General features: G+C 49.7%; 7 protein-coding genes across 9 annotated transcripts; 2 read left to right on the top strand and 5 right to left on the bottom strand.

Annotated features, from left to right (window-relative positions):
* Positions 1 to 1,488: 1,488 nt before the first annotated feature.
* MOB3C (MOB kinase activator 3C) lies at positions 1,489 to 22,846 on the bottom strand. The gene is made up of 4 exons (XM_038144900.1): positions 22,569 to 22,846; positions 15,664 to 16,163; positions 6,197 to 6,399; positions 1,489 to 3,055 (listed from the first exon to the last, which is right to left on the bottom strand). Exons 2-4 carry the CDS (start codon positions 16,079 to 16,081, stop codon positions 3,026 to 3,028), a joined length of 651 nt encoding a protein of 216 aa, XP_038000828.1. The 5' UTR covers positions 16,082 to 16,163; positions 22,569 to 22,846; the 3' UTR covers positions 1,489 to 3,025.
* Positions 22,847 to 28,269: 5,423 nt separating this feature from the next.
* Positions 28,270 to 37,838, bottom strand: ATPAF1 (ATP synthase mitochondrial F1 complex assembly factor 1). Its single transcript, XM_038144841.1, has 9 exons — positions 37,550 to 37,838; positions 36,453 to 36,561; positions 35,894 to 35,944; positions 35,137 to 35,199; positions 34,444 to 34,494; positions 32,621 to 32,668; positions 31,617 to 31,712; positions 30,921 to 31,028; positions 28,270 to 30,025 (listed from the first exon to the last, which is right to left on the bottom strand). Exons 1-9 carry the CDS (start codon positions 37,756 to 37,758, stop codon positions 29,831 to 29,833), a joined length of 930 nt encoding a protein of 309 aa, XP_038000769.1. The 5' UTR covers positions 37,759 to 37,838; the 3' UTR covers positions 28,270 to 29,830.
* Positions 37,839 to 38,103: 265 nt separating this feature from the next.
* EFCAB14 (EF-hand calcium binding domain 14) lies at positions 38,104 to 54,140 on the bottom strand. The gene is made up of 11 exons (XM_038144677.1): positions 53,747 to 54,140; positions 52,708 to 52,856; positions 49,556 to 49,701; positions 47,837 to 47,935; positions 45,992 to 46,102; positions 45,359 to 45,439; positions 44,298 to 44,489; positions 43,550 to 43,630; positions 42,607 to 42,718; positions 41,656 to 41,787; positions 38,104 to 40,835 (listed from the first exon to the last, which is right to left on the bottom strand). Exons 1-11 carry the CDS (start codon positions 53,920 to 53,922, stop codon positions 40,660 to 40,662), a joined length of 1,455 nt encoding a protein of 484 aa, XP_038000605.1. The 5' UTR covers positions 53,923 to 54,140; the 3' UTR covers positions 38,104 to 40,659.
* A 176-nt stretch (positions 54,141 to 54,316) lies between these two features.
* LOC119704133 (cytochrome P450 4B1-like) lies at positions 54,317 to 66,355 on the top strand. Its single transcript, XM_038144912.1, has 12 exons — positions 54,317 to 55,151; positions 59,027 to 59,171; positions 59,840 to 59,884; positions 60,415 to 60,542; positions 62,056 to 62,180; positions 62,289 to 62,440; positions 63,048 to 63,154; positions 63,622 to 63,812; positions 64,274 to 64,407; positions 64,555 to 64,619; positions 64,827 to 64,909; positions 65,605 to 66,355. The coding sequence occupies exons 1-12, from the start codon at positions 54,972 to 54,974 to the stop codon at positions 65,771 to 65,773; spliced, it is 1,524 nt and encodes a 507-aa protein (XP_038000840.1). The 5' UTR covers positions 54,317 to 54,971; the 3' UTR covers positions 65,774 to 66,355.
* A 5,869-nt stretch (positions 66,356 to 72,224) lies between these two features.
* LOC119704149 (cytochrome P450 4A6-like) lies at positions 72,225 to 79,249 on the top strand. Its single transcript, XM_038144939.1, has 12 exons — positions 72,225 to 72,540; positions 73,380 to 73,521; positions 74,210 to 74,254; positions 74,339 to 74,466; positions 74,890 to 75,014; positions 75,109 to 75,260; positions 75,466 to 75,572; positions 75,742 to 75,932; positions 76,229 to 76,362; positions 76,796 to 76,860; positions 77,548 to 77,630; positions 78,335 to 79,249. The coding sequence occupies exons 1-12, from the start codon at positions 72,355 to 72,357 to the stop codon at positions 78,501 to 78,503; spliced, it is 1,527 nt and encodes a 508-aa protein (XP_038000867.1). The 5' UTR covers positions 72,225 to 72,354; the 3' UTR covers positions 78,504 to 79,249.
* A 5,885-nt stretch (positions 79,250 to 85,134) lies between these two features.
* Positions 85,135 to 91,603, bottom strand: PDZK1IP1 (PDZK1 interacting protein 1). Its single transcript, XM_038145081.1, has 4 exons — positions 91,449 to 91,603; positions 88,248 to 88,356; positions 86,267 to 86,365; positions 85,135 to 85,726 (listed from the first exon to the last, which is right to left on the bottom strand). The coding sequence occupies exons 1-4, from the start codon at positions 91,513 to 91,515 to the stop codon at positions 85,654 to 85,656; spliced, it is 348 nt and encodes a 115-aa protein (XP_038001009.1). The 5' UTR covers positions 91,516 to 91,603; the 3' UTR covers positions 85,135 to 85,653.
* Positions 91,604 to 106,982: 15,379 nt separating this feature from the next.
* On the bottom strand, positions 106,983 to 116,975 carry TAL1 (TAL bHLH transcription factor 1, erythroid differentiation factor). 3 transcript variants are annotated; one of them, XM_038144766.1, is made up of 5 exons: positions 116,750 to 116,975; positions 115,367 to 115,415; positions 113,493 to 113,921; positions 112,616 to 112,707; positions 106,983 to 108,434 (listed from the first exon to the last, which is right to left on the bottom strand). In XM_038144766.1, the coding sequence occupies exons 2-5, from the start codon at positions 115,393 to 115,395 to the stop codon at positions 108,016 to 108,018; spliced, it is 969 nt and encodes a 322-aa protein (XP_038000694.1). In that variant the 5' UTR covers positions 115,396 to 115,415; positions 116,750 to 116,975; the 3' UTR covers positions 106,983 to 108,015. The 3 variants fall into 3 exon arrangements, with proteins under 3 accessions (XP_038000694.1, XP_038000696.1, XP_038000695.1); XM_038144768.1 differs by having other exon boundaries at positions 115,266 to 115,415; positions 116,750 to 116,968; XM_038144767.1 differs by lacking the exon at positions 115,367 to 115,415 and having other exon boundaries at positions 116,750 to 116,971.
* Positions 116,976 to 119,736: the final 2,761 nt, after the last annotated feature.

Below are 119,736 nucleotides of genomic sequence, written 5' to 3'. Positions count from 1 at the left end.
GGGACAGATGAGTCCAAGCACCTGGCAGGCAGCTGAGCAGATGAGTCATTTGAGGAGCTGGGGCTGACAAGTGACATGTGCATATTTAATGTATCCCAGGATTCCTGTCTGCTTTCAAATTGCTCAGAGATGTTTGTTGAGGCTCTGGGGATGTTGGAGCTTCACAGGCACACTTGAGACTCCTGAAAGGAGCAGTTTGACTCTGATACTCATCTCAGCACTGCTTCATAAATATCTCAGGCCTTACAGTCTCAAGGCTGGGAGGCACTCAGATGGATGAGGACCTGGGGAATAGTTCAGTGTCTTGGGGAGAAACAAAAAGACCTTTCTGGCAGTGAATGATCTCCCTGTCTCCTTTCTAAACTGCTTCCAGAGTTACTGAAGACAGCTGTCACAGCATAATCATGAGCTTTATTTCCTTGGGTAAACCAGATTAAAAATGGAGAGAAATGAAAAAAAAAAACAAAACCCCACAACAAGACCTTTGAGATTCTTTGTAAATTGATGCTTGAGATGAGCCTGTGAGTTGATCTTTCAAAAATAGTGTTTTCTGATCCACAGGAATCTATAGGAGCTCCATGGTGTGGAGGAGATAAACAGGAAGCACTCCCAAAGCAGCAAGGTTGAACTCCTCAGGCATGGGTTTGAAGCATATTTCCCTTTTGCAATTCATAGTGAATAAATTACTTGGTGGAACTCATTGCCTCAGGAGTATGGGGAGGACAAAAATAAAAGCAGGCTTCTGTGCTTCGTTTATTTATGGAAATTATTTACACCAAGTCTTGTCTAACCAAGGAAGGTTAACACTTTCTCTCTGGTACCTGTTTGCTGACTGCACCATTGCCTTGGATTTTGTTTTCCACTGTCTATGTTGAACCTCCCAAGCTGCAAATTATTGCTCTTAGTCACTGTCTCACACTATTCCACTGCTGAGAAGAGCTTGACTTTGTCATCCTTGTGCCTCTGGAAGCTGGAAGTAGCTGTAGGCTGCTGTCAGTTCATGCCTTAGACCATGCTGTTGAAACAGCTTCTCCATGATTCCCAACCTCGCCAGCTCCCAGAGGGTGCTGTGCATTGAGTCCAGCCAGGCTTCACTCTTCAGGAAAGCAGAAGCTTCATGACAGAGCTGTTGTCGACTCGTGCCACACAAACAGTTTGTGCCTGCAGTTCTGATTTATGTGAAGAGGCAGGAACACGGATTCCAGGACCTACACCAGGCCTTTTCAAAAAGTAGTGAGTGAAGCTCACCACCATGGACAGCTGGGAAAATGCCTTCAGGAGAACTCTGGCACAAAGCCTGCAGGGGGAGGATGCTGGCCAGCAGCACTGGCCTCGGTTAAGCCACTCTCTGAGATGCAAGCTGAGGTCTCAGCGTGGCATTGAGATCCATCAGTGCTGCAGTTCTCAGGGGAAAACCACTCTTCATGTTATCCTTGTTCATTAGGCCTGTTTCATACAGATGGACCAGGGAAGAATGAAGTACAGCAGGCTTATTAATGTTTCTTTAATTAGTAACAGAACAAACGTGTTTGGACTTTGATTATTTTACACAGAAAATATTGGAATGATGCATCAGGTGGGTTTGTGTCCATTTTGCTCTGTTTTATTACCATGTAAAAATATACATCTGGTACACAAGATTTTAAAAAAATATTTTTACAACAAAATAAGTGCTTTGAGCACTAAAAATTCACTTGTGCACTTTAATGTTGGCCTAAACATTTACATTTTCTAGCCACATCCCCTCCCTACCCCAAAAGTGGGCAAACCCCAGACTATAAATATTATCTGTGTCAGATATAGAAAACTTTCCCAGAAAAAGAACAGGAAACACAAACATAACAATGCTGTGGCTCAGACAAATTGATTTTCACTCCCCCAAAACAATAAAAAAGGAAAAATAGAAATATTTTTGTGAAAATTAAAATGGCACAGGGAACACAACACTAATTATCTGACACTGCAAGCAGAAGGGGAGGAAATTTTGAGACATGATACCTTTCAGGGGAGTAATGGCACAGACCAGGAAGCAACAGTATGCTTGCAGATGGTCAAAAAGGTTTAAGAATCACAGAATATTGGGTTGGAAGGGAACCTCGAGAACAGAGTAGAGGAGATGTCTCTTATGAGTCCTTCACCTGCTGTAAGGTTGGGTTATGGAAAACCAGCAGTTTCTACAACCAGTATTTGCCCATCTTGAGCCAAGACAAAACCTCAGGAAATGCTGACGTGTTGAAAATGTTGTTTTCTGGCAAGAGCTTCTTTTCACCAGTTTTTGAGACTTTCTCAGGTAGTGTGTGCTGATCACACTGAATAGTGACCTCGTTCACCTCCTCAGTCATGGGAGCACTTCCCATTAGTCCAAGCAGTACTGGATGCATCTTAGAACATCATCAAGTCCCCTCTTCCAAATGTGAAAAATCCCTTGAAGGGAAAAATGGTCCCTTTGGTAAAGCACGAATTAGGGCAGAAGGAGACATTCACAGCTCATGGTTAAAAACAGCACATCAACAACTGACCACGTGAAGGCAGTGGGGTGAAATGCCACCAGCTTTGCAGGGCTGATCTCAGGTGTTACCACAAACCCACTGCCGGTGGGAAAGGTAACACTTGGTAGCCAAGGTCACACCTGCTCAAAGGGCAGGAATTGTTAACGAAATATTTGGAAATCAATATAGCTGAGGACAAAACAAGAGGGAAGGTCGCTGAAAATTTGATGTCAGATTGAGTCTTAGAAATCAGAGTGTGCAAAAGTAAACCAGACTTGCCTCATTCTCCAGTCAGTGGCTTTCTAAAACATGAATCATACAACAGAGACTGGGATCTATTAAAAAAAGAAAAATCTGTCCAGAGGTTTTTGGAAAACTAAGGATTCAGCCCTGGCCTGAAGAGGCGCTTCTGCAGTGTTCATAGGTCAGTGAGCTGGAATGTCCAGAGCAAGTCCTAGGGAAGAGGTCTCCCACCACAGGGTGTTTTGTCCCACTGGACTCCGAGTGAGCCAGCTGAGTTCCTCTGCCAGAAGACTTCAGTGGCAAATTCGTTCTGTCATTTCTTTCTGCATTGAAGGGGGAGAGAAAAGAAAGAAACAGTAAGTGCAAAAGACAGGTTGGAGTAGCGTGATGTGTCAGGCAGTTTGGGAGGTGTCCAAAACCAACCCAGGAAAGCAACCGTGGGAGTCCTGAGGAGCCTTCTTCTGTTTCCCATGACAGCCCTCCTGGGAACTCAGCTGCCTCAGCAGCTCCATCCTGGCACTCTCCCCCATCTCTGTGGCACAAGGTTATTTTGGCTGTGCCCTAGCCTTGGGAGCAGTCCAAGGAAAGAGCTTTGGCTGAGATGTTGAGAGATGAAGGTCCTGCTCCTGGCTCAGCTGCAGAGCGGCCAGACAAGGTGATGACACTCTCACAGCCCTCTTTGCAGCCTTAGGAGATGGGACATGGAGCAGCTCCCTGCTGTCACTCCAGGAGCTGACCACAGCTCACCCAGAGGACCTGTGGTTTCAGCAAGGGATCTCACAGTCACACTGCAATGCAAATGAGTGCTAATAACAGGGCCACAGGAAACCTCCAGCTCTGTTTAGGATTACAGACTTTTCTTTAGACAGAATGGCATCATGCCAGCTACATTGGGAAGGTGTCCAGCTTTCAGCTGGTGGAAGATGTTATTTGTCCTTGCCTTGAAAAGCTCAACTAGCATCTTGGAAATCCTGCAGTGAGGAAGCTGTGATTCTGGCTCATCGGGCTTGTGGCTTGTGAATCTGTGTGCCCACAGGTCCCCTCGTGCACCCCAGAGAAAGGTTTGCACCTTAAAAGGTACTCCCAAAAAAGACTGGAAGTAGGACTGGTCTGTGGAGAAGGAAGAATGTAACTGAAAAAAGAAGAACTAGGAAAGGACTATGACCCTTGAGTAACCCCATAAAAGGCTCTTTAGTTATAAAACCAAGGGCAACAGAAGCAGCAAACTCTGATCTTCGGTGCTGAGAACTTTGTTTTTCAAATCCATCAGGGACAGGGGCAGAAAGGGTTTTCCTGTAGGAGTAACATGCAAAATCACTTGAATGCAGAACCTGGCCATCAAATGAAAAGTTGATGCTCTGCCACAAAATCACATTGCAAACAGGAAATGTTTGCAAAATCTTGGAAGGAAAAGAAGAGGGTGAGAGGACTGTGCACATCCTCTTGCAACAGCATTGCACCCACCCCACTAGCACAACACCAGGCACAAAAGCAGCCATGAACAGGGGGGACTGCAGTGACCAGTGGGCTCCTAAGTCACCAGTGAGCTCCTCCAACCAGCCCCAAATGTCCAAGGCTTTCCTCACATCCAGGAAATCCCCACAGCTCTGCTTTAGTGCGTAACCAGTGGACCCCTGCCAGTGCTGCAGCTCTGCACCACGAGCTGCCCTCATCAAGGAAGCAAGTGCATGGCTTCTCTCTGGCCCCATCTTCTTAATTTACTGAGAGAGTGAATCACTGCCTTTTGCTAGTTCTGCCATACAAAGGACCTCATTCTCAGTTCCCAGGATTTGCAGCTAAGAAATCACATCCCACAGAAGCTTGACAAAAGGGAAATTGAAGCAGCAGAGGGAGATTTAGCCAGAGGAAAGCTTAGAAGTCTGTCATGGGATTCATGGGGACTAACTAAATGCAAGCTTAGGACAGCTGTCTGGGCTGATGAGGCAGCCTGGTTGCAGGACACTCTCATACACACCTAAAGCAGCTCAGTGCCTGAGGGAAGGAGGCCCTTCCTCCTCCCTGGTCCTTCCTCTCAACCCTGTGGTTGGTTCTGCTTGAGACTTGGATGGCAGGCAATGAGACACAGACAGACCAGGAGCAAATGTGTCTCACCTCCTTGTAGTTTGACAGTGGTTGCATCACAGGGAAAGAATCTGTTCACCTGAGATTTATGGAGACCCATCAGTCATCTCATGTTGCATGTGAGTCACTGGCATTGAAAGCCTATTTAGCAAAGTCATCCTCTGCTTTGGCTGCCAGGTGTTAATTATTTACATTAGCAAGCAGCAGCCCAAGGGGATGACACTACTATGGACTGCATAGCAATGCTGAAGAGGTTTGTCATGAGGAACACTGACAGAGGACAGGCTGATGCTGAGCTGCCATTTTCGGGAGCTGAGGACCATTGTGATAATATGTGTTACAACTGAATTCTACAAAATAGTTAAAGTCGATTCTGTTGTCATTAAAGTCTCCCCTGATTAGATAATCACCACTCCATCCCCCTAAATCATAATTAGAGTGGATAGGCAGAAAATTGACTGAGACAAATGAAAGCAGAGGAGCAAAGTGCTCAGCACTTAGGGGCAGGGGCATCTCCCCCACCTCCAGATCCTAAGCAAGCAGCTGGGACTTTTCTCAGCTCTTACTTGGATTATATCCTCTTGGTCTTCCCTGACTCTCTGCTGCTGGAAATGGGCTTTTCTGCAACCCAGCCCTTATCACAGCATGCAAACTACTGGGTTTCCTATTAATTCTTTCTCCACTGCAACATGTCCTCCCTAGGTCAGACTGCACTCAACTTTGTCTGCAACAAACTTTCTTCTCCTACAAAACCAACTATGTGCATTTTCTACTTTATGAGCCCTCGGCTGTCTGGCCTCTGCTTCCCACAAATCCTGCTGTTGTCAAGGTCTCTCACCTTCTGCCTGGCTAATTGCTTCCCAAGGGAGGCTGCAGGGAAACTGGGAGATCCAGTGAGGCCTCTCCAACATGGCTTTGACAGCTGTTGTCTGAAGCTGTGTGTCCTATCAGGGCCTGCCTTTCCTGCAGCCTCAGTGTAATTCACACTAGGATCTCAAGCAGGGAATGCTAAAAGAAAAACTGTGGAGAAGAGTCTTTGGCTCAAATCGGACTCCTGAAAGCCATATGGGCACAACTGGCTGGAAACAGTTTAATGTGCAAATTGCACTAGAGCTATGGGGACACTACTCTGTGGAGGTCCTAAGGGTATTGAAGTTCAATTCATAGACATGACAACAGAAGGAAAGGTTGAGAAAGGATCAGCGGTTTCCTTGGTGCTGCTGGGAATTTCTCTCTCAGAGCACCAAGGCTGATGGTCCCAGGACAGAAAACATGACTGTGGTCTGAGGTAGGGTGGCCAAAAGAGTCCAGAGAGGGTCAGCACTGATGTATCCAGCCCACACCACTCACCCTCCACCTCCCCATGCCAGGGCCATCCTTACCAAAGGCTCCAGCTCCCGGTGGTCAATGAGGCTGAACTCCCTGATGAAATAGTAAAAGTGCTTGTAGCAGGTGTTGACATGAGCCTCAGCACCCATGTTGATGATGCTGTCAAAGTGGTGGATGTAGACATGGACAAAGACACGGAAGAGGCGGGTGAGGATCTTGGTGCAAACTTGCTGGAACTGCTTGGGGAAGGGAACACCTGCAGGGCAGAAGCAAATTGGAAGCCATTTGAACATTTATAAAAAAAGAAACCAGATAGCATTTAAAGTCTCTGTCATGCTTGACAGGCAGTCATGGATGACAAGGAGGGAGACCCTTGGCTAATGCCAAGAGTGACACTGGGGCAGTGTGCCATTGAGCTCTTCCCACATATTCCCTCATTGCCCAACTAGCAATTTCACATGGGCATGGGCTCAGGAGTTGGAGAGTTGCTGTAGGAGTGAAAAAAGAATGGCCTTTTTTTTTTTTGAGGAGGCTGCAACTCTCCACATGTGGCTCAATCCAGAGCAATCTGGAAGAAGATCCTTCTGCCCCCTCTCCCTGCCCTTCCCCTACAAGCCTGCGCAGGCACGACGTAAGTGAAATTGTATTTACCCAGGTCCATGAACAAAGCCAGATCATCTGCCAACCCAAAAGCATGGCTTTTACTGTTTTCCTTCCCCCTCACACCCTCAAACATGACTTCTGATGAATCAGCAGAAATGGGTGGGGTTTCTACCTTTTTCCTGATCCTTATTTCAATAAAATGTCTCATTAAATCAGGAAGAAAACAGCCCATCTTAATGATGTTTGGGTTTTAATTTCATTTGCCTGTATAATCCTGAGATATCCTCATAGGATGGGACCCATCACATCTGGCTCTGTACTTTCAGCTTTGTCCTGCACAAGGACACACTGTAGGATATTTCCATCCTTTTCAAAATATGCTACTATCACAATGAAAATCTCAGGGTGTGATACCATCAGCGCCAGCAACCTTGGGGTAAATCTCTAAAGGAAACATGGCTTTGAAACACTAAACTTTTAGGTGTTTTGTTTTTGGTTGTTTTTTTTTTTTTTTTTTGTGAGGAGGAGAATGAAACAACTGACATTTGTTTTCCTGAGGCTTCTTCCTCTCCCTAGAGCAATTCAATGCAAATACACAGAGAACAAAATAAAAACCTCCCTTCCCACGGTTACACCAGCCTCCTCCCTTAGCTTCTTATTAATGCAGCACATAACCCCTTGAAAATCCTTCCAAACAAACACTGCTCAACCATGGCCAGCTCACACATTTTGCGCACAGGAAAGCATCAGCAAATCTCTTAGCTAAAATATTAAAAATGGAAAAATGGTAATTTTATCTTTGAATCTTTCTCACCAGCCTTGCTAGGCAATTAAAACTGTTTTTTTCCCAACGGCTCCTGGCAGTTTTGCTTCCCAGCAGCAGTGCTGAGCCCCTCTCCTCCGTGGGTGGCAAATGCAAAGGTTCTGTCCTTCTGACATCACGTGTGGAGCCTGTTTTCAATCACCAGGGTTGGGCAGGTGTCGAGTTTGTAACTCATAAAAGAACATTATTTTTGGTCTAAAGCAGAGTCACCCTGAGCACAGTCCTGTCTCCCTTTCCTGCGTGCACAGTGTTGGAGCAGAGGGCAGGGCTGAAACATCTGCGCTCATGCCACATCTGGATGTCCCAGCCATCCTTTGGAGAAGGACACAGATCTTGGCTCAGCGTCACACAGAGGTGGTTTTGAGACTGATTTGTGGCCACTAATCTGCATAACCACGAGCACACTGCAGCCCCAGGGCTGCTCCTGCAGCAGGGCCCTCAGCGTGACCCGCTTCACCACCAGTTCTGACAGATCCCATTAGGACTTTTCAGAAAAGCTGTTCACATCTGGCAAAGTACAACCAGGCTGTCCCTAGGCCAACACCTTAGAGATGAGACTGGACATCTGCTTCTGCCCAGCACCTTGGCTACAGAGCTCCTCTTGCCTGCTAGTCTGACACAGGCAGGGATCAGAGAGCTCTCCAGGTTCCTCTGCAGTCTGGAGGGACACAGTGCTTTATCAATGGCTCCATTTGAGCTTTCTGCCCTGAGTGAGGATTTGCTGAGCAAATAAAAGCTGGAATCACCCAGCTGGGGACTCAGACGTGCCATTAGGGTGGCCCCTGCAGACCAGCTTTGAAGAACTTGTTAAGAAACATTTTTTTTTAAATAAAGCTCATAGCAGCAAATAATTGCTGGTGAATGCATATTTCTGGCCAGTGGCTGGGGAATACACACTGTCCTGGACAGCCTGTCCTCTCCCTGGGACCAGAAGCAGCTGGGATCTCAGCAAGTGCCCAGGAGCAGGCAGGAAGGCATTTGCTGCCTTCAGTTTGTCACCTGTCCCAGTCACCAACTGCCTCCCCAGTCAAAGCAGGCAGTGAGGGAGAAATCCGAGCTGACCATCACTGGGAATTTATTGTCAAACTGCAAAGAGTGATAGTGGAGGAAAGCAGCAACCCTCAACCCAGTCCTGAGCTGGGAAGGAAATAAGCTCAGAGAGTGAATAACAGATCTCAGCCTCCCAGAGCTGACAGCACCTATAGTGCAGATCCTGTTGTCAGATGGGCCACCTCCAGACATGGCAGATGGTGACAAGTGGCTTTCCACAGCTTTTGTCCTGAGGTTAGCCAGGAATTGTCTTATCTCATACATCTGTCACCAGCAAGTCCTCATGGACATGCTGGCAGCTGAGAGACTTAGAGAAGAGACACCTCCAGCTACATTCTGGGTTCTCCAGAAGCAGCATTTGTATCAGGGAACAGAGATTTAGCTTAAATCACAGAATCAAGTTTGAGTTACAAAGAATCTTTAAAGGTCAGCTAATTAAAATCTCACGGTCATCAGCAACTATGGAAGTTGTGGAACTCCTAAACCTAACGATGTATGGAAAGATGCCATCAGGCTGCCAGGACCCCCAAGCTCACTTCTGGACTACTCAACCACTGTGTTTCACATGAACCAGGATCATCGGAAGCTCCCCGGAGCTGAGGCTGAGCTGCCCTTCTTTGTGTCCATCACCAGGTGTCAGTGTGTGGCCGTCCCCTCCAGGCATGGCCAGGCTGTAGTGGTGGCTGCCTGACACTGATGGATTTCTGCAGGTTCCATGCCAGGACATCCCCCTCACTATGGTCCTTTGGGATCGCTCGGCTCCGGCTCCGGCTCTTCCTCCCCACAACACCCTCGCTTGCACACCTGCCCAGGGAGGCACAGCAGGGTCCTGCTTCCTGTCCCCGTGCTGCGGCCAGGTCTGTCTCCTGTGCCAGGACCCTCGATACAGGCCTTGACTTGACTGGACCCCGCATCTGGCACAGGGCTCCGTGCCAGCTGATCAAAGCACTTCCCCTCGGGAAGGAAGCGGGGCGGATATCTGACATGCAGATTGCCTCTGCCAGCAGTGGTGCCTCGCTGCTGATCTCCAGTGACTTGGAAAGGAATCCACAGCAGCCCCAGCAGGCACTGGCCATGCTGGTGGGGAGCTGGAGAAACTCCCCATCCCCTTGCTCAGAGCTGAAGGAAGAGGCTCTGCAGTAGAGGCTGCATCCGAGAGCAGCAGAAGGATCCGGCATAAGTGCGGCTTGCCCGGGGTCAGCGCTGCTGGTGCAGCGGATGTCCAGCAGACAACACATGTGACATCCTCTCCAGCACGGGAGGGGACACAGCCAGGGCAGGCTGTGCCTCCTCCCTGCAGCCAGGCACAGACTGCAGCCAGCACGTCCCAGCCAGGGGAAAGCCATGGGACAGGGATCTGTGGCCACACGTGCCCCTCCTGCCCTTGCAGGTGCTCAGCCTTACACCGAGCTCGCTGCCATTCCCACCAGGGCTGTTCTGGCTCCTGGGAAGGGTCACTGCAACAGTGACTGTGGGTGATGGGGCCCCTTCCCCACGCATGGAGGGGGGCAGCTGCTCCCCCCAGGGCAGGGCTCCCACTTAGGAGTTGGGCACTGGTGGCCCTTGCTTAGGGGACTTGCTCCATCTTGAAGGTGGCACATCGCAGCACAAACCAGAGACAGTAGCAGGTGGATGAGACAGAGGGATGAGTTGGGTGGGACAGGCCCTGCATGGTTGAGGTGTCCTCTTAGCAGAAATAGAGCAGGCCAGGGGAAAGTCAGGATGGACCTCCAGGTTGGACAAATCACCCCAACAGGGTGACACTGCTTGGGTTTGCTTCACCCTCCCCAGCCCCGCGCACCTGCAGAGACCAAAAAACACCATCCTAGCTCATCCCATTGATGGCGGAAAGCAGAACATCACAAAACCCACCTGGGCTGATTTAAAAGCACTGAAATTACCTTTACATTTAGTTCCCTGGTGCTCACCAACCCGCAACCTTGGAGAAAGCAGCAGCAGCCCACAGCCTGGCAGGCGGCAGCCACCCTCTGACTCTTCTTGCATGATGTTTAGTTTAGGTATTAGGAAGAATTTCTGCTCCAAGCCAAGGCAAAAGCTGTAAGTACAGCAGGTACAATTTCACTCCAAGCAGAGTGACTCACAGCCCTGAAATGAATTGGCACCTTTAGTTTGTCTTGGACATTTTGCTTGAAAATCTCAAGATATGATTTAAAGCTCCAAGGAATCTGTTTTCCCCACTCTGTGCTGATTGCTTCAAAAATAAGGAAACCGTGTGTAAAAGGAAATGAAAATGAGAGGTAACAAAGTGCCTGTGCTTAGGGTAAGGGACTGCCAAAGGGTCCTGGATCTTTCCTGCCATCTCCTATCCCCAACACTTGAGCACCAGCCAATTTAATTTTTTCATGATGAATCAGTTCTGGGAAGCTATTTTGCTTCTTGGCAATTGTATTTTATTTTTTTTCTCTGCAAATGCAGTAATTCAGTGAACTTCATGATGAATTGTTGTTGTTATTTCTCAATTTCATTTTGGCCACCGTGGTGTTCAGTGATTCATTTTTCCTAAAAATAAGTGTTTAAAGCCCTGTTTAAAACTAATGGCATGATGGCAGCTGCAAGCTGGTGTGGTATTAATTTCGGAAGAAAAAAAGCAGGGGGAAAAAAAACTCAACAAATTATGTAAAAAAGAGCCAGCTGAGAGAACACCAATAATTAGCTGAATTCTGAACATTTTTCCCCCGTTGTTATGGCAAGAAAGTATCGGATAATTTCGCACCAGGTTTTCTCTGGTTTTTATAATTGTTTTGGGACTACTCTTGAATGACAGGCTTGAGTTTTGAAAAGCTCTCCAAGAACTGCTATAAAAGCTCCTGTGGCCGGTGCTCTGTTGAGCCACAGGCAAATCTGGCGGGGAGCGCGGGGCGTTTCCGGCGCTGGGGCTGCTCCAAACCCTGTGTCTGCACTCATCTAACAACAGCAAGGCTTCAGCAGCCACGATGGTGCTGATGGAGCACGCCTGGCCCTGCGCACCCAGCAGCCTGAGGCTGGGCTGACCAGTGCAGACACAGCCATGGAGCCTGGAGACCCCAGCCAACCATCCTTCCTCCTCAGCACGGCACTGCCCAGCAGCAGCTCCCTGAGACCAGGCACCCCAGGGCAGAACGATTACTGGGAGGAGAGGATATTTTCCAGGTGGTAATTTGTTCATGGATGTCCACTCACTGAATAAATCTGCTGATATAGTTTTACCAGCTGGTTAAAGTACACCTGTTGAATCATTTATTCTTCTCCCTGCAAGGGAAAAATGCTTACTCTCCGTTTAAATGTGTTTTTCAGGACAGCTACATTGGTTGGAAGAGTGGAAACAAAGCATTAGCACACACCAAATTATATGGGTTGTCTGGGAAAGCTGCTGCTTCTGTAGATTTATAGCCATCAGGTTGGCAGAGCTCATGCCATACAGGGATTTGTCTCATCTTAACAGGCTGACAAACAGGTTCCCACTCCAGAGAAAGGATTAGTGAGTGGGATGGAGCCCTGCAGGTAGATTTCCCTGGGCATGGGGAAGACACAGCATCTCTCCCAACCCTTGCTGTGGAATGCAGGGGGCTTAGCAGCCCCCCTAGACCTACTAATAATCTCCACCATAGGGATTTTCTACTGGTGCCATCTGAGGGCTGCAGTCCTGCTGGTTAACTCTGCCAGGTCACAAACTGTCTGCTGGGCTCCCTTCCTGCCATGTAGGATGCCAGCTGTCCCTCTAGCCTCACTGCAGAGCTGCCAAGAGCTCTGTATCACACAGCTTGGCTAAACCAAAGGTGTTTGTCACTCTGCTCCCCTCCCACCTCTGACTTGTGCTGGAGGAGCAGCTTTAATGTGCAAATCAGCCCGGCTCTGCTCTGGTTGCTGCAGCTGTGACCATTTACCCCAGCCAAGGTCTCCCCTGTGATGCCTAAGGGCCCACAAGTCAGTGAACCATCTCTGCTCATTTCTAGCTGAAATGAGCAGAGCAGAGCACCCCTCTCCCCCCGGGGTGAAAGATTTCTCCCCTCTGACCCATGAGATACCTCTCAACTGTCAGGAGCCTACCAGCAAGCCCTGCTGAATCACGTGCTGCTTCAGGCTGTGTAGCTTTTGGATGGAGGAGGATTGAGGTTAACCTCCAGCAATGTTTGTGAGTTTGGGGAACACTTGCTGCTTTTAAGAAAAACAAATTTAAAACTAAAAAAGTCTGTTTTGTCTGCGGTCAGGTGGCCTTAGCCAGGGAAATCTCTGTGCTGGGACAGCTTTACTGCACATGGCAAAGAGGGGCCAGGAGGGAAAGCTGAGATGCACACAGCTCATGAAACACGCGCTGAGACAGTGGGCAGCTGTGCCCAGGAACCTCTCCAGAACAAGCAGGAGTGAAACAAAGCTTCAAGCTAAATCCCATCTCTGCTGCTAACATCCAAGAGTCTCACCACAACTCCAAAGCATGACATTTGTAATTTCCCTTCATCACCTCATCAAGCTCCTTTCCCCTCCTTAAAACAGTTCACATGTCCTCTGTGTCCTCTCAGTGTCTTATTCCCCTTGTCCTGGGTCTTTTCCCAAGGGCTTGCTCTTTAGGAGAGAGGTCAAGCACCTCTGTTTGGTCACCCTGGCCACTGTCCCTGAGCCCCACATCCTGGCCAGCCTCCTCTGTCATCCAGTGCATTTCCCTTCAGCCAAACACTCCATCTTCTGAAATGCCAGAGCTGTCAAACTCAGTGAACAAGGCAGGCCAGTGAAAGGCAGATAATTGGAGATACACTGATGACAAAGTGCCACCAGCTCCCTCCTCCCCCTGCCTCCCCCAACAGCCTCTAGTGTGTTTTAGAGTGCAACCTCAGCCTGAGTTCCCTTTCACTTGTGTGAGGCCGAAACCACCAAGATGTGCTGACACAGGGCCTGACATCATTCAGGGGACACAAGGGTCCCCACAACAAAAGGGCATGGAAAAGGGACCCCAGGAACAGCCTTGGAAGAGAAGAAAATGGATTTGACCCATGTTCACCTACAGTCATCCTGGATCTCACCCAGAACTGCCCCCAAACTGAAATGAAAGGAGAAATGGAAACCAGCCATCCCTCCCAACATCAGGATGTGCTGTAATTCAGAGGGAGAAGTGCCAGAAATGAAGTGAAAACCACCAGGACCATGACTGTATTTGGCTTTTGTACCTCAGAGAGAGATGTGGGAGAGCAGAGGATGCTGCAATGGCCCCCCCATGGCTGGCTGCTTTTTGAGGTGTTAAGGCTCCCTGGACATCTTTACTTCCCAGAGCAGTGTCAAGCAGCATCACATCCCAAATCCTACCTGAAAGGCCTGAAATTGGATCAGGAGACTCCTTTCTGTCTGGAGGGAAAACAGAGTAAATCCACATCTGCACCTCTGCTTTTAATGGCATGCAGATCTTCTCCTTGGGGACAAGCCACCTCAGGAAGAGGAACACCTACCCTGCTGCTCCCTGTGGCTGATGTCTCACCCCTCAGCAGCAGCAAGTTGAGCAGCCAGAATGACCAGGGACTTTGCTGTCCCCAGCAGAGCTGGGACTGCTGGCCCAGGGTATCCTGCACTGACTGACAGCCAGCCACACTTCCAGCCTCCTCCGTTCACTGGAGGGCATGGACACCACTGTGCCTATGAGGGAAAGATGCCTCCACAGCACAGTGAATCCCAGGGACTCCCAGATGCCTCCACAGCACAGTCCTTGGTGAATGCCAGGGACTGCCTCTCCCACACACCCCAAAGGCATCCTGCCTGTCCCCCAGCATGAGCAGCTGGCACTGTGCTACCCTGCCTGCCCCAGACCACCAGCAAGGGGAAGAAAGCAGCGAATGCCTGCTGGTCTTGGTTTCAGGGACTTGTCCCACCCTAACTCCAGGCAAAGCCAGAGCAGCCAGATCAGGTCAGGGGTCTGGGGGAGTCACCCCATCCCAAAACCAAAATAGTTTGGCACAACCAGGCTGCAGGCACTGCCTGCCCTCTTGCTTGCAGAGACCCATGACCCCTCTCAGACTCCAAGTGCCAGAGACTTTCCCTAAAAAGACACACAGCTACATGTACAGCACAGCCAAACGGGGCCACAACAGTGAGTAACGCCAGTAATCCCACGCAGACCATTTTCCTCAATGCTTCCCAGCACATTAATGAAAATCTTGACCATAAGCTGCACTGATTTCATAAAGCTCTGTCTGCTTGGCAAACAAAAAAGGTCAAGCAGAGTTGCAAAGCTATGCCTTTCCAGCCCCAAGCTCCTTAAATCTTTTTTTTTACACTCAAGTAGTTTCATGTTCCATCTGAAAAAACAACCTCTCCAAGGCATGACCTGAGACTCTGGAAGCCCCATCAGCTCCAACCCTTGAACTCATCTCCCCAAATGACAAAAAGCAGCTAAGTAGCAGCTAATATCAGCCTTGGCAGCTGCTGAGCATTGCAGGTCAGCAGCAGAGGGGTTGGTTTGAAAGCTGCGCTACCTCTGGCAGCTGCTGCAGGCAGCTCTTTTTGAAGAGGTGTATCATACACCCTGGGCCTTGGCAGTGGCAGGGCCACATCCTAGGGACATCTCTGCTCAAGCAGTGCCTCAGCTACCTAGCAAAATGTGAGGTATAATCAGGGCTGAGATGGAAAGGGGCTGAGGAGCCAAGCAGCAAGGGTTGGATCTTGGGACCATGAACCAACATGGAAAAGCAGAAAGAAACTGAGTTGATTAGTTGAGAGAAAAGCAGGGATGTGATGACCACCTCTAACCAGCCCTGCAGCTCAGCCTCTTGAGGAAAGGCAAGGAAGCTAATGACCTACCAGCCTTCATTTCTCACAAACACAGAATAGGTTCAAGCACAGAAAAGGAGGACATTGTGTTCCACATCCCCTAGTAGTGGGATGAGAAACCCCAAACTCAGTTTGGAGCAAAAGGGTGTAGGACAGACACTGAGAAACACCTGGAAAGGGAAACACCACAATACTTTGAATCACAAAGTTCATCAATACCAACCCTGAGGTGCAGCTTGGGAACCTGCACCAGTTACAAGCCCAGCTTTCCTGCAGGAACCAGAGCCCACTCACCTATCCTGGTGGGGAAGACGTCCTCGTTGTTAATGAGCATCTCGATCCAGTCCATCAGCATGCACATGTACTGCGGGGCCGACAGCTTGGTCGGCTTCTTGTACTTGCTGTCATCCTGCCACCTGTACTCGTACTTGAGCCCCCCGGACATGATGGGGCAGCTCCTCTCGGTGCAGTACTCCGACATGGTGCCGTAGATGAGGTTGATGCGGTTGAAGAAGTCCACCACGTGCACGGCGATCCAGTCGTTGATGCTCTCGCCGGGAGGCAGCTGCACCACTGCCTTCAGGTCCAGCCCGGACTTGAGGGAGGCCTGGGCTTTCTTGTACAGCTCAAAGCGCTGCGTGCCCGGCTCAAACTTCTTTCGGGGACGGAACGTTTTGTCTTTGTTGAAGACTTGCTTGAGACACAGGGCCATTGTGGGCAGGGCCAGCCAGGGTGAGGGCAGAAGCTCAGAGCAACATGAAACCCAGGGCTGGGGTCTTCAGGGATGGAGGTTTCTGGGAGGAGAAGGAGACACATTTCAGTCACACATGAAGACAGCAGCATGCGTGGACACACTTGCAGGGGTTTGCACCACTGACCCCGCTGCTCTGACAGCACATGGGGACACAGATTTGGAGCGAGCTTCTGGCCCCTTCACACACACCAGGGTGACCTGGAGCAGCTGCTGCCACCTCACACAGCAGCTCCTGGCACTGGAGAGGCTAAGCCCTGCCACATGTGCCCCACGCAAGGCTTGATGGCAGACAGAGCCCTTCCTCCCCCCGGAGCACCCCAGGAGCTCACCAGGCTCCAGCCAACTTCTTCCTTCCAGGCTTTTACCAACAAGTGCTGCAATAAAGTGAAAGCCATGATATCAGCAGAGATCACCAGTTCAGGCAGACCCACTCTGGTGGCCTTTTCCTCTCCTGGCAAAGGGGAAGCATCTCTTTCCCAGGGACTTGTCAGTACAAACAACCCCTGACCCTGCAGCAGCGGCTGGCAAGCGAGACCTCGGGGACCATGCTGCGACCGCAGCTGGCTGCTGGTTCACACAGCCCCAGCGCCAGGATCAATGGGAAAAGGGGGGATTATTTTTGTTGTTCTGCCTGGTGTGTTTGTCCAAAAGAACAAAACCCACATCCGAAGAAGGGAAACGCAGCCCAGCACAGCAGAACAACATTGCCAGGATGCCGCCGGCTCTCCCGGCATGCACACAATGCACACGGCAGCCCTCGGGGTGGTGCAGCTGATGCTTCGGGTGACGCCGGGGCTCAGCAAAGTGCTGAGCTCACCCCTTCCTGCCCAAGAGTAGCAGCACAGATGAGGGCTGTATTTTCCTTTTCCTCCCTGAAATCCAGTGGAAATCCCATCCGCCCAAGGCTGTCATGGACAGGCTGGAATTACAGCCTGGAATTGCAACATTGCATTTTGTTACCTGCATTAATCACCTGTGGTGTTAAGGCGAGACCAAGGCCTCCTTGTGCTAAATGCCTTGTTGAGGCTTAGGGAAGAGAAAGTCTTCCAACAAGCCTCCCCCTGATAGGAAGAGATGGAGAAGCAGTTAAGAAAAAGGAAGGAAAATATTTATGGAAAAGGGAAGTGACTGACCCAAAGTCACAAGCAGGAGGGAATGGTACAAACTTTGGATGAATATTCATCATTAAAAAGACAACTTTAGCAAAAAGCTTGCTATTTAAATTCTGTTTTCTAAACTCAGTCCTGAGCCCGAGGCAGGTCCTATTTTGTAATCAGCTAAACATCTCTCAAGTGAAACCCTCTGCTCCCTTAAGGCTCACCCCAGGGTCATCACTGGGAGGGAGCAGGACCTAGTGATCATCCCAGTGCCTGCAGGATCTGCCTGGCAGGGATTTCTGCACTGCAGCCAGCACGTGCAAAACCCTCTCATGGATGCACACCCTGGTGTGGGTGGGAAGCCCAGCATGAATGTCATTAGTGCACAACCACAGCCTTTCCCACAGGCTGGAGCCAGAGCTTTGCCACCCTTACACAGCTCACGGCACAGTGTGATCCCCACCACGTTCTGCTGTACCCAGGTACAAAACCCTGTGTGTTTTTAGGTGCTTTCTGCCCCCCAGAGGGGGTCACAGCCATCACAGAACGTTATGCAGTATGACTTCAACGCCAGGGTATCTGCAGACCTTCCCCATCTCATGTGGCTGGGTGAGATTTTAAGGGCCACATCCCTGTCACCCTCATTTATTTCTGAGCAATGACTGGGGGCTGTTTCTTGGATGCTTTTCCTTCCCTGCTCCAAGCAACTTGCTCCAGCCATGACAAAGAGCTTGTTTCCCACTTCAGAAAAGAGCACGATCTCTCCAAAATGCCAGCCAACGAAGCCAGCATGATGTCATGACTCTGTCTGTCCCTCAGGAATGGCCTGAGCTACAGCAGTCCTTATGGATCCCATGGGAGGCCAGGGGACTCTGGGCACAGTGAGGCTCTAAAGAAAAGCCCTTATCCAGGACTTCCTGGATTCCACATATTCAAGCACATCCTGTTGATAACACCTCCAAAAAAAAGCCTTCTGGGGAGTTTGCTAACACATAACTCTTTCAAAAACATGTATGCATACATACATATATATTTATATATAACCACTGCAACAGGGTTCCTAATTTGGTAGCGTAGGAAGTGCTGGGATACCCTCAGGATGAGGCACTCAGCAGGATTGGCCCACAGTGCAAAGTAGGAATGATGGGGCTGAGCAGTGCCTGGCCCTGCAGCCAGGGTTCCCTGGTATTTCAGCAAGGGAAGTCATGCCAACAAACATTTCTCTATGTCGCCATTTCTGCTGGCCTTGGCTCCATCTGCTCTGCTTCAGGAGCTGTTGCTGTTTGCAGACTCCTCCATGCAGAGCCTGAGCTGTTCCATGGTGATGAGCAGCCACCCTGGCAGATGACATCCCATCAAACATGTCACTTGCAGGGGCTGACAACAGTGAAATCAGTTCTCTTTTAGTGTCCACACTGCAAATCCTCTGCAAATATTGAGCCACTGGGAAATAAACATCTCACTTGCTGAAGCCAGACCTGTAACTCATTTACAACTACATCCCTGCATCATCCACAGCTGGATCTCTGTGTTACCCTGCAAGCTGCTCTCACTCATCAGGCAGGTGGGAATGTGCTTCATGGTTCAGCACCATCTGAATAAAACACCAGTTCAAAAAAAAAGAGAGCAACAAAATTGCTAAACATCTGCCAGGTGTTTTTCTACCATGCATCTAAGTGGGAATGGAGAGTAAAACCCATTGCTGCCCAAGTGCTTGGAGCTGACCTGTCCCTGAGCCTGCAGGATGCCAGCACAGCACCACAGCCTCTCTGCTCCCCAGGCAGCAGTTTTCTTTTCAGGATCCTCACCATCACCACTACCAAATCACCAAGTTGTTAAAAGACCTTGTTAATCTTTACTGGAGAAAAATGTTCTCCAGAAATTACATTTAACACGAAGCCAAAAATACACCCTGGGATTTATGACCTGAAGAAGCAGAGAGAGGCACTGAGCCAAAGAACACATTTGTTCTCTACCTCGCTTCAGAGCTTTCACTGCCCAGAGAGATCAAGGGAGCAGTGGTGGCAAGGACATGAGATCCTAGCTCTGGCCCTTGCAGATGGGGCACTGAGAATGGATGCACCAGCTTAGAGCAAACAGGCTTTGCAAAGTCACCAATGCCTCGGATTCCCCTCAGGCAGAGACTCAGTACCCACCTGTTTTCTGGGAAGAAAAGCAAATCCTTTGTGAATGGACCCAGACATGTCCTGAGTCTAAATGGTGGAAAAGGGCTTCAGCCAATGCAAAATCAGATTTTCCCAGTTTCCACCTTTATGCATCTGGCCCGACTGGTGCTCTTCCATCATTGACCAAGTATTTGGGGCAGACCCATGGAAAGAGATGGAAAATGGGAGATCGTCCAAGGTTTATGGTGCAAAGTTCAGCCTGAGTCTGATGTTCAGGGCTGTTGTGTTCCTAGAAATCATGCCATGGTCCACTTGGCTTGGGGTGGGGCAGGACACTCGTCCAAGGGCTAATCTCTGCTCACACTGCCTGTTTTGGGAAATCCTAAGGGCCAAGTGTTATCCAACAAGCTTAGGCAGCAACTTCCTACAACATGATCATACAGGTCCCGCCCCAGCCGACACGGCAGGGCCTGGGCCAGTGCCATGCAGCAGCCTGCAGCTCTCTGCCTTCAGTTCCCACATGAAAAATCAAAGCTTTCCAAGAGGAACCCTGGCAAAGGCTGCAAACCCTCTTCCCCACGCCACAGCTCTCATCACAGGGTGCTGCTGGCACTCCAGGGGTCCACAAATCCCTTTCTGAAGCATCTGCAAATCACCAAATCAAACCTCATCCTGTGCTTGCGAGTGGACAAGGAGTGAAGCAGGTGGAGCTGGAGACTTGCCCTGCTGTCAGCCTGTGTCCCCACAGAAGATGGTTGGAAGAGGATAGAGAAGTTTCTGGGAGGACAGAGAATGACATTTCCCATGGGACATCCACACTGTGATCTCCTTAGTGCTCACCCCCCACCCACGCTCCCAAAATAGCCTTGGCTTTGAGGAGCTTGGCTACAAACCCAGCTGAGTGGCCACAAATCCCATCCCTGTCCATGAAGGCTGCTGGGCTTCAGTCCTACCCCTGTTTTTGCTGCTGGCTTCAGTCCTGCTGGTTTTAAAAGCAGCAGCAGAAGCAAAACTCAGTGGGGTTTAGCAAGAACCAGAAAAGCACAGGGTTCAGCTGTGCAAGGACAAGGCAGAACCACTGCTGGGAAAGTAGCAGGCACAGACATGTGAAAAACTGATGTCCTAGATTGCTGGCAAGTCCAGAGATGAAAGGAAATTAACTGGATGGGAGGGATGCAAGTTCAGGGTCAGACTTAGGCACTAATTTCAGGTCTGAGGGTTGGTTTTGTTTTTTATCTAAAGTAGCTTTCTTTCTTTCTTACTTTCTTTCTTATCATTTGAAAACCACAGAGGAACACAACAAGGCGAAGGCTTTGTTGTAAATTAAAAGCAACTCTGAAAGGTCTGTTTAGAAACGACAAAACAAAAGGGAAGAGCAGGCAGAGCTGTGGGAGTGTGGCTTCCTCCTCACAGTCCTGCAGGCGCGGGGGCAAGGTCACCAAAGAAAACCTCTGGTTTTGACCCCAAATAAGCTTTAGTCAGAAAACCAGCAGGAAGGATCAGACAAATGCACTGCCAGACTCCAAGATGGTCGCAGTGCTGCTCCCTGCCTCAAAACTGATCCCAATTTCAAATCTGATCTCCCACCCCAGGCTCCCTTTAAGGGCTGCAACAACAAAGGCTTCAGGGGAAAAAGTGCTTTGCAAGCATCTCTGGGAAGCACTAACAACCATGAAGGGTAAGGAGAGAGGAAAGCTCTGACACCAGCACCTCCCATGCTCCAGTGCCAAGTACATCCTCCCTGGATCCATCCCGAGACAGTGTCACCCTGGCAGAAGCATCTGCCTGGAAACTTCTGTGTTAGCTACACACTGGTGGCAGTGCCACCACTGGGGAGCACAACGAGGGGTCCTGCACTGTGGGCAGCCTGTAGGGAGACACCAGCTCCCACTGCTTTGGGAAGAGACCAAGGAGGCAGAGCACCGACCTGTCCAGCTCCAGGCGCCTTAGAGCAAAGCATAGGTTAATTACCACCAGCTCTGCACATCCCCCTCGGGCTTCCCCAGGGGATCTTGCTTTTGGGGCACCCAGATATCTACTGCTTCTCTGCACTAGGGGATTCCCTTCTCCCCACCATAGGAAGTGTCAAAGTTCCACCCAGTCCTATCCCAGATGGAGGAGAAGGACAGCATCAGCTCAGCCACCATCAGTGCCAGAGCTCTGAGACAGCCAGCCAGTCTCCAGATGGACAGTCTGCCCAGGAACCTGCAGGCTCCAGCTGGCTTTTCACTGCTCTAGGAAGCCTCACTGCCTGGCTGAGGAGTCAGCAGCCCTGTCTCTGAGCTTCCCTTCAAGCCCCAAAGAAGTCCAGATGCAGTTTGGTCTTCAGCCTGTCCTAGAGCATCTCTGCAACCAGGGCTGCTTCTTGGGACTCATGTCCCAAAGACTTCTCCCAGGCAACCCTGAACTGCAGGCACTGCAGCCCTGACCCAGGACTGTGGGCAAATGGTGCTTCCAGGGAAGGGAGCACATTCCCTCTTTTAATAAGCCTTTCCAGCCTTGTAATCATCTAAGGAAGGGGGGCTGCAGAAGGAGGGTGCTGGGGAGCAGAGTCCTGGGGCACTGGCCCCACTCTCTCTGTGCTTCCTGCTGGAGCCAAGCCTCAGCTGGGCTGTCCGTGAGAACGGGGTTATTGGCTGCTGCTCCCAAATATAACCTAAACGATAGAAAATTCCAGGAAATGAGCCAAGACAAAATGCCGGGAGGGGGATCAAGGCTGGGGGAGCTTCAGAGAAGCCCTGGGCTCTCAGCAGCATCTCCCTACTGCCAAACCTTCTTTGTGCAAACTCCCCTGGTGCTGCAGAGACCCATGAGAGCATCCATGAGCACAAATCCCTGGAGCAGAGCAGGACTCAGGCCCCCCCACTGCAGCTGGGGACAGCTGCCAGCGGGAAGCTGTGCTGGTGCTTCCCCCAACTCACATGGTGCTTGGAAATCCCCAGCTCGTGAGAAATGGACCTGGATGGCTTCCAGGAACGGGACTGCTTACACCCACCCTACAGACGTCCCCTGCCTCCCCCTGCTCTGTCCTGCTCCTTGCCCTGCCTCCCCACCAACAGAGCAGCAGCTCTCTGGCCCAAAGGCAGCAAAGAAAGTTTCTCCCGGATCACACAAGACACCTCCAAGCAGAAAAGCAAAGCAGCATCTCTCCGGGTTGGAGGCAGCATGTCCCGTTCATTTTAGGTGTGATACCCAGTGGGGCTGGGGGCTTTTTGGGGGTACCTCATTCCTGGGAGCTGAGACCTCACTGCTACTAGCAGTAACTTGCTGCAAGCCCTGAAAAGAAGCGTCCAATGGCCTCAGTGCTGTCCAATAGCTCTGGTTCAGTCCCAAGGGTGATTACTCCGTTGTCAGAGCCGTAATTCCAAACACCGGGAGCTCCAGGCTTGCCAGCTCAAGGAAGAAGAAGAGAGGAGATAAGCCAGCTGCGGAAAACCCATCTCCGCCGCTTGCCCTCACCCAGTTCCCCCGCCCACAACTTTCCACCCTTCCTCCGACACCGGCTAAGCCGCTGCGGGGGCTGTCCCGTTTGCCTTCCCCTGCCTGTCCCCCTGCCCCCGAGGGACCCCCTTTCCCTGCGCACCACCGATCATTCGCACGGATCCCTGCCCAGCACACCCCAAACAGGGGATCCCTGGTATTTACACACTGGCTGCTGAGCTGGGACACCCCGGAGGAAGGGGAAGAGCCTTCTGCAGGCGTCCATGGCCCGGCTGGGTGAAGAATTGCTCTTTCCTAAGCTAATGCCAACCCAGGTCTCGCCCATCCCGTGCTTTAAAGCACCCCAGGAGCATCCTCAGGAGTGCGGTGCTGGCTTTTTACTCACCTCATCCCCAGGCACGGCGGCTTCCAGTCTCAAATCCCTCCGCTGCACTTTCTGCTCTTATTCAGGAAAAGGAAAAAAAAAATTAAAAGGGTACAAAGTCCAAGCCAGGCTCTCTGTCGGGACTATTGGCAGTTTGGGGATCGCAGCAGCCACAGCGGCAGGGAGAACCGCCTCTCTCCGGCGCTCACGGGGGTTTCGTTAGAGAAGCCGGGGCCGAGGGTTTTTCTCCGGTCAGTGATGTCACATCCTGACCCTGCCGGCAGCTCCAGCTGTCCCTGGAAAACCCGCTTGGAAGCGGGCCTGCCAGCCCCCACCATCCGCCGCCGTGGGCTCGCAGGCTCCCGGGTGGGCGCTCACTCACACCCGCACCCACGCTCCATTCCTGGATGCTGAGATCCTTCTTGGCGGGCAGTCCCGTGCCGCTGGCTGGCTCCGGCTTTCACAGGACAGCAGGGAGCTGGGGAAAGGAGATGAAATCCCGGAGTGTTTTCCCCTCCTCCCCCCATCTTTTCAGTCCCTCTCCCTTCATCCTTCCCCGCTCTGCACACACACACACAAACAGCCGGGGGTTTCCATGCCAGGCCAAGCTGGATGCCATCCAAAACAGAAATGCCGGAGAGGGGAAAAGAAAGAAAAACTTTCTCTGCACAGAGCACTTACTTTCCGTTTCTGTCGGAGGTGGGGTGAGTTCTGAAGCGCGCTGCGGTATTTAAATCCTGCTCAGCAAAGGCAAGCCTGAGCCAGCACGCTCGGCGCCGGCAGGAGCGGCCAGCCAGCGTGGGATGGCTTGGCAGGAGCCGGGATCTGCTTTGGGGTCAGAGTCCCGGCTGGGGCTGGAGCAGCGGTGTGCACCCCACGGGTGGAGCTGGTGGGTGTCGCGGCAGGGGCAGGCAGAGCGTGGCCCTGACACTCACGGTTCCCTTCCTGGCACGGTGACGTGTCGCTCCCAGGGGATGAGATGTGTGAGGCTCTGGCCCTACTGAAACGTCTGCGAATTGTTTGGCACAGAGACAGTTCTAGTGAAGGAAACGTTTCTAGCCTTTCTTACATGTGTGTTAAACTCGGGTCAAGCCAAGCATTTGCAGGTGATGGGGCAAGCTGGGGAGTGGGGCACAGGGCAAGGAGGATGTGGCTGATGGGCACGTTCGCATAAAGCTGGAGGGTTTAGAATAAGGGTTTGATTCCCTGAACCCTGCCAGGCATCCTCTGGTGCTGCAGCTGTGGATTTATCTCCCAACCCCATGCATCCAGCAGGATGCCTCTCTGCAGGATCCATACTCCTTTCCCCAGAACTTGGCTTCTCAGCTGCAGGTGATGCCAGGGTTTGCTCTTGAGGCAAATGTTCAGAGGTAGTCTTTAAAAATAAATTCATCCAGCGGCCTCCCAGAGCAGCCAGCCACGAGGGAGATCAGCCCAACCCTGCAAGGCATTTACTCTGCTTTCCTCCCTCTCTCTGCGAGGTTGGTTTGGTGCAGGTGCAATAGAAACTCTTTGGCACCTGCAGCAGCATCTTATTAGAAGTGAAGAAGACACTGTAGGGCCCGTTTAATTGGGAAGCAGCCACTGGTGGATCAATTTTGACTGGAGCTGAAGGGAATTGGAGCTTGCACACCCCAGAAGCCCCTTGCTTTTCTGCCTGTCCCCATTTGGGACAGGGCTGAAGGGCAGGTCCTGAACCAGGTGACAGGAGAAGGACACAGCAAGGACATGCAGGATTCATCTGTGCTCTTCATCCACTACAGCATGAGATGGCTGAGGTGTCTCACATCTGCAGAAAAGGTAAAACCTTGAGGTGAACTGCCCTGCACAGCTCTTGAGGCAGGAGGGAAGCACAAGCTGTCAAATTCATCTGTGCAGCTGCTTCCCACCACCACCATCACCAGCTAACACAGTACAAGAGCCATAACCTCAGAGCTCAGCTCTGTGTGTGCATCCTCCTGCAGGCTGAGCCTGTTCCATGTCATCCTTGCCCTGCTCATGAGTGAATCTTTCACAGTCATTGCAGGTAGGTCCAAGTAACACCCCTAAAATCAGGATCAAGCTCAAGTAATCCAGCAGACTCTTCCTGGTCGCCAGCAAACCAGCCACATTCCTGACTCCAGCAGGTTCAGGCTAAGTCTTTTCTCATCCTCAGTGCTGGATGCTCATTGCAGCCACCCCAAGTCCCAGCAAGGGCTGAGCAATGCTGCTGTCCTCCATCCTGGGGACCTGGGATGCAGGAAACAACAAAATGTCCACAGACCTTGTGAGCGGGAAGTGGAGGTCTGTGGAGCAGATGTAACTCCCAACAGCAAATGCCAAGCCAGGAGGAAACTTTCAACTGAAATCCCTGCAGAAAATGGGCAGAAATCCAAAAGTGAGGGGGCTTGGCTGAATAGCAAAGATCCCAAAGGCAACTCATGGCCAGGATTTACATCCAGGCAAGATGGAGCCAAAATACTTGGAGGGGAGATGGGGTCCTCCCACCCTCAGCAGTCTGGAGCCAAAAGAGAGGAGCCAGGAGAACAGCAGGAGGGCTGGAGTTATATCAGCTGCAGCCCCACAAGTCCGCAGGGGTGAGCAGCACCTCCTGCTCAGGGAGGAAACCCCTCACGTGAGGTTTTGGAAACCTCAAAAAGCGGAGAGCCCACAGTCCTAGAGCCACCCAGTATCCCAGCTGTGGGGAGGGGAAGCAGGAGTCACTTGGGAGAGAGGAAAAGGTGCGAGGGACAGCTTTGGGGAAGGAGGGATGAGTTATTGTGAAGAGGGCATTTGTCTGCCCTGGAGGAAGGAAGAGGGGAATGCTGCCTCACTCCTGAAGGCAGGTGCATGGCTGGATTTATCGGGGGAAGGAAGCAGGGACGGAAGCGAGCCCAGAGCACTGGGCGGCTCCATCGGAGCTCAGGGGCAGGCACGGGAAGAGGCCCAGGGCAGCGAAGCAGCTTGACAAGGCTCGTCAGGACACGGCTGCACCGGGGGGAGGGGGGAGCCCCTGCCAGCCCCCACCACTGCGCCGGGCTCTCACGCAATGCCCTGCACGGCACCTCCTGGGCGCTGCCACTTCAGCAGCCGGGGAGATGCTTGTTCCCAGACAGGGCTGGAAGGCTGTGGATGCCTGAGCAGACCAGAAGACAAAGCAAAGGGAGCAGTGGGTTTGCTCTGGTTATTCCCAGAGGGGAAGAGGACGTGTCCAGAAAACAGCTATGCAACGTAAAGAACAGTCAGTTCCCCTGCTCTGCTCTGCTCCATCACGTCCTGCGCAAACTCAGAGACAGGGAGTGAGAGCTTCTTCAGCCGTGGGTCAGAGGGCACTGGAGTCTTGCCGTTTTCTAAGGCACAAGGAAAAAAGCCAGGCACAGATGAAAAAGCACTGGAGTCATCATTTTAAGGGAGAGTAAGAACATCGCCCATCAATCTGCACTTCCTTGATTGTTTTCTTCCAGGAGACTGCCACCTCCTCCCTTGGGAGCAAGATGGGCTCTGGGTTTAGGTGGATAAGACAGAGGTTTGGGATGCTAGTAACAAAGAGCCTCTGCCTGCAAAACTTGCTCCACCACTCCCAGTGGGAATTCCTGCCACATCTCGCTCCTGGGCTCTCCTCCAGCTGGAGGCAGACCACAGCCAGCACCGAGGGGACTCCTACAGCACCTTGCTGCAGGATGCTGCAGGGGCTGAAGTTTACATGGGGCCACTGGGAGCCTTGGGTTTCCTCTCCCTGAACGTGCCCATTTGACAGCTACTAAAACTAGACACATCCATCTTGGGAAGGTGCTGGCCCAAAAGAGACTGGCAATCAGGAAAACATGCTGGGAAACTACTGCAGGATGTTTGTCCTCCCCAAGGCAGCTCAGGTGGGATCTGGGACATGGGGCTGGTGGAACCAGGAGCTGAACTCAGCGCAGCCCAGCTTGTTATAGGACAACCACACAGGAGCAGCCTGAGCATCTGTATGGTTCTCAGCACACAACTCACAAAGTTCACAAAGCTGAGCAGACAGGCTCAGGCAAGCTGTGTGAGTGCCCAGAGCTCAGAATAAGGAGACAAACCTTCCCTCTAGTGGCTGGATGGCACATGAATCCCACAGCCGCCTTCTCCCTCTTGTTACCTCTCTCCCCGTGCCAAGCCCAACAGCATTATTTTTCACAGCACAGATCCTAAGGGCATCAAATCTTACAAACTCCATGCGAGTTTTTAGTGGCTTAAAACTGGCGCAGCTGCTGATTTGCACAGAGCCAGACAGCCCCGGGGGTCTGTGCCCACTCTGCAGCTTGTAGTGCCCGTGATCAGCCCGCGCCATGGCTGGGCCAGGCAGCACAGTTCGTGCACAAATGTGTCCCAGGCACTGGAGAAGCCACACAGCCACAAATCATCGCTGGTTTCTGCAGCAAGGGTGGCTTGTAGGGCCAGTTCTTCTGCTGGGTTACTCCCCCTTGCAGCATCATCCAGTGGGGCAGAGGATTAGACTCTGCTGGACTTTTTTATTATGGGTCTTCATGCCAGTTTTAGGCATCACTGGCCATTTCTGCCTTTTTTTAAGCCCCGGAGAAGTTCTTATTTTAGGAAAAAAATCCCACGATGGGTTTTAAAAAACACTACTCAAAATTACAGGTAAATCACTACACCTTATACCTGAGAATTTTATCTTTTGTGCTCAGAAAGAGGCTGAGGTGTAGATTCAGAAACCTTAGATTTCACTCCCAGGGATGTTACATTATAGCTACATTAAAAATTAATGTAGCAACTTCAACTTTTTCAAAGCAGCGAGTGAATTATTAATCAAAACAGCCCTTCTATCAGCTAAGGAAAAATGATAAATGGAGCATGAACACCATAAACCAGAAGCAGAAATGCTTTTTAATAAAGGTGATTGGCTGTTCAGATTATCACAGCCCTATCCACGCCTCCTCTGATTAATTATTCCCCTTCTCTGCAGACTGCTCTGTACACACTCAGTGAACAGAAACCAGAAGATATTATCAGGGAGCAAGGCCATCTCCTTTCAGCAAGGCCCCAAGAGAAGATCTGCCTCTTCTAGAACCATCCTGCAATTTCCTGAATGGACAGGAGCTCACACCTAACACCTAAGAACTGGTGGTAAAACAGACCTCAACACAAAACTGCACTGTGTAGCTTTAATGCTCAGCTGAAGTGTTCATGTCATAAAATCAGAGAATGGGCTGGGTTGAAGGGCCTTTCAAAGCCCATGTAGGGCAAAGAATGAGCTGAGAAAGTACAGAGTGACAGTGGGCATTACAGCAAAAAGATGTCACAAGAAACCATCATTACTCATCACAGCTTCATATCAGGTTGTGGTTAATGAAGAAAATTAGTACCAGGCATGCCTTCCAACAGACAAACTGCAGGTCTTTCCCTCCTTTCTCTGGTAAAGGAGGGGATGAATGCTTGCCAGCTCCAGCAGGCTGACAAGGTGCAATGTGGCCCAGAGATAATCAGTGCTAAGGATGAGTTAGTGCTGGGGGTCTGATGTAGACATGGGAAGTATTTCAGAGTGGCTCCTGGAAGCTCCTGGCTGTCCTGTGAACCCCTGTGCAGTGGTGGCAGTGCTGGTATGCACATCACACTGCTGCAGTGTCCTTGTCCGTGGATGTGCTGCCTCACAAGTTTCTGAGCTTCATAAGAGCAGCTCAAAGCATCCGTTTTGGGATTCTTTTGCTGGGGGCAGGTTTAAAACCCCCCACCTGCTGCAGTCTGTAAAGCCAGGCTCTTACTAACACTGCTGTGTTAAAGCAGCTCTGCATTTTTATACCAAGACATTTTTTTCACTTAACAAACAAGAAGCTAGCTGGTGACTCTCTCTGTCACTATGCCAGTCCATCTTTCCTTTATTATGGATAGTGCCTTTCCTGAAGTGGGATCAAGAGTTATTTTTTGTTCCTTCAAATGCCATTTGTGAGTTGGCTGACTAGATGCCAGCCTGAGAAAAAAATAATCCTGTAAAACAAGCAATGATTCCTCTATACTATTAAAAATATACTAAAAAAATAAAACCATTTTCATACTGCTCAAAAACATCTCAAACACAGAAACATCACAGCAGGATACAATTAATAAATCAATTAAGAAGCAGAAAATTCCCAGAACAAATCTAGCGACTCTGTTTTTTTAATCCTGAGAAAAGCTCAGACCACAATATACATCTGTGCAAGGAACCTCACAAAGAAACAAAGAGGTGTCTGTCTTAGACCATTGCTCCTATTCTTTCTTCTTGATGGACAAGCCTGTATGAATTCCACACAGATTAAAAAGCACTGAACCATGCAATTATAATGGTGGAGGGCATTTAAAATGCATTTACTGTGAAGAAACATTGGTTGTCATCTCTTTCCTGACGTGAGTACAGCCCATTACATAGCTCCCCTTTTGTCACTTTATTTCAGATTTCCACAATCCAGCAGGCAGCAGGAAGTTACAAGACTGGGAAAATGGCTCTTCCTGATGAAGTTACACTGAAGTACTGGGCTCCATTTTTTAGCAATTAGTTACTGTTGTTCAAATGGCCCAAGTCTCATCTTGCATCAGTGCCTGACAGACTTGACTGTCACTCTCCCAGGATGTCTGCAGACTCCTTCTGTGGCCAAATCCAAGCTGTGAAACAGAAGATACTGGTCGACCCCTCCTACCCGTGCTTCTGCTGGCTCCTTTCACCACAGGCCAGGCTCTATGACTTGTCAGAAGCCTGCCCGGGTGTCAGTTCTCTTCCAAGCCCACTTTGTTCAAGCTCTGCTATAACTGCCATGTATTTGAATTCACTGGATCTGTGGTTGAAGGTCTCCACCAATCCGTAGGTCTGGGAGCGATCCGTGGTGTAGAACAGCTGCACCTGGTTGGCCAAGCACTGGGCATCATGGACCACCTGGCAGTGAGAACAGAGCTGTCACCATCAGGGTGGGGCTGTGCCAGTGTCCCACTGGAACAGAAATGCCACACTCCTACTCACCACGTGGCTCAACGCTGAGTCACCTTAGCTCATCAAATCTCTTACCTCCCTGTGGCTCCTGACCTACTTAAACACTCCAGCACTGTGTGTTTTAGCAACTCTCCTGCTGTGCATCTGCCTCAGAGGTCAAGTGTGGCTTTTGTGATCCCTGCCCACTCCAAGATGCACCAAGTCCTCTTTTTTCCCTTCTTACAGCTGACCTACTTGCAAAGATTGATTGTTTGCTCTGAGATCCAACAGGGGAACAGAAAAGCATTACCAATTACTCCACCCATTGTTTCAGAAGGGGTGTCAGGAGGTCAGTTAGAGGAGGGCTATTTTAATCATTCTATTCCACCACTACTGTGTCCAGGGGCACCAGTCCAGGCACTGGGACAGTTATGCCAATAATGGTGTGGCCACACAGAGGGAAAGAGCACAGGTGTGCACACACTGAACACACAACTCTGGAGTCTCCTGCTTTGACAAGCAGGATTAAGCTTCAAACACTGTTTTAAGTTGTTTGCAGGTAGCAACAGCTTTCATTTAAATTTACTTCTGTTAGGAAGAGAAACAGAAGCTTTGTTCTTTTACAACAATGGACTATAATACCCAAATTAAAAACAAAGAATGCATGAACTGAAATCACCAAAGACTGATGATTCCCTTCTGGCTTTCCCTAGCCTTAAGTACATTAGGTTAAAGAAAGACAGTGGGACCATTCTTTGGCAAAGGGTCTTTGAAAGGCTTCACTGTAATTTAATTTTAATTCAAAACTGTAGGAGGAGTTGCAGCATAAAATGAAGGAAGCCAATGAGCAGACTTCTCTTACCAAGAATTTGGAGTCCATTTCTGCTGTCATTAGTACTATCCCTTTCTCCTTCTGCAGATCAGGATAATGGTACAAGACCAACTGGCTCGGAGCAGTTTCACCCTGGGTCTGAAGGAGAGAAAGAAACCTGTCAGTATCCCATAAAAACCTTAATTCCACTGCAGATTTGGGTGCTTGATTACAAAACTTTGAGCATTAACTGCCACAGAGGCAGTTGCTTGCCAGGGCTTAAGATTCAGTTCTAATTAGAAGTTCATTATTCTTGGTATTTACAGAAAACAAGGGATTTGCAGAGTTAGGTTGTTTTTTAACTTGACTGAAGACCATTTTGCATTTAAAAGAACCCACAATTTTTAGGAAGATATTTAATCTTACAGCATCTACTGCTATTTTAAGTAGCTTGCACAAACAGTTCTAAAACGTTTGGCTCTTGCTCATGTTTTGAGTCTAGTGAATTTCTACCTCACTATCCTCTACACTACAGACACTTAATACCCATAACTTTACTAATTTACCTGTAACTAATGTACAATTAAACCATAACTAATAACAGCTATTGTCATGAGAATTCTTTTCAAGTTAAGCTAGACAACCTGTTGGCTAAACTACTTAGTAAATACCACATATTGCAATATGCTGATACTATCTATTTCTGGATCCTAAGTCAGTTTTGAACGTTTTATCTCAAACACTCACCTGAACATTTATCAGGGAAGTGAAGTGTAATTCTGTTCCAGACCACTGCCCCACAAAGAACTCATAGCCTTCTTTTCTTGGCAAAGCATACAGAAACTGTAGAGAAATTATTAAAAAAACAAACCAATTTTCTCTTACATAGAACAAAATGATGCCTGTGTCACACTGGCCTCCAGCATTAATGCTTTAGTGAGAGAACCACAACAGAAAAAGAGTTTCCTTGTGACAGGACAACACAAGTGACAGGACAGCAAGAATCAGACTTCAAAGCACACAATAAAGCAGAATTACCCCTATCAGTATTAATTCACTAGCAAATATCTTGACAAATACTTTTGTCAGTATTTTGAGACATAAAAAGGAAAGGAGGGTGGAGAACATTCAGACTCTGACCTTTTTGTCCTCACCTAGGACAAAAACAGCAGAAATGGTCAAATATAAGGTAAGGAGCAGAGCATTTAATCCTGTCATTTTATCAGCTGCTCCAGAACAGGCAGCAACCATCTCCTCTCGAGACATTTACAGCCTATCCAGCTCCACAGGCTACAGACCTGCTCGTTTTACCCCACCAAGGGAAAGACAACATGGGAGCAGAAAACCTTGCAGGATACCTGGCTGAATCCCAGTGCAGTGTCCAGAAGTGCACTTCAGGCTATAAATAACTTCCCTATCTCCAAGTAGTTTGGGAAGCCAGATACATTTGATCTTGCTCTTGGCAAGTGAAGTAGGTAGGACTAATCCATCAACCCAGTAAAGTCTCCATTCCCTGGGAGATTCTGTGCTGCTGCTCTCTCAACCCTCCATCTCTTCTATCTGGAAGATCAAACTGTTTCATACATATGAATAGGCACTGCTTTATCTGAGCACCAGGACAAGTGTTTGAACACCTGGATTTTACTAATCAGGCTGATACAATGGGTATGAACACAGGAGGGTCAAAAGTTAATGGATCAGGCTTTGAAGAGAAGCATTACAGCTCTACAACCACACACTGCTGTACGTACCGATGGACACCTCTGGGCTCTCTTCCACATCAAATCAAACTTGTCTGCCTTTGGGGAAAGAGGAAAGAGAAGTTCAATTTTTATAACACAAACGTGGATGCAGAGCTGTTCACAATCACCTCATTAACCTTTAGAGGGTACAGTTTCCATCTGGAGAAGGTCCCGCTGCAGGGACAGAGAGCAGTGAGCCTGAAAGCTGCCTTTAGTTCTTATTTACCTAAAAGTCATCAACATCCCGTTTTAACAAGGCTGTCTCTAAGATGCAGCAGCAGAATCCTTGGATCCAGAGCTTCATGCCTTGGATGTGGGGGCCCCAGTCCTGAGGCTTACATCCTCTTTCAGTAATTGCTCCACTGCATCATGTAGTGTCAACAGCTGAGCAAGACAACACATCCCTGGCTCCAAATTGTGGGTTTACATCATTGTCATCTGTTCTTCAGTATAAAAATGCAGCCCAACTATACACTCAACACACTTATTGCTTAGGTTTTAATTAAAACCACAACCCTATTTCAGCCCTGATGAAACCTGGCAATTTCATCCACGTTTCTCTGTGTTTTCCCTTTTTTTTTTTTTTTTTTTTTTTTGCTTCCCAGCACTGTATTAATATCTACTCTAAGGTGTTCAGGAAGGAAAACATATGCCATTCATCAAGAAGAAATTCCTTCATGTGTACTTTTGAGCATGGGAGAATTATGCAAGGCCTTTCTTTCAGCCAACAAAAAGCTTCTGGCAAAAGACAAAGGGGTTTTTTTCTCCTCGATGATACCATGAACTGCTTCCTAATGTGCCTGGGATCTGGTTTGCATTGAAGTCTTAAAAAGCTTCCAAAACTCCTCCTAAAACAGTGCACCAAAGCACAATGCCAGCCCCACTAATCAAAGACCTACATTTTAACTACAGTCCCTGGCTTTCACCCTCTGCTACAGTAAAAGTGCAAATCGCACTATTTTCACAACATCCACATGTTGGGAAAACTGAAACAGGAGGCCGCTTGACTTCCAATCCCACACTTCCACTTTCAGCACATCACACATCTAGAACACTGCCTCCCACTGAGTTCAGCGGAACAGAAAGGGCCAAATACAATTACAAATCAGACCCCAGATCTAAATGAGGTTTCAAGAACTCAAGGAACACACAGTTGTGAAAAGACAGATTTAAGAGATCGCAATCATGAATGACCCTGAAGAAAAGAATAAAGAGAAATCCCCGAAGTGGAAAAAGTCTCCTTCAGCCTAATGCAAACTAAGAACAATTAACATCTGGAAAAGTTATCAGGAGTAAGAAGTATGATCTTATCTCAGGAAACACCCTGCAATCTCAAGAAAGACAGTGCTGCCAATAACTGTGAATGTAAGAAATAAGTCCTAAGTGATTAGCCACATGCAAGTTACCAGTCAAGTGCTCTTGTACTGCCACATTAACCTTGAAGCAGCTGCCTGTGCTGCGGGGAAGAGGGCAAAGAAACAAGCAGCTCTGAGAAAAATAACTCTAAAAATACAAATGCTACTTAATAAACACTAGGGCCTTGCAGAGAGTGTTGGAGGCTTGTATTAAAATAAGCCTGGAAATTCCAGCCAGGTGTGCAGAAAAAGGTCCTTGATTTATTGAGACTCCTCTGAGTGAAGAAAAGAAGGGGTATGCATTTCTGAAAAAAAAAGCCTTTGTCTGGGGCAATAAAATCACTCAGCCCAGAAAGTGAGCTGGTTCTTGAAACCTCACTTTCCTTTAATGACTGCTTTTAAAAGCATCAGAATCTCAGTTGGAAAGGAAAGCTTTACATGCTGGCTTTTCAAGTGCTATACAGAGGAACTACTTACAGGAATAACAGCATAAACTGTGTCTTTTGCAGAAAAATACTGATTCCAAATCTATAGGAAACAAAGAAGATAAGATACAAGTTAAGTCCATAATTTAGCAGTAATGTTAAATGCTTTAAAATGTCAACTAACCTTTGTAAGCACTTTGAGAAGTCATTTTTCAATCAAGCCTGACTGACTTTCCTGCTAATGCAACATACTTCTGCAAAGGTTCCAGATGTACCAAAGGACAGATTCCAACCAGGTAACAGAAATCCACAGTGGGCTCAGAGGTGGCTCAGTATTTATTAACCACCAGAAGTGCTTCTCACACCTTTCCCAACAATCACACCAATGACTTTTGGTTGTGTTTTTTTGGTGGTGGTGGTGGTTTTTTTTAATAAAGAACATACAAAACATTTTCAACAGAAGACAAGTCTTTGCATGATGCTCCTCTGTGTTAACAGTCTTCTTCTTGTCAACAGCAGGATGGCAATACCCAGTGCACCTGCACCTCCTAGCACGTCCTAGGAGGACTTACCTAGTGGAGAAAACTTTATCTTCTCCCATGGATACCCATATGAATGTGCTTTTTGTAAATATACATCCACAGCTGAGTTTTATTTTTCAGTCTAAGTAAAATTTCTATCCTTACACATAGATTACTATTAAGCACAGATGTCAAGCAAAGTTTATTCCATTTAAATCCATCACCTGTGTTATCTCCTCTGCTGATTTGTCTTTCACCATCTCAACATTAAGAATTGAATCAAGTGTCTGCAAGAGAAAGCATAAAGAATCTGGCATGATGGCAGTTCTCTGACCTTGTAAGAATCCAGAATGAATGGATGCAATTACAGAGGACAAAATCAACCTAGAGGAACTTGATTCAATTTATAGTGTTACTTAGTCCCTCTAATTGCCAAATAAAAGAGCAGCAACACACTGAGAAGTGGATTCACACAGAATAGATTCCTTCAGGACACAACACACGCTTTGCTCCAGTTGTGCAGATCTCTACTGAAGCTGCAAGAGGAGCTGCAGCCTTCTGCCTTCAGCCATCTCAAAGACAAGCTCTTTGGTAGATTTACACTGAAGATTCAGCAAAATAAAATAATGTGAAAGAGAATTCTCTTTTCCCTGGGCTGGGAGATCACTGAAAATGTATTTCCATGCTGTAAAAGGAGCTTAACCCTTTCCATTTCATGTTCAGAACAGATTCCCCAATTGGAAGGAATTTCCAGGGTGTCGCAGAGAAAGGAAAGGGGAATAAAAACCCAGAGTGCCAGGAGTTGTAAGGCTGAATGTGATTCCAACAGTAAACCAAGATCTTACACTCAAATGCAGCACAAGGAACACCAGGTTTGTATCAAAGTGTTCTTGACTGAAACTGGCTGTGGCAATACAAGGTAATCCACACCCTTGCACTGCCACCATGTCCCCTCCGAACACTTGGGCTCGTTTCTCTTACCTTATCCTTTGTGAATCCCCCCTTTGATGTCTTGCTGCCCAAGCCTTCTGCCTGCAGGAAAACATTCTTCTTTAGTTTTACAGCTAATACCATTGATTTGCCTTCCCTGCCACACGTAAACTGCCCTCTGACAAAAGCTTCTGAGTGGGAGCTCCAGATACTTGAAGATCATTGCAGCGTATTTTTAATAAAATAAGTGATTGATTAGGTGAAGTAAATAAGATTAGTAACTTAATGTGAATTATGAATTTCAAGGCCACAACGGATTAGTCAAAAGGAAACTATGATGCATTTTGGATCCAATATTATTGAACAGTTTTCTTGCTTTCACTAAAAAAATGACAAATGCAGGATTGTGTCACTCTTCTGGATAAACTGATCTGGAACTAATTAAACTTAAACAAGGTTTCAAGCAGGGAATTCACAGTCTAAAAAATAATATAGAGGAGTCCAGAGCTCCTACTGACAGGGATTCTTCCAGTTTGTAGCATTATGTGGATCCCATTAAAATAACATTATAGCTTCAATGTATGTGATTTACAAAGAAAATTGTCCTTGCCTTCTCCTCCATGCATCTGATAAACTCTCCTTGTTTGGAATGTCCCACAGGCTGCTTTTTCACTTCACTTCTTTTTTCCATACGGGATTCAAAGACATCTGGATTGGACCTGAATTGGAATGGGGACTGTTAACAGTACAACAGAGCAATAGAACAGCTTGAGTTGGAAGGGACCCACAAGGATCATCCAAGTCCAACTCCCTGCTCCTCGTCCAACTGGACATAAATTCATATAACTAAAACATTCCAGTTTGCTTTTAAATAATCTTAAGGTTTTAATTATGATGATAAACAGGAAAAATCAATGCACAGTTAAGAAACTGTGAAAGCTGTTGCACAATATTCCCTATAACTCAGTGGTTTTGGCACTGGATTCCAACAAGACCAGGTTGGATGGGGCTCTGAGCAACCTGTCCTAGTGGAAGTTGTCCCTGCCCATGGCAGGAGGGCTGGAAGTGGTTGATCTCTAAGGTTTTTTCCAACCCAAGCCATTTCATGGTTCTGTAAGTGAGTCTGTGAAGTCTTTTGCTTCATCGATTTATATTGCCAAGTAAGGTAATCCATCTTTATCAGAATAATTCAAAACCATGACTCTTCTATGGGCTGTTCTCATTGTGGCCTTGCCAGCACACGGATTTACACCCGAAATAAGACTCAACTTCTGCCTACTCATTTTCTGTTCAGATCCTCCTTTATAATAAGACGGAAGACTATAAGCTGGAATACTCGTTGCCTGCTCCAATGGTTTCCAAAACTGGAGTACTCTTTGCCTGTCCCAAAGGTGATTGCTGGGTGATTAATAGCCTTTGGCCCTTTAAAATGTTTACTATGATACTGATTCATGTTCTTAACTTAAAATTTTCATTTAATGTTCACAAAACTATCTCTTATCAAGCGGAGCACGTTGGGAGACGATCCTCACTGACCTGCTGTCAACTACATGTGAATTTCAAGGCAATTGGCCTAAACGAATCCAGTTTCTCAAGAGAGCGAAAAGCTAAAATAGAAGGACGTCTCTCCTTCAAGAAAGCGCTCCCCAGGCCCGCCCGTTTGGCAAAACACAGCCCGCTCCCGCCGCCGCCTCCCTCAGGGCCCACCTCCGCAGCTCCTGGATCTTGTGCCGGTACTTCCCGTAGAAGGGGTTCTCCTCCAGCGCCGCCTCTCCCGATCCCGCTGCCGTTCCCGATCCCGCTGCCGGCCCCAGCAGCCCCCGTGCCGGCGGTGCCAGCAACCCGAGCGGCCGGAGCGCGGCACGGCTCCGCAGGGCCACCCCCAGGCCCCAGCCCTGGCACAGCGGGCCCGCCATGGCTCCGCTGCCCTTAGCCCGCCCCGCGCTCCGCCCTCCGCTCCGCTCCCCTCAGCCCGCTCCGCCCTCCGTTCGGCTCCCCTCAGCCCGCTCCGCCCTCCGTTCGGCTCCCCTCAGCCCGCTCCGCCCTCCGCTCCGCTCCTCTCAGCCCGCTCCACCCTCCGTTCCGCTCCCTTGAGCCTGCCCCGTGCCCCGCGCTCCGCTCCGCTCTCCCCTCAGCCCGCTCCGCGCTGCGCTCCGCTCTCCGCTCCCCTCAGCCCGCTCCGCCCTCCGCTCCGCTCCCCTCAGCCCGTTCCAGCCTCCGCTCCGTCCCACCTCCCCTGCCAGGAACCGGCCGGAGCCGCACGCTGGAAAGGAGCTTTTATTGAGAGCAAAGCCGCGTTACATGCTCCAGCGCCGCGGAGAGAACAAGCGCGGTGGGCACGGCCCCGCTCCCGGCGCAGATCGGTGGCCGCAGGGGGACACAGTGGTCACCCAAACCCACAGGTACACCCCGAAAGCGAGCCCAGGAATCACGGCACAGCAGGAAGTCTGGGCAGGGCAGAGCTCTTTTCCTCTTAGTTTGTTCTCACAACTTCATTGCTTTTGATTTCACTCAGATATCGCATTTTTCTCAAGGACTCGCTGCCCAGAGCATCCAGCCGCCCCTCTGGTACCCCAGCAGCAGCTGCACGAGTTAGGGGATCCGGACGAGTGCATTTACTACACCCACGGCTTTTCATCTGCACTGTGAATAAACACGGGAGAGAACCCTGCCCACACCGGGCATCAGGGCTTTGGGAAGCGTGCGGGATGGAGAGCGGTGTAGCAGAAACCTCGCTGGGATGGGACCGGTGCTCCCAGGCTGCAGCACAGAACAGACCACTGTACTTAGGGATGCTCGGATTTTGTCTAATTGACAGCACGAGCCAATTCTATAAATGACCACAGCAATTAGCCATCGACTGTGCCCTCGACATGCAAGGTAAGAAGCAGCCGTGTCCCAGCCGTGACCAGGGCACAGGCAGTGCAACAGCACACATCAGGTCTAGCTGGCATTTTCACTACTGCTGCTTTCTGAAAAGCCCTCTAAAAGTAAAGCAGACTGCAACAAAACAAAACATTAAAGATTCACAAGGCAGTACTATAATCTTTTAAATTTTAAGGTAAAGTTAAATTTCATACAAATAAACTTCCAAAAATATTTTGCAAACTCTGGCATATGGCTATGATACAGTATGTACAAATAAAATATCAGAATGGTTACATTTTATTGCTTTTTTCCTTTATTTGGTTAAGGATTTATACAGTAATGTATAAAAGGGTATGGGAAGTGGCAAGAAGCAAGTGTTGGCTTCTTGTCCTCTCTGAAGCCAAGGTTGGTTGGTTTTGTTTTGTTCAAATGTCACATCAAAAGCATTTTGGTACTGGCTGGCATCTGCATTACCCAAACAGGATAGAAGAGCAACAGTGAAAGAAGCCTAGGAAATGGGTAACAGGGCTCCAATTTGTACATTCCTTTGCTGATTCATACTTCCAAAATACAATTATTGATAAAACATCCAGTCTAAAGTTATATAAAAGTCAACAATTGTGAACTGACTTCCTCGTCAGCTGATGTTTCAGCGAGGTGGGCAATTCCAACTCACTAATCATGCAAAAAATTCTTAACAAGATCAGTGATATTTGTGAGCAAAATCACCCAACTTGGCCCTGATCTAGCTTGCAACAGAATCCCCTCTGCAAAAGTCATTTTTCAATGTTCCAGAAGGTAATAAATACACTCTGTGTTTAGATCCACTACTATGAACAGATCTAAGTTCCTCTAGTAAGGAAATCTCACATACAAACCACGTGTCAGTACAGAATGATGATGTGATTGCACATGCCTACACAGCTTTTTACATCCTTCTGTTGGCAAGGAGACAAAAAATGAAGGTACCAAGAAGGGATCACAGTCACAATAGTCAGGAAAGAGCTCACAAGTGTTCTCTGGGCCTTCCCACCTGCTCACACTCCTGGAGTGTACCAGAGCACCGCTGAGATATGAACTGCTCAGGTGCTGCTCAGCAGGCTGCACTGTAGGCTTTTACCTCTTAAGCATCTATTAAAGCTATTAAATATGTTCATTTAAAAAAAAATAAATAGACAGGCTCATCTCACAAAATATAAATCTGAATGCAACACAGCAAAGCCTAAACAACGCTGAAGTGAAAACTCAAGCACTCGGCAAGTTAATTGCTCCTGTAGGCTCATGATATAAAAACACTTTCAACTCTTCCCTTTAAAAATACATCCTGCTATAGATGGGCATGACTTACCCCTCCTGCTTTCCTCTGACTGAGGCCAAATTTATTCATGGATATAGTTAGTAAAAATCAAAATTTTAGCTGAATCTCTTAAACCCCCATTCCAGGCTCAGTCTCTCATTATAAACAGCTTATTACCAACACAGCCCCTGACACAACTTCTCCTTAAATATGCATAATTTACTCTATCTCAAATATTTACAAGCAGAAGCAGCCCATCTTCACAAGACAGTTTTTCTTCTGCTCTACATAAAGTGCAGCTCTCTAATTTAAGGCAAATTTCAGTGAAATATAAAACCATTGTTTTATTTTAGTATGTACACATTTTAAATTATAAGCAACTCCCTTGAAAAGGAAATAATGAGAGGAAAATGTTTCCAAGTTTGGGAATTTTCTGGATTTTAACAAGTCCCAATATTATGTCCTATCGACATATAAATTTGTAGATTTCTTTTCAATAAATGCAACTGAAAAAAAGAGGTGGCAATGTGTACAGTAATTTAGCTCCAAAGATCAGTAAACACTGGGAAAGTGCAGCCATAAGTTTTTCATGTCCTGTAGCTTCCTTTAGCTACAGTAACACCCACCAGTATCACATTTCTAAATCTATACCCTATACACCTAATGCTAATCTCAGTTCTTTTAGTGTGTATTTCTCATCTCCATCTGTGTCAAACTCCTTAAAGCTCTGTGATTCTTGGGCTGCAGAGCCAAACAGCTTTTGAAGATCTTTGTATGAGAGTTTTCCATCAGCATCTGCAGGTGCTTTTTCAAACAGTTTCTGAAGATCTGCAGAGAGAACAAGGATTGAGAAACAGCTCCTTTAAGCAATAGGAATATACCATAGGCTGTTTTCCCAGTTTTGCAGCACTGTCTCTTAGCACCCAGTAATTACATACAGCATCCCTGAGAGAGGAGTTTGCCTCCTATGTTGGCACAAGCTGCTGGTAACAGTTCAGGAGAAAAAAGCATGAACATTTCTGGATTAAATTACACTAAATCTGAAGAAAGTAATCCCTATTTTGGGCTACAACTAACAGCCCATTTTACAACCACTAACTGCATACACTTGCAGTTATCCCCCACAAAAGCAAGCTCTGAATGACTGTTGCTATACCAACAGGACAGATGAGAGAGAGGGAAGTGTCTATTCACTTCCTGATGCAAAGAGTTGCCCTTTCAGGAGCTGAAGAGACTGAACAGCAAGATCCAGAAACCATTCATCTGACCAGGCAGTGTTCTCTTAGGAAGAGAAAAAAAACCAGAACAGAAAAAAGCCCCAGAACATACACACTCACAGCTACTTCTTTTTCCTTCAGCATGTTAATTCTGCCCTTGACTTTTCTCCCAGTCTCTGGGGCACTCAATGTAATACTTTGGTACTCAAAACAATTATAATTCACTAATAATGCTCACTCCTGCTTAAATATCACTTTTTTTTCTTTTACATGCTTATTTCAGTTTTTTCTTAATTGCTTTTTTTTTTTTTAACCTATTGTCCTCAAGCTTTTAAAAGTAACCTCACACCTCCCAGAATGTTTACACTTATCCTCTCCTAAACATTTACATGAAATACTCAGAAGAAAAGGTCAGTCTAAAAAGGACATACCTTCAATGCTGGAAATTCCTGGTAAGGACAGATGGCTCAGCTGCCCATTTCTCTCTGTGTTGTCACCAGCTGACCTTGAAGCCACCCTTGAAAGGTCTGTGGGCTTTGCTGTAGTACTCTGACTACTTTCAACTGTTACAAAACAATTTCTATTAGTCTTACTAATTCCACAGAATCACAGCTATCAAAACCAAACAAAAATCTTATAAAACTGATTTTTTTTTAATCACAGTAGCTCTATGGAATAAGACTATTTCAGAACATAGCAATATTGTAGCTGCAATATTTCAGAATGTAGCAGTGTTGCCCCTTTTTACTTTAATTGAAAGAACAGTTTTGGGACAGTCACACAGCTTTAATCTTCCATTCTGTACTAGGAGGTGTGTATTTATAAACTCCCATACAAAGAATGACTTGGGAGTGTTTTCTGCTCCCCACTCTGAGGGTGCTGAAGAAGCTTCATTAAGCAAATTGCATCTGCCCACCTGGGTTGCTTTCACCTTATCAGTACCAATATTCCCCAAGTAAGTTTCCAAGCACCTGCTTGGAATGAACAAGCAGCACAGCTCTATTGTAATGAAGTATTTAAAAATCTGATGTTCAGCAGAAGTGCAGAACTGAAGTCAGCAGAGGCAGAGACCTCTCCTCTCTGTTACACTTATATTTTGAAAAAGCAAAACCAGATGTTACTGGGTATAAAGTTCTACAGTTAATCACTGCCTTCAAACACCCGCTACTGATCCATGTGAATCCTGCCATACACACACCTTCAAACTTTTGGAGTCATGCAGAGTTTTCTGTTTTAGCAACACCAGTTTCCTACCACTTTAACTAAAAAAAGTCTTCATCAAAAGCTTAAGGAACAGTCTAATTATATACCTTAATTAGTGACTCTTTCAATTACACAGGGAACCTCCAGGTTTATGGATTACTGTTACAAGACATTCTTACCATTATTTGATGCCTCGATGGGTCTGTCATTTTCTGACTTGCCTGTGAGAGCACTGATCAGCTGAAGAGTCTCTTTTAGTTTTGATACCTGAGGATCTCTAGCTCCTGCTTCCTGCATACATACAAAAAAAATCTTAAAATGTACCCCTTCGGTAGATGTAGAAAACCAGAAAAGGTAGTAATTTAAAATATGTCAGCACTTCTGACTGACTTTGAGGTATCCAGGCTGATCAAATTTAAAATTATAAACAATATTTAAAAACAATAAATAAATAAACAATCTATAGGAATATACAATGAATAAATTCATGTGGTCTATAGGAAAACAACAGAATCAGCACCTCAACCTGAAAAACAGGCAATTATTTTGCATACACTCATTTCAAAAGAATCTGATGTTTACTTTCTGTGTTTCCTACAGAAAAGAGCAAGACACTGGAAAGCTGCAATCTAAAACAGTCAAGCATACTTGCAGTGAACACTTACACATTAACTAAACTGTTTCATTGTTCCAAGAGTTCATCTACAGTAGTGAATACCTTTATGCAGGAGCCACTGCATCTTTATTAAAGTAAAATCCCCATATTTTTTAATCTGCAGCTCCCTTACTCTATTCATTGGTACATTCCCAATGACAGGTTGAGTTCACACCAGTGCAAGCCCAGAACTGCCAGTGCAGCTGCTCACTCACCCACCTTCTTTCCAGCAGATGGAAACTAAACTCAGCAGCATCCCCTCCTATCCCCAGCCCCCAGTTTGGCCATTCAGTTACACTCACTCCCAGCCAGTGATGGACCATTACTGAGAGGGACTTTCCACAAGTCCTTGACTCTGTTAGTGCCTCTTTGCAGACCTTTGCTCAATTAAGGTCCATTTAGAACATCTTTACAAAGACAATTACATGCTCTACTAATCCAGTGTAATTTGTACTTCCTTACTTTACCTTCAGTTCTTTATTTGACTGAGTTTCACTATCTAGTTGATCTTCATTTTCCACTTCTAGAGAGGTAGTTGCATTATTCCCCTAGAGAAAAAACAGAGCAGTTTAGTCATGTGCTTTTTATTTTCTACAAAAGAGTTTCTTTCCTTCAAATTTGGCAGACATTAAGCAAAGACAAACCAGGGCAGAAACATTATAGAATAAACATGAAGTCATAAAAATGGGTTATATAATTTACCACAGCAACGTCAGCATGTGCCTTTATTGTTAAACATACAGAACATGTTCTCATAGACTGATCCCAGTGCTGCAAACAGAAAACACTAGAAGAATTTATGAACTTATTTAGGAGGGTTTTTTATTATTGGGTTTTTTAGAATTTAACCATGTTGAACAAATGCAGAGGCCCACTTAGCTCCTCAGTGGGTCTTAACAGATCTATGCCAGAGTGACTCCTAAAACATCGCTCAGTTTGTGAATCCTGCCTCATAAAACAACCACCCAGCTCTTAAATGTCACAGTGTTTTGGACACTTTCCTGTAGATACTGCAAGAAAGAAATGAAATACTGCTTCTGAGACACTCTTAATGCTGGTTATCTGTTCAGGAACAAATTCCAGCCTTTTACAAGTGAACTCCTAAGTATCTCAAATTTCACTCTGACATTTTCTTGAGTTAGCTCTGAAAAGCTGTATCTGCAGTGTAAGGGAAGTAGTAGCCTGAGGAATCACCCTGAGCCATCAAACACTTACCACGATGGTGGATGAGTTCTCTCTTTTGTCCGGATTTTTCACAACCAGGGGAGAGTTTTCCAGCAGCGTAACTTTCCGGCTGAGGTTGCCAATGGCTGAATCCATATTTAGAAGCTTGATGTCATTCAACTTTTGGTACACCACTACAGAATTATTTAGCTGTTCCAAAGCTGCATGCAGTGCCTGGCTTTCCTGAAATATAAACAGAGCACGTGTCAGTTTACCCAACCTCTGCAGCAACTCCTGCTACTAACAACATGACTGACCCAGTTTAACTGGGCAGACTTCAGGCTGGCTCTCCACTGACACCACTGAAAACATCCCACTGGAAGCTTCCAGAAAGTTATTCTAACTTTTAGAAAGTTTGAAACTGAGATTCTTCCCCAGGGCTAACCTCTTTGTTGCTAATATAATCACTTCAGCTGTGCAGTGAACACAGAAAGCCTACTCATCTCATTTTCCAGGTCAAGCTTTGTAAGCACAACAATGATTATTCCCAAGAAAGCATGTACTGGGCATATTTATATACAGGATTCATTTTTGAGGAAGATATTGATGTATTAAATGTAAGTAAATGCAGTCGTTCTGTTCCAACCCATTCAGCTGAACACCCACACATTAACTTTTTTTTTTTTTGGTTGCTGAATTACTGTTTTCCACACCTCATTACAGCGAGAGTGACTCAGTACATGCCACTCCCAAGTTTGCTCACATTAGCCAGTACCTGCCATAAAATCCACTCCACTAAAAGCCTTTAACTTATTTCCATTTACTTTAGCAAAGCACACCTATAATTTGTCAGATATTGGTTTCACTCTATTTACTGCTTACCCAGTCAGAATACAAAAAAAACCCTCTCTCAGACCAGGGCACTTTACTATTTGCACATACACAGGAACAAACTAGAGCAAAATTATCTTATTATTTGCTTTAAAGCATGCTATCCACATTGTCTTGATAAAAAACATACTTTTTGCACACTACAGTACTGCAAAACACACGTGTAAGTTACATATCCATGACACTTTTACCAAAATTCCTTATGCAAGGGAGAAAAATACCTTTTTGCAGTATTCTGTCTGATTTCCCTCAGTCCCTGGCACAACAGTGGAGGGAAGTGAAGGCAGCTGTTTTAATTCCTTCTAAGGAAAGAAGTAGAAAATTGTGTTACAAAATCCCTGTGAATACGTGTTTAACAACTGGCAGACTGTAGCTAAGGACATTTTGTGACAAGCACAGTCACTCTGGTCTGCTGTGCATGCAGTATCTTAACTAGGCTAATAGTTAAACACATAAGGTCCAAATTTATTTTCATTAAACCCTCCCAATTAACTCTTCCCCATTTAATGAAGTATTATGACACACATTTCACTGTTACCATACACCCTGCCATATCTGCAATGTTTTCAGAGCACCAACTGACTGAATCAAGCTTAATTAAGTGTCTCATTTAGATTTTATCTCTATTGCAGTTTAGCTGAAAAACTGTAATTATTGGTTCAGTTTGTTAACCCCAAGTGAGAGGTCAGGATAAATAAAGTGAGTAGTTTCTGCTGAAGACAGTCAGTCATCTCATCCTTATATAGATTAATTCAACCAACAAACTATATCAATATTCTGACATCCCCAAACCTCAAGCATTTCTTTAACTTGCTTCATATTTAGGCAGTGTGAAAGCAGTGCATTTTTCTTACCACATCATTCTGGAGTATTTCTATGGATTTCTTGTATTCCTCAATAGCTGTCTGTATATTTTCAACATCATGAGCCACACTGGTAAGGGTGCTGCCTATGTTGGCTACAGTCTGCAATAAAAAAGATGACAGAAATCTCATCCTTCCCCAAACTGCACTGTCCCAAAGTACCAATCAGCTAAACACAAAGTTTTGTTAGTGAAACTGCAGGCAGACTGCCACAAAATCAGGCACATGACTTTGAAGAATTTGGAAGTTTTTTTGCACTCAAAACTACAAACTACACCCAATGCAACCTGTGCTCTGGAGGACCTCAGGACACCTTCAGCACCCTTCAGCACCTGGCACAAAAGCCACTGCAAAAGAGGAATTCCCTCAGTAATCCCTCAGGATTTTAACACCAGCAGATATCCTTATTTCTAGGAATGGTACCTACAAGGAAAAAGGCTCAAGAAAACCAAATCCCACATAAGAAAGGCAATCTTGTCATAGGATCGCTTAGGCTGGCAAAGACCTCTGAAGACTGAGTGCAGCTGTTAATTCAGCAATGCCAAATCTACCACTAATCCATGTCCCCAAGCTCCTACCCATGTTCTTTAAATACCTTCAGGGATAGCAACTGCAGGAGCTCCCTGTGCAGCCTGTTCCACTGTTTGACAGCCCATTCAATGAAGAAATTTTTCCTGTAATCCAATCTAAATCTCCTCTAGCACAGCTTTAGGTTGTTTCCTCTTGTCCTATCCCTTGTCACTTGAGAGAACAGCCTGACCACCCACCTGGCTTCCACCTCCTTTCAGGGAGTTGTGGAGAGTGATAAGGTGCCCCCTGAGCTTCCTTTTCTCCTGGCTAAACACCCCCAGCTGCTCCTCCTCAGGCTTGTGCTCCAGACCCTTGCCCAGCTCCACTGCCCCTCTCTGGGCACTCTCCAGCCCTTCAATGTCCTTCCTGAATTGAGGGGCCCAGACCTAGGCACAGGATTTGAGATGTGGCCTCAGCAGTGCCCAGTACAGGAGGACAATCACTGCCCTGGTCCTGCTGGCCACACTCCTCCTGATAACAACATGCCTTCAGACCTGCTTCTGACCAGGACACAGCGAAAATCCAGCTTGCTTGTAGCAGCAAATAAGGAGCTTAGGAAACAGCTTTGTACTCCTCCCGGAAAAAGAAATCCTGGCAGCCCCATCAGCCACACCACACTCATTGCTTTGCATATCACTATCTTGTTAATTATACATTAATTTTGTAGGGATAGGAAATGAGATGTGGCAACCCATAATGCCACAAAGACTGCACTAACATTAGGCGTTAGCCCAACATAAATGTTTATTGCTAAAGAAACAGAACTGCCATGGAATAACCAGGCAGATTTCAAGAAGCCATTATTTTAACCTAAATAAACAGGGCAGTTCTTTGGTAAAGAATGCTCAGTAAGACACACAGAAAGATGTCATATTAATAGAAAGCAATACATTTCATTTTCCAATTAAAAAGCTAAACAAACCACATATTTGCATGCAGTTATAAAACTTTTTCCAAGTGTCTCACATGATATTGAGATTAGCAACTTGAAGGAAAGTAACCAGAAAAGATCAGCTCCAAGGTACACACGGGACAGCACAATACAAACAAATGCATCTCAAAAATGGATCAACAAGGCCTTTAAATTTTTTACCTACCACGCATTATCATAGGACCATACAATTTATGAAGTCAAATTTTAAAGACAAGAGAAGCAAATATTCCTTGCAACTCAGGTAGCTCCTGCTGTCAGTGCTGTCCCCAAGAGCCCAGCTGCAGCTTAACACACAGAATACATTTTGTGATAGCCACATTTACAGTACTTACCTTCTGAAGTTTCTCTACTGTGAGGGGAAGAGAAATCAGGTCAGCAGCAGATTTTATGTTGTTTTTGAGATGATTTACTGTTGAGGTCAATAGTGATATCTAAAACCAAAAAAGAGTACTTAGAATTAGGCAACACAATCCTGATTCTCACGTCCCCCAATACTGATGGCTTAATGTGTAACATTAAAATATAGACAATACAAAATTATACATGTACACACAAAAACCACCCCTGTCTCTAGGTTAGAAATCCTGCCTAGGCTATGTCAAAAATATTCTGCCTCTTGCAAAAGAGCAAGTTTTTATTTAACTATTTTTTAAAACCAAATGAAGGCCACAGAATACCCTCCTTTTCAGTAAGGTTCCCTCTGCCAGTTTCACGTTCATCCTCTTAAAGAGGGGCTGTTGCCCAAGAAAGACTTAAAAAATTGTGCAAGAAGTCTTCATGTGGAGGAAACCATCACTCGCTTCTGTATGTAGCAACAAAATCAGTCTGGCAAAACCCAGCAAAGCCATGCAACCTCTCCAGCTGAGTGATGGGCAAAGTTGCACCTATCACCCAAACCCTCTGCTACACCTGTAGAACAGAGACTAAAATTCACTTTCTTCTGGTTAAAAAACAAAGTTGTTTTGCAAGTTGAGGGAAAGATCCTAATGTTACATTAATGTAACATTAATGACATTTACATTGTCAATGTAAACCAGCTGGCATGCAGGCTGCCTAGCTCACAGCTGTGAACCCCAGCTCAGATTACTCCCAGCAGCACATCCCAACAATTCAGATAAAAAAACCAAAAAGAAAATTTTGATTCCCTGAAGATCTGGCTCAGACTATAACCAGACCCTGAAGTAACCTGAGGGCCTGCAAGAACCACGTGCAAGCATCTTTAACAGCCAGGTGCAGATAAGAGCATTTTAAGTTTCAGGAAGAGCCTGAATAACTGTGGCTAAAAGAGTGAGATGCTAAAGAAAGCAAATCAAATTTTCAGATGTGCCCCAGTAAGCACTTCACCACCACAAGGGACTGAAGAAAAATCAATCTAAGCAGGCACCTTAGTACTCTAAAAAAATAAACCAGAGCACCTGGGTCAAGAAGAGTTCCCCACACACACCTCTTGATTCCATTCACTGTGAGCAGCTCTGAACTTTTACCCTCCAGGGCAGAGATTTCAGTAAAAACCTTGCTGGATGCTTCATTTGAAGTGTGAGTTAATAGAGCAGCTGAGCAAAGAGCTCTCTGCTAAGTGGCTTAGCTCTAGATTTACACCAGCTCAGAGGCTGAGTGTGTGTTAGCAGGCTTTATACCCACAGGACACCAGGCCTCAGTTTGTAGCAACAGGAGCTTGCTCTGAGTCAGGCAACTCTTTTCCACACTTATAAAACACTCTCAGAAATTTGAAATGTCAAATCTCTCATCATAAACATCACAACCATTTGGCAGGAAAATTAAGAACTGCACAGTTCTCGGGTTCTTTTAAATTCTGCCTGAACACCCTCCACCAGTTATGCAATTTCTCCTCTTGGGATCAGTCTCCAGCCCAGCTGGATGCTCAAGCTGTTTTTTGTCTGTTTATAATGAGGTTTATACTCTATTTGAACTTTAAAAATAAAAGCTACATATATGGCAACAGAAGTCCTTAGACAATATTAATTTCCATTAAAAAGAACGGAATGGAATATTTTATTATTTTTCAAAATCGAGGACTGATTTCCCCTTACCTGTTTATTGATCTCTGTGATATTGATCCAAATTTTACTCAGCCCCAGTTCTCCAGTCTCAATTTGTTCTAGCTGCTTTTGGTTCTGCACCAAATCTTCATTCAGTTTAGGAATTTCTTGGAATGATGTCTTTTGATTAGATTCCACTAAAAGAATAAAAAAAATAATTAAAAGCCAATCAATACAAAAATCCAGGTAAACAACACTAAAAGGCACAAAACTAATTACAAACAGCAACATCTACAACAGTGAAAGAAGGCAGTAACAGTTTCTACATACAGGTTTATTGCCAGTCTGGATTCAGTGTTTGCTCAGAATAACAGCTCTTTTTTGTTTTAAAAGCACCAATATCTGCAGAGAAAACCCAGAGAGACTGTACTAAATTTAACACTTTGCACAGTCCTGTCATTCTGGCAAACCTCAGTAGGTCTTTATTTAGTGCAGTTATTTTGCATTACCTCCACAGGGGAACATGAAATAGTAATGGGCCTGTGAATAAGAGTTGCCAACAGTCCCAGGGCAAAGGAGGCAGGTGAAATGAACCTCAGTGCCCTTTTCAAGCCTGCAGAGGGGCTGCTGACGATGAAGTGAATTCCAAGGAGATTAATGTAATTAGTTGCTCTGTGTGACAGAAAGACAACTGAAAAAAATAATGTATAAGCTTAGGCACTAATGCCTGTTGGTAAACACATCAGTAAACAAGGTCCTTGGAAATTAGGTTGGTTATTATTGCAATTAATACTACAGAAAGGAGGAAACATGCAGCTCAAAGCAATTCCAGTGAGCCTCAGAAATGCAGCTCTTCCAGATCTGCAGTGACTAAGCTGTTTAGCTGTGCTGTGAGGCAATCCTAAATCCCTAGGTCTGAGAAATAAATAAGCAAAGGTTTTGAGATGAAGATGACCAAGAGTTCTCCAAAATTTGCACACCCACCCTGTAAGGCAGCACTGGAAAGCTCCACAACAATCAGCCCTCATTCAGAGCAGACTGCCAAGAGCAGTGGGATCTGTGTGATGTGCGGCTGGCAGACCCCAGAACAAACTTCAAGTGTGACCCATCCAGTCAAAAGGAGAATCCCAAACACACAAAACTGGAAAGCTGTGCATCTTCAGAAACCCACCTCCCTTCTCTTTCAGCAAGTTCTAAAAATACTTTCTAGGTGCAAAGAAATCTGCACTGGATCACCCAAGGTCCAAGCGCTTCTGGGTAGGTAAGACCTTAAAAAATGTATTTTAGCCAAAACAGACTGAGATCTGGAATTTGTGCATTTGACACAAGCAGCTCACACTAAACCTCATGTTTTCATAGGCTCTTGTAGACAAATTATTTTCCATTTTGTCACTCTCACTGTGAGCAGTGGGACTCCACTTGAAGAGTTTTTTGGAGCACTAGGAAGGTTAAATGCCCTGTGCTCTTAGCATCATTGCTGACAACTGAAGGGAAAACACTACATGACTTCCTCCTGTTCCAAACATACTTGATGCAAAGATGTGTTGTTTATAAAAAGCACTCATCCCATGCTCACTTTGTGCAAAGGATGGCAGAATATACCATACCGTCACAAACATCTGCTCTTATGGGGAGAAAAGTCGGGATGAAGATTCAGAGAAAGATTCCTTTTCCAAACTTGCTGGATGACAGACGGGTCACCTGCCATTGTTTCTCTGTTCACCCACACATGTCACCAAGGCAAAATGTTACCTTTGAGAACCTGTTCTTGCTGCCTGCTTTTTCTGCTGTATTTAAATGCTGTGCCTCATTATAAGGCTCCCATCCAGCTCCCAGGCATGGTATTATGATGCAAGGAAATCTGACACGTTTATCAGCAAGCAAAGCATTAAACGCACAGCTTTTCTATCAGAGCTATTAAGAGGAAAACAAGGCCATCTGCAATTGCCAGACAGGGAGAACACGCTCAGGGAGAACAGCTGCTTTAACAAAGAGCTCTGTGTTGAACAGGAATGATGAAATTTAACTACAGCAAAGCCAACAAATGCTATCCTCATGCACAACTTTTGCCACCAGCACACCCTTAAAGGGGAGCAGTCCATGAAGAGCAGCAGTTGCTGACCCAGAACACAGAAACAGCCACTGCTGGGAACACTCCCAGCCACAAAGCAGCACCTGGAACTGTATCCTCCAGAACCGGTGGACAACAACTAGAGCTAACTTTTAGAGTTCAGTATCAGTTAATACAAAAGCAGACCTGTCAGCAATTCTCTCACACCCAGCCAGCCTGTTCCACCTTGGCAGACAACTCCCAACTCACATGCCTGAACAGGAGCACCTGAACTCCAAGAACAAAGAATTCCTACACGCACTTCCTCAATGCCTCTTTTATCACAACCAAGGCAACACCTTTGCTCACCTTTTTCAATCTACACAGGATTTCAAACACTACTAACATAAGGCACCAAAATACACCTTGTGCCCAGAGGTGGGGTACAGAGAGCCAAGAGCACACCTCACATGCACCATTTGTTATACCTCAGCCTACAGAAGTTATTATATTAAAATCTTGGCATGGGAATCTTGACATGGACAGAGAAAACCAGAGCTTTACAAGCAAAACACTTCATCTTAACTCCACACTTCAAAGTGTTAAACATATTAACTCCACACCACACGTAACCCGAGGTAAAAGTTGAACCAGAATAGGTCAGTGCAAGCAAAATAAACATTCAGAGGATACAGAGAGAAAATATAGCACTGAAGCAACATTCACATTGCAGTAATTCCATAGCAAGTATCAGAGGTTTCAAGAGCTCAAGACAAGACCATAACTTTTCTTTTTTTTTTTTTTCAGCATTCCCTAGACTGCTTTGACAGGTCTGATGAACTTTTTAAACAGGGCCTTTCTTTGGAAGGGAGCACTCTGAAGACCAGAGTCAGGAATTTTAGAAATGTATATACAAGCAACTACAGGCCCACCCAGTCCAGTGTCCCTGCTACCCAGAAGATACAGAGCAGGCAAGAATATCTAACATTCACCTTAGATTCACCAAGTCTCTGTGTTCTTGGCACAGAGCACTCCTCAATTCAGATGTTATTTGTCTACTCAGTATTTCCAGGCTTTGACTGAGCAGGCAAGCAACTAAAGCTCTTCATACTGCCCAAAGAAAATGTGAAATAGTAGTTACATCCATACTTACTTGTTCGAAACTTCTCCTTTATTGCATCCAAATCCTCCTTGAGAGCCACCTGCATCCAGACTAGGCCAACACACGCGACCACACAAGCAGCAAGAATGACAAACGCACACAAAGGGTAACAGAACCGGCAGCAGCGCAGGTAGTCTCCCCTGCAGAAAACAAAGTAACAGCTCGTGAATATGTAGAAAAGTGTCACTCTAAATGCTGTTCTAGCAGAGTAAGGGACAGCGATGAAACAGCACACATTTTGGCTGACAAGGGCTAACAAAGAGCGTTTTCAGGAATAAATAAGGCTATAAAGTCAGGTCAGGGTTGTTACTCTCTATTTACTTTATCCTCAGTAGGCACGTATTTAAAAGCAGCTGTCAGGTTTCCTTTACTAAAATATCCTGCTCTGCTGACATAAACTTATGCCAGGCACATCTGCTTGATAGCTTGAAAAACACGATTCAAGACAAGGTATTACCATAATGTTACTGACAAATACTTCTAGAGTGTTCTAAATTGTGAAAGCCCGGGTTTCCCTGAGACATGCCTACTTTCAGGTACGCACAGAGGCCCATTATTAATGCTGTTACTTAACTGAAAAGCTTATTTACTGGCAAAAGCACAGCACGTCCTCGAGAAAACCAGCAGTGTGCCAGCTCGCAGGACGGTGCCACGCTGAGCACACACACACACCCGCGGGTGACTGCGCCCAGCATCTCCAGGAGCTGCCCCCGAGTTCAGCCCCCAAGGATTTGTGCTGAGTGGAGCACAAAACAGGAAAAAATAAAAAAGCCAGAGGAGGGTCCAGTGGGAGCTGTCCCTGGCCGTGGCCGGGGGTTGGAACTAGATTATCTTTAAGGTCCCTTCCAATTCAAGCAATTCTGCGACGCGATTATACTTTTATCCCCAGACAGGCGACCTGCGGGGTCGGACACGCTCAGTGCAGCTCCTGGCAGTCCCCAGCCTCACACATGCCCTTGTAGCCCCATCCCGAACCCGCGGAGCCGGGCAGGACCCGTCCGAGCAGGGCCCCGCAGCGCCCGGGACTCACTTTCCGCAGCGGCCCCGCGCCCCGGCGAACTCGTCCTCCTCGGAGCTGGACTCGGAGTCGGAGGCGGGCGGCTCGGTGCGCAGCAGCCGGTGGCCAGAGCCCTTCTTGGCGGGCTTCTTCCTGCGGCCGTCGGCGGCCAGGCCGATGAGGGCGTTCAGCTCCTTCCGCTTCTTCATCCTCTTGTGGGGCGGCGGCGCGGCCGGCGGCTGGCTCCCGCCTGCCTCCTCCTCCTTCTCCTCGGCCGCCGCCGCCGCCAGCGCGCCCCGGCTCGCCAGCCTGCGGCCCGGCGGCGGCTACAGGCGCTCCGCGGGGCCGCGGCTGTTGCTCCCCCGCCGGCCCCGCGGCGGCTCGCCCGGCCCCGCGGCCGCCGCCCGCCCCGCCCGCGCCATGGCCGCTCGGGCCGCGCCGCGCCCGCCTGCCAGCAAGCCGCGCTCCCACTGGCCGCCGCGGGACCGCCCCGCGCGGGCCGCCGACAGCGGGCAGGGCCGCGGGTTCGAGTCCCGCCCCCGGCGGGTGGGACGGGCGGGAAGGGGGCGGTGAGGCGCGGCGGGGCACGGCCCGGTTGGTGCCCACCCGGCTCGGCGGGAGCTGCTGCCCGCACAGATAGCGGTGGCAGGGAAGCGCTGTTGCCCGGCAGCCGCCCGCCCTCCACCTGCCGTGCCGAAGCCGTGCCCGGCTGCCACGTTACCCGGCCCTGGGCTGAGGCGCGGCGTCGCCAGCCCGGCGCGGTGCGGCATTCCCCGCGCTCGCTGCCGGGAGATGCTGTCCCGGCTGGCGCTGGGATGAGGCTCACAGTGCCGGCAGCGGGGAGGGAGACAAGGAAGGAGAGCGGGAACTGTTAGCCGGGATGCGGGATGGGAATGAGTGGAGATGAGGTTGAAAGCTCGTGAGGCAGGAATAGGTGATGAAGACCTCGGGAGGAGGAATCCCAGGGTACGCTCTTTCCCTGTCTCTTCAGCCTGAGGTCCCGGCGCGGAGCCAGCCCGTGCCGGCGGCGGGGACTCGGGGCGGGCGGCAGCTCCCAGCCCGTGCGGCGGCGAGCGGAGCATTCCCGCGGGATGCTCCCTTTCCCTTCCTTTCCCTTCCCTTCCAACAAGCGCTGCCGTGATTTGGCAGCCGCTCGGACTCTGGACCTGCCTCTCCGCCCCGCATTGGCTGCCGCGGCCGGTGCCGCCGGGGCGCTGCGGGACACCGGGGGCAGCGGCTGGCGGCTCTCAGCGGGACCATGAAGCTCCTGTGGCTGGGCGTGGATGTCTCCAGGGTTCTGCACCTGGCCGCCGTGTTCTGCCTGACCTGCGTGCTGCTGAAAGCCATCCAGCTGTTCCACCGGCGGCGGGAGCTGCTCCGGGCGCTGGCCGACTTCCCCGGGCACCCGACCCACTGGCTCTTCGGCCACGTCCACGAGGTGGGGGAGAGCCGGGTCTGCGCCGCCGGGAGCGGGGGGAGTGCGGGGAGCAGCTTTCCCGAGGGGCATGTGGGAATGATGCTGCTGGGACTTGTCCCCGTGGTCCGGGAGAATTGCTGGGTGGGTGAGAGGCGGGCATCCTTTTTCCCAGCCAGACCAATGTTCTTTCCCTGCCGCGGATGCCTAGGGAGAGCACGGCTCACGCAGAGCTCCGCAGGCAGCTGCAGACTGCACGGTGGGAAAGGGTGGTGGCCGGCTCGCAAGTAAAGAGAGCGGTAGCACAGTGTGGCATAGGCAAGGTCCTGCCGGGATGTGAGCCAGCATCGGTGCTGGAGGGAGCAGAGCCGCGCTGCTCTGTCCCGGGGCAGGCTCCACTGTTCTGCTCGTCTGACAGCCAGGGCAGGGCCGCTGCAGCTCTCCCTGCGGCGCTGAGCGGATCAGATGCTGAGCAGATGCTCGCTGCTCCCGTTATCCAGAGGCACTTTCTCTCCCCTGCCAGCTTGCGTCGGCCTCGTGGGCAGGTGAACCTGTCAACTGATCGTTCTGAGCCACTTTTCAGCCACAAAACACATCACAGGCATTGCATCCAGCGCAGGGGCCGTGGATCTCCTTACAATCGCATTAAGGTCATGAGTAACTAAACCCACGTACATAGGCGAGCCTTGTTCTGGTCACTGGTGTCAGGGATGATTATTCCCCGAGGTATGCACTTGCCCACACAGATCACCATGGCTGCCTTGGCAAACAGATTTTCACAACTCAGCAGCAGCTTCATGAGCTTGCCTGATGCAAAAGGTTTTTCCATATGTGCTAAAGGCTGCTTAAAATCACCTTGCCCTCTACTGGACTCTGCTGATGTCCTGCCGTGGCCACCTTTGTGGCACATTAAATAGCTGGCATCCTGAAAAGAGTCTGGGAAATCAGGAGCAGACCTCACAGGACTTGCCTCTGTGCTGTGGCAGTGCCAGTTTTGCTGTGCTGGACAGGACAAGCAGTCTTTTGGCAATGTAAGCATGAAGATGGGCCAGTTCAGAGTTTTGTTACACTGCCAGTTAGACTTTAAAACTGCAATTAAATAAAGTATGTTCTTCTGTTTGTTAGTTGTGACTGTTTATCCTGGAAAGAAATTTAACCATTTGGGCCAATCACTTGCTATCATCATGCCTAGGTTGCTCGCGCCTCAACTTTTACCTCAGACAATGTTTGTGTGAGAATTCCTTTTTTGAAGATTTAATAATTTGCTGATTAACACTGCTGAATTCCCCAAAGCCGAACAGTTCATCAAGCCAGCAAAGAAACTGGCAATGCCCTGGGCACACACTGAATACAAAGTTTGCACACACCTCGAGGAGGACCTGTGAGCTGTATTCAGGGAGAGCACTGACATTTCCTGTTCTGCTGATTTAACTGACTGTTTCCCAGTCTTGATCCAGGCCAGTTTAGAATCTCAAACACATTTGTCATGCTCTGGGTGGATCTCCTGGGAATACATCACTCTGTTTTAAAGCATTTTCCGGGTATTAGTCTCTGCTTATCCAAATCACTCAGCAGAAATGACATTAAGATATCAGGAAGAGGTCATGTGGAGCTGTTCAGTCTCACTGCAGCAGCACGACTTGGTTAAACCCAGACTGCCAGCCCTGAGCTGGCCAAACTGGCTCCCCACGGCCGGGGTTGGTGGGAAGCAGAGGAGAGCAGGGTCACTGCCCTGCTGGCCCAGGGAGGGTGCCAGTCCCTCGGCAGCCCTTTGTCCACTTCTGCCCTGTGTGGGGAGGAGCCGGCCCCTCTGGCTGCACGCAGCACACCCTCATGCTCGGATTTCAGCTCCTGTGTTCTCTCTTTCATTTGCTATCAGTGTGCAGCCATTAAAAGTGCCCTTAAGCCTCTTCCCGGATGCTTTTAGCGTTGGATCCATTTCAAAACTTCCATTTCAGCATGAGATCAGGCAATTACCTTTCTTTCTTAGACCCAAGTGGGGTTTATACTTTACTTTTCAAGCCCCCAGCGGAAGAAGTAGAAGTAATGGTCTTTCATGCAGAGCTGGGTAGCTGGAGCCTGAGAGCTTTCTGTTCCTCTGCAGCTCACAGAACTTTACACCCTCTGCTCCAGGAGTGCTCGGTGCAGCAGGTTACTCACCTTGAGGGTAACCTCTCCTCTCAGATGAACTCATTCAAACCTCTACCAGCACAGGGACGGTTCTTGCCAGCACAAGCTAAAGGTGCTGCTCCAAAACAAGGTTGGATGCAAAGGCTTCTAGGATTAGGACTTCTGCCAGCAAGACTTGCTCAGCATCTCCCAGTTACTTTCCATTATGTTTATTGGGGTTTACAACAGGAGAAGCACAGGCAGCTGTATCAAAGAGACTTTCACTTGTTCAGGTGTCACTTAGCTAAAGGCACTGTGCCAAGCACTGCTTCCGCTGGCATTTGCTGAAGAGGTGGGTGCTGAGGAGGGCTGCCTCCTTTTGCCCCAAAACTTGATCCCTGAAGTCAGATAAATTGATGGCTCTATTTATTAAGTTCAAAATCTTGACCGTGAGTGAGCAAAGTTGAGCTTTCTGTAATAACTGGTTGTGGTTCATAATTCTGCTGAATGTGGGAGACACATGGGATGTGCTGCAGGGACACCCCAGCTTGTGAGGAAGAGGGGGGCTCAGTCTTGGAGCTGAACCTGGACATGGCCCTGGCAGACACCCCACGACTCTCGAGTATCCTCTCCAAGACAAGCCACACGTGGCTGAATATTTGATGTGGGTGATTATTTGAGTACGAGACATGTTCTGGGTTGAGAAACACCAGCCAGACTAAAAGCTGAGCTGAGATAACTCAGCACTAAAGCAACTGAGCAAATATTCATTTGATAGAGCCAGGAGGGTAACTTTGAGGCTGATTTCTGCACCAGTATGCTGATTTAATCTATCTTCAAGTCAAAGCAGCAGCAGCAGCTGTGTCAGACCTAGCTTACCAAAATCCTTCCCCCTGCATATTGGCCCAGAGTGGTTTCTCTTCCAAGAAAAAAGAATCTTACATGGTTTTGTCTCTGTGATTTTCTTCCTCTGCCTGTGATTGTGGATCTTTCCACTTGCTCTTTGTCTATTTCTGTACATAACATCACCAGCTGTAAAAGCAATAAAGCAGTGATTACTTCGGAGTGAACCTGCCACTGCTGCTGATATGAAAGCTGGTGCTCATGCTGCTTCTCAGATTGCAGCTTCCAAGGACAGGAGATAAATCTTTCCAGGAGCACCAGCTCTTCGTTGCCTGTAAAATTCATTTCCCAGAAATCAATGACTTCTTAATGTAATGTTATTAACCAGTGTTCCCTTCTCTGTACGATCCATTGGTGACTTTGGACTAATTCTGTTCAATTTTTCCTGGACCCTGGCCTTCTCCACCGAAATGTCTGGAGGGGGCTGTGGTTTTCCACAGCTGCACTGGGGCTAGCAGTGATGCTGTTGGCTGCTGCATTTTCTCCCAGCTGCAGGGTGCTAATTGCTCAGCTATGTGCAAGTGAGAATGTAGTTGCATGCCAAAAATGCAGATACTGTCTGGGGCAAATCTGTCTTCTATGGGGCGGCCATGGAAAAAGAGCAGATAACACATATGAGCTGATAGGCACAACCACGGTGCCTAAGGATGTTCTCTAGCTTAAGGTCAAGTGATAAGGAAGAATTATTTTATAGGAGCTTTAAAAGTAGCAAACATCTCTACTTCTCATGTTTTGCAAACATGGAGGAAAAACACCTTGTTTATCCTCATCTGGCTTTGTGCTCAAAAAGACATTGAACTTTTAAGATAGTGTATTGGGAGATTATACATATAATTTTTTCCTCCAAATCTATACATTCTTTCTCTTTTTTTCTTCTCCTGAACTAGTTTCTCAAAGAGGAAGAGGTGCTGGACAAGGCAGAGCTCTGGACCCAGATGTACCCACATGCTCACCCTATGTGGTTTGGGAGTTTCTCAGCATTCCTGGTTATCACTGATCCTGACTATGCCAAGGTTCTGTTGGGCAGAGGAGGTGAGATATTATGGCTTCAGCTGGGGAGCAGCAACCCCAGCCTGCAGATTTCCCATGCCAGTCTCAAAATTTATAGCAAGGCAGGGTTTCACAGAGAGGTTTTCCTGCAGAAATCATCAAAAGGCATGGAGAGATACCACTCCTTCATGCTGTGCCCTGAGTACTTCAGGCACAGGGGTGCAGGACTGACCTCACTCCAAATCCATTGCTGGAAAATCAGACTTCCTCAAGTGCTCCTTGAAAATTTAACTACTCAGTGCCTGATCCCAGCAAGGAGAAGACACCTAGGAACTTTTTTCTAGGTTCAGAGTTTTGGCTACTACTGCAGAGAAGTATCTTTAGTGGATAGGGAAGAAAAGGTGCTGCACAGTGATGTCTGAGAGGGTTAATCATTTATCACACTGCACAGACTTTGGACTACCAATATTCTTGTTTTTTCCAGTGTGAGCATCTGCTTTTATATGTATTCATTGCTGCTGGCAGAGATAAAGTTGTTTTGTGTTGAAATACTGGGAGTTCTGCAGGGATGCCACTGATTTTGCTTCATACCCAACCAAAAGTGAGAGCCCAGAGGGAGCTTTCAGCTGCAAACCTGGATTCATGCTATTGAAACATTTACCATTTTATTTTCTCTTTCTTTTTTTTTTTCTTTATTTTTTTTTTAACAGACCCCAAGGATAACATCAGCTATAAACACCTTGTCCCATGGATTGGTATGTATTCCCAGGGCTTTGCCTGCAAGGAATGATTCTGGAGTTAGTCAGAAGCATGCTATAAATAAACAGCATTGTACCTGTTCCTTGGTGGAGTTATAGGTAAAAGCTTCCTGAAATTCTTACATTTACTGAAAAAGGTGCTAAGTAGTTCTATTTATTTTCTAGGAAGGAAAGTTCAGACATAACATATGTACAAATACTTACATGTCCTTAGATAGCAAAGACTGCTGGTGGGGGAAGCTTAAATTCATTGGAGGACTGGTGAAAAATATATCTGCAGTTCTGAATTTCTCTTTTCCAGTAGTATTGGTGTTTCTTCCCAGAGACACCATTGTGCCATTTTGGTGAGCAGGGCTTTGCTCAGCTCTGGGAACGCCGGGGCCGATGGCAGCATTTGGAAATACCCTCTCCCAGCAGCTCAGATAGCAGAATAAATCAGGCTCTGGGCAGGCTGAGGCTGTGTCTGCAGGCAGCTGAGAGCAGCCTGCTTGTGCCCAGCAAAACATGCCTTGCCTGTGTTTTCCCAGGGAATGGGTTGCTGATCTTACATGGGCCCAAATGGCACCAGCACAGAAAACTCCTGACCCCAGGGTTTCATTACGATGTCTTGAAGCCGTACGTGGCCCTGATGGCAGAATCTACAAACGTGATGCTGGTAGGACTCATGATGCTCCTCTCTCTGCCCTGTTTGCTTTTCCCCATCCTGTCTGGTTAGGAGGTGAATGCTGGAGCAGGGTTTTCTTTATCTGGTAGTTGTAAGGACACGCTGTGTCCTAGTGGTAAATCTTTCTGAGTCACCCCAAATCCCTGTCCTTGAGCTGGAAGGGATGAGCATCCCGTGGAAGGGATGAGCAGGTTGAGCCTCCCTGCAATGACAGTGTCTCTGGTACTGCCTTGGGATCTGTGGCTGAGATTTCAGGATTGATGTTACTGCCATCCCATGCATGATCTCAGTTCCAACAGCAACTTCTTATAAGGTGTTTGTCTAAATAAAGAATTGAGGTAAATAAATGTTCGTAATAAATCTGCCAAAAATAAAGGTTGGAGCAGAGCTATACTGTGACCTATGATTAAAGGGTATTATTTGCTCTCAACCTATCCATGACTAGACTGCAATCCTTGCCATGCCTCATAAACAGTGAAAATGCATTGTTCTTCAATCCACTGGTGCTGGGCAGGATGGAAACCAGTAGGAATTACAGGAGAAGGGCATCAGGCTTTGTGCATGTGAACTGGAGGAGTCTGGATGCTGGATCTATTCCTTCTTCACCTCCCTCCCTCCAACCTCCCTAGCAGCTTCAAACAGATCCTGGCTGGATTCCTCCTACTGGCCCAGGGAGCAGCCAGGAGCCAGGGGTTGGAGAGCCAGGAGAGCTTTTGCAAGGCTCAGAAGTGCCTGGGAGTTTGAAATTCCGTGTGCACAACTCCAGTTGTGTGAGCCCGTGCCACCAGGTGGCAATCACTGCATGTGCTACGGACGTGCAGCTGTCCCCATAAGCCTGGTTTGGTGCTGTGGAGCTCAGATGTCATCGTGCTCCTCCCTCCCCTCCCTTTCTCAGCTTTGAAGTCCACTCGTTCCTTACAGCCTCGAGGGGACAGAGGCTTCATCATCATGTCGTGTCTGCTGGGGAAGAGAGGCAGGATTTAAAGTTTCTCTACAGGTGCCCCATGCGAAGGGTTGAGCAAGAGCTCCTGTATTACTTGCTGGCAAAACACACTGGCACAGACATCATGTGACAGAAAAAAACCTTGCTCCAAAGTTTGTGTCTTGGGCACAAAGCTCAAATCTGCTCAAGAAGGCACCCAGTGAAGCCCAATGCCAGTATATGCTGCTCCTGTACAGAAAAACACACTATAGCCTAAGAAAGATTTGGGTAACTCTCCATCACTCATAAATGTACCTGTCCTGTGCTTCTCTAGGATGCTCTTGCCTCAGGATAGGGTGTAGCAGGGCTCACCACCACCAGAATCCAAGAATAGCAGCTGCCTGAGGCAAATCTCATATTAACCGTCCCACTCTTGGCTTCTCTTCTCTGGGATTTTGCTGGCAACTAGCAAAAATTTCTCTGGGATGGATCTCTGTCTGAGCACTCATTTAACCAGGGGGTGACTGCAGATCATGCAGAGCTGACCCTTGTCTTCTCATTTCTGTCTCCTTTGTGCCCTAGGATAAGTGGGAAAAGCTGATAGCAGATGGGAAGCCAGTGGAGCTCTTTGAGCACGTCAGCTTGATGACTCTCGATAGCATCATGAAATGTGCCTTCAGTTGTCACAGCGACTGCCAGACCAACAGGTCAGTGCTGGCTGCCCCAAACCCTGGCAGGAAGTTTCCAGCTCAGAAGGGAAATGGGCAAATTGCTTGTCACTGGGCTCCCAAATTTACAAGCTTCCCTCTCTCCAGGAAAAACACCTACATCCAGGCTGTCTACGACCTCTGCCACATGGTGCACCAGCGCCTCCGCATCTTCCCCTACCACAATGACATCATTTACTGGCTCAGCCCCCATGGGTTTCAGTTCAGGAAGGCCTGCAGGATCGCTCATGACCACACAGGTATTCCCTGCGGGCATCCTCTCCCAAAACTTTGGACAGAGGCAGTCAGGTTTTCTCCTTACCTGTGCAGTGAATCCTGCCCAGAGGCTCAGAGCTGAGATCCAAGCAGGGAATCAGCTTGCAGCAGCGATCTGATCTAGGCAAGAAGCAAAGGAGTCTCACAGCTCCTGGGTCATTAAACTGGACTAATGGAGGAATTGCCCTCTGGAAATGCTCCTGTAAAATGGCCAGAGACTGGTGAGACAAGGAATGGGCATTGCAGGCAACACCAGTGCAAGGAATGATTTTCCATTCCAAGCCAGGTGTGATTTAAATGCATGAGGGGTGTGTAAAGTAGGCTGAGAGGTCCGTGGTGAACAAAGAAAAGGATGACAATATCCATGGCATTTGTGGCCATGCTGCTGGAAAAGCCAAAGCACCTGGGATGCAGAAGCACAGGTCAAATGCATCATGGACTGAGCAGTGCTCATCTCCTTGGGTGAGGTTTGAATTCAAGCCACAGAGTTTGAGATGAGTTTTTGAGATGCAAAACTTTGAGTTTTGCATTCAAAGTTTTGTAGCTTGGCATCTCCTGGCCCTGCTGAACCTTTAACCCTTTCTGCCCCAGACAAGGTGATCCACGAGCGAAAGGAATCCCTTAAAGATGAACGGGAATTTGAAAAGATCCAGAAGAAGAGACATTTGGACTTCTTGGACATTCTGCTGTGTGCCAAAGTGAGTGGCAAGGAGCACAGAGTGCAAAAGCAAGTCAGTCTTTGCAGGGGTGCCACAAGCCACCAGAGACCTTCAGGACAGCACAAGCCATTAAAAAAAAATAGCCCAGTCCCACCCAGCTGAAGAGAGGCCAAGATGATCCAGTTTTCCCTTTGTTGAAGTGTTGGCAGTGTCTTTTTGGGTATACAGCATGCAGAGGGATTCTGTAGTCCTGGTGGTTTAATATAGGGGGGGGTAAAGAGATTTAAAAGTGAAGGGAAAGGAGCTCTGAACTCAGTGTAAACAGACATTGATTTTGTTTAATGTATCCCACAGGCATCATCACACCCCTTTTGCAATAGCTGAAGGAATATGATCACCCCTACTGGGATATTTACATATTTATATGTGTGTGCGTGTGTTATTGTTATATATATATATATAAATTTTATATGTATGGGCCACTGAGAGTGTCTCTGGACTGTTAGGATGAGAATGGAGCTGCCCTGTCTGATGAGGACCTGCGTGCTGAGGTGGACACGTTCATGTTTGAGGGCCACGACACGACAGCCAGCGGCATCTCCTGGCTCTTCTACTGCCTGGCAATCCACCCTGAGCACCAGCAACGCTGCAGGGAGGAGATCCAGGGCATCCTGGGGGACCGGGGGACAATCCAGTGGTAAGTGTGCACCAATTCCTCTGCTGGTCACTCTTTTCCTATCACTGCCATTTCTAAGTGAGCGATGCCTTCAAGGCTCAAAAGCTGAGGGGGCTAAAGGTTGCTGCTTGCACAGGGACTTCACGGATCCTTCAGCTAAGTCTGCCCCCCTGGAAGGGACATTCTGGATGCCATCCCAAGTCCTGGGCCACCAGCACTGCTCTTTGCTGTCTCCTGTTTTCTCACCACAGGACATCATAGATGTGCTTTTCACTGTCACTTTGCACTTGAGCTTGTTCAGTGGCTGTCCAGGTTTTTCAGAAGTTCCCTGGCATCCCCAGCCTCCATCAGCCTGTGGCTGGGCATTGTGGGTCCCTCTGTTCTGTTGCCGGGGGATCTGCTCAGGGGCTGGATGGCTGTGGGTGAAGGGACCTCCCAGCCCAGTGGGGGGAGTGTGGGGCTCAGCCTGCCTGTCCCAACAGGGAGGACCTGGGCAAGATGACTTACAGCACCATGTGCATCAAGGAGAGCCTGCGCCTTTACCCTCCCGTGCCTGGCGTGTCCCGGCAGCTCAGCAAACCCCTCACCTTCCCCGACGGACGCACTTTGCCCGAAGGTCTGTGAATCCCATTCCTGCTGCACAGGGCTCTGCTCTCAGGAACCAGCTGCATCCTCGCTGGCACAGATGTTCAGGCAGGGCTGTGCAGATGTTGGCTTGTTTCTTTGTCAGTGAGCCCTTTTCTCCTCCTCAATTGTTTTCCAGGCACCGTCACTGCAATAAGCATTTACCTCATTCACAGAAACCCTGAAGTATGGAAAGATCCTTTGGTGAGTTTTCTTCCGATCTCCTAATAATTTTTTCCCTTTATGGTGTGCCTCTTCCCGTGTACCCTTCACCTGTTAGCAGGAGAGAATAATTCTCTCTCTACTGTGAGGTTCTTCATAAATTAAGAGGTGTCACATTTCTCAAGAAACCAGTCAGCACCGTGTTCTTTAAATAATCGCCTTTTCTTGCTGCATATTCCTCATTTCCAGGTGTTTGACCCTCTGCGGTTTTCCCCGGAGAACGTCTCTGGCAGGCACTCTCATGCCTTTCTGCCTTTTTCTGCTGGAATGAGGTAAAAGGAATTGAACACTGAAGGAGTAGTGGGCAGACACCACCACCTGCAGTCCTGGCCCTGCAGAATTACATAGTTAAATCGTTAAAGAAGGATATAAGTGTTTGTGCAACAGAGGCAAAATGGGAAGGCAGCATTGCCAAGCCCCTTCTGGGGACAGGAACCTGGGCCCCAAAGCTGTGGAAGATCCTGTTGGCATCCTGCAGGGAGCCTGCAGCATTCTGAGCTCACCTGCTCTCCTCTCCTTGATGCAGAGACCCCACCCCACCCTCCTGCCCTTTGATTGTCCCCCTCCTGCCTCCTCTCAATCCTTCCCTTTGCCCTGTGCTGACTCCTTCAAGGCCAACACCTTGCAGACCTTCCCTGCTTGGAGACCCACCACTCACCCCTGCTGGCCTGTCCTTTGGCTTCCCCATCTCCCTACTTCTCCATGCTCATTGACCACACGAGTTCCCGATGTTCCTCTCAATTCCTCCTGCTCAGCCCATGCCCCTGGAGCCCCCTGAGCTGCAGAGGGGGAGGATGTGCTGGTGTGGGAGGGCTGGGATGGGCTGTGGGGTTTGCTGTGCCCACCACTGGGATGGAGCTGTGTGGGATGGGCTGTGGGGTTTGCTGGAGCTGTGTGGGATGGGCTGTGGGGTTTGCTGTGCCCAGCACTGGGGTGGAGCTGGCTGAGCTGCTCCATTTCTCTGCAGGAATTGCATAGGGCAGCAGTTTGCCATGAACGAGATGAAGGTGGCGCTGGCTCTGACCCTGCTGCGCTTCGAGCTCTTGCCCGACCCTGCCATGCCTCCCCTCAAAATAACTCGGATCATCCTTCGCTCCAAGAATGGGATTCACCTGTATTTAAAGAAAATCCGCTGATGCTGGAAAACATCCTGCCTTCACCAGAGGGAGGGACCAAGCAGATGAGGGGACGGTGTTTCTCGGGGTAGAAGTTCAGGGCAGGATTTGGGGATGAGGATTCCTCATTTCTGTGCTTCATCCACCAGCTGAAAGCCCTTTTCAGGCTAGGCCCAGGTGGTTGGGATGCCATTGCACAGACCCATCTGCTCCGGGGCACTGATCTGAGAGCAGCCAGGCATGGCCACGCTGTCTGTCCCCTTGCACTGCCATAAGAGCGGGCCTGGCCTGGTCTGGGAACACCTGCAGGTCCCGCCAGCCTCCTCCTTACCAAATCCTGCCTTCACACTCGTGCCCTGGCCAAATCTGTGACCATTTCCAGCCCTGCTCTGTCATCAGCACCTTCCTCAGTGCCTGGAGGTCAGCCCTCCTCCCCTGCAGTGGGGACAGCCTGTGACAGACCTCTGTCTCACTTCTCACACTCAGTGGGCCTCTGATTTGTTGAAAGCACTGATTCCAGTTTGGACTCTGAAATCGTGCCCAAACTGCAAAACATTCTGTAATTTTTGTCTTAATAAACCAATAATTTTTCCTGCAACAGCAGCTGTGTTGTTTATATTGCTGGTGCTTGCCCGCTTCGTCACAAATGCAGTGTAAAACTCTTTTAGAAATGGAAGATGGAGAGGAAGCCCACGAGCAACAAGAGACCACTCTGGACAGGCCAGGAAACTGCCAGTGGGTCTCCAGCCAACACAGCATCTCTTTCCATGGGCAACTCTTTAACAGGGGTCCAATAATCAATCATCAATCAAAGTTCTCATAGTTAGAAAGTGTGTCTGGGGGTGGACGTGGTTTCCCTTTTTATTTTTAGTACTATTTTATTTTCTTAAGCTGATAAAATTATGAGAGTTAGTACACAGGAGGACACTAGTGAGCTGTCCTCTGCCTCTGCAAGAATCATTATTGGGATAGAATATTACACATCAAACTGTGAAATCCCAAAAGCTGGGAGAAGGTTGCTGTGCAGTTGGACAGCAGCTGACTTCATACAGCCTTCACCTGCAGGGTCTGGTTTGCAGGGGTGTGCTGGGACAGCCCAGGAGAAAATCCATTTTCTCCAGCTGCCTGTCCCCTCTTCAGACACGAGGTGCAGCTCTTGAGCTGAAATCAGAATTATGTGAAGGAGAGAGACTGAGTATGCTTATCAAAATGTCAAAAGTTATGAAACTATGAGACTCCACAAGCTCTTTGGAGGGCCATGTCAGGACACAAAATTATCTTGATAAATTGAAAAACTGCTGCAGAGAATGGGATGCAAGTCTATAAACACAAGAGCAGCACAAAACCAAGAGAAAAAATGACTGACAGGCAGCAATTTCTCCAGTGGATGTTCTGTACACAGAAAGACAGAAAAGGTAATATGAATCAATAATGTCCTGTTCTTGCAATAACAGCAAACATCATACTTGGATGCATAAGCACAAATATTTCTCAAAAATTTTTCACTTGTGTCTCTTTCAGCAGATGAAATGAGACAGTGTCCTTCAGCTCTGTCTGAAGATTTAGGTATAAAAGCAACAGCATCTACTCCAAGCTTACATACTCTAAAGTGCAAAATGAGAAAATTTTTAATCAAAATAACTGAAGTTACCAGAAGTAAATTGCATACATCTCTGTATTGGATGCAATTTTCTTACAAAGACAAGATTTGAAGAAAATACCATCTAAAGAGGAATGGATGAATCTTGGCATTCCAAAGTGAAAGATTAAAGCACAAGCATCTAATGAGCAAGAGCAAAGGCTGAAATCATGGTGTACCCACTGAAAGAGAGTAGATTAAAGGGGATCACACCAGGGGAACTTGATATACCTCATGTAGATACATGGCAGCTGCTAAATTGCATTTGGGTAGATACAGACTGCACAATGTCAAGCACTCCCTAAGATTACTGAAGCCCTGGCATAGGTTATTTGGAGAATCTGCAGACATTTTAAAAGTTGGTTTACTGAATACTCCAGAAGCCCAGAGGAGGTAATGGATGTGGTAGAAAGCTGGGGCAAGTTTGGTTTGGTTTTTGTGAGTGGGTTGAATTGGGGATACAAGAAAAGCTGCACTGCTGCTGTCCCAACTGGACCATCCAACACATGAGCCCTGGGATGGAAAAGTTCCTGGCCCTGGGATGGAAAAGCCTGACTGCTCCTGTCTTCATCCTGTTCAGTCATTGTCTCCCTCCTGACTTTTAGGATTCACCATAAAACTGCCTCTTCGTATCTGAAGAGGAAAAGGGAAGATGCTCTGCAGCATTCTCACCGTCCTTTCAGAGTTGTGCTTGTGGATTCTTCGCATGAGAAGGGAGCAGAGCCTGGTATCCCCTGCAGCCACCTAAACCCAGCACAAAATCTGCTCACAAATCTCTCCTGTGATGCTGCTGTCACCCCCTGAGGCCAGCAACCAGAGACACTCTGTTAAATAACACCCCACATGGCAGTCCAGCTCACAGTTTCACTGATCCACAGCATGCCAGGCCAGCTCTCCATGCCAGGCCAGCCAGCCTGCATCCCACATCCCATATCCTGCATCCTGCATCATCCCACATCTTGCATCAGCTCATGTCCTGCATCACAGATCTTCCATGGCTGCCCTGCTTTTGAGCTGGAGAGCAGGGCTGAGGCTGCAACCAGACTTCTGGAGCTACTGTACCCCAGTGCCAGAGCAAGCTAGATCTTTATAGAACCTGATTCCTGACAGCAATTCCCCAAATTTACCTTTCCCCTCCCAGGTATTAGAGATATATTAATAATGAAAACACCTGTAACATGGGATGTATCACTATAAAGGCAGTCAAGGCCCAGCTGCAGAGAGCTTACCTCCTTCTTTCATCCTTCCCTACTTTTTGGAGAAAGGGTAATTGCAAAGATGGTGGGCTGACCTTGGACTGTGTGATTCAGACCTTCAGAGAACTATTGTAACAAGAGCTCCTGGTGACGGCTGTGCAGCTAGGGTCAGTCTTGGCTTCAGTTAAAAACATCTTGGGTTTTTCTCATTGCAGCTCGGTTTTCTGACAGCAGCAGGGCAAAGATGCCACCTACTCCTGCACATTCGTGTCCCCACAGATTGTCACCGGCACTGTGACACAGGAAGGTGTCTGTCTAGCTCAGTTCCGTAGTGGCACTTTTTTTGGATGCTTCCAGGCATGTTGGAAGTGGCAGGACCAGCAGGGAGAGCAGCTGGCTCTCAGCACCGGGAATGCAGTCCCTGCACAGGACCCACGCTGATCTCCAGGCAAATTTACTGTCAGATGGCACCAGCAATTTCCATCTTAACTCCACTGGGCTTTTACACTGGAAGCAGCCTGTAAATTAAATAAGTATTGCAACATATTTGTCAGACAGCTGTATTAAATGCTTCCAGATATACATCCATCCTCGAGACATGTGTGGTCAGATGGGATCCAGGCAGCTTGCATTACTCTGCAACACTTGCTGGGCTCTTGCCATGATTTTCTCATCTATCATGTGTTTGGAAGCTTGAAATGTTATTATTTTTTTTGGCATTACTGCTACATTTCATCTGTCATCACTATGTGCTGCAGGAACACACAGGGACAGATGGGCCTGGGCTCTTCTTCCTGTCTGGATAAACCCAGGCACAAGCAGGGAAAGCAGCTGCTGCAGGGTCAGCCTCTGGGGCAGAGCACCCATCTGACACCTACATTTCACCTGCTCAGTAAACCACTTTTTCTGCAATGAATTCCAACCATGTGAGTTAAATCAGTGAGGAAGATCCTCTCCTTCTTCTGCTTAGGTGTCTAAAGTGAGTGGAGAAATCCCCAAGACCCAGAAAGCAAATTCCACAGCCTGCTGTGTCCATGGCTGTGGTATGGGATGGAAATTCTCCAGTGTAAGTGGGCTGTTTCATGTTGAATGCCTGAACTGTTGTGACCCCACTGCCATCACATGGACATCCACAGCACTAAGACAACCCTCCAGAGGCTCTCTGCAAATGTTTAACAACTTCCCAAGTGTCCTTTAACACCCAACTGCAGTCTCAAATGTTCACCGGTCTCAAATGTTCAGAAGGTCAAGCCAAGCTTCTGTTCCCCCTGCCAGCCTCCACAGATCACTGTGGCTATCAGAAAACCCCTGTACCTGCTTTTTCATGCTGAGATCTTCTTCTGGAGTCCTCCATCACCAGGGCTGTAGATTCTCTGCTAACAGATGGTTCTAGCCTTGTCCCAGGCCCTTACAATGATCAAACCAATACTGCCCCCTTTCACTTTTCTTCACTTGCAGCTCTGCAGCAACTTCACTTTGCCTTTTGAACTTTCCTCGTTTCTTCCCCAGCCAAACCTCCTGAGTTTTCTTTCCCAGGCTGTGAGTGTTCGTGGTTTCTCTTGCTGTGAAACCTCTGAAATACATGAGAAAGGTTTTTCTCTCCCCTCCATCAGTGAAACATAGAATGCAGAGGCTGGAGGCTGGATTAAACCCAGTTTTGTTATCACCAAAAATCAGATTCTTGCTCCAAATCCCCATAAATGTGGGTTTAGCCAGTTTGTCCCCTATGTTCCCTCCATATTAGCTGAGCACTTGACATCTCATATGAACTTCAAGACAAACCATATCTTCACACTCGAGTCTACTGGTTAATTTATAACTATAAGGAAGCCAGTTTGGTAAAAATTGACCCTGTTCATGGTCAAACTCACTCTCCAGGGACTTCGTCAGCACTGAAAATTTCTGTGTTATTATAAAAGTTTCATCTGAAGCTGCACCAGAAGCTCCATGCACCAGCCTGGCCCCTCCACCTCTGGGTTTGGGGGTATTTATGAGTTATTTTGTAGGGGATTGCTGAAAGGTGCCAAATCTGGATTGGTCAGTGTGGTAATGATGTAGGTACCTCGGGACATTCCAAACAGCTCCCTTGGCACTGAACAAAGGCTCAACCATCACACCTCCCTCTTTTCCTTGCGCAGACCTTGTGAGGGACCCAACTACACAGCATCATAACGTTTATGAATGTTCCTCAGGTCTTCACATGAGAGTTTGTCATGTCAAATTGGGTCCCTTATGCTCTGGCTACACCCAAAGCCTTCCCTAAGAAATACCTAACTAGATTGCAGCTTTCTGCCTCCTAAAGATCAACCTTTAACTCTGCCCTGAACTTTCACACAGATCCAGCTGGCTTAGCATAAAAAGATACACTAATTTTCATGAAGATGGCCAAGTGTGTGAAAAGGTAATGCTGCTCAGTGTACTGCCTGCCAGGGATGTTCTCCAAGGCAATGACAATGAACCTCAGATAAACAGTGGTTTTTTTTCAGCAAAATGACCCTGCTAGCAGAAAGTGTGGAACATGGCAGATTTTAGAATAAAAACTAAAGGGAAATGCCCAAACATCAGAAGTCCTCTGTCTCAGAATTGTGTTACATTGAGAAGAAGCACTCACAATGTTTGTAGCCTATCAGACTATGAGCCTCCACAGCTGATAACCCATTTGATCCTCATAATATCCCAAGGCACAAATGGGACATTATTTCAGCCCATCTGGGGATCCTGCTTTTTACAATATGCACGGAAGTCACCCACACATATCAGACTTCCAGCCCCAGCTCTCCACCCACTCCACATTGCCATTCCAGGTTTCTGGGCTTATGGGATGGGAACCCAGGTAAGCAGCAGGATCTGCACAGGGATGGCAAGGAGGACCAAGCACTGCAACCAACCAAGTACTGCATTAGAGAGGTAAATGCAGACATGCAGATCCCTTTGGGAGCAGGTGAGATGCCATATGGACAGAGGAAGGAGGGCTCATCAGGCCTGTAGAGGGAACATGGCCCTGCCATCACACCTCCCCATCATGTGCTCTCAACCTTGCTGCAGCTCACTTCACTGCTCTGCAGCTTTTCCTCTCCTTGTCTCATCTCCTGACCATGGTAATTCCTCTGGACAGCAGTTTTGTCTCCTGGCTTGTCCGTGGAAGGAGCTCTTGGGGAGCAGGGCCACATCCCTTGTGAGCTGCTGGGGTGATGCCCATTCTCTGGCGTCAGCAGAGCTGGGTGATGCTGCAGGCACCCAGGGCACTGCTTTCTTAGGTGCAGGTGGCTGACTCCGTGCAGCCCACTCACTGAGAAGAGGTGGCCTGTGTGTTCCTCACTTCCAGGGGGCAGATGAACACCTTCTACACCCGAACTCTCTGAGGACAGCACGGAGCTCAGCTAGAGCCCCAGCCTGCCTGCATCTCACCTCCTCCCTCCTCTGGCTTCGTCCACCTGGGCATGGAGGGCTGTGGGTAGGTGTGACAGCGCTGCTGGGACTTCAGCAAAAGCAGGAAATATTCGGAGGCTGGTTGTTCTCCAGGTTGCAGGGACAGGCTGCAGAAAGCAGGTCAAAGGGGGACTGGTGCACAGGCTGCTGGCTGAGCTGACGCAATGTTTGCCCTGATGTTCCAGCAGCTATAAATTGCTGCCAGCTCCACTTCACCAGGCTCAGCTCCTGCAGAGGAGGAGAGAGAGGATTTTTACCTGCACTGAGCTCCGCACCTGGCTCAGGTGTGAGAGGAGCAGGTGAGGAACAGGCAGGAGAAGGCAGTGTCCCGGACCAGCATGGCATCTCTGCTGGACAACATAACCAGACCTTCTGCTGCCATCCTGCAACTGTCTGTGCTGCTTGGTGTAACCTTTGTGCTGCTGAAGGTGCTCCAGTTGTACTGGGAGAGGAGGAAGATAATCAGAGCTCTGGAGGCGTTCCCTGGCCCCCCGAAACACTGGTTCTATGGCCACAATCACCTGGTAAGGAGTAGCTGGGCTCAGTCAGGGTGGGTTTGTCCCAGCTGTGCAAGGCATCAGTCAGGATGGAGAAGGACTGGATGGTGTGTGTGTGTGCCCTGCTCCTGTCTCTTCCTACAGGAGAGGACTTGTGTGCAGGGAGTGCCAAGGCTCCTGCAGGGCAGGAGGAAAGGGTGCTGGATATGTGGTGTGCAACATTTGGCCAAAAAAAGGATCATGCTCTTTTCAATCATGTTGTTAAACAAAGAGTCCTGGGACTTCCATAAAGTTATTTAAATATGAGCAATCACAATTAATGTCTCTTTGCTACATTAAACCTTCCACCAAAAGGAGTATCTTACCCTATAGCTGCTAAAGAAGAGGTGGCCACAAAAGCAGGGTGTTTTAATGCAGCTATTTTCATCCTGCTATAGTGCAGATGCTTTGCTTTCACACTGCATGCCCACCTCGCACTGCTGAAACTGGGGAACAGGGGTGTGGCAGCCTTGGTCCTCCTGGCCTGTCCACCAGACATTCTGGCATTGCCTATGCCAGCTGTAGCTCCCAAGTGCAACAAGGAGCTGCTCCAAGCCCAGGCCACCCTAAGGTGTCTCAGCTGCCTCCAGCCCAGCAAGGGACTCTCCATGGAGCTGCCGTGTGCTGCAGAGATTTGGTGGCTCAGGCAGCTTTGCCTCTTGTGCACTGTCCCTTTGCAAAGCTCATCCTCTCCTCCACCTGCAGCATAAGCCCCTGTGTGGCAAGTCCACCCACTCTTCCTTCATTTCCCAATAGAGAACTTCTGCTCTCCCTGGCATGCCCCTCTTTTTCTGCCTTTATTAATCCCTGATTAACTTTCATTGCAGTTAAAATCTGAAAATTTTTTACACCAAGTGGTGTCATGGGGAGAAGAATATCCCTATGCCTTTCCCAGATGGTTTGGACCAATCCTGCCGTCTGTAATCATTCACCATCCTGAATATGCCAAAACCATACTTGGCCGAGCAGGTGAGTCTCCGCCTCCGGTTTTGAGAAGTCTTGGACACTTTCCTACCAAGAAAATACTGGGAAATTTGCCTGGAGTTATCCCCTCTGCCATCTTCCTTCACAGCTATTGCAATTCTTCTTTTGCTCCTCTTCACAAACTCCCAGGCTGCCCCAGGTTTCATGGAGCAGTGTGTATTCCTGTGCAAAACAGAGACCAGCTCCTTCCAGTTTCCTGTCAGTTCCCAGTCTGAGGGTCGGCTGTCTTACTGTCTTCTATGCTTCTAGCACCACAATATTTGTGCCTCCCAGTAAACTCAGCAAAAAGTGTGAGCTGCCATGGCAATGGCTCTCAGAAGGCATCTTAAATCTTCTCCTCTGCTCCCTTCTGTGCATCATATGAGTGGTATGTACATGGCCTTCCCCAGCAACTCCCATCCATTGTTCTCAGTTCTGGAATTTGCCATGGCTGTTTCTTTTCCACGCACATTTTCTTGTTCTGACTTTCTCTGCTTTTTCAAGTCCACTGCAGTCATGACTGTAGACGATCACTTTTATACTCTACCTCTGATGGTACAGTATTTAAATGAGATTAATCCTCTCATGTGATTTAGAGGGCAAAATCTAATGCAAATTTAATCTGAATTTTCTCTTTTGTTGTGTTGAATTCACCAGTTATTCATACATTTCTGATATTTGTTCCACCTTACAGATCCCAAGGCTAGCACAGTCTACAAACTCCTAGTTCCCTGGATTGGTAAGTCAAAAGCAGCAGTAAGGCTGCCAGAGCTGTGACCAGTGCCTGCAGGAACTGATTGTGCCTTTGCTCTTTGTGCTTCAGGGAAGGGGCTGCTGATCTTGGAAGGAAGCAAATGGTTCCAGCACAGGAAGATGCTCACCCCAGCCTTTCATTACGATGTGCTGAAATCTTACGTGACCCTGATGTCAGACTCAGTCAAAGTGATGCTGGTAAGAATCCCCACTCCTGCTACTTTTACCTTTCAGCTGTGAAACAGCGAAAATAAAAAATGAGTAAGAGAAAGAGACGTCACTTAGAGAGTTTCTACTTTCACTGAATCTTTGGAGTAGTTTTGAAGTTCTAAAATTGCTCCCCTCACCTTACTTTGGACATTCCACTTATTCTTTCTCTTTGTTTGCCAGTAAAATCAACCACTGCAAGAATATCCCTTCATACCCTCATGTGTATCCTTTAATATCTGGGAAAAGAAATGCACAGAGAGTTAGATAAGGTTCACAGAATATATCACGGGCTAGGGCCTCTGCTTCCAGAAAAGAAAGCAATTAGCAGTGTGGATCTGGGAAGAGGGACAGGAAAATATGACCTGACCACAGAAGGTGGTCTGCCTCTCCTTACCCTGGCTCTTCCTCTAGGATAAATGGGACAAGAGGATCACAGAGAAGAGGTCAGTGGAGCTCTTTCAGGATGTCAGCTTGATGACACTGGACAGCATCATGAAATGTGCCTTCAGTTTTAATTCCAATTGTCAGACTCAGAGGTCAGTGCCTGAGTTTCCAAACCCTGGGTAAACAAGCACTCCTGTTTCACCACTCATTTTGCTAACACCAGCTTTGCCCTCGGTCTCCTTACAGCAACTCCCACTATTATATTAGAGCTGTTTTTGACCTGACCTACCTCCTGAGCAGTAGGATCCGGAATTTTTCCTTCCAGGATGTCTTCTATGACTTCACTCGCGATGGCCGCGCGTTTCACGATGCCTGCAGGCTGGCCCGTACCCACACAGGTATTCCTGCCCCTTTCTCCCCAGTCCTGTCTCCCAGCTGAACCTCTCTGCCACTTGCCCCTGGAGTGGCTCAGGGTGGGGTTACAACATGGGCTGGCCAGAGGGTTACACCTTATACACAGTCCAAGATGGTTACTGAGCAGTCAAGCACATGAGGGTACTCTGGAGGGACAGGATGCACAGAACTGACCTCTCCTCTGTGCAGATCAGGTAATAAAAGAAAGAAAGATGTTGCTCTCCAATGAGAAGGAGCTTGAAAAGATCCAGAAGAAGAAGCACCTGGATTTTCTGGACATTCTTCTTTGTAGCAAGGTAAATGTTTGAGATGATTGCACCAAATGCTGAAAAACAGAATTGTGTGGCACCGAGGGTGCATCAGCACAAGAAGAGAAGCACAAGAGACACCAAATCATACAAGTCCTTTGGGTATAAAAACAAAAGACCTTTGTGCTAAAGAATGACATGCTCTCCTCTTTCTTAGGATGAGAATGGAGTTGGACTGTCTGATGAGGACCTGCGTGCCGAGGTGGACACCTTCATGTTTGAGGGTCACGATACCGTGGCCAGTGGGCTCTCCTGGCTCCTCTACTGCATGTCACTGCACCCTGAGCACCAGCAGCGGTGCAGGGAGGAGATCCAGGGCATCCTGGGGGACCGAGATACCATTGAGTGGTGAGCTAGGACTTCTTACTCCTTTATCTTGAACTCTTTTAATTTACCCTTGAAGGCCTTTGACATAGTTCCTCCCAATATTCTTCTCCCTAAGCTGGTGAGAGAAGGATTTGATGGGTGAACTGTTCAGTGGTTGAGGAATTATTTGGAAGGTGGCATCCAGTGGGTGGTGGCCAATTGTCCAGATCAGTGATAAGTGGTTTCCCTCAGGGGTCTGTACTGGGACAGACCAGTAACACCTTTGTCAATGACATAGACAAAGGGATTCAGTGCATCCTCAGCAAGTTTGCTTTCAGGGAGGATCTTGGGAAGATGACCTACACCACGATGTGCATCAAAGAGAGCTTACGCCTGTTCCCGCCAGTTGCTGGTGTGTCCCGAGAGCTCTCCAAACCCGTGACATTTCCTGATGGACGCAGCTTGCCAGCAGGTCTGCTGAGTTTGTCCATCCTTCATGCTGCTATCTGTGACTAGTGGGCCTTCCTCACTCTGTGTGGAGGGGCTGGAGGGTTTTCCCTCCAGACTCCCTTATGTCTCCTGTATCTGTATGGTGGTACCACAACTTGATGCCACAGTGAGCCTGGAAAGGGTGGCCAGACAGAGTCCAAGGACATGCTCCAGAGCTCAGAGGGGACTTGCAGAGTGTTGTTCCTGACCGAGTGAAAGTGACACACTGATAGACAAAAAAGGACCCAGCTCTTTGGGGTGGTCTTTGTTTTTGATGTGTGAGGTTTTCAGGAGATCCCTGCCAGATCTCCTGCAATAGCCCCTGCAGAGCCTGGGGAGGGAGAGCATCCCAAAAACACCCCTCCTCCAATTTCACTCTGAGCTGTCATGAGCTTTTCCTCACTTTTCTTTTACAGGCTGCCAGGTTGGATTGAGCATATTTGCTATTCACAGGAACCGGGATGTGTGGGAGGACCCTGAGGTATTTCACCTTGATAACAAGAAAGGGAGGATGGTCTCTGAGCCCAGACAACCATTCCCCTTGAAGAAGGCAGCCTGTGCCTCTGTGCCTGCCTGCTATGTTTTTTTTTTTCCCCTTGTTGTTCCAACAGTCCACATCTAAATACAAAGTTCAGTCGAGTTACCAAACACCCCAAAGGCTTTGAACATGACAAAGGGCTGGGAAAGAGTGTTCAATAGTCTCTCTTTGGGCATGGTGACACAGAGATGCTCTGACTGCTTTCAGCTGCCCTGCACACACTTAGAATGTTATGAGAAGTCCCAAGCCCCACAAGAGAGTGTGTGATTTGAAGATGATATTTTAGAGTCTTTGAGAAATAACTGGGAAGTTTGAAGAAGGCTGCAGAGCTGCCTCTCTCCAGGGGCTGTCTGGAGAGCAAGGATCAGGCATCTCTGGGATGGAGGGATTCTGGCTTGATCCTTGCTGCCGTGGATGAGAAAACACCTGCAGGCATCTTGGGCACTGTAGTGGGAGACCTGAGTAGCTCCAAGGGGAAGATCCACTCAGTGGCTTTGTAGAGAGATGACTGTCATCTGCAGCTCCCCCAGGAAGAGCAGAGGCCACATCCAGCCCTGGGGACCAGGGAAGGACCTAGTGCTGCTCAGATCACACCAAACACTGACCAGATGGTCTTTGTTGCTCCCACAGGTTTATGATCCCCTGAGGTTTTCTCCAGAGAACTCAGCACAGAGACACTCCCATGCTTTCCTGCCTTTCTCTGCTGGATCCAGGTGGGAGATTCTTCATCCCTCTCCTTCCTATCAGGCTGCCTTGCATGTGAGACACAGCTCAGATCCGAGCTCCTAAGGCTAATCCTCCCTCAGTCTCCACAGCCAAGCTGGCTTGGCCAACCCAAGCAGGATTTCTGTAACAGGATCTCCCATTACAGCATCTCCTGTAATAGGATTTCCATGCCCCATCAGCTCTGTGGTCACTGTAGGATTTTACACATTTTTTCTCTTGTGGCTTTGTGGAGATGTTTACATTTTCTGTTGCCTGCATTGGGAACACTACCTCCTTGTTTAGGGGTGAGTCCCAGTGCACCTCAAAGCCAAGGGGGCCAAGTCTCCATGGGTCCCATGCTGTATCAATAGACAGATGTAGGATACTGAGGTCTCAGCAGCTTGCAAGAGGATCACCTCACAGAGCCAGAAATAAACTTTTGGAAGTGTCTGGGCTTTTATCTGGCTCCTGGCTGCACTTCCTAGTGAAGTAACCCCCTGTTCTCTCAATCTTGTATCTTTCTTCAGTGTTTAATAACAAAATAAGTAGCAATACCCCACCACGGAGCTGGGTGCATCAGGGGCTTACTAGATAAGCCCAGGTGTCATCCTCACAGTAGCTGCAGGTGCCCCAGCTCTCACATGGGGTGAGTCCAGCTCAGGGGTGGCTGGGGACGAAGGCAGCAATCAGAGCACTTGTCCCCTCCCTGCAGGAACTGCATCGGGCTGCAGTTTGCCATGAATGAGCTGAAGGTGGCCCTGGCCTTGACCCTGCAGCGCTTCGAGCTCTACCCAGACCCATCCAAGCTTCCCATAATGGTACCACAGATCGTCCTCAGGTCCAGCAACGGCATACACCTGCATTTGAAGAAGATTTTCTGATCCCACAGCGTACCATGGCAGGGGGGCGAGAGCCCTCCCAAGGGACACCCTCCACCCACAGTTTTAAGAGAGGATCACCAAACAGACCCACAGTGGACTTCTCCCACCTTAACCCCTGGCCTACTGTCATCCAGAGGGGCTCGCTGAGCCCACAAACACCAAACCCAGCAGCTTCACTTCCCCTCCATGCAAGGGGAGCAGCACTGCTAAGGGGTTTCCACAGCACTGCTGTGGCTCATCCTTCACCTCCAGGTCATCCTCCATGTCCTGCTCATCTCCTCATCGCCAACCTGCCCTCACACGCTCCCTGACAGGACTACTGTCACCTGCCTGTAGATTTGTCCCATTGTCAGTTCCCCACTGGGCTTGGCAGCGAGCAACACCCAGCACGGTTTGCAGGGATGCCTAAAGCCTGGGCACTGCCCCAGCACAGCCCCTGCCCTGCCTCCAGCCTGGGTGTGCCTGGCCAGGAGGGCCCTCCCGGCAGCCTCCCTGCATCCCCACGCACCACCCTCCCAACAATTCCTGTTCTGGGGCTGGCACTGTGCCCACCATTATGAAGATGAATGCTTGTGGTTCTGTTCTGCCCCAGCTTTGAACTTCCTTGAGCTGAGGGTGCTCAGGAGCCAGCACAGAAAATGCCACCAGCTAACCTGAGGAAGCACTTGGCACACTGGAAACAGAGAGTGATCAGCACTGTTCTCCTCTCTGAAATGAAAATAAAACCTTGTGGGGATGATCTCCAAGCATGACTTTGGCTTCCTTTGCATTGGGGGGCCCAGCAGGGTACAAGAGGAGTCCCAGCAGGCCAGAAGCAAGGCTGTGCCCAAGGGTGCAGTGCTGTCAGTGTTTTCTCAAGCCACAAGCATTGTTTCTATGCACCCTGTTGAGCCTGTTTCCACAGATCCCACACCATCCATCACCTCACCTGTGACTCCAGGAGCTTCAGTAGTAAGGAAACAACTGAAATGATCTGTGGTCAAACACAGCAAAACAGAAATACACACCACACACAGAAAAGTGCTGGTGGTAAGAACAAAGTCGGCTTGCAAAACAAAACAAGAAGAGATGTGAGTCTGACTCAAACTCTGTCCTGCAGGGGCTGAGAACTGATTGTTCAGTTCAAGGGTGGCCTGCCCAAGGGGTGCCGGCGAGCACTGGCCCTGGAATTGGGCTCATTGTGGGGGTACAGGTTTCCCCAGCACCAGCCCAGGTGGACCATCTGGATGAGCTGCAGGACCAGGGTGTGCAATGGATCAGTAGGTGGCAGTGGGAGACCCAGAAAAAGTCCTCCCCGGTCCCTGGTAAAACCCCCGGGCTTGGCAGGCAGCACAGCCAGGCCCAGCAAGGCAGATGATGAGTCCTGTCCCTGGGGACATCCCTGTCCCCGCCCTCAGCAGAGCAGCCACTCTGTCAGAGTCCCCGTGGGTCTGGGGCATTACCCAAAGCCCAGGGGAAGTTTGTCGCTGCGAGGGCCCGGGCACTCAGCAGGCATCAGGGTAAACTAAGGCACCAAGGCCTGCATCTGTGCCACGCCACGGTGACAGACAAGGCTGTGCAGCTTTCACCCCCAGCACTGACATCACCAGAATCACTGCGGGCACCAACATATCCAAACCATGTCTGTCTGCCTGTCTGCCTACCGGAGCAGCTCTCTGCTGTTGGCCAGATCAGGACAGTCAAACCTGAGCAGCTCCCATCTGACTGAACTCCTGCAGCCCTTCTGCTCCCCATCTCTGCTGCCTGCTGCATCCTCAGCTCAAGAAGCAAAATTCTCCTTGGGCTCGATCCAGAGCTTTGTTTTGGCTGTATGGGTACCAAAAGGGACAAGGATGCTGAGATTAACCAGCAAGGCGCAGCTTGTGTTTATTTTGCAAGGCAGCTGAAGACCAAGTTCCTCTTCCCCCAGCCCTCCCCTTCTCACCCGCAGAAGGAGGCTGGGTGCAGGTTGTGCAGATGCCAGTGCCACCACCCTGGCACCGCTGGTGGACTCAGGTCTGAAAGGTCAGACTCCTGCTGTCCCCCTCCCCAGCTCCAGCACAGCAAGGCCTTCAGAGGGCAGTGGTTTAAAAACACCTTTTTGTTACTGAAAAATCCTATTTGTCAGACATTTCAGCCACCCATCTGGGAAGAGGCAAACCACCTTGAAGCTCTGCTCATCTACTCTCTAGCAGGTAGTCCAAGAAACGAGCTTCAGGTGCCCTTGGCCACAAAGACCATCACAGTCTCCTTGGTGGTGGGCTCCAAAAGAAACCTGGTGGCACTTAGAGGTGTCACTACAGCATCTTCTGGTTTGGGAATGGGGGTTAGGACCCCCAGCTGCTGCCCACCCCATGAACTGTGTATTTCCCTGTGTTGTGGGGCCATCATCCTATTCACTGCCATGACCTAAGCTGCCCATTTGGTTTCCAAGTGTCCTTCTGATTGCTAGATTATGAATGGCCAACACAAACCACTTCCAGCAGAGACTTTCTCCAGGGAAACTGCTCTTGGCAATCTGCTTGGGAAAGAGAGGAGAAACTGCTGACATTTTTGATGCAAAAAACGGATTGTTATTCCAGGCAACTATGACAGTAATTGAGGTAAGCAGAGCCAAACACTTTAAAATCTCTTCCTGTTAAGAATCATGCTCAAACCAGGTTTGTAGTTTGAAGGGCCAAAGCTTTTGAGGGAAGGTCTCGCAGCGCCGATGCACCATGAAGCCCTAATGCAGCAGCAACCTGCATTAGGGTTTATTTCTCCTGCACATTGGAGAAAATTCTTCCAGTTTTCAGCTTAGCCAGGTCAAACTGAGCGGCACAAACATCCCCCCACCTTCAAACGGTGGCAGTTTCTGGACAGCAGCTTGTACAAGATAACCTCCTCTGCCAAGCCAGCACCGAACGGTTGGGAGAGCAGCAAAGGAGCTGCGTGAGGAGCCGGGCAGCAGGCAGTGACACAGATCTAATCGCCCGCGCATTTGCCCCAAATATCTCCCTGGCAGGCAGTGACATTTCTGTGCTGTCTCAGCTCGCTCCTCCATCACCATGGCTACAGCAGCCGCCAATCCAGGGCGAGTCCTTCCCGAGTACCAACAAACCCTCTGGGAGATGCTACGAGAGCCAGCCCCTTTGGCACGGAGACACCTCGGGGAGCCCGAGACAATCCATAGCACCAAAAATTTCCTTTTTCCTTTTTTCCCTCCTTCTTTTCTTTTCCTTTTTTTTTTTTTTTTTTTTTTTTTTTTTTTTTTTTTTTTTTTTTTTTTTTTTTTTCTTTTTGAAGCACAAACAATGGAGCTAAAAGGTTGGGTATCAGGCCGATAATCATGAATGACGTGTCGTTATTACACACCACACATTCATTATCTCCCACTCCAGCCATGTCACAGGCGGCTGGAGGAGGGCAGATAACGGGGTGCCTTCATGCAGATGGCTTATTATCAGGATGTTCCAGGAGGGGCTTTAAGACAGTTAGTGATGCTGTTTGCCAGTTAAAGATTAGAGACCCCAGAGAATAATTAACAATCCCCAAACCCAGTTTTTCTGCTGGATTCTTCAGCTTTCTCCCCCCTCCCCCATTCTCTTTAATCTATTCACTCTAGCAGGTGTAATAAAGTGATAAGGACAGGCTCCGGGGATGTTTGTTTGGCTACTACGGGTGTATAAACCAACAATGGCTGGTATTTTTCTTCTGGCTTTCAGTGGTTTGAATCGAGACCAAAAAGTTTGCAGCCCCCTTGCCCACACACATGTATGGGTACCCCTCCATGCCGTGCTCCTGGCTTCCACCTGGGTGGCTGGGCTTCTTCCCCACCCAAAGGACCACGGGGGTGGGACAAGCTCCCTTTTTCCCTCTGGAGATCCAAATCACACCTCCTGGGTGTCAAGGTGCCCAATGCCAAGATATAAAGCCCAGGTTTGCCCAGGTGCAGGGATAGAGCTGGTGCTGCTTCCAGCAGCAGTTTACTTGAATACAGCAAATCTGTAATTAAAGTACCTTGGGATAATTTATGTTGTAGGTGTCCACCTGCCCAAACTGCCCCAGTTACAGCTGGAACAGAAACATCTCAAACCTTCTTAGCTAAAGAGCCTCAGGAGAGACTGGGGAAGCATCAGAGTAAAGGTGGCTTTCAACAAGATACCTCATTATCTGGGGTTCCAAGAGATGGGTTGCACCCTCCTAGGTCACAAAGAAAAGTCATGTTACACCTTGTAAATAAGTGGAGATGCAAAAAAACTCTGACTACCTTCTGCCCCAAAGGAGACTATCCTGTCTGCAGCAGAACACAACCCTGGACATCTTCCTGAAGCCCAAGGCTTCAGAGATAATGGCATTATGAAATGGGGGATAGGATGGAGCACTCGTGGCATCCTTACCCTTCGCTGGTGTGCGTGGGGAGGCTTGTGAAGGACACCTTCACCCCCCTGCGCTGTGTGGAGAGAGGTGTTGGAGGGGATTTGGCCCTCAGGCAAGTTGGCTCTGAGGCAAGAGGTCTCTGAGGCTGTGGGAGGTGCCCCTCACCTGGGGGTCTCAGGTAGAGCCCGGACTCTGGAGGACATTCCCCAGCTCGTGAGGGGTGTGTGGAAGGCACGGGCACTGGCACGCCAGAAGTTGTCTTCCCAATCACGCTCATCCTGCCAGGGATGGATGAGACAGCATTGTGCTTTAAAGAGCATCCCGACCCTATCAGCAAGAGATGAGATATCCTAATTATGGCACTACAGACGAGGATCTGGGCTGTATCAGCCAGTACAGAAAGGTAAACAAGAAATATAACAATGGACCCTTAACACTCATTAGCTGTGTCAGATAATACCTCACTTTTCTCCCTTTGGGGCTTAAAATCTAATTAAGATTTTCCAACAATAAATTTCATTTATGCTCGCTCCCTTTTGTTCTTTTTAGGATCACACCGAGAAGCAAGTGCGAGCGACTGCACAGCTCGCGGGAAGGCAGCGTCAGTCAGCCTCGCCTTGTGCTTCACACAGACGAGGGAAACTGAGGCAGGACAGCACCCTGGACAGTGCAGAGGTGAGATCCTGCCAGGACATAGCACTGGCTCCTGCACAGGGTTCTTTCCCCAGGGAAGTGAACTCCGAAGGGGCACTGGTTGTGATAAGACCAAGCAGGGAACTCCTGGGCAAGCCCAGCAGTGAAGCCTTGACCTTGCTCAGACTTACAGCCATGGCAAGGATCCCTGGGGAAAGGGACACTGAGACCCTCTGAGCACACCTGCACTCCAAACCCACTTCCAGGCACTGCAGGGTGAACAGCTCGGGCATCTGTCACACATTCACTGTGGACACAGGGCAGGGAATGAACTCCTGTTGTTACTCATTATAAGGATGACATTGTTAACTTCTTTTGCAACTGAGAGGTAAAAAATTAATGGGTTCCCTTCCTCTTGCCACACCCCCAGCCCAAGTGCTGACAAGGCAGGAACGGGCAATGACTAACCCTTAAACCCTGCTGAGTGCAGCAGTACCACTGAACCTTGGGGAGCTTGGTTTTTTTCCAAACCCACGTGATGTTTGGCACCTGTGAGAGGAAAGTCAGGGGAGCAGCATCCAGCAGGGGCACAAGTGGGGTGGTCCAGGACCCAGCCTGGGGTTGGCTCAGCCTCCAGCTACCCAAAGGAGGGTGGTAGATGGAAACAGCTCTGACATGATGCTGGGGATGCAGCCATCCTGCCTTCACATCTGAGGGCTTGGCCCCTCTAAGCCTTCTGCCTGTTTTCTTCTACTCCCATCCAATTTCTCAACAGGAGCTGTGATTTCTCAATGCCAAGGCTTTAAGGGCATTTTCAAAATACTCACCGACCTCTGGCTCTAGGGAAAATGCCTTTTGAGGTGGGGCTGTTACTGGAAGACACCTGCCTGAATTTTTGTGTTTCCACTTGCTAGGGACAGCAGCAGCTTCAGCTGTGGGAAGTGCACAGCAGAGCCCTAGAAAAACCTCGCTCCTAGAGGCTGCCAAAAACACCCTCTTATAAATCTCCCACCCCAGGCTCCAGCTGGGCTGCCCTTGGTTGCAGAGTCCCCTAATCCTCTCTTCACTGGTCAGGAAGAGGAGCCTTCATTCCACTGGAGTAACTCATGCTCCAGGAATGGCCAAAGCATCAGAGGTCTCTCATTTCAGTCTTCAAATGCCACAGCTTAGAAATGCTCGTTGTTCCCATGGTGGCCCTGTCACTGTCCCCACCACAGCAAAAGGCAGACCCTGGTTAATGAGCAGCCTGGCAGGAGCAGGTTGCACTATGGCCGGCTGCCCCAGGACAGCCAGCACTGGCCAGAGTAGCCCCCGGCCACTTCCTGGCAGCATTGATCAATGACTGCCAGGGACAGGCTCCAGCCTGGAAATGGCTCCCAGCTGGCTGTAGGGCTGCACTTTGGGGTCAGTGGGATTCAGGGACTGCTGCCTTTTACCCATTAAGCAGCACTGAGAAGTGCAGGATTGTTTCTGTGGCTCAGTAACCCTACCTGGCAAATGGAGGGGAATGATGCTCTCACTTCCCTGTAAATCCTTTGAGGCTCTGGAGCAGTCCAAATGCTGAGCGTTCTCTGATGTCCTTCATTCTCCCAACTGCCTGAAGGCTGGGAGAGCTGTGAGATGCCAGAAAGTCCTTTGGCTGATTAGCAGAACGACCCTCTTTGCTGTCATAGGCAACAATTCTCTTTATTGCTCACCAGGAAGATATGTACAGAGGCGGAGGTTTGTTCTGACATTAAAATGCATGGTGTAGGTCATAAAAAGGAGGGTGAACTGAGGAGAAAAGAGCAGGTTTTCCGACAGCAGCTCCCTGAAGGGCACCTGGGAGCGTGGGGATGTCCCAGGCACCCAGCAGGATCCCCTCTGTGTCTTGAACAGGTCAACACTCTCCTGGGACTTGGGACACCAACCTCGCCAACCAGGCGGGGTGACCACCAGGCAGGAGAGGTGGCACCTCCAGGCCTCTCCCAGGGACCGATGCCCATGGGGACACCAGCCCCAGAGGGACAAGTGCATGTCCCACAGGTGGAAAAGGAGAAGATCAGGAGGTGGTGGTGCTGTGGAGAGGCCGGGGCCCCTCACTCCTAGGGGGTGCCAGTGCAGAGGGTCTCTGTGAAAATGCCCATCGCAATAGCGGGAAGCGGATCGAGAGCAAGAGGAGGGCGGCACGTGGGTGCTGCTACATGGCCGTGGTGATCACCTTCTCCTCGGGCTCCACGGTGTTCTCGTAGGCGTGCTGGTTCTCTTTGGACCTGCACCAAGAGGGACAAGTGCAATGCTGAGCTCAGTCCCAGCAAGACCAACATCCCCAAAGCCACCACTAGCGTCCTGACCTTGCTGGTGCCAGCTGTGCACAGAGTGAGGGATGAGATGGGGACCACAGGAGGAGTCACCCTGAAAGGACCAGAGCCAAGAGTGGGATGGGAATGGTTCTAATTGTTAGTGAGGGCTCTTTTGGCTGTCACCATCTATGTGGTGACTGGCGGTCACTTTTGGTGATTTCTTCTGTTGGAAAGCTGTGACACAGCATAAGAAAAATGTGGTGTAGCAGGTTGTGAGGTGGTGGATGGATTGTGGGGCTCAGCTGCAGGGATAGAGAGAGATGAGGGAGAAGGGGATACTCCCTCACTGCCTTGTGCTTAGCCCCTGGAAAGGTTAAAAGCCCCAAAAATAGGTGCATAGGACGTCTGGGTGAGACCCCACACATCACCCTGAGTGAGTGAGACCATGGCTCTGCATGTCTGAGCTGTCCCCAGGGAGCCATGGGGAAGAAGTCTGAGCAGGTCCTTCACCTGAAGTCAGCTGCAGCTGATATGTATCTCCCTTCATGGCCGTTGGATGTGACAGCATCTGGCTTGTCCTCCACACTCACCACGTTCTCGGCATTTTCCCTGGAGGGAGAGAAGAGAGGGGTTTGGACAGAGCAGCAAAGGAGCCATGCAGGGGAGCAGCCCCTTACTGGTGATGACACCACAGAGACAACAAAGGACCTGGATGTGATTCTGTCCTCACACACCCTGCTCAGCCTCCTTCCCAGCAGGACATGGACAAGGAGAAACACCCTCCGGTTTGCAGAGGCTGTGCCAAGTGCCAACTCCTGTCTCCACAGCGGTGACTCCCAGCACTGTGCTGGCAGTCAGCAGGACTCATTGTCAATACGTGGGATTGTTTTCTCCCTCTAACTGGTTTTTCCAGTCTACTTCTGTGTAATCTGTTGCAAAATAGTCCCCTGTGGATCCCGATGGACACAGAGAGAGCAGTCAAGGCTCCACTGGTGCCTCAGCCCTGGCGCAGGAGAGCTGTCCTTGTGCACATCTATGTGAGCAAAGCCGAGCTGCTCTCTCTCACAAGTGAGCCTGGATCGCTTGTAGAAGGAGCCACTGGGCAGGGATGGGGTGTTTGGAGCCAGACTCCTAAAGCTGGGCTCTGGAACAAGTCTGTAGCCTAAGCAGTGCCAGGGGGATTCAGCAGCAGAGGGTGGGTGCAGGTCCACCCTGCATGCACGGCCCTGCCTCCTCCAGCACTTGCCCAAGGGCAATTTCAGAGGCATTTTCAAGGAACAGGCTGGCATAAACAGGCAGTGGCTCGAGCTGATAGCTGCTGTCACAGTGACAGCACAGAGCTGGCAGTGCTCCAGGCTGCTGAGCCTCGCTGCCACTCTTCTGAAGAAAGGCCAGATTAATTAAAACAAGGCACCTTCCCTCCTCAAGCCCTCCTCAGCATCCTCTGCCTCCAGGCTGGGAAAAGGCAGCCAGGCACGGGCAGCAGTGGGAAACACCACCCCTGCCTGCCACTCCGTGGGCTGGGGGCTCCTTCAGTTTGAGGACAAAGGTTCCTCTTAGGAAACAAAGACTACAGTGGCAAATCAGACCATATAAATATACATACACACACATTGTATCATGCATTGACCCAGGATGCATCCTAAAGGGATCCACTTCAAATGCCTCTGGGGCTAAAGCTGACCTGCTGATGCTCAGAGTATAAACCAGCTGCCCACCTCCTCGGCCTGGAGAGGTTGCAGGAACGTACAGGTGCAAGAAGACTCCAGCTTAAAGCAACCCCACCAGTGCAGAGGAACTGCGAAACAGATGTGGGGTGCTTTTGGTCTTCATCCTCTGTTGCCTTTGGGCTCAGGTTCAAGATCAGGTTCCTGCAACTTAGCCAGTTGGCCTTGCTCAGCTGAGCAGGAGCAGCAGCCTGTGACTCTGCTTGGCCAGCACCAGGCAAGAGTTAACTCATCCCACAGAGCCTTTTTCAGATCAATAAAGACACCACATTTGCCTGTGCCATGGGCTCCAGGTGGAGGGTACTGCCAGTGCCACTACCTTCCTTTTCTCCCAGCTCCTCTCAGTGTGTTCTCACAACTTTCCAAAAAAAATAGCTGGCTCAGGCTTATTATTCCATGGATATAAGGCACATGAGAGCTGCACCCCCAAAAGCCACAGAAAACCAGGCTGGGCCAGCCCCCTGAACACATTCCCATGTGATCCAGCCACAAGGCTGTGGTTTGCCATTCCCAGCACAGCGCTTTCTTTTCTCATGGCAGCATTTGTATGGTGCAAGCTCACACCTGGCAATCAGTAACAGGGATCAGAGACCAGGACAGGGACAAAAGGACAGGGAGACGAGGACAGGAAGTCTTTGCTCTCCCGGCCCATCTCCCAGCACAGCAAGCACAGTGTTCCCAATGCTGGCACACGCACAGAGGCTGCTGGAAGTGACACGTGCCAAGGCAGCCAAGCCCAGCTCAGAGCAACCTGCCATACTTACACTTTATCCTTGCACCAGAACCTGTTGACCACGAAAGCAATGGCCACCAGGACCAGAAATACAACCACTGCGATGACACCCTGCGACCATGGCTGGAGGCTGCCCCGGGCTGCAGGGAGAGAACAGGACACAGGTTAGAAACTCATCCTCAGGCTTTATCTGCCCAGCTCCTCCCATCCAGCTTCAGCAAGGTCCAGATGAGATCTTGATCCTGCAAATCTGAGCAGAACATTACTGTCAGTTCAAGCAGGTTTACCTGGGTGACAGCAATGAAACAAAGTACAATTAACAACATTTTCACTGGTGTTTGCATGTGGAGTGTGGTGCCTGACAGCTTTGGGGCCCATACACACTGACACCCACATACAAATACATAAACATGCACCTTGGGGGGCTGGTGGCCCTGTGATGGGGGAGAAAAGGCCTGGCGGACATGGAAAAAGGGAGTGAAGGAAAATGTTTGCCAAAGGGAGGAAGGCAGAGGGGTTTCAGCAAACTGCTTATTCTCTGTCCCCAGATGCCACAGACATCATTCCTGGGATATCTTCCAAATACTGACTGGTAAAATAATGACTCTGTAACAGGGAGGGTGTAAGATTTGGTTGCCACTCCCACAGCAAAAAGTTGTCATTGTGGATTTTGGTAAAATGTACCATCCAACAAGTTTCCAGAGCAGCAAATGATTTATGACAGAAAATAATCTTTACTAGCAGTAGTAAGAGTAGGTTGCGTGCTCCACACGTGTCAACTCCTAACCCACAGTCAGCTTCACATTGGCTCTGCTGCTAACAGCTCCCCTCTCCTCCCTCTGATTTTGGGGAGAGGCACTGTCCTTTGGTAACACCCCCAGCTACTGGAGTCTTTACTGCAAGAGACTTTTAAATAAAAAATAATAAATAAAACAACAGCAGACCTCAACCCCCAAAACACAGCTCTTTTTTCCCTCTTGGAATTGAAATCAGCCTGGCCAGCTGACTCACCAGCAGTGCCAGCCTGGAAAGCAGTGGCACTCCTGGGCAAGGGGCTGTGAGAACAGCCCTGAGTAGCATCTCTCAGCCCCCTCTCCCCACAGAGACATTTGTCATGTTTCTGCAAGGTGCCAGAGCAGAAACTCAAGCAGGAGGAGCTCAGACAGAAATTCCCTCTCCTATCAGTGTGTTTCCACTGAAATACCATTGTATCAGCAGGCTGCTGCTGGTGGCAGCCAGGGCTGGTGACAGTGGGGAAGAGCAGGGGTCAGTCCCCTCCTGTCCTACCTGTTGGTCAAGGATGCTCCTGCCCTGCTGCTCACCACCCCTGTGAGTGCAGCCCCAAATGCACCTATTGCCTCCTGGCTGAATTTTGGCTCCCTTTGCATCCTCCCTCACTCTGCCCTTGGCTGCTGGCCACATTTATTTATTAGTTGTAGTTTATTTTTCCTGCCAGACCCAAGGTTTCCAGCCTAAGCCTGGGCGGGGCTGGGGGATGGTCAGGTCCAGCCCTTTGTGAGGTTCCTGCTGGGGTTAAGGGAGATCAAGGGCAACCAGGGAATGAAGTCAGCAATGACTTAAACTGCCAAATTTGCATCTCGTGATCTTCCAGGAAAGGAGGGGGGAAGAAAAGTGGTAGCAGACCTCCTTGGAGCAAGCATGCTCAGGAGGTACTGGATGTTTTTGTGAGTGAAATCTCACTCCTGTGGCTGTTTCCACCAGATTCCAGAGCATCCAAAGCCAAAAGGGAAAACACCAAACCAAAATCAAGGGTTTCTGGCTTCCAGAGTTCATGTAGGGCCTAGCTGCAGGGGGAGATAAGGACGGTAAGAGAATGGCAAATGCCTCTGCACTGGGCTGAAATACCCGCTGGGAAACTTGTACTGGCATAAGAAAGAGGAATAGAGATCAGGCAGGAGCAAGAGCTTGATAGGATCTATTCAGGGAGTAAATGTTTGGGTCCCAGCCCTCGGGGCACTGCCTGGCTGCAGGCCCACCAGCACACCTTGCTGCCCTGCCAGGAGGGATGGCTGAAAGGATGAGTCTCACCTGTGGAAACAGGACTGTGTTCCTGGAAAAACTGCTTCACAGGGGATGCCCCTCCTGGGTCAGCCTGTCCCTCAGGCTCTGCCACCTCCTCTCTGTGTTGCCCCATGGTAATGATGGGGTTTTCCCCCACAGGGATGATCTCTGAAGCCAAGCTAAGCAGTGTGGAATCTGCAGCCCTGGCAGATGTGTCTCCACACATCTGCAGCTACACACCAGACCAAGGGAAGTGCTGGAGCCAAAATAAGCCTGTGCACTTGTTGCAATTCCATTTCCACACTCCACAGCTGATTTGAAGACACAGACCTGCTTTTTAATACATCTTCTCTGAGTGTTTGGAAAGCTTTGGCTGCCTGTCTTTTCTGCTGTCTAAGGAAGCTGTGCCAGGCTCTGAATCCTCATTAAAGGATTTTTTTTTTTTTTACTCTTTCCAAGCAAAACTTTCAACCCTGCTGACAATGGACACTGCAGACTGTTAAATCCTCAGCAAGTTGGTAAACAAACACAGGAAGAGCGGTCAGGGCTGGGGCATCAGGAGGAGAAAGGGGGAGGGAATTTTCCGGGACTTTGGCAGCACCAGATGAGTTTTAATTACTCCTCATTATTTCTAGCACCAGAGAAGCCCTCAGTGATTTTCCTAAAAATAATACCCTAGCGTAGGAAGTTTCTCTATTAAGTCTTTGGGAAGAGAAGAGGAGGTCAATTTGCTGAGGAAAATATTTGCTCCCTCTCCTCAGCAACGACCAAAATTACAGATTAACAGGAGGATCAGAGAGCTCAGGGAGCAACTCAGAACAACACTTGCTCAAGGATAAGAGTGAGAAAAAAGAAAGAAAAAAAAAGCCTTAAGAAAACAGATTACTCATCTCAGTGCACAGTCCTGCCAGAGGTAAAGCAGAGCAGTTTATCTCTGTGCAAGCACCTCAGATAAACCTCAGGTGGCAGTTTCAGCCTTCAGCAAAACAGGTAGAAAAGTCTCTAGATCCCAGCTCTGGCAAAACCCCTGAGCCCACCAGACACCCGCCCACCCAGAGCTGAGCCCAGGCAGGAGCAGGGATGAATCTTCCCTCCCCAGGACGCTCTAGCACAGCCGTCCCTCGTCCCCCAGCAGCAGCTCCCACCTGCCCGGGGCTCGCCGCCTTCCCCTGCCTCTGTTTGCCGGGGTGGCCGGCGGTGCCCGCCTTACCTTGCTGGCAGCAGGCGGCCTGCAGCTGCAGGAGCAGCCCCAGGAGCAGCAGGCGGCGGGCGGGCATGGTGGCAGCGGGCCGGGCCGCGCGGGAGAGCCCTGCCGCAGGAATGAGCGCCTGGTCAATTATCAAACGCCCTAAGGAGGAAGGCCGAGGCTCTCACCTGGTTATTCAAATCCCGCCGAGGGAAGGAGGCGCCTCCTCGCCTTCTCCCGCCGAAGCCGGAGGGGAGTTTGGGGCGCGGTGTCTTGAACCTGACGGTCCCCTCAGGTAGGGCGTGGGAGGGAACTCAGGCACAAAACAATTGCATCGGGCCAGGAGGAAAAAAAAAAAAACAGACTGAGATGGGTAAAACTCTTCCCCTGTGAAGCTTGGGGAGCGTGGTGTCCCTCACGTCCCCTCCCCACAGGAGGAGAACAGGGGGAGCCCAGCAATGCCCCAGCTCTGACATTCCTTCCCACCCTGTGGGACCCCCACTCGCTTCCCTGCTTTTTCTTTTCAGCAAGTGTCTCTAATAACCCAGAAAAACAGATTTGTGACTCTAAAACATCCAATTAATAGACCAGACTCCATGCTGGGTACTGCCTCTCTCCTCCCACATCACTATTAAACACAGCAGACCCAGCCTTCATTTTATTGAGTCATCAGTCCCCAAAATTTCTTCAATACCAGAAGAGGTAGAGACAGCCAAAGAGCTACAGCAGGCCACAAGGCTTGCCCTTCACAAAAGCTGCACAAATGCTGCAGGACTGAGAAAGTTGCAGGTCCCGAGTTAAGCAGTTTTCCAGCTCATGTCAGGTTTGGATGACTGACAAACCCACCCCACAGGAAGAATAAAAGATATTTGGCTTCACAGCTGAGAAACTTTAGTTGCTCCCGAAGGAAATCGTAAAGTTGTGAGCCAGGGGTTCCATTGTCACTCCTCTTGTGATGTGTCACAGCATCTTTGAAACCCCTCAGCAGCATCTGAGCCCCCGACTTGTGGGTCTGGTAATTTCCACTCCAGGGACCCTGCCTGGGTGCTCCAAATAACACTTTATTCCCATGGAACCCATGTTCAGGAATGTGCAGCACCCTCAGGAATGCACACTCATCAGAGGACGACTGCCCTCCTTCACCTCAATTCTTTACCTGTTACTTACATTAATATCATTTATCCTGAAGACAAAGCAGATGTGACTTTGAGCTGTACAAGTTCCAACGCCAGTTCCCAACTTTTTCCCAGATTCCTTTCCGTGGCCAGGCCCCCAGCTGCAGTGTGGGATAACCCCACTGCCAACCCCACTAATTTTTGCTTGCGAAATCAGTGGGGCAGGGACTTTCCGATGAATCCAGCAAGGAAGTATCACAACAAGGGCCCATAATTAGGCCCTGTAAAACAATCTAATCATGTTACAGAGGAAAAGGAATGGCTTGTGAATAAGCAAAAGCGAGAATGAACTTTGGGTTCCCCAAGACCTGGGGAAACCTGCTGAGAAAGCGTGCAGACACCTCCATCTTTGCTGCTGCCTGTTGCTTTTCTCTGCAGAAGCCCAGCAAAAGCAGCCTGGCTGTTTGGAGCAGAAGGCTTTATCAGCAGATCAGATGTCCTAGAGAAGCTGGTCCTGCTGCTGCCCCCGGGAAATTCAAGGTCTGGGACATTCTGCTGCTGCTGTCCACTCCCTGCCACGCCTGGGGCTGGCTCCTGAGGTTCCTTCTTCACGTACTCTGAGCTGTGTAATCACCCCAGGGCCCTGCACGGCACAGCTCCAGGGACTTGGGGCTTATTTCCCAAAGACAGGGAGGTCTCAAGGATCCATCCACCTGCTATGGTGTGTTGGGGTGACAGGAGATGACAGGCCAGGCCCTGAGATGAAGGCAGGGCTCTGTGCCTTTCAGGCAGTGCTCTTGCTGTCAGCTCCATCTTGAGAAGCCAATAATACTTCACCAATTGCACGTTCCCACATTTATATGACATTTAAGACAAGTCAATGATTTTTGGCTCGCTGATGAGGCCAGGGAATCACTCAGTGCTTATCTCAAAGCTCCGCTGTGCTCCAAAGCACGTTTAGCCCCCACAGCCATTAGGAAGGAAGGTGCCTCTGTGACAAAGCTCCCGTGGCACCTCTTTGGTTGCATATCCCTGGGTCTGCCCTGGGGGATGAGAAGCTGCAAGTCACTGTAGCAGCCTCACTGCAGGGTCAAAGTCTGAAATTTCAACAAATTATTTGCCAGCCAGGTTTTCTTTTTGGCATCCTGGCCATGGCTTGGGACCTGCAATGACAAATAACTGTGTGTTTCTGCTGCTGGGTGCTGGAAATCTTCCTGTCTCTCTCATTTAAGCCTCCAGCAAAAACCAGCCATGGTGAGACAAAGCCCTACAGGTCCATTTTAGAGCTGAGGGAAGCTGAGGCACAGAAGGACAAATCAGCCTGGCAGCATTTAGTCAAAGCCAAGTGGAGCCAGAGCCAGCTCAATGCTTTTTCAAGGACCCATTTGAGTTGTATGTATAACAGATTTTACACAAAGCAGGGATTGGAATTTCAGGCTTTACATTCATATACTCCAAAAATTGGCGATTATTTTCCCTAAAAAATACATAACTTCTAGGAAAAATTAGTATTTGCTCAAAGCAACATTCCTGGATAATCTATCTCAAAGCACAGATGCTAGTTCCTCTTTGAAAAACATTGTGGGACTCTGTGTTTTAATGAAAATTGTTTTCTTTCTTCTTCACCTCCTTCACTTCCTTCCTTCCTCCCTCCTTCCTTCCCTCTTTCATCCTCTCCATTTCCTCCCTGTCTCCCAGATAGAGTCATAAAAATAAAAAAAAAAAATACTGTATGGGAGCAAACCTGAATATTCACTAAAGAAGATTTTTTTCATAGAAAAGTAATTATAAATTTATTACATTTCAATAGCTGCTATGAAACATAAAAAAAACCCACACCAAAAAAAACCCAACCAAACCAAACAAAACAAAACAAAACCAACCCTCAAACACAAATCAAATGTAAAATTTCTTGTTTCTTTTGACATCTACCAACCAAATCAAATATTCTTCGCTTGTGCCAGAGTTCTCTCATTTCCCGTTGACACTTGTCTTTCAAATCCTGCCTGCTCTGGATGCTGCCAGGAGAGAGCCAGGAGCTACAACCGCTGTGAAAAGGGCATTTTCTTGGCTCAATGTGCCACTGTAGGTAAAAGGCAGCAGAAAAAGGCAGATCCTGCTGTGGGTTTTCATCTATCACAGCTCTGTACCCCACTTCTCTTCTTTGAAATGCCTTTAGGCTGCCATGTATTTTCTTATTTATGTGCTGCTGAACACCCCAGTGTCAACGGCTTGGCAAAAGGCATCCATGGCTTTCACTTGCCCTTAAGGCCTGCTCAGCAGCCCCAGTGTGGCCCATGGGTATTTCATGGGACTTTTTGGATGGAATTTTTTACTCCAGTTGATCTGGGGATGGATCTCTGGGCAGCATTCATGCCCTCCACTCCCTGTGCAGGGGCCTGATGCTGCTGCTCCTACATCTGAGGGCAGCTCTGGGGTCTCTCCTCTGTCCACTGTCCCCCCTGAGCTCCCTGCTCCTCTGTCCCTGACACCAGGACCTGCCAGGGCTCTGACAGCACGTTTACATCAGCCTCAGGCCCCGGAGCCTTGGAAAATTAGGCTGAGAAAACACCCACATGATCCACCCTGCCTTGGAGGGCTGGCAGGAATCAAGCCGAAAATCCCTGCAACAAGAAGAAACCCCACCTGCCTCTGCTTTGCCTCATTGTTGGGGGATGAGCCTGCTTCTGTGATTCCCCCTGGCTCTTCCATCTGCTCAGAGGGAATTTTGCACTCCTAATCACCTCTGAGTGTGGGGGGGAAGCACTGCTGCGTTGCTGGAGTGGCAGATAGGAAGGTTCCCAATGTGTGATGCTCAGAGAGGGAGAAAGGAGCTGACTTTGCTCTGGATATTCCCTCCTGCCCAGGGATATCGAATGGAATGAATAATTTGCTATCCGATCATCTCTAATCTTCATCCCATAAAATCAGCAGCAAGCTGGGAGGGTTTTTGAAGCCTCCAGCTGCATTTGCTGATAAGACATGAGGCAGGAAAGATTGGAAGCCCATAAAAATGATAATCTCAGGCTTCAGTGTAACTTGGTGGAAGGTTTTTCTCCTGTCCTTTCATTAAGGATGGATTTCATGATCTTCCTTAAATAACAACGAGCCTCCGCACGAGGAATCTCCCACCCGAAAACTGATTGCATCGTCATTAGGAAATAGGAGACCAAGAAGCCACGAAAAAATAGATGGAGCACAGCTGAGCTCGAGGAAAAGAGGGAATTGGAAGTAATTTCTGAGGACAGAGAGGATCTTTAGGCGTTGGGGCTCTGCCTAGGAGAGTCAGGCACTGGCACTGTGTCAAGCTGCTGGGCATGAGCCTGACCATGAGCCTGGATGTGGAGCAAAGCCTCCTCTTCCTCCTCTTTCACCTCCTTGGCATGAAGAGAAATATCATGTCCCATTTCAGTGTGATTTGATACAGCATCCTCTACACCAGCCCCAAGTTCAGTGAATCTGGAGAGAAGAAGGGAAAGGAAAAAACTCAACTCAGCAACCATTTACATTTGAATCTCAACTATGATGGACGAAAGGAGGAGAAGGGAAAGGTGGCTGGTTTGGTGAGGGTGGAAAGTTTCAGGAAATAATTACTTCAGATGCCAGAAAATTAGGAAAAAAATAGAGGAGAAATAGGAGAAAATTAAAAGTGTAAACTATAATCAGATGTTAAATTGCTTTTCTTCAGCTAATTGAAATAATGTTTTCTCTGCTACCCACCACTCTACCCCTTTCAGATGCTAATCCCTATCAAACATGGACTTACTATTACAAATTCATAGGCATTTTTCCCAGGAGCAGAAATTGCTTTGCCCTGTAACCTCTAAGATGAGGTCTTAATAGGAATTCACGAGCAGTCTCTGGTAAAGCTTCATTAGCTGGAGAGAATAGACAAGGGCAAGTTGCAGTGCTCCCTAACCACTCTAGGGAAAAATTAATTTAAATTACTTTGTAAAGTAACAAGGCCAGATAATGTGTTTCCTTCTTGGATTATTGTTTTCCAACACCCTAATATGGGGGCAGATTAGGGTACTTTGCCTGTCTTGATGGTGGTTCATGCTAAATTGTGATTTGTGGAGTGCAGAAGCCTTTGGAAACAGTGACCCCTTGGGCCAGAGCAGGATGGAGCTGGGGCATGGACCTGGCTGGATCTCACCAGGCTGTGCTGCTTGGAGGCTGTTGGGGGGCAGGGGAAGCCACCTCCAGCACAACTTCCACACAGCCTAGGAGAGAATCTCAGCTATTAAAGGTGGCACTCCAGCGTTTCCCTGGTTGGAAACTGATCCAAGAGTCCTGCTGCTTTGGGGCAGCTTTAGATTTGTTTCCTGGAGGCCATATCCTAAGCCATGCTGAGTTCTGGGTTTCCAACGGCTGGACCAGCATGGAAAACCTCTTCCAGAAGTCCCTCGGCAAAGCTGCTGCATGGAACTGATTCCCAGCCAGCCAAAACCTAAAATGCTCTAAACTATGCTGAAAATCAAGCCTGCAGCCCCAGGAGGGGGAGGCTGTGATTTCATACATCCCCTCCAGCCCTTGCCAAGCCTTCCCAAAAAAAGCTATAATTGTCTTCCCCTGGCACCAGGCTGGGTGCTCTTCATGCTGTGTGGGTTTATGGAGCTTTGCAGAGAGCCAAGAGGGGCCATGGGGAGATGTGGTGATAAAGCCTTGGCAGAGGGGCTGGGACTCCTCTCAGCACCCTGGGCACTGCCAGCTCCAGGCATTATTCACCTGAGCCTTGTCACACAGAATGGGCCACTCTGGCTAAACCCTCAGGGATTCGAGCATCACTCATCGAGGAGACAAAGAGTTCAAAGGGCCTTTGGGCAGCAGACTGCACAGATCATCGCAGTTGATTAAATAGGTTCCCAGCTGATGTGGGAGTCCTAGGAGACCAGCCTGAAGCTGGGAAGATTTATGGACAGCTACCTGAATTGGAGAGGGAATGTACTGATTTAATTCCTGGCATCTGAAGGGGATCACTGCTGTTTTTCAGAGCAAAGAGGGCTGGTGAAAGATGCATCAAGACAGAGGGATAGATAGGTAGGTAGAGGGAGCCAGGAACAGAAATCCAACCCATCTAATAATTTTTTTTATCCCCACTTACCTGGGGGAAGATAAAAATCCCATGGCACTGCTTTCTGTCATTCTCCCATCCAAAACTGCAACACTCCAAAACAAGACTATAACCACCAAGGATGAAGGTTTATACCATCCCAGCTTCTGTAGTCACCTGAATTTTTTTCCTCCCCATCAGCAACCCATTGCTGTCCAAGCTCTGACAAATTCTGGACCACCTCTGCTGCTGACAAGCCTTGTGTTCTGATAGCTCCCAGCACAACTGAGTATGCTTTTGAGTCTTCTTAACTTTGCTGTCTCACAATAGGCAGGGCCAAGCATCCTGGAAGGTAGAGGAGCACCAGGAAAGGCCCCGTCCCATGAGCAGGATACCCCTGCGTGACTGTCTAGATCCCCAAGGGGTAGAGAGGAGCCTGCATTCAGTAGAGCACCCCTGCTCAGCACCACCTGAGGAAGGTGATTTCCTTCCTCCAGCCCCACATCCTTACTGGGAAAAAGAAAGGGCCCTGGGCAGAGGGAGGAGCATCCCCTACACAGGAGACCATCCTGAGCGTCCTTGAACTCTGGCCTGCAATCAACCAGAACCCTGCCAGCAGGCACCAGCCCTATTTCCATGGTCAGCAGCAGGGGAAGCAGGTTTTCAGGTGGCATCTCTCTCCTCTTCCTTCTCAGAACCAGGGCAAAAGCCTGGAATATGAAGGGAAAAAATAACGGGACCATCGGCAGTAAGTGAAATGAACCTAATAACCTCCACTTCTTTTCAACGAGCTCCAGTTGTTGCTTTACAAGTGTACTCCAACCCTGGCGAGTGCCAAACAAAAGCTCCCCTCTCCTTCTCCCTGCCTGTTAAACAGCCTTTTTATTTCAGCGAGCTGCATCTGCTGGGTGGCAGCCGCGATTACCATAACACAAGGGTAGGATTTGGCCGGAATGCTTCCCCCTCGACTCTACAACAGGCGGGAGCCTTGGGCTAGCAGGAAAATAAAATGAAAAATAAAGGACAGGGGAAAAAAAGATTGAATGCATGAAGTCACTTTTCTGGCTGCCACCCAAGCAAACAGATGCAGGTAATGGAGGAGAGGGGGAAATCATGTCCTCGTCTCCTCAGAGCAGTGACTTCTGTTGCTGGGAAAGGGAGTGGGAGGGACGTGGAAAGGCCAGAGGGATTTCATGTGAGTCCAAGACCTGAAAAAGGCATTTCTCAGGGTATATTGAAGTTAGAAGAGCTCTTTGGGAACTTTAACCCATTCCTGAAGCTTCGGAGGCTGCCGGCCCCCTCAGGATGCTGCTGCAGACATACTGAGTAGCTTGAGATGGGGACAGGGACCCAGGGCTCCTGCAGGAGGGACAGGATTGATAGGAAAGGGCTGAACAACGCCAAACTGTGCCGATGTGCCACGGCAGCTGAGAACAGGCTCCTCTTGGATCCAGCCCTGAACAGGTTTTGAGGACAAAAGGTGAAGACCCCTGGGAGATGCCTTTGCCTGGGACTGAGGAGAACAGTTTGTTTCCAGGACTGGTGGGACATTAATTAGAACTCAGTAATTAGCAGGGCATCGGCACAGCCACCGGCGCTCCCACTGGGAAGTGTGAGTCTTCACAGGGTCACCTCACCCCTGCTGAAATCCCAGGGGACTCGGCTGCCTGCGCTCCTCTGGCAGAGCCAGAGGAGAGCTGGTGACCACAGGCACAGAACGTCCTGCCTTCACATTCCAGGGATGGGGGCCTGCAGACAGCACTGAGACCCCCAGAGCCTGGCCGAGCTGGGGGGGAACAGCAGCTGCCCCAAGCTGTCTCTCTACCTTTCTACTCCAGAGTACAAAATTCTGCAGGAAAATAGCTGCAGTGTTTACATACAGCGGGTTTAACACAGCGATTGTCTGTCTGCGGTAACCCCAGGGAGACCTGCAGAGAGTGAAGAGGGGAAAAGGAGAGGCAGGAATGGAGAAGGGGAAGAGCAGAGAAAGGAAGAATGGGAAAGCACAGTCTTTAACACACTTTATTTGGAAAACACGAGACAGCATTAAGCCCCGTTACGAGCAAACCCCGGGGCGGGCGCGGCGCTCCCGCGGGGCCGCTCGGGGCGGGGGGCGGCGCCCTCTGGCGGCAGCGGCGGGGGCGGCCGGCTGGGTCCGCTCCGCTTCGGAACCGCCCCGGTTCCGCCCGGTTCCGCCGCGGCTCGGCCCGGCCCCGCGCCGGGAAGCGCTGGTGCCGCGGTGCGATTGATGTGCCGTTTATCTGCGAGCGGGGCTTCCCCCAAGCCTGCTCAAAGGAGGCGCCCGCCCGGAGGAGACGGCCCGGGGAGCGCAACGCCCGCCCGGGGTCGGTGATGGTCTCGGGTGGGACCGCGTCGGACAGCCCTGCTGTGACCCCCCGGGACACCGCTCTGGGGAGGCGTCGGCTGCGAGCTCCTGCTCCAGGGCGGTGGTGTTGTGGCAGGGTCCCCGCTGGAGGGGACAGACACGCTCCCGCTCACAGCGCCTTTCTGCCCGTCCCTTAGGGTGTGTGGATGTAGGGCCTTATCCCCATCCCGCGGCACCTGCACGCAGCGATAGAGGGGAGCAGCTCGGAGCAGCATGGAGCCAGCTGGAGGGTGGTCCCAGGGACGGGCAGGGAGCCGAGATAGGAGCAACGGCTGCCCCAGCTCAGGTCAGCCTTCCTGCCGCCCTGGAACCACCCCGGGAAAACATCCACTACCTGCCTTGGGTGGTTTGGTGCCACCTGACCCAGAAAGGAGGAAAACAGCTCAGGGTTTGCGAGGATGAGGCAGGGAGCAGCCTGTGAGTTATTTCTGCTGATGGCAGCCAAAAGCAAAACCGCCCTGGAGTTTTGTCTGATGGGGACAACAAGCAGGGCAGCATGCAAGGGGGGACACAAGGACACAAGTGTGAGCATGTCATGGGCTTGGGTGGCTTGGGGACACATGCAGGACTGCATGTCCACATCCATCCAAATCTGTATTTAGGACTGTCCACAAATGTGCATCCATGGATGCACCCACAGGGATGGGACGTGCAAAAAGGAGTGTTTGTGTTTGTGCACCATTACAGAGCAAGAGCACGTGGGCTGTGCATCTGTGAGCAGGTCAGTGCACACTCACCTGTCCTGTGCATGGACAGGTATTTGTGGGGTGTGTGTTTGTGACTCCTTGTCACACAGGTGGCTGTGCCGGTGTGTCACTGCTAACCCACCTCAGTGATGTCCCACACTGGAGCCTCACCCAGGCTTGTTCCTCACCCTGGCCCAGCACAAACAGGGCACCAGTTCACCAAAAGCCCCCCTGGCAAGAACAGAGATTCCCCCACCCAAAGTAGGCAATTCCCACCCATAGCATCCACAGTGGCACGCTGCTGACTCCGTCCAGGACACCCCTGCCAGCCTCCAGCTCCCATTTCAGTGCCATTCCTGGGGATGGAGCAGGCTGGATGCTCACAGCAGTGGTGCTGCAATGCTGGATTGTGGCAAGACACGACTGGGACGGTGTGGATGTGTTTTGTTTCAGCTACAGCGGCATGTGAAGGGATATACTGCAGCAAGCAAAGTGCTCTGGAGATGGGACAGCTGCTGAAAGCATCCCCTTGCTCCCAATCCCCCAGGCAGCCTTGGACAGGCAGCAGATGAGACCACAGCTGGACCCTTCAGACATGCAGGATGACTTCACCTCTGGTTTCTGTGGGCTCTGGGCAAGCCCTGGCAGCAGGGTCCTGCCTCAGGGGCCGTGCTGCAGGTGCTGACAGTGGTGGAAGCAGAACAGCTGCAGCATTGGACACATTCCCTTCCCTCCCCTGGGCTTTGGCCATCTTCCCAAATGTACATCTGGAGTGGGACACTGTTGTTCCCTGCCACAAACACAGGGTGAGCAGGGCGGGCAGGCAGCACGCTTCCCTAGCCACTCGAGGCTGCGGTGCTTGGCATTTTTGGAGCTATTCACTCCGGACAAGCCCAGCTCCCTGTCCCACATCAGGAAGGACCAAGGCTCGACAGCCCCTCACACAAAGACCTGCCTCCTCCAGCCGGCTTATTTCACAAGATGCAGCCAGGATGCTCCGCCATGCCTTTCCTGACACCCTTGGGCATGCCTCAAACCTCTCCTAGCCCAGCCAACAAGTCACCTCCTTCCCTTCTTTCCAGCAGCCCTTGAACTGCACAACGCCAGCAGAAAGCCGCCTTTCACTTTGCAGTGAGGAGCGCGATACCACCGCGGCTTTGCCGCCCCTTTGCCAAAAGCCCTTTGCTGCAGGACCCACTGCCACCCTGGCACGGCCACATCAAGCTGGTGCCATGCGAGGTTTAGCAGAGGAAGGGGCAGGGAGAGAAGCCCCCGGCCCCACCATGTGCTGCCCGCCGGGTTCACATCAAAGCGCCGGGGTTTTTACCGTGCTCCAGACGCTCCCTCCCATTTCCTGCTGGATTCCCGTCTCGCTCCCTGTGCCCGCATCAGCAAAACAGAGTGTAAAAATAGAGGCTGGGCTTCACCAAAGCACAATAGTAAATTGTTCCCCGGAAAGGTCACTGGGGAGGCTGAGAATAGCTCCAAGAGCAGGGGAAAAGGAATGTCTACCGGGGGGACAAGTTTGAAAGTGCCTGCTGGACCCACCCCAGGAGGTTTCCTGCATCCTCATCAGTGGTGCAGGTCCCCGCTGTGGCCCCTGTGGTCTCAAAGCATCCTCATCCTCTCCCATCCACCCCTTGCTTTCTCTCCCGTCCCAGTTTTGCGATGGAAACTAAAAAAAAAAAAAAACAAAAAAAACAAAACAAAAAACAAAACAACCCGGAGAGCGAGTAATAAGGTGAAAGGAGAGGCAGGAGGACCAGAGAGAAAAAACAGGACTGGGAGGAGACAGAGGATCCCTGATCACTGCGTGTGACAGCGCGGTGTCCCCTGGGCACCACTGGCAGGCTGCAGCCTTTGTGTGGCGCTGGGAATGTCAGGGATGAGCCCCGGGATGGAGAGCAGACCGAGCAGTCCCAGAGAGCCATAAATTACTCCCTCCTGTTGTCACTTCGCCTGTCACAGCGAAGAGCAGAAGCTTTCTCATCGGCTGCCGGGGTGGGAATGTTTGGGTCCTGTCGTTTCCGTGAGCATATTTGATTCAATTATGTGGGAATGCCCTTAATGAAGCAGGTCCTTGCTCCTGGCTTCGGCTGTGTTCCCAGGCAGGGCTGCCAGAGCAGGCTGCCCTAACCGTGGCTTTGCCAGAAAGGCTGTAATTAAAAACAGACAATGAGGCTGGAAAATAGTGGCTGCCCAAATTTTGAGTGATTTTGGGGTTTTGTGTTTCTTCTTTCATCATTTTGGATATATGCAATCCTCCCACCTTCTCTCTGGTTTTTAATTCAATTTTATCTCAATGTCAAGTCCTGCTGTTCTCACTCCCCAGTGCCATCCATGCACTTGTAAGGGAAATTTCCTGCCTCTGGAAGCCTGAATGTCACTCAGTTCCTGGAACACATTACAAAACTGGATGAACAAAACACCTTTAAACGCATCTGTTTCAAGTTTGTGAAGAAACTGCTATTTGCCAGAAAATTTCCTGCCCCACAGCCCAGAACCCCCATCGCCTTGTGGTGCCATCAGTGAGAGATGGGCCCAGCACTGTCCCAGCTGAGGGCAATGCCACCCATCACACGCAGGCCGTTTCCCTCCTGCTGCACCAATCCCTTCTGTGCAGGGACAGCCAGGACCTTAGGGTGCTTTCCCCAACTTTCTTTTCTGTTTTGCATGAACAGAAAAAAAAACCTGAGTTGAGTTGGGGTTTTCCCCCATATATTTGAATCCACAGAGCATTGCACATCACCCTTTGCAACACAACATGGTTGTAGAAAGAAATTACCATTTGATGAGAAATTAATTAAATTTTGGAAGACAAGAATGGGAAGGGCTTTTAAAAATCACTTTAAAAAACCCCAAAACACAAAGGCAGGTGAATGTCCGCTACCTTCTGTGACATTTGCATTTTGGTGGCCAGGCAGCACCAAGGTCCAGATGCTCAGGAGAAAAAGATGATGGAAGAAAGATGCTTCTTCCAGCATGGCCAGCATGAAGCCACCACCTGAGGACACAACCCTGGAGCCTGTCCCAGCAGAGCAGCACCCAGGGTCTCCCCGCCACTGGGATCAATCAGGAGTGATGCACACTGACCATCCCACCATGGAGCAGGTGGCACTGGAAGCCGCTCAGCCTTTTCCATAGGTTATAGAACCTATAAATGTGCGCGGAGTTGTTTGAAGCATTCTCCCTGCAGGTGTTTCCCCCTTAAGGATGCTTTTTATTTTGCTGATTGCTTGTGGCCATCAAGGATATTTCACTTGAAGAAAGCAAACAAGCAGAAGGGGGAGGTGAAAGGAGAATTGTCTGGGCAATGGAAGGAGGGAGGGAGAGGGGCAGGAGGTGGGAGGCAGAGATAACTGTTGGGTGAGCTATCAGCTCTTGCTGGGCTGGCAGCAGAACAGGAGACGGGGGTTAAAGCAGATGAACAGCCATGATCTCCCAGCTCCAGATAAACACCCAGCAGCCACACACTGCCCACACCTGCCCCACGCCTTGTCCCAGAGCCTGGCATGAAACCAGCCCAGCCCTGGCTGCTGGGGCCTTGCTCAGCCTGGCTGTGGAGGGGACACCCCCACGTCCCTCCTCTAGGGTTCTGGACAGGGCTCCCTGCACCCCCAGGGTGGAGCCTGAGAAAGGCTCCCCTTTTCCATCTGGGGGAAATTTCACCTAGAAACCTTAAAAGCAAGCGTTGGCTCCCAGGCTGCTGTGGAGGAAGGGTTAGCAGCTAAGCTTTTGTGAGGAGGCTTTAAAAAAACAAGGGATGCTTTAAAGGGTTTGTTTAGAAAGGCAATAATCTGTATTTCACAGAAATTAAAGAGAAGAAAATCCTTATGGTACCATTCCTGCTCAGTATGGTGTCAGCCACCATCAGCAGCATGGTGATATATATATTGATATACATACATAGATATATAGATAGATAGATAATATATAAAAATATGTATGTATAAGTTATACATCTATATAGATAGATAGATAAAGACACATATATATTTTTTAAAGCACACACGTGTTCAGTGGACTGCTTAGCCTGTAAACACTGCCTAATTAGTGTATTAGCCTGTAAACACTGCCAAATTAGTGCTGTATATTTTTAAAAGCACTTAGGCACGTGGCTGTGATCATTTCTTTCTTAAAAAAGAGGAATTACCCTCACCGCCTGTTAAATCATGGCCGAATGCCTGGCGTGGTGCAAAGGGAAGTAGCGTGGCCCCCAGCAGCCCCTTCCTTGCACAGTCAGCCTGGCCAAAAGAAGGGAAAAGGCCACGGGAGCCTTTGGGGGACCTGCAAGTGCCTCGCTGGGGGTGAGTGGGGGTGGCTGGTAACGCTCGCCTGCGGCGGGGCATTGCTTCATCGCCCGCCTTCCTTCCTGCCGGCCCTGCGCGCTCTTCCCCCCGCCCAGGCTGGACGGTGTGAGTCAAGCCAGTAAAATAAAAAATAAAAAAAAAAAAAAAAAAACCAAAAAAAACCCTAAAACCAAAACCAATTAGCTGATCCTTTTGCAACGTTTTTTGCTGCCCGTTTATGTCTTTGGCTGGCTGGGAATGGGTCACCCTGGCAGGCATCTTCACCCCACGACATTTAGGGATGGAGCTCCAAAGTAATGATGGATTCGAGTGGTGAGGCGGGACAGAGGCAGACAGCGAGTGGAGGCTGCTTTGTAAAACTTTATTTAGAAATATTCTTGATATATTCATTATATATATATATTTATATATACACACACATTACAACAAATGTGTTTTCTAAATAGCACATCCACAGTGGGTTGAGACTCAGGGTACCAGGTCTGGTTACTTCATTTCTGCAGAAAAAATGCAGAAATCCAAGGGGAGGGTGGCAGAGAAAGGGACGGGGCTGAAAAAACCAAAATTCATAAGGCGGGAATTCACTCACACGGTACGATATTGCCCCAGAGCGCTGCTCCCGACAGGAATGGGGGTGATGGTCCACACAGCGAGAGATGAAGCAGGCAGGAGGAGAGGTGGGCAGAGGAAATGTACCATTCAAATCACAATTAAAGTACAACTGTACATACCCCGGGGACCTGCGGCACTCCCTGCAGGAGCGCGGTGCCTCGGGGCGTCTGGGGCTGCTGACAAGGTTGTACCATTTCCCCAACTGTGCAGCTACCCAGGAGACACAGACAGGAAGCAATGGGTTTGTGTGGAATGAGGGATTTCTGAGTATCGGTGAATTATTTTATTTTCTTGCGTCAGGTTAATAACAAGGGTGTAAAACCCCCTCATACCCCACCCAGGGTTATTTGGGAACCAGGAACATTTACCTGTGTGACAGCACCCTCCAATTCCCCCCACGCCCCACCCCGGCTGCTCCCTGGCAGCCCCCCTGCTTGTCTCTCCTAGCCCTGGCACCAGTACCAGTCCAAACCTCCTCCTCAGCATTGCCTCCTCACCCCCAGCACCTTCCCTGGCCCAGCCCTGCAGGTAACCCCCCCTAGTAAAAACCCCCTGCACAGGCAACCCGGACTCAAGAATTTTCCTCCTTTTCCCCAGTTTAAGATGGGGGAGGTTGGTTGTTTCCAAAAATGTGGGGGCTATGCTGGTAATCCTTGCATGGGCCAGGATCTCTTCCCAGGCAACTAATGCTGCCTAACAGGCCAAGCCACATGCCAGACTCTTACCAATTATTTACAAAGAGGCATCAAAACCAAGCAGGGATGGAAATGGCAGGGCTCTGAATTAAGCCTGGATGGGCTTGCCGACACCCCTCAAATTCTCTGTGTTCCCTTGTACCTCAGCATCCTTGGGAAGGCACGAGTGTGGTGGAAGATGTCCCCACTCAGGAAGATTTATTCCCTTCCAAAGGATGTTTGTGTGCGGGTTTGGGGATTTTTTTCTGCTGTATCATGGTAGAGATTTCTGTGCCTTGACATGTGTGCAGAGGGACAGGATGGGTTTGGGGCAATTTCTCCATCAGGCCTCAGGAGATGGGCTGGTGAGAGGTGGGCCTGATGCAGCAGTGATGGCGCAGTGTGGCTCTCAGCTGCCACCACAGCAGCAGCCTCCTGCTCCCCTGCCCTCCTGCCTCCCAAACGTCCTCCTGGGGGGCAGCAGGGTCAGGGGATCAGCTCAGAGATCAGTTTTGCAGCAATTTGAGCACTCGGGAGTGCAGGCTAATCCCACCACTGTTTTTACTGCTTCCCCCAAGATCAGAGAGGCTGTGGACTCCCACCAGCCTCCACAGGTGAGGACCTTCCTAATACCAGAATAAATCCAGCACTATTGTCCACACTGTGGGCATTGGCACAGCTGAACCACCATTTCACAAAATAAAACAAAAAAATTCAAAGCATACCATCAAAAAACCTTTTTATAACCCTATGTACACGCACACTGTTGATACATCATTGACTCCTTTTGCCCTTTTTTTTTGCTTTTTTGAATTTAAAAATCCCCCAGTCCAAAGAGATACTTCAGTAGCAAATATTTTTTCCTTTACCGACTCTGAAATTCATCTTTCTCGAGAGAAGCTCTGGCCCCACAGAAACCACTGGAAAAACTCTAGGAGACAACAGCAGGCTTGAAATTCACCTGCTGAGTGTTACCAGCAGAAGGATCAGGGACTGGGAGGGTGGCAGAAAACACCTATGTACCTTTTCATTCAGTGGATACTGCATGACAGTGTTAAACGGAAGTAATCCCACATCATAAATACAACAAGCCCAAACAATCCAAAATCAGATAGAAGAGAAAGGAAGAAAGAGAAGGAAAAAAAAAGAAAGAAAGAAAAAAGGAGAGAAAAATAGTCTAAATCCTTTTAATAGTTCTTTTGCTGAGGGTATTTTTTCACCTCTTTAAAAAGATACAGTCAAAAGCTCTCGGACAACAGGAATGTGTGGCTAAGCTCCTGCTCAGACCAGCTGGATGTGCCATAGGCTGGAGAAGTGCTGCAGCACTGGCATGATGCAGCAGTTTCCAGCACCACACGGAACTGGAAAGCGCCGGTGGCCTCCGTGGGCGGTGGGAGAGGAGTCTCACCCAGATGACTGCTTGAAAAGAGACAGTCACCAAGTGGTCTGGAAACCCTTTTAACGCTGGAGAGGCGCCAGCCATGTCTCCTTCCCCTCCTCAGAGTCCCATCCCGAGCAGTTCTGTACAACAAAGATGACCTCAACGCTTTTCTTCTTCGCACGGTCACGTACCTAAACCCCGAACGTTCATCTGGGTCGGTCTTGTCCTCAGCCAGCGTGCCGGGCTGGGGAGAGCGGGCAGCCCGAGCTGCCAGGGAAAGGCAGAGTCACAGATCCCACAAGCACAAGTTCCAGCAGCTGCACAGCCAGGCCTGGCCTCTTCCCCGTGGCTCTTCGGGAGCAGCGTGGGGGTCATCACCGCTGCGCGTTGCCTTCTACGGGGAGGATGGCGTGGTGCAGGCTCCGCGTGTGCTTCGAATCCAGCGTCTCGTGCTCTTCCGTGAAGCTGTCCGGGCTCGCCGCTCCGTCCAGAGAACTTCCACAGCTGGAGTTGGGAGACAACATGTCCTGCAGGAGGTCTTCCTGGACTATCCCCGAGTCTTTGTTCACCTTGCCCCTTTGGTTTCCTTCTTCCTCCTGGTCGTTGAGCAGCTTGGCCAGGAAGTTGATGTATTTCATAGCCAGGCGCAAGATCTCGTTCTTGCTGAGTTTTTTGTCGGGTGGGTGGGTGGGGATGAGCTTGCGCAGCTCTGCGAAGGCCCCGTTGACGTTCTGCTGCCTCCATCTCTCCCGGCTGTTGGTGAAAATGCGACGAACCACTTTCGTGTGAGGACCTGCAATTCCAAGCACGCAGAATTAGGAGCTGGGTTTAACAGGTATTACTTTGCTGAATAGGTCACCGCTTTGCAAATTAACTAAGTGACTTATTTCAGTGAGGTTTAATCAGCAAGGCAGTGAAACAAGAGCTTCCAGCTAAGTGGAAGCTGACCCCATGAGCTGAGAAAGCCATAACTTCTGTTCAATCCAGTGGAAGGGAAAAATGGAGTTGCATCTCTTTGGATGTCTCCTCGGAAGGAGAGAGTACCTCTCCAATGTACCTCTCCAAGGAAGAAGGCTTAGGCCATGATATGTGTGCAGAAGGCTGCTATAATTTTAGGGTATCTCAACTCATCAACAAGGGTAACACAGCACAAATGGTCCTAATAAAAGTTTAGCTCACTAGATGACTTTATTTTTATCCCAAAAATTGTCTCAAGGACACACCACTGGGATGGGAGGAAATTAGCTTGAGCAGAGGCTTTGACAACCCTGAGATCCAGAGGTCTTCCCTGCTGAGAGAGACCAGAGGGTTGCCAGCAGCCCTCGGAATGACACGGGGTGGTGGGATTTGTCCCATAGCAATGAGGACAGGTAGGAAGTGACCACACTGACCCAGGGAGTGAAGGCAGTGTCCTGCTGGAAGGGTCATCACCGGTGAGGATGGAACAGCTTCACAGCTGACCTGAGGGCTGCCTGCTCTCTCTCCTCATCACTGCCCCAGGGCAAAAACTCCCTCTGACACTAACTGGAGAAGGGACTCCTAATTGCTGGAGGTGTCCATTTGACTTAATTACATGTGACTCCAATCACACCTTGAAATTCTACAGCCATGTTTCTCAGAGGGGATGCTGCACAGGATGAAGGCACAAAGCACACCAATTCTCCTTTCAGCACATCAGGGCAACTCCTGGTGTACATGAAAAAAGCTTTGTCTCTGTGCTAGAAGAGACCCAAAAGCACATTTACTGAAAAGTACTGTTCTGCAGGAGCAGCAGTGCTGTAAATCAGGATTGCAGGTCCTTGGGTCCATGGAAACCAGCTCACATGAGGGAACACTACCATAAGATGCTTTTATTATTACATCCTTCCCATCATCTCCTCCAGGAGACATCAACAATGGAAGGTCACATCAATCTCATGAAAATCTGGAAGAATGACCAGGGCAGAAACTCCCATGGGATAGGAAGCATCGCAGACAATGAAAATCATCACAGAGTGGGAAGCAAAGGCTTGCAGGTAACACACTGGTGATTTTTACCCCAAAGGACTGTGGAATTCCCATTCCCCCCATCTCTGCCCTGTATTCCCCACTCTGTGACACCTGCCTAACTTCTCCCTCCTGGTGGGAACAAGTCCCTGACCTTGGTGAGCACTTTAAGTCCCAGTTTTGACATCACCCAGTGGAGCCAGCCCCCCAGAGCACATTTAAACACCTTTATTCTTTTCTACCTAAACTCCTGGCTGCCTTGACTGTGGCACAGGAACCAAGCAGGTGTGACTTTTTATGAGTATCCTGGTCAGGCTGTACCTCAGCAAATCCCACCCTGCACAACAGGAGAAGTGGAATCCCTTGTTCCAGCCGATCAGATCACTCTTTCCTCCCTTCGGGGCAAGCTGAGTCCCTGCAGTCCAGCACACTACTCAGAGCCCCCTGCACTGCAGGGTTTGTGTGGGGACACATTCCCCAGCAGCCAGGTAAAGCTGCCAGCTTCTCCGGTGTGTGAGCAGCCACACAACTCACTCCTCCTCACAGCGTGGGAGTCCCCTGAAGTCACAAACAGCCCCTGGGACAAGCTGGGGGATGTGGAAACGGCAAAACCCTCTCTGACCTCTAGAACCCCAGTGTGATGCTTTAATAAAGGCAATGTTCACCCCCAAACAGCACCTAATGCCCTCTGTAAGAATTAAGGTACAAGAGCTCATGCAAAGGGAAGGTTTCTTGTCCCTGATGTGTGCAGCCTGCTGTGCCACAGGATTGTGGGGAAGGTGACAGGGACCAAAGGGACCTCAGCAGCGCTGCTAATCAAGCAGTGAAGAATGTGCTACATCCTGCTAAAATAAAATGACATTTTTAACACTTTACTGCTCCTTCTAGACAAGACAAAGCAACTGGTCTTGAATCCAGAGAGAGATGGAGCTCAAAAGCTATTTACTCCCATAAGCATATGAGAAATAACTCCATCTTGTGTACTGCTTATTAAAAAAAAAAATCCTGAAGAGACTTTCAGTCTTCAAATATATGTTTCTGTTCACTGAAAGTTGATGACTAAAAGGCATCTATTAATAAATTGGTCAGAAATCAGAAAAAAAAAATAAAAAAGAAACCAAAAAAACCTGCTCATTTTCATCCAGGGGCACCCAAATCAAGCTTTAGTATATAAAACAAATTCTGAAATTCTGAACATCAGTCAAATTCTTGATTCCTGCACCAACTGAATTAAACATATCTTTTAGAAAGAGATCAGGCTTTGGCCAAAACATGTCAAGCAATGGAGGAAATTAATGCCCCATAGCTGTGTTATAATAGAAAATCTACTTCTCATTAAAAAAACTTGCCTCATAATTAATTCAAGGAATCGGATGAGAATTTTTGCCCGGATATTGTTCTAATGGATTGACTGATGCTTTTAAAATTAGAAATAAGAGGCAAATTAATAAAAATATGATCTTCCAAAGTTCCAGGATATATTTTTTAGAGATACTTTTTTGCATTTTTGTCTTCACTTCCAGTAATTTTTAAAGAAGATATTAAATGGAACAAAACTTCCATAAAATAGATAAAGAACTACTACAAAAACCCCACCACTTATTCTCTCACAGAAAGAAACACAAACACAAAGTGTCTGGCAAGACTTTCCTGCCCTTCTGCAGCCCCCAAGGGCTGAGGACCCTCAAGAGTGATGCTCCTGTGTGCTGTGAATGTCACCCAGCAGTGCCCATCAGAGCACTAGGCAAAGTGCCTCAGACCACACGGGTGCCTCAGCATGGGATGTACATCCCTACAAATTGCTCCTGTTTACACAACACAATCTGATACCCTTTTCCCCCTCAAAAAATGCTGAGTCCAATCTTGGGAATTCACATGAAGCAGAACCTGCAGGATTGGGCACAATCTGTACACCTGCATCAAAACATATGTTCAAAAACTCTGTTACAGCCAAGTATTTCTGTAATCCTCAATACCTAATTTAATAGCAAGTGCTTTAAAACCTTTAGTCAGACACTGAGATTTGATGGACTTTCCCCCATAACTGCTAAGCCTCGGAGTCAAAACCCAGACAAAAAGCCCTTCTTGTGCCGGGGCTGTAACATCCCCTGTCCCACGGGGCTGCAGTCTGAAAGGACCAGGAGGGGAGTGGAGGACTGATTAATGCAGATTATACCCTGAGCCTGTCATTTCGGGATGCATTATTTTAGACTGATTCAGGTTATGATTTGCTCTTAGATTAGCTGGGGAGAAGGAAAGGGACAGCTAGCTGGAAAGGAGGAAAATTAATTGTCCAGCAATTGAAATACAGTGTTTACAAACCCTAAAGAGAAAACGCATTTCCGTGAATCTCGTGTGCAGGGGCTGTTAACTCCAGAGATAAACAGGCCGGCCTTCCACGTGCAAATCGTTCTCGCAAAGTGTCCCTTTGCGTGGGCAGAGATCCCCTTGCACGCAGCATCCCGCACCCCAAGCCTGCTGCCAGGAGCAGGCAAACCGTACATCGCGGGGAGGATGCCCAGGGGCTGGCTTAGAGGCAGCTTATCCTTTCTGCCCAAGGCTGCGCTCGCAGTGCGAACGCCTCCTGGCCGAAAGGGTTTACAGACGCAACATCTCACCGCAATGGCCCTGATCCGCACTTCCACAAAGACACGCATTTATTGCCTTCTGTCGGATTCAGTCTCTAAGCAATTCGCAGAACAGGGGCGCAAATAGCCACAGGCTGAGCTGCATCGCTGGGTGCTGGGGGAAGGCAAACTCGCCGAGCGCGCTGCTGGGGGACCGCTGTGGGCTCCGCTTACCGGAGAGCCCCCCACCGCCGCCCTGGGCATCCCACTCGCCTTTTACGGTTTGGGGGTTTGGTCCTTTTATTATTTGGGGGTTTGTCCCAGAGTGTGGCGTTGTGCAGGAACTTGCCCCCCCTGGCAGATGGAGACCCCCCCCCCCCCCTCCCGCCCAAGATGCGGCGCAGGGGTGAAATTCTCTCACCGTCGGTGATCTCCATCTCGTACGGAGAGGGTCTCCGCTTCACCCGGTTGCTGCCGTACATGGAGAAGGAGTCCGGTTCGCCGAAAAACCCGCTGCAAAGAAAGGCAGACAGGCCGTGAGGACACGCCGCCATCCCCCCGGCCCGGCCCGTGAGGGGGGCTGCGTCCGGGTCGGCGGGAAGCGGAGCTGCTCCGTGACCTCGGAGCGCGCTCACGGCTCACGAAGCCGAGCCGGGGTCGTGCGGTGACACCACACGCGGCCAACCGGGGACACGCAGCAAGAGACGCCAGCCCTGCGCGGGCAGGGGGATGAGAGCGGCGTGGGGCGTCCAGGCTTGCGGCTTTGGGCAGAATCCCCCATTCCCGCGACTTGGTGCTGCCCCGCAGGCGGGCACGCACGGCCCCGGGCCGGCTGCGCACCGCGGCTTTCCCGGGAGGCGAGGCGGGGGTCTGTCCGTCCCCGCACACCCCCGGGCTGGCTCAGCCCCTGTCAGAGCCTCTGCTGTCCCCTTCGCTCATTTGCGGGACTCGTCGGAGAACAGAGAGAGCCCGGGGAGCTCGGAAGAGCTAAACCTGTTCTCGTTTGGTTATTGACGGACCCCTTCGCTCTACCCAGGACTTTACCACCGCAAATATTTTTCCTTCGAGGAACAAGTTTTTCGTTTCTTTTTTGACTTTCCCCCCGCCTTTTCCCTTTCTCTCTTTGCAAAGTTTGCGCGCAAGCCCTCGATGATTAGGCGACGAGCCCCGCGCAGAGGAAGGGATGCTGCTGCTCCTGCCCCGCATCCCCGCCCCGCGCCTCCCGCCACCCCAACACCGCGCGGGACACCCCTGGGGGAGCTCCGGGATGGGGATGGGGCAGGGGGGGGGACACGGACCTGTTGATGGTGGCCAGCGGCTGGCCCAGGTTGTAGAGCATGGCCCTGCCGGGGGGCTGCAGCGGGAGCGCGGGGGGGCTCAGCTGCACCATGCGGGCCTCGCAGGCGGCCTCGGCGGCGCGGCACGGCTCGGCTCCCGGCGCTCTCTGCATCGCCTCCCCCGCCGCCTCACGGCTTTTTATGTCCAGGGAGCCCCCCCGGCGCACCAGCTCGATGACGGGCACAGGGGCGGCGGGGGGCCCGGGGGAGGGCCGGCCCGCCTCCTTGGCCGCCCCGTTGAGCAGCAGCTGGGGGTCGGCCGGCGCCTCCATGCCCCCGCGGCTGCTCTCCGGCTCGCTCGTGGTCTCCGCTTCCGAGTCGTGCCGCCGGGCGGGGCGGGCATCGCGGGGGTCACTGGGGGGCGGCGGGGCGGGCGGCCTGTCCATCGTCCTGCGGAGAGAGGCAGCGCTCAGGGGCGGCCCCGCACGGGGAGCACGGCGGGGCTCTGCCCCTGCACGGGCACCGCCCGACGGGGCGGCCGCCGGGGGGATCCGACCGCGACGGTGAGAAACGGGCGAGGTCCCGATCGCCCCAAATAATTTAGAGTTTGCTGGCGGGGGAGGGGGGGGGGTGTCTGTCGGTCCACCCCGCCGAGCCGGGCGGTGCCGTGACGTCACGGGGCGCCCCTGCCCTGCCGTGACGTCACGGAGCCTCGCGGAGCGGCGCTTTGACGTCAGGCAGCGCCCCGGTCCCGCGCGATGGGGACGGGCCCGAGCCCCGCCGGGCTCCCGGTGTCCCGCGGGGATTCCACCGGCACCGTGGGGGCGGCTGAGCGGCGAGGGGGCCCGGGCAGCGCCCGCAGCGCCGCCGAGGATGCGGGTTCAATTGTGCGGCCAAACTAAGGCGGAGGCCCGGCGCACAGCCCCGCTTTTCCGGGGGTATTTCTCCCCGGTTTGGGGTCCCCGGCGGTGCTCGCTGCCCTGCGGAGCCAGCCCAGTCGCCGCCCGGCCTGCCCGTGGCGGACTCAGCCTCGCGGGCGGCCCCTTCTCCGCCCATGATTATTTTTTATTGTTATTTTTAAACTATCGAAATATACCTGAAAGCACTTTTTGGGGGAGAGGGGGTTAACCCAGCCCCTAACGGAGTCAATCCCCCCGCGCATTCGCCGCCGCAGGAAGGAGGAAGGGGCCCGGCCGCGGCCGCACGCACAGCATTGTCCCCTTCTCCCACAGAAGAAATGCTGTCGCGACAGGGCACCTCGCGCCTCGGGCAGATATCGCGATTATTTCTATGCTTTATCTCCCACACATGCCCTCGTTCGTTTTTGGATTTTTTTTTTGTTTGTTTTGGATGATCGATTATTATTTTCTATATAAATAAGGAGCTTCACGGAGCAGAGAGCTGCCACCCATCCTTCTCGCTCCTCTGCCTCGGGTTATTTTTAATCCCGTTTCTGATAAACTGAGTCGCGAGGGGAAAAAAAAAAAAAAAAAAAAAAACGAAAAAAAAAACCACTAAAAAAACCCACCTCAAAACAAAACGAAAACCCAGCTGGTTTTTTGTTTGTTTTTGGTGGGGTTTTTTTTGGTTTTTTTTTTTTTTTTTTTGTCTTTTTGGGGTTTTTTTTTGCCATATATCACTATCTCTCTGGAAAATAATAATTAAAAAAAAAATTACAACCACCCAACCTAAAGCACGAGTTCTCTGCCTTCCCTCCGGCCACCTTCCCGCCAGCCCTCTAGAAAGAGAAATCTAATTGCCTATTCCGATATTGTATAGGAAGAGATTACTCACATGTGTCATATTTAAGTAGGGACACCGCAAGTCTCTCCTGTTTCAACAAAAGCGCTCTCAGTGTCAGGCTGAATTTACTCCTCCCACCTCAAGGTACTTACGACTTTACAGAGAGGAAGGACACCCGCATCGGGATAAAACTGCTAAATCCTGGGAGGAAGAGAAGGGGGGAGAAAAAAAAAAAAGAAAAAAAAAGGAGAGGGTGGATCTCGTGGGTCCGGATTGCCAGAGATCAGTGGAGGGAGAAAGGTGCAGGGGAGAGGGAAGGAGGGGACAGCACCCCGGGGAGGCCCCTGTGACAGGGGACAGCGGCCACCCCCGAGTCCCCCCCCGCCGCCGCCGGGAGCCGCCGCCTCGCACACGGGGCCACAACGAGCGACGGCCATGGCCTGGCGTGGAAAAAAAAATAAACAGAGAAAAAAAAAAAAAAAAAAGGCGTGAAAAAAGCGCCCTATATTTGGGGCGAATTGGGCGTTTTTTTGGACACATTGCAAGCCCGGTCTTCCCGGGAGGAAATCACAGACGGGGCCGGACACGGGGTTGTTTTTCTCCCGATGGGCTCGCACGAAGCGGCGGCGGCGTTTCTCCCACGTCCGGCTGGAAAATTTAATTCCTAAAGGGGCAAATTAAATTCCTCAAGGGGCCGGTTACCGGCCGAGGAACCGCGACAGCCGGCACCGGGCCGGCGGCGGAGTGAGCCCGCTCCCCGCCGCCCAGCCCCAGGAAGGTGAGGCCGGCTCACCCCGCCAACGAAATCACGGAAAATTAGGTTTTCCCCTTCGTAAAAAAAGGAATAATCCTGATGGCGTCTGTCCCCGCATTCGTTAAAAAACGAAATTCGTAAAACCGCAAACATATTAGCAGAATTTTGCCTTAAATTGAGGTGGTTTCGTTTAGAAAAAATGGAGGGGGGGGCATTAAATCCCCGCCCGCTGGTTTCTGCTTCGCAAAATCCTTTTGTTTTCCAGCAGCCGATCGGCAGGAAATTTCCAACCCAAAAGCGCACCTCTCCCGCCGGCCCTTTGCAGGGAAATCGCCCCAAAGCGAAGGGGCGGGAGGGAGCGGGATATGGGGGACCCCCGTCCCGGGGAGAAGCGCTCAGGGTCTGGCCGTCGGCCGGGCCGTGTCCGGGTGTTTGTCCCTGGGGAGCGGCTGGAGAGCCGGGCCCGGTGGGCGCTTCGCCCCCAGCGCCCCAGAGCCCACCCCAGCCGCCGCCTCGCTGCCGCAGCGCCGGGGCCCGGGGCCGGGGGGTGCCGCACCCCTCAGTCTCCAAGGGGAAAGCGTATTCTCCTCCTCACCCACCCCGCATCAAAGAATAAAACAGATTAAAACCCAACCGCGGAAAAGATTTTGTGTTTCTTCTCGTCTCTCATGTGGGGCAGGAACCCCCAAAAGCTCCCTGGCTGCCCTCCGAAGCCCCCCAAAACCACTTCCCGCCGCCCCCAGCGCCCAGGCTTGTGCAGAGCCGATTCCTCTTTACTCACCATTTGCTTCTCATTGGGAAAAGTGAGTGGAGCCATTTTGTGGCCTACGCATCGCGGCTATATTTGTAGTAAGTGTTGGGTGGCTTCAGCTGGGTAGGCTCTAATTCCACATCACGTCCAGTTTCCTATTTAGTATGGAGAGCGGAACACTACTGCAATGTGGCCGAGAGAGATAAAACCCCAGCAGTGGCCCGCCTGCCCTGATAAGCTTCTAAACCCATTATTTATGAAATGATTCATTATTATTTGGCAATTTTATCGAAGGAAAGCGGAAAATTATTGCAGGGATATGCATAGGAATAACTCCGGAATGCATGCCTTCTAGCTTTTTATGTGTGTGTGCTTAGATGCTCTTAAAAAGACACTAAAAAAAAAAAAAAAAAAAAAAAAAAAAAAAAAGAGTAATAAAAAATTGCACTGTGGCTGCCCGCATCTGAATAGTGATTCTTTATTTTAGTCCTCTTGGAGGTTATTATGCCCCTGTTTGTGTTTGTTTTTTTTTTTTTTCTGGTTTTTTTTCTGGTTTTTTTTTAATTATTATTATTAAATATGGAACACCTACTCCGTTCTTAATTAAATTTAATGAGCCAAAATAAATTGTCAGAGATGTTGAGAGAGAGGGAAAGGGTGTGGGCTGCTTTGGGACAAGAGGAGGTAAATAAAGCACATTGACAGGAGATCTTTTGGAGAAAACCGGCCCCAATCCCCAGCCTTCCCCCCAACACTGTGTGTTTTTGCTGAAGGGCTGAAATGGGGCGAGCTCCTTGTCTCATCTCCCGTTCTGGGGAGGGAGGAGGCCGAGCATCCCTGCCGAGCTGGGGGATGCTGGGGACCGTGAGCGGAGCGGGTACCGAGCCGGCACCTCTCGCCCTCGAGAAATTTGGGATGTTATCGGCGGACCCTGGAGGAGAGGAGCTTGGGGAAGGGAGAAAAGGGCCCTGGCTCGCCCCGCAGCAGTGCGGGGCAGGCAGCGGGGCTGGGGCCGGGCTGCGCCCCCCGTGGGGGCTGGAGCTCGGCACCGGCTGCGCGCCCCGTCGGGGCAGGGGCTCAGCCAGGCCGCGGCGAGCCCCGGGCCCGGGCGGGCGGGGACCCCCGGCCTGGCCAGAGCCCCGGGCAGGGACCCCCGGCCTGGCCAGAGCCCCGTGCCCCGGAGCGGCTGGTGGGGACGGGGCGGGCGGTGCGGGGGTCGCGGTGCCCCGCGCGGCGATCGCAAAGCGACGGGAGGCGTGCAAACCTCCCCGAAATGCCAGAGGCTCCCGGCACGGAAAGGGGGAAGGCAGGAATCGCTGGAGGGTCCCAGATCCGCTCCTCCGGGCACCCGCGGGTAGCGCGGCCCTAAGGGCAGCGCCGAGGAGCGCGTTCGGACAGCGCGGGGAGCGGCCCGCGCGGGAACCCGAAAATCAACGAAATCACGGCCGGTGCGGGGCGGCGGGGAAGGGCCCCGGGCCGAGCCCCTCCCGGGACACCCCCGGTCCCCTCTGCGGGGCTTGGGCCGTGCGCGGGGCCCTGGGCGAGCGGCGGCGAGGCCCGGCCGCACCTGCCGTGGGGCGGGGGCGGCGGCGGGCCGGGGCGCGGGGGTCGCTATTGTCTCCCCGCCACCTGCGCGCCCTCCGCGGGGGAAATGCCGGAGCTGTTATTCTTCCTTTCACTCCTTCCCCTCAGCCTCCCGCTCTGGACGCGGCCGTGGGAGAGGTTTGCAGCGGCCCCGGGCGCTCCCCCCGCGGCGCGGCCGGGGCCGGGGCCGTGTCCCGGGCGGCAGGAGCCCGCACGATGCCGGCGGCGTGCGTGGGGCGGCGGGGCAGGGGCGGTCACGACGCGCCGGAGAGCCCGCCGTGCCTCCCGCCAGGAAACACGACCATTTTCGAGCCGGCTCCTCTCACCAACAGGAAGCGTTAAAGATAGAACAGCCGGGGCTGGGCGGGGGAGATTAGAAAGCCGAGCATCTTCTGAGCACCGAGGGCCATTCCCAGCCGTGCCTGCGCCCGCTGCGGCGGGAGCCGGGCCGTGCTCAACCCACCTCCGGCCCGCATTTTTACTTTACTGAAGAGGGATCAAACCCTTCAGGCAGAGTGGGGAGCGCCGAAACGATCCAAAGTAAAGCGGTCAGTGATGCTCCGAGCAGGCCCAGCACTTTTCAGCTAGCACTGTAAATATCTTCCCTTAATCATAAGAAAGAATTGGAAAAAAAAAAAAAAAAAAACCAAAACAAAAAACCAAACAAACCCCCCCCAAAACCCAACCCCAAACCCAAATCAATAAAGCCTCAATGTTGCCCCATTAGCCATGCCATCATCTCACAAGCCAGCTCTGGAGCTTGGGCCTCAGTGCTGTTAACAAAGCCAGACCTGGCTTAATGTGTGGGGTTTTGTTTTTTTTTTTTTTTGCCTCAAATTGCAGTGGATGCTTCAGGGAAAAAAAAAATCCAGACATCTTGAAATTACTCAGCACCACACTATGAAAGGAAAATGCTGCTTAAAGGGAAGGGTGTTTTTTGTTGCTTTGGTCCAGTAAATTAACATTTTGCTTGCTTGGAGGTTGCTGTCCAGGATTATATGCTTTGTGTAACTTATTGTAACACCACACCCTTGTCCTGAGCTGTGTGCAAGTAGTCTGGCTTTTGTTTTCAAATTGTTTCTAGCCCTTGAGCATTTGAAGAAAGTCTTTAAAATATTAACCAATACAGCTGTCATCTTCCTGTGTTTCCAGACATTTTACAATAGGAAACAAAGAACAAAACCCTGCAACAATAGCTCAGAGGTATGAATTGCCTCATTCATCTCACTGGAATGTTCAAAAACATTAACTATTTTTTGACTGATTCAGCAGAAAATGTGCTGGCAGCTAATAAGCTTATGCCTGATCCAGGGGAGATTCAGGGACTGAGAAAGGTTTTATTTTTCAGCACAGTAAAGTAGCACCTTTCCTGAAAGGAAGCAAATATCCTTGTTGATGGAAGAGGCTGCGTGAGAGGAGAAATTCTGGCTGAA

Source organism: Motacilla alba, chromosome 8 (genome assembly GCF_015832195.1).
Source record: "Motacilla alba alba isolate MOTALB_02 chromosome 8, Motacilla_alba_V1.0_pri, whole genome shotgun sequence".
Taxonomy (NCBI): Eukaryota; Metazoa; Chordata; class Aves; order Passeriformes; family Motacillidae; genus Motacilla; species Motacilla alba.
Note: the sequence above shows the minus strand (reverse complement) of the source record. Positions and strands in the feature narration are given on the sequence as shown.

Coding starts and splice junctions, on each gene's coding strand:
- MOB3C (XM_038144900.1), bottom strand. CDS start 16,081: ATGGCCCTGTGTCTCAAGCAAGTCTTCAACAAAGACAAAACGTTCCGT. Junction 6,400..15,663: donor CGTCTTCCCCACCAGGATAG/GTGAGTGGGCTC, acceptor TCTGCCCTGCAG/GTGTTCCCTTCCCCAAGCAG. Junction 3,056..6,196: donor ACCGGGAGCTGGAGCCTTTG/GTAAGGATGGCC, acceptor CCTTCAATGCAG/AAAGAAATGACAGAACGAAT.
- ATPAF1 (XM_038144841.1), bottom strand. CDS start 37,758: ATGGCGGGCCCGCTGTGCCAGGGCTGGGGCCTGGGGGTGGCCCTGCGG. Junction 35,200..35,893: donor GGGGATTCACAAAGGATAAG/GTAAGAGAAACG, acceptor TTTCTCTTGCAG/ACACTTGATTCAATTCTTAA. Junction 31,029..31,616: donor CTTCCCTGATAAATGTTCAG/GTGAGTGTTTGA, acceptor TCTCTCCTTCAG/ACCCAGGGTGAAACTGCTCC.
- EFCAB14 (XM_038144677.1), bottom strand. CDS start 53,922: ATGAAGAAGCGGAAGGAGCTGAACGCCCTCATCGGCCTGGCCGCCGAC. Junction 41,788..42,606: donor CATCGAGGCATCAAATAATG/GTAAGAATGTCT, acceptor GTTTTGTAACAG/TTGAAAGTAGTCAGAGTACT. Junction 40,836..41,655: donor AGGAATTTCCAGCATTGAAG/GTATGTCCTTTT, acceptor TTCTCTCTGCAG/ATCTTCAGAAACTGTTTGAA.
- LOC119704133 (XM_038144912.1), top strand. CDS start 54,972: ATGAAGCTCCTGTGGCTGGGCGTGGATGTCTCCAGGGTTCTGCACCTG. Junction 63,813..64,273: donor GACCGGGGGACAATCCAGTG/GTAAGTGTGCAC, acceptor CTGTCCCAACAG/GGAGGACCTGGGCAAGATGA. Junction 64,910..65,604: donor CCTTTTTCTGCTGGAATGAG/GTAAAAGGAATT, acceptor ATTTCTCTGCAG/GAATTGCATAGGGCAGCAGT.
- LOC119704149 (XM_038144939.1), top strand. CDS start 72,355: ATGGCATCTCTGCTGGACAACATAACCAGACCTTCTGCTGCCATCCTG. Junction 76,861..77,547: donor ATGTGTGGGAGGACCCTGAG/GTATTTCACCTT, acceptor TTGCTCCCACAG/GTTTATGATCCCCTGAGGTT. Junction 77,631..78,334: donor CCTTTCTCTGCTGGATCCAG/GTGGGAGATTCT, acceptor CCCTCCCTGCAG/GAACTGCATCGGGCTGCAGT.
- PDZK1IP1 (XM_038145081.1), bottom strand. CDS start 91,515: ATGCCCGCCCGCCGCCTGCTGCTCCTGGGGCTGCTCCTGCAGCTGCAG. Junction 88,357..91,448: donor GGCCGCCTGCTGCCAGCAAG/GTAAGGCGGGCA, acceptor CTCTCCCTGCAG/CCCGGGGCAGCCTCCAGCCA. Junction 86,366..88,247: donor TTCTGGTGCAAGGATAAAGT/GTAAGTATGGCA, acceptor CTCTCCCTCCAG/GGAAAATGCCGAGAACGTGG.
- TAL1 (XM_038144766.1), bottom strand. CDS start 115,395: ATGCGGGTGTCCTTCCTCTCTGTAAAGTC. Junction 113,922..115,366: donor TCCTTCCTCTCTGTAAAGTC/GTAAGTACCTTG, acceptor CTCTCTCCGCAG/GACGATGGACAGGCCGCCCG. Junction 112,708..113,492: donor CCGCTGGCCACCATCAACAG/GTCCGTGTCCCC, acceptor CTTTCTTTGCAG/CGGGTTTTTCGGCGAACCGG.